Source organism: Apium graveolens, chromosome 10 (genome assembly GCF_009905375.1).
Source record: "Apium graveolens cultivar Ventura chromosome 10, ASM990537v1, whole genome shotgun sequence".
In the NCBI taxonomy this organism is placed as follows: Eukaryota; Viridiplantae; Streptophyta; class Magnoliopsida; order Apiales; family Apiaceae; genus Apium; species Apium graveolens.
The window spans coordinates 237,154,483-237,298,661 of record NC_133656.1 but is presented as its reverse complement, the minus strand read 5'-3'; the positions used below and the strand labels follow the sequence as shown (position 1 = coordinate 237,298,661).

The 144,179-nt window shown below is 34.6% G+C and overlaps 9 protein-coding genes and 1 long non-coding RNA gene across 12 annotated transcripts; 5 read left to right on the top strand and 5 right to left on the bottom strand.

Annotated features, from left to right (window-relative positions):
• The first annotated feature begins 22,683 nt into the window (after positions 1 to 22,683).
• Positions 22,684 to 27,104, top strand: LOC141690296 (uncharacterized). Its single transcript, XR_012562713.1, has 5 exons — positions 22,684 to 23,383; positions 23,464 to 24,686; positions 25,384 to 25,431; positions 25,519 to 25,917; positions 26,902 to 27,104. It is a non-coding gene; the product is annotated as an uncharacterized LOC141690296 (long non-coding RNA).
• A 13,207-nt stretch (positions 27,105 to 40,311) lies between these two features.
• LOC141690025 (ultraviolet-B receptor UVR8) lies at positions 40,312 to 50,495 on the top strand. Its single transcript, XM_074494601.1, has 15 exons — positions 40,312 to 40,791; positions 42,955 to 43,031; positions 43,778 to 43,856; positions 44,368 to 44,427; positions 44,774 to 44,875; positions 46,256 to 46,349; positions 47,139 to 47,181; positions 47,307 to 47,352; positions 47,458 to 47,504; positions 47,617 to 47,719; positions 48,399 to 48,453; positions 48,558 to 48,624; positions 48,795 to 48,831; positions 49,249 to 49,328; positions 50,005 to 50,495. The coding sequence occupies exons 1-15, from the start codon at positions 40,548 to 40,550 to the stop codon at positions 50,125 to 50,127; spliced, it is 1,257 nt and encodes a 418-aa protein (XP_074350702.1). The 5' UTR covers positions 40,312 to 40,547; the 3' UTR covers positions 50,128 to 50,495.
• Positions 50,496 to 52,020: 1,525 nt separating this feature from the next.
• On the bottom strand, positions 52,021 to 53,881 carry LOC141692706 (berberine bridge enzyme-like 26). The gene has a single exon (XM_074497627.1). It carries the CDS (start codon positions 53,681 to 53,683, stop codon positions 52,109 to 52,111), a length of 1,575 nt encoding a protein of 524 aa, XP_074353728.1. The 5' UTR covers positions 53,684 to 53,881; the 3' UTR covers positions 52,021 to 52,108.
• Positions 53,882 to 54,942: 1,061 nt separating this feature from the next.
• Positions 54,943 to 61,101, bottom strand: LOC141688960 (magnesium transporter MRS2-F-like). The gene is made up of 6 exons (XM_074493113.1): positions 60,632 to 61,101; positions 58,709 to 58,885; positions 57,907 to 58,035; positions 57,123 to 57,268; positions 56,836 to 56,974; positions 54,943 to 55,470 (listed from the first exon to the last, which is right to left on the bottom strand). Exons 1-6 carry the CDS (start codon positions 61,010 to 61,012, stop codon positions 55,195 to 55,197), a joined length of 1,248 nt encoding a protein of 415 aa, XP_074349214.1. The 5' UTR covers positions 61,013 to 61,101; the 3' UTR covers positions 54,943 to 55,194.
• A 29,623-nt stretch (positions 61,102 to 90,724) lies between these two features.
• On the top strand, positions 90,725 to 96,105 carry LOC141693340 (F-actin-capping protein subunit beta). The gene is made up of 8 exons (XM_074498412.1): positions 90,725 to 90,926; positions 92,470 to 92,540; positions 92,904 to 93,017; positions 93,267 to 93,349; positions 93,426 to 93,499; positions 93,670 to 93,789; positions 95,364 to 95,459; positions 95,599 to 96,105. Exons 1-8 carry the CDS (start codon positions 90,798 to 90,800, stop codon positions 95,689 to 95,691), a joined length of 780 nt encoding a protein of 259 aa, XP_074354513.1. The 5' UTR covers positions 90,725 to 90,797; the 3' UTR covers positions 95,692 to 96,105.
• Positions 96,106 to 97,713: 1,608 nt separating this feature from the next.
• LOC141688815 (co-chaperone protein p23-1-like) lies at positions 97,714 to 100,193 on the bottom strand. Its single transcript, XM_074492924.1, has 6 exons — positions 100,037 to 100,193; positions 98,692 to 98,878; positions 98,419 to 98,578; positions 98,296 to 98,333; positions 98,149 to 98,206; positions 97,714 to 98,066 (listed from the first exon to the last, which is right to left on the bottom strand). The coding sequence occupies exons 1-6, from the start codon at positions 100,039 to 100,041 to the stop codon at positions 97,954 to 97,956; spliced, it is 561 nt and encodes a 186-aa protein (XP_074349025.1). The 5' UTR covers positions 100,042 to 100,193; the 3' UTR covers positions 97,714 to 97,953.
• A 26,537-nt stretch (positions 100,194 to 126,730) lies between these two features.
• On the top strand, positions 126,731 to 128,688 carry LOC141692645 (pentatricopeptide repeat-containing protein At1g34160). The gene has a single exon (XM_074497550.1). It carries the CDS (start codon positions 126,741 to 126,743, stop codon positions 128,460 to 128,462), a length of 1,722 nt encoding a protein of 573 aa, XP_074353651.1. The 5' UTR covers positions 126,731 to 126,740; the 3' UTR covers positions 128,463 to 128,688.
• Positions 128,689 to 128,791: 103 nt separating this feature from the next.
• On the bottom strand, positions 128,792 to 131,407 carry LOC141689582 (very-long-chain aldehyde decarbonylase GL1-9-like). Of its 2 annotated transcripts, XM_074493924.1 has the most exons (3): positions 131,359 to 131,407; positions 130,428 to 130,709; positions 128,792 to 129,549 (listed from the first exon to the last, which is right to left on the bottom strand). In XM_074493924.1, the coding sequence occupies exons 2-3, from the start codon at positions 130,656 to 130,658 to the stop codon at positions 129,007 to 129,009; spliced, it is 774 nt and encodes a 257-aa protein (XP_074350025.1). In that variant the 5' UTR covers positions 130,659 to 130,709; positions 131,359 to 131,407; the 3' UTR covers positions 128,792 to 129,006. The 2 variants fall into 2 exon arrangements, with proteins under 2 accessions (XP_074350025.1, XP_074350026.1); XM_074493925.1 differs by lacking the exon at positions 131,359 to 131,407 and having other exon boundaries at positions 130,428 to 130,802.
• Positions 131,408 to 133,554: 2,147 nt separating this feature from the next.
• On the top strand, positions 133,555 to 136,912 carry LOC141689581 (NAC domain-containing protein 17-like). 2 transcript variants are annotated; one of them, XM_074493923.1, is made up of 3 exons: positions 133,555 to 133,947; positions 134,775 to 135,956; positions 136,112 to 136,270. In XM_074493923.1, the coding sequence occupies exons 1-3, from the start codon at positions 133,755 to 133,757 to the stop codon at positions 136,186 to 136,188; spliced, it is 1,452 nt and encodes a 483-aa protein (XP_074350024.1). In that variant the 5' UTR covers positions 133,555 to 133,754; the 3' UTR covers positions 136,189 to 136,270. The 2 variants fall into 2 exon arrangements, with proteins under 2 accessions (XP_074350024.1, XP_074350023.1); XM_074493922.1 differs by lacking the exon at positions 136,112 to 136,270 and adding an exon at positions 136,277 to 136,912 and having other exon boundaries at positions 133,559 to 133,947.
• Positions 136,913 to 138,197: 1,285 nt separating this feature from the next.
• Positions 138,198 to 140,257, bottom strand: LOC141692099 (exopolygalacturonase-like). The gene is made up of 4 exons (XM_074496838.1): positions 140,102 to 140,257; positions 139,748 to 140,026; positions 138,547 to 139,071; positions 138,198 to 138,458 (listed from the first exon to the last, which is right to left on the bottom strand). The coding sequence occupies exons 1-4, from the start codon at positions 140,255 to 140,257 to the stop codon at positions 138,231 to 138,233; spliced, it is 1,188 nt and encodes a 395-aa protein (XP_074352939.1). The 3' UTR covers positions 138,198 to 138,230.
• Between the last annotated feature and the right edge of the window lie 3,922 nt (positions 140,258 to 144,179).

Below are 144,179 nucleotides of genomic sequence, written 5' to 3'. Positions count from 1 at the left end.
TTTATACTGGAGAACTGACAAGCTATTGTTTCTCAATATTTACCAGTAATAATTTTCTATGGATAGACAAAAAATTATATATAAAAAAAGTTATACTAAGAACGTATAGATGACATGATTCCCTGCATTACAAAACTTTTAAATATGAAATTTATTCGTTAAAATTATAATTGACAGATGGTTATAACAATCGGTTTAAATGAGTAATTTGATTCGTCGAAATGATAACATTGTTCTCTCAAACGAACTAAATTTTATAGTTTCTAAAATTGAACTACTTTCAATTTTTTACATTGCGTTCTCGTTCATCATTTTCATTACCAATCTAAAGAGGACCAAATACCCTTGCGGCCCTAACTTATCGAATTAGGCAGGGGGTGGAGTGGGGGAGAGGGTTATGTGTGTAACGCCACAAAAATAAAGCTAGTACGTGGAATGTGTCACCATTCAAATACGCATTTCACTTTACCTTTATTTCCTAGTGCTTATCATCAAGTACAACCTCAAATCTACACGTACGGTACATTCACGTCACTTATTTAAAAGAAAGTTGTATGTTCTTTTTCCCTTCCCCTACTTTCTATATATAGCCAACATATCTCAGGTTCAAATAACAAGCTCCCAGAATCGCAGTTTCTAAGAGAGATCAAGAATTCGACTCCCAGAATCGCAGTTTCTAAGAGAGGTCAAGAGTTCGACTCCCAGAATCGCAGTTTCTAAGAGAGGTTCTAAGAGAGGTCAAGAGTTCGACTTCTGACGTATACATTTGTTGATGTTATAAAAAAGCAAGAGAATCACAGTTGATCGAAAATGGAGAACAAGAAGAAGGTGAAGAAAGGATGGATCGCGGTCCAGGTCGGATTAGAGAACGAAGACGAGTTAGCTTCAAGGTTTCACATTCCGATATTTTACCTCAACAATCCCCTATTTCGACAACTTCTTGATAAAGCTCATGAAGTTTATGGATACCACATTTCTGGGCCTCTCAGGCTGCCTTGTTCTGTCGATGACTTCGTTCAGTTGCGGTGGCAGATTGAACGTAAAGCGCGATGATCTTGATGCTACCATCACATAGGCCTTTGTTCCTTCTATCTGAGTTTATAACAGACGTTTTTAGTGTTAAAATAATATAAGCTAAACTTATTTTATAATATTAATTATCTAGAATGTTCTTGAAATATCTACTTTAGTCTTTTGAGTTCAAGTCCTTTGAGCTCTTGTCTTTTGAGTTCATGTCTCTTTGCTTTTCATGTTCCTAGAGAGTTACTAAATTTATTAAGGTGCATGTACTAGAAACTTTCTAGGAGGTTCCATGTAGTCCTATAAATAGGACAATCTTCCAAGCTTTGTTATCATCAAAAAGTTTATCAAATCATTTGAGTGAAATACTTTTGTGAGTTTATTATATTTCTTTTGTGTGAGTAAGTTGTGTGGATTATTGAGAACAAGTTTCTTCTCTTTAATCTCCAACATTGTTATACACTTAAATTCCTACAAAGTGGTATCAAGAGCAAGGTTAAGAGATGGCTTCCAACAACAACATGTTGCAACCTCAACTTCCTCGTTTGACGGGAAAGAATTACAACCAATGGAGCATCCAAATGAAGGTTTTATATGGCTCTCAAGATCTTTGGGAAATTGTGGAGAATGGATATGAAGAACCGGAGAATCAAACAAATCTCTCAACACAACAATTAAACACTTTGAAGGAGAATCGAAAGAAAGACAAAAAGGCTCTCTACTTTATTTATCAAGCGGTGGATGAAGTAATTTTTGAGAGGATTTCAACGGCGTCAACATCAAAGGAGGCATGGGACATCCTCAACAAGGCATACAAGGGTGAAGAAAAAGTCAAAATGGTAAGGCTTCAAGCTCTAAGAGGTGAATTTGATTCACTAAAAATGAAGGAAAGTGAAACGGTGGAGGAATATTATAATCGAACAATTTCGATTGTTAATCAACTTCGTGTAAATGGTGAAGATATTACGGATAGAAGAGTCTTGGAAAAAATTCTTCGTAGCATGACTCGAAAATTTGAGCATGTTGTTGTGGCTATTGAAGAATCAAAGGATATGAATACTTTCTCTCTTGAAGAATTGTTGGGCTCACTACAATCTCACGAACTCCGCATCAAACAATTTGACTCATCTCCTTCCGAGCAAGCTTTTCAAGTTCAAGACACTAATCGTGGTGGTTTTAGAGGAAGAGGTGGAAGAGGATCATTTCGTGGTCGAGGACAAGGAAGAGGAAAGGTGCCAAGTGAAACTTCTAGCACATATCAAAGAGGAAGAGGAAGAGCTCGTGGAAGTTACAATGGAAGAGGAAGAGGTAATTCTTTTAATTTTCAATGCCATTATTGTCATAAAAATGGGCATATGAAAAAAGATTGTTATAAAAGGATTAATGATGAAAAAGATGAATCAAATTTTCTACATGAAAATGTTGAGGAGAAAGATGAAAGTATGCTTCTTGTTAGTAATGTTCAAGAAGAATCTCTTGAAGATGTTTGGTATATCGATAGTGGTTGTAGTAACCACATGACCGGAAATAAAAATTGCTTTGTGAATTTTGATGAAAGTGTCCAACGAGAAGTCAAGACGGGTGACAACAAAAGGCTCATTGTCAAAGGTTGTGGGGATATTCCAATCCGAACAAAGCAAGGTACAAACTACATCTCTAATGTTTACTATGTACCCGATCTTAAACATAATCTTTTAAGTGTTGGGCAACTTACAAGAAAGGGACATCATGTGAATTTTAAAGATGATTTTTGTGTAATCAAAGATAAAAATGGTGTTCTTGTTGCAAGAGTCAAGATGACATCAACTAAAATGTTTCCATTGAAAATTCAAAGTGAGTCTCTTCCATGTTTTGCTAATATTGTGAATGACAAGTCTTGGCTTTGGCATCTTCGATATAATCACTTGAGTTTTAGCACTCTATCAAAGATATGTAAAGGTCATATGGTGAGAGGCATTCCAAATATTCAAAGGCAAGATCAAGTATGTGAAGATTGTATTTTTGGCAAGCATCATCGAGATCCATTTCCAAAAGAGAAGGCATGGCGAGCTAAAAAACCATTGGAATTGGTACATTCGGATTTATGTGGACCTATGCGCATAAACTCTATTGGAGGTAGCCGCTATTTTCTCACTTTTATTGATGATTATAGTCGCAAGATGTGGATTTATTTTCTCAAAGAAAAATCTCAAGTATTTGAAACATTTAAAGTTTTTAAAGCATATGTGGAGAAAGAAAGTGGTTATTCTTTAAAGACACTACGATCCGATCGTGGTGGTGAATATATGTCCCAAGAATTTGGAAGTTTTTTGAAGAAGCATGGCATTCGTCATCAACTAACGGTTCGCTCAACCCCTCAACAAAATGGGGTGGCCGAGAGAAAGAACCGAATAATCATGGAGCTTGTTCGAAGTATGTTGAAAACAAAAGGATTGCCTAAGATGTTTTGGGCCGAAGCGGTGGCATGTGCATGCTATGTTCTCAATCGTGCACCTACTAAAAGTGTACAAGAGAAGACTCCACAAGAAGCTTGGAGTCGTAAGAAGCCATGTGTCTCTCACTTTAGAATTTTTGGAAGCATTTGTTACTCTCATGTGCCCGATGAAAAGAGAGGCAAACTTGATGATAAATCCGAAAAATGCATCTTTGTTGGTTATAGTGAAGCTTCCAAGGCATACAAATTATATAATCCAATTACAAAGAAGGTCATAATTAGCCGTGATGTAATTTTCAATGAGGAGGCTTCATGGGAATGGAAGAATGAGAAAGAAAGTTCAAGAATCTTTCTTGATGATGATGCATTTGAACCAATTGAAGAAGAAGGCTCCACTCCACCTACTCCACCATCCAATTCTCCTCCAAGCTCGTCATCATCTTCAAGTTACGAATCACCACCTAGAAAGACAAGATCAATGGCGGACCTTTATGGAACAACCAGAAGAATTTTGGAAGATGAATTTGTTGATTTTGCCTTATATGCAAATGCGGATCCGGTTGCTTTTGATGATGCCGCTAAGGAAAATAAATGGAGGCAAGCTATGGATCAAGAAATTGAAGCAATTGAAAGAAATCAAACATGGGAGTTAGTTGAAGCTCCTAAGGAAAAGAAGCCCATTGGAGTCAAGTGGGTTTATAAGACAAAATTAAATGCACAAGGTGAAGTTGAAAAGCACAAGGCACGATTGGTTGTAAAAGGCTACAAGCAAAAATATGGGGTTGATTATAAAGAAGTATTTGCTCCCGTGGCACGCCTTGAAACCATCCGTTTGATCCTTTCTTTGGCCGCTCAAAATAAGTGGAAAGTTCACCAAATGGACGTCAAATCCGCTTTTTTAAATGGAGAATTACAAGAAGAGGTGTTTATTGATCAACCACCGGGCTATGTAAAGAAGAATGAAGAAAATAAAGTCTATCGGTTGAAGAAGGCTTTGTATGGCCTAAAGCAAGCCCCTCGTGCATGGTATAGTCGCATAGATGAATATTTTGTGAAGATGGGATTCAAGAGGTGTCCATTTGAGCATACACTTTACATCAAGGAGAACAAAGGTAAAATTCTCATCATTGGCTTGTACGTGGATGATTTGATTTTTACGGGAAATAATAATGATGATATTGAAGAATTCAAGAATAATATGATGCAAGAATTTGAGATGACTGATTTGGGACTACTTCATTACTTTCTTGGTATTGAAGTAAAGCAAGATGAGAATGGCATTTTTATCTCTCAAGAAAAGTATGCAAGAGATTTGATGAAGAAGTTTAGAATGGAAGATGCAAAACCAAGTAGTACTCCCGTTGAAGTTGGCTTGAAATTGAGCATGAATGATGATTCTAAGTTTGTTGATCCTACATTATATAGAAGTCTTGTTGGAAGTTTGATGTACTTGACCGCCACTCGACCGGATATAACATATGGTGTTAGTTTGATTAGTAGATTCATGGAGCAACCAAAGAAGACACATTGGGAGGCCGGAAAAAGAATCTTGAGGTATGTTCGTGGAACACTTGGAGATGGAATTTATTATCAAAAGGGAAATGATACCAAGGTGATTGGATATTGCGATAGTGATTGGGCCGGAAGTATTGATGATAGTAAAAGCACTTCGGGAAATGTTTTCTTCACTGGCTCTAGTGCCATCACATGGATGTCAAAGAAGCAACAAGTTGTGGCTCTCTCGACGGCGGAGGCGGAATATATTTCTTTATCATTAGCTAGTTGTCAAGCTTTATGGATAACATGGGTGTTAGAGGACCTCAAGCATGCCACAAAAGAAAGTCCGATCATATATTGTGATAACAAGTCCGCTATAGCACTCACGGAAAATCCGGTGTTTCATGGGAAGAGCAAGCATATTAGAATCAAATATCATTTTATTCGAGACTTGGTGAAGAAAGGAGAAGTCGTGGTCGAACATTGCAAGACACAAGACCAAATTGGTGATATTTTCACTAAACCTTTGAGGCCCGACATTTTCAAGAAGTTGAAGAAGAAACTTGGCATGTGCAAAGTTTAGCTTAAGGGGGGCTGTTAAAATAATATAAGCTAAACTTATTTTATAATATTAATTATCTAGAATGTTCTTGAAATATCTACTTTAGTCTTTTGAGTTCAAGTCCTTTGAGCTCTTGTCTTTTGAGTTCATGTCTCTTTGCTTTTCATGTTCCTAGAGAGTTACTAAATTTATTAAGGTGCATGTACTAGAAACTTTCTAGGAGGTTCCATGTAGTCCTATAAATAGGACAATCTTCCAAGCTTTGTTATCATCAAAAAGTTTATCAAATCATTTGAGTGAAATACTTTTGTGAGTTTATTATATTTCTTTTGTGTGAGTAAGTTGTGTGGATTATTGAGAACAAGTTTCTTCTCTTTAATCTCCAACATTGTTATACACTTAAATTCCTACATTTAGAATGACTGGACGGATCAGAAGTGCTGAATAAGAAGGCAAAAGTTTAGGTATAGAGGGGAATTGGTTTTTTTGTGATGCACAGCTCTCTAGCTGCTGAAATTGTTTGAATTTTTGACTTTTAATGTAAGATATGTTGCTGAATGAAGCTTATGTATATTAACTAATGAAACGAGCAAGTTTGCTTGCATAATGAAACACAATTTGCACATGCTAATTACGTGCATGCAGAAGTTTTATTGCCTACTTATTCACGTAATTTGTTTTCTTTGATTCTTTTCTGTGATACACATAATTAAGACGCTTCCTCCTAATTTTAGATGTCAATGAACACGTTATTAATCATCTTTTAAGAAAGTTATGTTTCTGAGAATACTTGGGCCTCATCGTTCACTTCATGAAATGTTATGGTACATTATATGAGTTATGTGGACTTGATTCATAGATAATATATGAAAAATGTTAGATGTCCTCAAAATTATTATAATTTTTTTTTCAAATACTGTATAGATAGTAACTTTTCTCGTAATTACAGGAGATCCCGCCTACATTAATATGAGTCACAAATTATATTTGGACACGTGTTACGTCACGTCATTTTGTAATAATTTTAATACAACTTTTGAATTAATTAGCATTACTCATAATATATAGATACGTGTTTATATTTATTAAGGTAAATACTTTTTCCGTTTCAAAATAAAAGCACTGTTTATAAGGAAATTTAAACTAGAACGCACATAATTTGAAAAATATTGGTGATACTAGTAAAAACATTTCATACACGTCATAAATGCCGCACAATCATCTAACAATTTTTAATATTAAATTTGATACACTCAATATTACTCCATCTGTTTTTTTTATTTGTCGTTTGATTTTTACACGTATTTCAACGTGTTTTGACCGGCTAGTAGAAATATGAATTAAAATTATTTTTTTTGTGAATTAAAATATAAGTTGTCTACTTTTATCTACAAAAAAATTTTTTTTACAAATAATAATTTTAACTAGACGGTATCAAAGCAAATGTATGCAAAAGTTAAAGTAATAAAAAACAGAGGAAGTACTCACACTTAGAATTACAAACAAATAGAATAGAGTCGAGTCGAGTTTGAATCGAGCAAAACTTAATTTTTTTAAAAGGAACGCAATCGAATCCGAACCGAATACAAATTTATTTACGAACAATTCAATTGAGTTTAAATCAAGTCCCCCGACACGTTAATGTTATTTATCGGGTAAGATATCTCTTATCTATCTTTCGGCTTGGACTGATATATGATGTAGCACATAAAAGTGATATTCATCAGATATTCGATCAAAGATTTCCCCTAGGATTGCACACTTTAGCGGCAAAAGAAGTTTGGCGGTGAAGGTACAAAATGTACAACTAACAATTCTACAAACCACAAAAAACCGAATTTTGTACCACTAAATAGTACGGTTCAATAATTGTTAATTGCGTAAATCAATTCAACAATGCAATCGACAAAATGATGACATTGACCCCACTAGTTTAATTGCTAATGACATGTATCTAATTTATTTTAAATTATCATTAGTCCTTCAAAAGTTTCGTAATGGAGCGGAAGGTGTCCTAATTACTCAATACATAAAGCTTTGAGTTAATGGTTGGTGTTATTATAATTGTTTTTTATCGTAGTGAACCCGCAGCCACTACTCTTTGGTGCGTATTAGGTAAACTCCACATACTCACGTAATAACCTGCAAATAACGTAAATCAAGAATAACCGTACTTAATGACATACTATGATTCATGAGATGTCATAAATTCTCATTCCGTGAAATTCAAAAATATGACCAAGGGAATAATTATCACCTCTTTAACCAACCGAGTTAACCCTTACGGACTTTATATTCTAATCTATGATTATCGGTTTTAATGACAAAAATTTACACAAAGCATGCTTAAAGTGGCAATTAAGTACATTATTTTTACTATAAGAGTGAAAAAACATAGAATCGAAATGGCACCATCTTCCACCAACAACATGAAACTTTATATTTAATATTAATTTAACTTTATTTACTAAAGCATATAGATACGCAATACGCCACCTTTGTGACCACTGACCAGTCCATTAGCTAGTGGCACGAACAAAAAGATTAGGTATCATATATTTATACCGAATATTAGTTCGGTCCCGTAATCCTAGTCTTTTCACCCTTTTATGTATATAAAACCTTATAAAAACAATGATTTAGGTATTAAATTTTGATTTTATAAAATTATAATTTAATATTTATATATATATTTTATTCAAAACAAGAAATTTATAAAATATATCTTGAAACTTTTTTGTGTTAAGTCAAGATATAATTTTTTAAGCTTAAAATATGGGAAAAATGTCGAAGAGATTAATATTCCGAGACAAAAAAACTATAATTCAGACTACAAGTATTTTAGATGTCCAAATCAACTAATTTAACAATTTTATCATGATCCCCTCAGGCGAGGTCAAGGAAAATCAAGAGTTTGACTATTGACGTGTGCGTGTATAATTTTTTTTAGAAATAAGTGAAAGTTTCATTAAAATATTAAAATACAGCCGGAACAAATCTTCGAACTATCAAATACAATTTGATTGTGAAATAAAAAATAACTTAAACAAATAAATGTTTTGTTTTTAGATCGTTTAACATCTGAAATACGCAAATTCATCGATTTAAAAAGTATTGCAATGACATCTCGAGTAATCCAACTTAGACTAGTTGTGAAACTAGTAGCATTACAATCACTACAAGAAAAACGGCTTTTTCCTACCAGCATTTTGGTGGGAAATGGTCTATTCTGGTAGGAAAAGGGGGGCAATTCCTACCAAAAGGCATGGTGGGATTTGCTCCAGTCGGAATTGCTTTGTGGTAGGAATTGATGCTTGTATTTCAATTGGCCCCCACTTGCCAAGTAGCTACTCATGTGGCATGCCACATGGTACGCCATGTCACCTGCCATGTCAGCTGCCACGTCATACAAACTGGGGCCATGTTGATGAGTTGGCATGTGGGACCCATCCACGTGTCCTACCACGTGACAATTGACACAGAAAAGACATTTTTCCTACCAGAATTGGTAGGTTTTGGGCGAGTATTTCCTACCATAATTGGTAGGTTTTGATTGACGAATGGTAGATTTTATGTCAGAAGACATGAATATCAGCATTTCCTACCAATCATTTCCTACCAATCATTTCCTACCACTGTTTAGCTTGACTGTGGTAGGAAATACTTTAAATGTGGTAGGAAATGGCTTCAATGTGGTAGGAAATGTTGGACAATTTTTTTAAAAAAAAATTATTTCATTGATATCAATGTAGAGCAAGTTGTACATAAATTAATAGCTAAATAATAAGCATACAATAATAACCAAAACTGCAAAATTCATGATAAACCACGATCCGGACATATCACCATTATAACATGAAAAAGAAAAAGTTACATCTTCATCATAATTGCATATTAGAAATAATAATTTATTACAACAATTATTAGATGTTTCAAAAGTTTAGACTAATCATCTTCAAGTTCTCATCATTGTTGAATCATTTTCCTTCTTTCTTTGTAATTTCTTCATTATAGTTGTTGAATCATTTGTCTACATTCTTTGTGATTTTACCATTTTCGTCTTTGCTTGTTTCATTGCTTTGGTGTAGAGTGAATAAAATCTACATAAGAAGAATAAATAAATGTTAGCAGCCATTAACACACATAAACAATTAATACATGTAGTAAAAAATAATGAAGTAATCACATAAACGAATCAAAATTAAAATATGTTAAAAATATTGAAATGCATACATATATAGGAGATAGTTAAATTGAAGAAGATGAAAATATTTACCAAAAGAAGAGAAGAAGATGGAGAAATTGTGAAATGAAATTTTAGTGTAGATGAAATTGAAAGTGAAAAGAGGAAGATAGTGGTTTATAGATTCAAGTCACCTATTTCCTACCAATATTGGTAGGTTATGGGTTCGGGCGCAATTTTCAAATTTTTGGGTTTTATTTTGGCTACGTATTTGAAATTTTCATTTTTGATTTTGACTCCAAATTTGAATTTTTTTATGAAATTAAGGTTCATTTCCTACCAATATTGGTAGGTTTTGAATTTGGCAAAAATTTTGAATTTTTGATTTTGGCTCCATATTTGAAATTTTTGGTTTTGGCTCATGTTTGAAATTTTCGTGAAATTAAAGTTCATTAACTACCAATATTGGTAGGTTTTGAGTTGGATATATTTTTTGAATTTTTTAGTTTCCTCCAAATTTAAAAATTTTGATCTTGCTTTCATGTTTAAAATTTTCGTGAAACTACAACCAATATAGGTAGATAATGGGGTATAACGATTTTTTTTGAATTTTTAGTGTAAGTGCAATTATTAAAAAAAATATTAAAAAAATCGAAATATCAATATATGACTAAACACTACTAAAATTGACTAGTCATTTAGCAAAAAAAAAAAAATTGACTAGTCAAACTAATGGTTCACTGTTAAAATAGTAAAACAAATACATTAATTTTTTTCCAAAACTTTTATCTCACTAAAATATATATATCTCGATATCCGTAAAGTGGGGTCATTCATAATTTTTTTTTTTAAAAAAAGCGAAACATTAATATGGAAATAACCACTAGTAACAAGTATTATTCAAACAATTGGTTGATTGTTAAAATAACATACAAAATAAATTAATTTTTTTCAAAGGATTTTGTCATGTCACTAAAAATATAGGTATTAACATATGTATGGTTAGATAATTTATAAGTATTTAGAAAAAAATTGAAACATCAATGTGGGACTAAACGCTAGTAAGAAAAATTAGTTAAACTACTCGCTGACTATTGAATTAGCAAACCGAATACATTTTTTCTAATAATTTTATCATATCACTAAAATATATAGATTTTGACATCCGTACGGTTGGATCCTTCATATTTTTTTTATAAAAATTGAAACATGAATACGGGACTAAACAGTAGCGAGAAACACTGATCAAACAATCGGTTGATTGTTAGAAGAACAAACATAAAAAAATTAATTATTTCTAAAAGAATTTTAATGTCACCAAAACATGTAGATCTTAACATCCGTACGGTTGGATCATTTGTAAATATTTTTTAAAAAATCGAACATCAATATGGTAGTAATCGCTAGTTAGAAGAACTGGTCAAACTACTGGTTGACTGTTAAAATAGCAAATCGAATACATTTAATTTTTCCTAATAAGTTTGTCATATCACTAAAATATATAGATCTTGACATCCGTACAGTTGGATCATTCATAAATACTTTTAAAAAAAATCGAAACATGAATACCGGACTAAACACTAGTGAGAAGTACTGATCAAACAATCGGCTGATTGTTAGAATAACAAACATAAACAAAATTATTTGTTTCTAAAAGAATTTTAATGTCACCAAAACATGTAGATCATAACATCCGTACGGTTGGATCGGTTACAATTTTTTTTAAAAAAATCAAAACATCAATATGGTACTAATCGCTAGTTAGAAGAACTAGTCAAACTACTAGTTGACTCTTAAAATAGCAAATCAAATACATTTAATTTTTCCTAAAAAAAATCGAAACATCAATAGTGTACTAATCGCTAGTTAGAAGAACTAGTCAAACTACTGGTTGACTGTTAAAATAGCAAATCAAATACATTTAATTTTTCCTAATAAGTTTGTCATACCACTAAAATATATAGATCTTGACATCTGTACGGTTGGATCATTTATAGATACTTTTAAAAAATTCGAAACATGAATACCGGACTAAACACTAGTGAGAAATACTGATCAAACAATCGGCTGATTGTTAGAATAACAAACATAAAAAAAATTATTTATTTCTAAAAGAAATTTAATGTCACCAAAACATGTAGATCTTAGCATCCGTATGGTAGGATCGATTGCAATTGTTTTTAAAAAAATCGAAACATCAATATGGTATTAATCGCTAGTTAGAAGAACTAGTCAAACTACTAGTTGACTGTTAAAATAACAAATCGAATATATTTATTTTTTTCCTAATAAGTTTGTCATATCACTAAAATATATAGATTTTTACATCCATACGGTTGGATCATTCATAAATACTTTTATAAAAATCAAAACATGAATGCGGGACTAAACACTAGTGAGAAGCACTGATCAAACAATCGGTTGATTGTTAGAATAACAAATATAAAAAAATTATTTGTTTCTAAAAGAATTTTAATGTCACCAAAATATGTAGATCTTAACATCCGCATGGTTGAATCATTTTTAAATATTTTTTAAAAAATCGAAACATCAATATGGTACTAATCGCTAGTAAGAAGAACTGGTCAAACTACCGGTTGACTGTTAAAATAACAAGCCGAATACCTTTATTTTTTCCTAATAAGTTTGTCACATCACTAAAATATATATATTTGACATCCGTACGGTTTGATCATTCATAAATACTTTTCAAAAATTGAAACATGAATACGGGACTAAACACTAGTGAGAAGTACTGATCAAACAATCGGCTGATTGTTAGAATAAAAAACATAAAAAAAATTATTTCTTAAAGAATTTTAATGTCATCAAAATATATAGATCTTAACATCCGTATGGTTGGATCGTTTGTAAATATTTTTTTAAAAATCGAAACATCAATATGGCACTAATCGCTAGTTAGAAGAACTGGTCAAACTACTGATTGACTGTTAAAATAGCAAATCGAATACATTTATTTTTTCCTAATAAGTTTGTCATATCACTAAAATATATAGATCTTGACATCTGTACGGTTGGATCATTCATAAATACCTTTAAAAAAATCAAAACATGAATGCGGGACTAAACACTAGTGAGAAGCACTGATCAAACAATCGGTTGATTGTTAAAATAACAAACATAAAAAAATTATTTGTTTCTAAAATAATTTTAATGTCACCAATACATGTAGATCTTAACATCTGCATGGTTGGATCATTTGTAAATATTTTTTAAAAAATCGAAACATCAATATGGTACTAATCGTTAGTTAGAAAACTAGTCAAACTACTGGTTGACTGTTAAAATAATAAACTGAATACATTATTTTTTCTTAATAAGTTTGTCATATTACTAAAATATGTAGATCTTGACATCCGAACGGTTGGATCATTCATAAATACTTTTACACAATGGATGAAAAACATAAAAAACACATTTGCTTAGTGTTCACATATTTTCTACCAATATTGGAAGGAAAAGACCCTGAATTATTAAATATTTTTCATTTTTCGAAAAGTTGTTATTTAATAATATGTGGACTGCTGATGTGGATGGTGGACAATACTAGTATAAAATTTTATCAAAAAAACCTACCAGGATTGGTAGGAAATAATTTCCCACCAAACTTGGTAGGAAATGGTGTCAGAATAATGACAAAATTTCTTTTTTTTTGAAAATAAATTTAATAGTTAAAGTATGTGAGAGCCGATGATGTGGTTTGTGGGACCATTTTGGTATAAAATTTTGGTCAAAACCTACCAAAATTGGTAGGTTTTATGTTTCCTACCAAAGTTTGTAGGTTTTGATGCTTGCGTGTACAAAATATGGGTGGGCCCCACATGGAGCAATTCCTACCATATTATATACTGGTATACTGGTAGGAAATGATAGAGCAATTCCTACCAAGTTTTGCTGGTAAGATTTCTTGGTAGGAAACGCCCATTTTTCTTGTAGTGAATTTTATCTTCACATAAGTATCATCTGTAGCACAATGTTCAGAATTACGAATAATTTTTTGTTGTGAACGGTAAGCTTATATAATATCCACCACGGTCCAAAATTTGATGCTAGTTTTACATATCTCCCAAAATATCATAAAACTTTCAAAAAAATTATCGAACTCGTAACATGACACACAGAAACATCAAAATTAAACATTAACATCCCAAAAAGATGGACAAATAAAAAATTACTTAACAAGATTTCATTCAAAAAAGATTAAATCTTAATTTTATTGAAAAACAGATAAAAAGATGGCGCAGAAGAACGAAGAGGGAGAGAGAGGAAGGACCGAAAAATGAAGAAGCGACAGCTATGAACCCTAAATTTGAGAATCGATTATCAAAACCCTGGTTTTGAGAGAGAAAGAGGCGCTTACTGTACGTGTACATGTATAATTAATTAAAAAAATAATAATAATTCTATCATGGCCCAAATCCCCGCCCAATAGTCATTTTATCAGATTCACATAGTTGTTGAATCCTACGTACACTCACGTACATTATAAACGTACACACACTTGCATCCTTTTTTAAAAGTAGTATACTAACCGCTCCCTCCGTCCCGCTGGATAGTTTATATACATTGTTTGCACGTATTTTGAGATTTTAATAAAGTTTTAATTTTTTTTTGAATAAAAATTTAAACAATGAAACTTTTTTTCAGAATTTTTTTTTTAAAAAAATATATTATAAAAATATACTTTAAACGAGTATTGAAAAGCGTGCCGAAAAATAACGTAAACAATCTCGTGGGGAGTAGTATATAAATATGACCCGTACCTGCATCTTAACCAAGAAGAAACCCGCACTACACCTCAACCTAATAAACCCCCTTACTCTAACTCTTCTCTGTTTATTCTTGTTCATTTCTTCATTTAAAAGTACGAGATATATAAACATGGTGATGGAGAAGAAGATGAAGGTCAAAAAGGGATGGATTGCAGTACAAGTAGGCCTAGAACAAGAAGATGAACGAGTAACAAGATTTGTGATACCGATATCATATTTGCATCACTCTCTTTTCAAACAACTTCTTGATACTGCTTATGATGTTTACGGCTACCAGACCACCGGGCCGCTTCGTTTACCCTGTTCAACCGATGAGTTTCTTTATCTCCGACGACGGATCGAGAAGAAGTAACAATCTTCGTCTTAAAATATAATACAAGATCCAGGGGGACGTATTCTCTAACACTTTAAGGTTTTAGATGGAAGTTTAACTTAACATGACATGAGTTTAAGCCAGTGATGGGGCTTACTTTTTGTCACTGGACTATCATCGAATCCTATCTCATCTGCATCATTAGTAACATCTTCCTTCTACTTTGTTCCGGAGTTGAACATGTACATAACCATTAGTGCATTACTTGTAATTAGGGTTTCCTTCTCCTTTTTCTTTTAGCTAGGTAATTAAGGTTAGAATTTTGTCATATTGATGATTAGGTAATTATAAGGTTAAAATTTTGTAATTAGGGTTTGTTTTTGAATGCTTTTGTTGACTCTCCCGTCCGCATATGGGGATTTTGTGCAGAGATATGTTGCGGTGAACTTTAGCTTTCAACTGCCAACAAAGTGTGGGTGTAGTGTGTGTTTGAGCTGTTATACCCTTTACGGGAGGTCAGGTGTTCGACTCTCTGTATGCGTGTATAATCAATTAGCAAAACATAAGAATTTTAGCTTTCAATAGAGTCTGTTTGATTTTTCTAGAGCGGAGATATACAGCTCTTCCTACAATATATGTTTATGTTTAAATTTTTTAAGATATGTCTGTATTGATCATTTTAAATTGAAGCACTTCTAATTAGAAAAAAGAGCAATTAGTGAAATACTGTGCCACTGGATCCAATAACTAAAAGCAGAACAGGTCATATGATGAGTCACACACCACCTTACAAGGTGAATGATTTAATTTATATATGTGGCCTTAAATGTTCCCGTAATGATCGATCTTTGATACTCCATCCGTCCCTAAAAACGTTTCCTCTTTGTGTTGGACACGTTTGCCAATACACACTTTTGATTGTTAATATCTTTAATACTGTATTAGTATTAAATATAAAAATTTCATTGTATTAAAGTACTCATAAATACGAATCCAACAAAAACACTCATGACTATGTTTGATCTTATAAATTAGACGTAAATTAGTAGTCAATCGCTTACCACGAACAGTAACGAAAGTCAATAGGGAAAAACAATATGGGACGGAGGGAGTAATGTTAAATACTTGATTTTTTTAGCACCGATTCTTTACTTATAGCTGGGTTATATGAAAATGAGTAATTCTAGAACTCTCAATTTTTTTTTCTCAAAAATTTTCCAAAATATGAGGTGTTAGTTTGTGACGATTATTTTCACATAAATGTAAAGGACTCCGCGTGTATTAATATGAGTTACTCCATCTGTCTTATTAAATTTTATATATTAATTTTTGGCACGCTTTTCAATGTTCATTTAAAACATAATTCCTCCATATTTTTTTAATTTTTTTTTCTGAATTAAAATTTTATGTTTAAACTTTTATTCAAAAAAAGAAAATTTTTAAAAAAATTATAAAACTATATTTTGTAAAAGGCTCGAAATACGTGCAAACAGTGAATATATATAACTCCATGGAACGGAGGTAGTAACTAATTTGAGAGTTATTTTGGTACCTCTAACCCTAGTGTATGAAAATACTGAATAGGGATTGAACTATCGCAAGAAAAATGGATTTTTTTAATCAATTAAATTTTATCAATAAAAATTGGTAGGAATTGCTCAGCTATATTTTGTCATGTGTTGAATTTATTTAACTAAAATTTTCATGCATGCGGGTTCACGAACTTCATCTTCTGACAATAACATTTCTGACTTCAGAACAATTTTACTCCGTCCGTTCTTTTCATTTTTTTACAGTTTCCTTTTTGGTACGTCTCATTCATTTTTTTATATTTCAAAACTTACTAAAAATAGTAAATGGGTCCCACTATTTTCCTTTTTTTTTTTCCTTTTCACACTATTTTTACCCCACTATCTCCCTTTTATAGAGCTGTAATCGGGCCGAGCGAGCCGAATTTCGAGCCGGACGTAATTCGAGCCGAGATTTATCGAGTCGAGCCAAGCCGGCTCATTTAGTTAAACGAGCCTAAACCTCTGCCCGAACTCGACTCGTTTAATTTCACGAGTCGAGTCGAGCCGGCTCGTATAATTTTTCACTTGATCGAGCCTAAAACTCTGTCCGAACTCGGCTCGTTTAACTAAACCAGCTGAGTCGATCCCACTTAAACAAGTTCGAGCCAGGCGAGCTCGCGAGCCGCCCGACTCGAATTACAGCCCTACCCTTTTATATATTAAAAATTAATGGATCTCACCACTTCATCCACTTTTCTTTCACTTTTTCAAAAATTTGTGTCAATCCTTTTGATAATAAATAAAAATGACGGAGGTAGTACTTAGTTTGATTTTGGCCCCCTATTTTTCCAGTATAGCTGTATAGTATACTTACACTGACAATAATGCATGGAATCAACAGCAGCCCCATTACCGCGGGGCAAATATTGATTTATCATCATACACTTGACCATAAAAATCGACTTTTTTTTATCTCTTTTTGTGCTGGGATGCTAGAGCACCCTTGATGTAAGGTCAGGGTGATATCTTGAGACTAATAAATTGGACTTGAACAATATTTAAAATGGATTTTAACCTTTAATGCATAAAAAAAATGGACAGTCCTATCAAATGAGACCACATGATCCGGTATAATAATTTCTACGTTGGATGATTTTATTACTTTGATATCTGAATCCGGTTTTTGCTTATTTGACAGGTGGTTAGTGGGATCCAATTAAATGGAAAATGGGCTCTCCCACTAAAAATGTTCTTACGAGAGAATACAAGACTTTCATAATGAATTCTTGTTAATGTACATATTAAGTGCCCGTTTGGAAAATCTTAAAATAAATAACTTATGACTTAAAATGAATAAGTGTCTTATAAGTGATAAGTACGTAAATGCTTATAAGCTGTATAAGTGTTTGGATAAAAGTCAGAATTTTTTTTACTTAATTGAAAAAAATAAATAAATTATAAATAAAGTTATCTTAATTCGTGAGTATTATATTAGAAAAATAGTTTAGAACACATTTTTTAAAACTAAAGTTAATAAAAAAACGAAAATTCAAAATAATTTGAGAAAAAGTACGTTGTTAATAACATTCAACTTATCAACTTATAAGTTGTAAGTCCAACTTATAAGTTGGGTCGACAAACACTCCGAGATAAGTTGTTACGTGCTTATAAACTATAAGTAACTTATAAGCTGGCACACAAACGGGGCCTTAGTGCCCGTTTGAGAAATCTTAAAATAAGTAACTTATGACTTAAAATTAATAAGTAATTTTTAAGTAATAAGTAGATGAACACTAACATTCAGCTTATGAACTTATAAGTTATAAATTCAACTTATAAGTTGAGTCGACAAACACTTAGTGTTAAGCATAAATTATCCAAACCGACCGAAATCGCCCAATCCAAACCGACCAAACCGAATTTTACGGTTTACTAACGGTTTGGTTCGGTTACGGATTGGCATTTTAAAAACCGAATTTTTTCGTTTTGGTTTCAGTTTTTACCTCCAAACCGACCGATATAACCGAACTGAACTGAATATTTAAATGTATTAGTAAAGTGCAATTAATAATAAAATTATTATGTACAACATATGTTTAAACTAAAACATATAAAAGAACTAATCATAATCTATTTTATTCTAAGATATAAATATTCATGTATGTGTTATATTTTCACTATTTTTATTTTTATTCAATAAAAGCATAAGAATTGGTCGCATCTTTTTCGTACGTCTTCTTGCCTTTTTATTTTTCAAAGTCATTATTTTTATATATATTCTTTTTGAATATGATTATAATAGAAAATATAATTCTATAATATGATACAAAATTTCGATTCTTATTTACAATTTCAAGTTTAATTTAATTTCTAATTTTGTTTTACAGGAAAAACGGTTTAAACCGAAATCAAACCGAAACGAACCGTTTTAAACGGATTGGTTTGGTTTGGTTTTTTCACATAACGGTTTGGTTTAGGATTGGATTTTTGTGAAACCGCTAATTTCGGTTCGGTTTGGCCCTCCAAACCGTCCAAACCGACCGATACTCACCCCTACAAACACTCGTCAATAAATTATTACGAACTTATAAGTCATAAGTTGACTTATAAGTGGAAAGCAAACAAGCCCTTACACATGCCCACTTACAGATATTCCATGCCCTACGGATTTCATTTTCTCTCATTTTCTCCTTTTTCTCGAAGGCTTCCAGTTCCATGTTTGAGGGACTTTATTTGCTGGTGGAGAGTAACATGCTTAAGATACTTACAATCATACAAAATATTCGAAAATGCCGAATGAAATAAACTCTTCATATATACATGATTATTATCTTCATCTTCCCCTGCCTTTTGAGCCACTGATTGTGGAGATTGGCCGTTGCCAAAGACTTCGCATCACTAACTGAAGTTGACAAGCATTTCTCTAAATACTGTGTGTTTTAGTGTGTGTAAAGGTCAACTTTAAAGTCTGATATCAAGCTGGTGCACATTATGCAGATTTATAATTAGATAAATAAACAAACACAGCCATGTTGTCAACCACATGACAGCCTGACAATGAGGCCCAAAACCAGTATGATTGCGAGTTCTAGCTTGGATCATGTAGTTTCGACCCTACGCACATTTAGCTAGCTAAGATTCTGGTCAACGGTCATATCAAAACAGAGAACAGGGGGTCAACTTTTTATTGCCTTCTTTTATACTTCCTCTGTCCCGTTAAATTATATACATTACTTTTCAGCACGCTTTTCAATATCTATTTAAAACATAATTCCACAATGTTTTTTAATTTTTTTTTCTTAAACTCAATTCAAAAAAAAATTGAAAAAAACATTATCAAAATATACTTTATAAAAACATCGAAATACGTGCAAATAGTAAACGTATAGAATCGAACGAGACAGAGAGAGTATATATATATATATATATATATAAGGGGCCTATCCACAGTCATGGGTGGGTGGATAGGATTTATATCAACCAACAGATCTGAGCCGTTAATCTAAAAAAAGCAACGGTGGAGACGCTACGGCCGCAATGACACATAGTGGCGCCGCAATGACACATTGCGGTAGTGGTTTTCTGCCCTTTCTTTATGTTTATTCATTTATCTCAAAATATTTATATTATGATTATAAATAAATAATATTATTTATATTTAATAATTTCAATTAAAATATTATATATCAAATAATATTATATATCAAATAATATTTAATATCTCAATTATTATTAAACATAAATTAATATTTATATATATATATAAATTATATTGTTTAAATTTTTATTTTTGACCTCAAAATAAAATTTTTTACCCCACTTAATTTGTATTCTTGACCCCATTTAATCTATCTACCGTAGAAAAGGTACATCAATTTCTTAAAAGTAGATAAATTTATCTTTATATATTTAACAAATAGGTTAAAAATGATTAGAATGTACAAGTCACTACAACAAAATAGGCCAATTACGACGACCAACTTACGACGGAAAAAAATGCGCAACCAACTTACGACGGAAAAAAGTAAAACGTCGTAAATATTTACGATGAAATCCGTAACCGTCGTAAGTTTAATATTTTATTAATAAAATTATGCACGACACGATTAAACAAAAATGAAAATTATTTGAAGTTGCGACGATTTAAACATTTCGTCGTAAGTTAATTATTTTTATTAAAATTTTAAATTGAAATTGAATAAGAAAATATTTTCTCTAAATTTACAACGAAATATTTTCGACGGAAAAAATCGGATTGTCAAATTTACGACGGAAATTAAAATTCGTCGTAAATTATCAAAGATGGAAATTTAACTTTTTCCCAATAATTTTGGTGGGATAATAAAAATCATTTGAAGTTGTGACGATTTGAACATTTCGTCGTAAGTTAAATATCCAATTTACAACGAAAATTAAAATTCGTCGTAAGTTATCAAAGAGGGAAATTTAACCTTTTCCCCAAAATTTTGGCGGTAAATTTGACTTTTCTCAAAATTTTGGCGGTAAATTTGACTTTTCTCAAATTAGCACATGATTTTTAATAATTTCAATTTTTAAAAATATTATTTCATGATCCAACCATATTAATGTCAACATTTATTTGTTTGGGTGACATTTTAAAAATTTCAGAAAATTTTATATATTTTGATAAAATAATTTACTATGAAATATTGATTATATCAATAATATATATAGATATATATTGTCATCCATGCAGTTGTATCGATGAAAAATCAAACCACATATATACCATATTAATGTCAATATATAATATTGACTAGTTAGTTGTACTAGTAGAGTTGATAATTGACTGTTAAAATGTCAAACTAAATAATATTATTTTGATATGAAATTTTGGTTACATCACTAAAATATATACATATTGACATCCATACAGTTGGATCGTTGAAAAATATTTTTAAAATAATCGAAACACTAATTCAGGATTCAACACTAGTTAGCTGTACTAGTCAAACTGAAACTTGACTGTTAAAATGTCAAATCAAATAAAATTATTTTGATATGAAATTTTGGTTATATCAGTAATATATATATATATATATATTGACATTCATACGACTGAATCGTTGAAAAATATTTTTAAAATAATTGAAACACTAATTCAAGATTCAACACGAGTTAGTTGTACTAGTCAAACTAAAGCTTGACTGTTAAAATGTCAAACCAAATAAAATTATTTTGATATGAAATTTTGGTTATATCACTAATATATATACATATCTATTGACATCCATAGGGTTGGATCGTTGAAAAATATTTTTAAAATAATCGAAACACTAATTCAAGATTCAACACAAGTTAGCTGTACTGGTCAAACTGAAGCTTGACTGTTAAAATCTCAAACCAAATAAAATTATTTTGATATGAAATTTTGGTTATATCACTAATATATATATATATTGACATCCATACGGTTGGATCGTTGAAAAATATTTTTAAAATAATCGAAACACTAATTCAAGATTCAACACTAGTTAGTTGTACTGGTCAAACTGAAGTTTAACTGTTAAAATCTCAAACCAAATAAAATTATTTTGATATGAAATTTTGGTTATATCACTAATATATATATCTATTGACATCCATACGGTTGGATCGTTGAAAATATTTTTAAAATAATCGAAACACTAATTCAAGATTCAACACTAGTTAGTTATACTATTCAAACTCATATATGACTGTTAAAATGTCAAACCAAATAAAATTATTTTGATATGAAATTTTGGTTATATCACTAATATATATATCTATTAACATTCATACGGTTGGATCGTTGAAAAATATTTTTAAAATAATCTCAACACCAATTCAGGATTAAACACTAGTTAGATGTACTAGTCAAATTGATACTTGACCGTTAAAATGGCAAACCAAATATAATTAGTTTGATATGAAATTTTGGTTATATAACTAATATATATATCTATTGATATTCATATGGTTGGATCGTTGAAAAATATTTTAAAAATAATCGAAACATAAATTCAGGACTAAATACTCGTTAACTGTACTAGTCAAACTCATGCTTGACTGTTAAAAATGGCAAACCAAATATAATTAGTTTGACATGAAATTTTGGTTATATCAGTAATATATATATCTATTGAGATCTATATGGTTGGATCGTTAAAAAATATTTTTAAAAATTAACTTCTAATTTTTCTATTATGATTTTTTTGAATAATATTTTTAACGATCCAACCGTGTGAATATTAAGATATATTAATTTTAATCATATACACAAATATCAAATCTAAATATATGAATATATATATGTAAAATAATTGTCAATATATTAAAATATAGCAGTATATAAGCAAAATAGGTGAAAGTAGAAGGGGCAAATTGACCGCTCTTTCCGATTTTTCCCAAAACAACACCCTGCTTTTGAGAAACAGGACAGTCTAATTTCTTCACAGATATATTTTCATTCTCTCTTTCTGACTCCTCTCTCTCCCCTTCTCTCTTCCCCTCACTTTCTTCCCCTCTCCTCTCCTGCTTTTGTAAAATCTATACATACATAAATGTTTACTTTGATTTTGGCCTCCTTTGATTGATTTGTATGTTTCTTTTATGGAGGCTTTAGTTAAGGTTTCGTTTAGGGTTTCAATTGACTTCAATTTGGGGTTTCAGTTCGTGTTCAAAACTAGGGCTTTAGGGCTTATTTTTGGATTCAAGGGAAGGCGTCTCTCTCTCTCTCCATCTCTCCCTCTGATCTTTATTTCTCTCAGTATCTCTCCTCCTGCCTGGGATTGTCTCAATCTCTCAGGCTCTCTCCCTCTAATTTGCCTTGGTTGAAAAGTGCGGGAGGAGAGTGGTGGTGATGGCGAACCCGACGGTGATGGTGGAGACATTTTGTAAGGAGTAATTGGGAGCGGAGAAAGTGTTTGGTGCGGAGAGTGGTGGTGATGGCAAAGACGGTGATGATGGAGACGTGTTGTAAGGAGTAATTGGGATATATTTGTTTCCTAATTGACAATGTATAACACATACTGCTTGGTTGTAAGTGAAATGGAAAATGGTCAAAATGCTGAGGTAAAGAAGGCAAGGTAAAAAATGTATACACATTTTTTCGTATTTATTGTTTTGTAGTATTTTTTTTTAATTTAAAAATGATTTGTCTTGGCAGGAGGATGAAGCTACCTATTGTTAGAGAGAACTATCTTGTTGATTGCTTAAAAAGAAAAGAAGCTTCCATTTGTTTTGTATAAAATTGAAGCTTTAGGAGAGACCAGTGGCAGTGGTGTGCTGACAACCAAAGTGAAAGGTCGAGGTGATGTGCACGAAGCATCTGGCCTACAGGATACTGGACATATACTTCTGTCGAGTATTGAAGCTTGCCACTGAAGAAAAGGCACTCAGTTTCACTCAGGTTGCACGATAGTTATGACATACTGAATTGTTTCACTCAGGACAGAGTTGTATAAGGATACCTACCCGGGCAATGAGACTCCCTTTATCAGCTTCCCTTGTCCCCCATACAGGTGAGCTTCAGCAAACGCTCCGGATTTCTCAACTCAGGAACCATCAAAAACATTATGATGTCTGGCACTCTATGTACACAGTCGGCATATTTTCAATACTCTTTGCCATCCCTATATTCAGAGATGATGTGAAGAAAAACCAATATCAACCAAACCAATCCTTTTTCTTTTCGTTCATTTGACTAACAACCTCCATGCCTCGACCATCATATTAGCATCTAGTCTTCCCTTCCAATATATCTCATCAGATTGCATGATTAGAAATTAGTATGATCCATATAGTAACTCAAAATCTCGGTACATATCGATATTATTTTTGAATATTTCAACCCCCATTTCCGCGTGCATCAAGTCTAAAACACAGCAAATGCCGGAAAAGTGAGGGTGCGAACTATCTCCTGCAATAAAAACATTCCCATTGTTGTTGACCTCTATCCAACTACACCCTGGTTGCTTCTTCACTCCATTTTCTCTCATCCGACACCATATCTTTTCAGCTTCTAATCTCTTTCCACAACCCATGTACATTTCTGCCAAAATCATATACACACCTGAGTTCGAAGGTTCTAACCTGAGAACATTCTCCCCGGAAATCACACCAACCTCTAGATTCTTGTGTATTCTACACGCTCCAAGTAAAGCTCCCCAGACACTTGATGGAACTTCTACTCCATCAGCTCTCATTTGATCCAGAATAGTCAGTGCCTCTTTTGAGCATGAGCTTGCTTCCCTAGCTCTAGAGATGGCAAATTTGAGCATATCGTAAGGACACTAGTAAATGTAGCTTCATCGACAGAGACATTTTCTTGCCGCATTTTGATATATAGTTTGATCCCATCCTCCCCGTGAAGAAAAGGATAGTTTCAAGGTCAGTTGTCAATGATATATATTTATGTTCTCTTTTTATACTTCTTGATCAGTGTTCAAAAGATAGAATTATTATCGTCTAATGTGATAGGTTCAATAGTAAATATGTATATTAAAAATACATGCATTTGATTCTCCTTTTGCCTCTGCTTGAGATGTATGATATCAGGTTATTGCTAGAAAACGAATATTTCTAGATTGTAACATTCAATGAATTATTTCCGAATACATAATGAACTTGATATTTATGATAACCCATTTATATGTCATAGAAGAACGATTTAACTGTCTATCGATCATAGCTGAATTAAAATAAATAAGAGGACAGATATCAAGTACCTGATGCCAACTATGAACAAATTTATATATTTTACAGTAAAACCTCTATAAGGGCGAGAGTTTATTATTCATATATCAAGCAAACAACATTGTATGTATTATGTTGTGACCGATTACACTAAATAATCAAGTATTGACCTAAATACTAGATAAAAGAATATCTTGTGCCTTATGTATGCGTTTAACAGTCAATAGTCATAAATCCAGCTAAGTTGGTTATAGTTTACTTGCATTGTAAAATGTTAAAAAATAAAGCTTAATCCAAAAAATATCCCCAAAGAAAAAGGAATATTAATTTTATTTAGGAACTATTCCTTCTGCAAGTCCATCACATTCTTTATGATTTTTAATATCTACAGAGAGAGCAGGAGGAACAAATGCTACTAAACAATCGTTTGATGCAAGAGGTATATGAACTTCAATAGGATCTAAGGTTGCAAGAGTCTATAACAAACTGCAAAAATGTTTACAAGGATGCTTTGTCTATTTTGCAGGTTAATATTTGCATTATGATTGCCTCTCTGACTCTTAATCTTGCTGATAGCCTGATACTAATTAGCGAATTAGCATACTTTTGTGATTCAATAAGAATTTTGTAGTTGGTCTTGCAAATGATTTAATCAGCACTCAGTAGCTGATGAGAGCTCTCCAACTACAAAACTACTTCCGAGTGCATGTGAGATTGGCTCAATTTTTCTTTCAACCTTAGAAACCCACGTTTCAGGTGCTACTGATATCCATGACACCTCCCTAGGAAGCAGTCACTCAGTTCAAGAAGAATGCAACATGCTTCGAGAGAGACTTGTTAAAACAATTACATCTTTGGGTCGTCAGAAGCTCCAACTGTCAAAGATAAATATACAAAGAGTTCTCTTCAAGGCTGTGTTAGTAAGGTAGCTGTTTTGTCACAGATATTAAAATGTCTTGTGCCACTTTCTATGTTATTAATTGTGTTATTCGCTTTCTATCTCTGTTGAAGTAGTATGATATTATGATTGTACATCTTCCCTTTTTTTAAGCTATTGTGTGAAAGACGGGTTCAAATACTAAATACCAAGAGCAGCCAATTTTTGAAACAAGTCTGTTCTATGTCTCACTTACAATATACACAAGTGTTATTTAGAGTTTTAGCCTTGCAGGTGAATTATCACTGGATTATACTGTTACATGATTATCTTTACTGTCGAAATCTAAATGTACATCTATTTTCAAATAATAAGAACAGTTTTCTTGTTCTTTTTCCCCCTAATAAATATTCATGGTTTAGTATGTAAATTAATCATTGTATCTAGGAACTTTGCATGTCTAGGGTACCTTTAGTGATCTTGAGTTGAAATTCCAGAAAGCTGAGTCTTTTTCCATTTCATTTTTGAGTTTACCTTTTTATTGTTGATAAAGGAATTTTTAGTTTTTTGTCTAGTAAATTCGACCCGGTTACAACAATGGTACCCTACTTGTACCAACTTGGTGAGAACTGAAGTGCTTTCTAAATGTGCATTTAATTTCCAAATAGTCAGGTAAAAGGCTATTTTGACAGAAAGATATAGTAAAATAGTTCAAGGTTTAATGTTACAGTAGTAAGCATTTGGAGTCCAAAGATATGTGTGTGTTTGTGTGGTTTTTAATTCTCTGCATATTATATAAATTGACCCATTTATAAATGGTTCTCATACATGAACATGATTCTCATACTTAATTAGTCATGATACAAGATTTTTTTTTTTTAACTTAACTTTGGTTTTTTCTATATTTGTATAAACTGCGGTTTAGAGAAGACATTTGAATTTTTGTCACTACTGTGTTAGATTTGTGTCTAGAAATAGAATGTTGTCTTTATTATTTCTTGTGTTCTAAGTGTGTGTTCTTTCGCTGCACAGGTCAATTGCCACTGATTTCAGGTTTTGATAGCATGACAAGTTCAGCAACTAAATTTGAATTAGATAACAGTAGTCAATCGGATATTTTCCTGGGCGTCTAATTGAAGTGCTAGTGTATTTCTTTATATTTTACTCTGTCCCACCCTTTTGTTTTTGATGAGCATGACACTCATGTTACCGGAATATAAGTTATTTCTAAGTTAGACTTAAAGAATGTAATTATGTAATGTGTTTGATCTGGAATTATTGATATAACTTGATACAATGATAATTATGTATTTTGCTTTGATAAATATTGATTGTCTTTTGGCAGTTTTAGAGTTATGTTGAGTTTGTGTTTAAAATTTAAATTGGAAGCCGAAAATGACTGAAAACTGAAAAATCAGTATTTGATTATTCTTGAAAAACAAACTTACGACGGTTATTCTTCAAACATTCCGTCGTAATGTATATATTTTCATATTTAATTATTTTTTTTGAATTTTCATTTTCAAGCTTATAGACCCCACGTTCTAAATTACGACGTTTTTTCTGTCGGAAATTTCTAACTTAAGATGCTTTTTTCCGTCGTAAATTATGGTTTATCTCATTAAAAGTGGGTCCCGTAAAGTAATATCCGACGTTTTTTCTGTCGTAAGTAGATAACTTACGACTTTATTGTTCGTCGTATTCTGGTATCTTGCGACGATAAATTCCGTCGTAAGTAGATTTATTATTTTATTGAGTATGTGGGCCTCTACTTCCTAACTTGCGACGCAATTTTATCTTGTGACGAAAAAACGAACTTACTACTCGATCAAAAACGACGATTTTTTCCCGTCGTAAATGGCTCAATTATGACGATTTCAGTTCAAAAAAACCGTCGTAAATGACCAAATTTGTTGTAGTGAGTAAAATAATAGTCTTGTTACATATATCGAAGTTGTGTGAATTGTAAATATCGCAAGTACAGTTTTACAATTCGATTCGGTCAAAACCTGGTTCGGGTATGGCGTCTCAACAGACCCTATATTTTTAGGTAAAACCCGACCCGACACAGTTAAAAGTTCAGGCTTAAGTACGACCTCATTAAAAACCCGAAAACTAGCGGTTAAAATCTGATTATTCTAATATTTATATATATATATATTTATGAATTTACATTTACTATAAATATAAATAATATTTTAAACACATATATATATATATATATATTTATATATCCGTGATTCATAATATTATTTATATATTTTATTGCAGGATTAATGAAGGAAGATATAGTAAATACACTCTATATATATATTTGGATAATATTGATAAAACATATTATTCTATAAACATGTTTATTTTTTGCAGAACTTAAATGTTTTCAATGAAATAATGTTGTCATAAAATTTTTCATGCAAACTAATACATTTTTACGATGAGTAGTTGCTAACATATGTAATATTAAGTATCTTTAGAAAAAAACCCGGGCCGAAAAAAGCCCGGTGAGACCCATCTTGAGGGCCCAAACGGGTTCTGAGATTTTCGGAAAGCTCAGTCCGATCAAAATTAAAGCCCGAAAAATTCGATTCGGTCAAAATCCAAATTTTTTAAGATCCAATCAAAATCTGATCCAATGGACCTTGGACCTTTTATGCGTCTCTAAACCGTATAAACAAATGTGCTGAGGTTACAAAACCATATGAGAGTACTTTCATAAAAAGATTAAAAAGCCTGTTAAATGTAATCAAATGGTGATATTATATTATATAACTGGAACTGATCTGGTTCTAAGTGGAAGTTAGAAAGCTATGACATTTGAAGTTGGTACATGAAGTACCCCTCCTCTTTAATAATGGATTTATAGGGACCCTTTTGATTTTAGAAAAAGTTGAGATAAATGTGTGTGTGTGCTATCATATACGTATATTAATAATTTAAATTATCTATTCGACTCGGAGTGATCTTTCACTCTATATATAGCCAATGTATCTCCGGTTTAAGAATATGCTCACACAGAATTTCTCTACTTGACTAAAACAACAGAAATCTCCAGAATCTCTCTCTCTCCCTGATCTCTCTCTCTCTCTCTCCCTCTAGCTCCCTCCCTCCCCCCCTCTCTCTCCCTCTCTCTCTCTCCCCCCTAAAATGGAGAAAAAGATGGAGGTGAAGAAAGGGTGCATAGCAGTCCAAGTTGGAATAGAGGAGGAAAATGAAGTGCCTTCAAGATTTATCATTCCAATTTCGTACCTCTACAGTATTCTTTTTCGACAACTTCTTGATAAAGCTCACGAGGTCTACGGATACCACATTTCTGGCCCTCTTAAGCTGCCATGTTCCGTAGACGAATTCGTTCATCTTCGGTGGCAGATTGAGAAAGAGAACGGTAACAACCGTCGCCACCGCCACCACAACCACCACCACCTTTCTACTTCATTGTCATTCCGGTCTTGCTGAATACACAGAAATGATAACTTTTGGTACTTGCACTTCAAGATTACTACATTTTGCTTTACAAAGTTATGCAATAGTAGAACTTTCTATTGTACTGTATATAAATCCATTAAGAGGTAATTAGAAAAAAAAAATCCATTAAGAGGCTGTTTGAAAAGATGCAGTTACGAGATTTGGGTTGTCATTTAGGAATTTGGGTTGTCATTTCGCATTCTCATATTATACTAAATGTCAGGTTCAGAAACGAACTATTAGCTATTTCACAGATAGCATGTTTTCATTTTTACTAATTAGCGGAGAGAGGGAGCATCTTGTTATGATCCTCTATCGTAGAAAAATTGTTAGTACTCGTTGAGTCCATGATCCTTTTTAGAATTTCATATGTTCTAAAGTATTAAAGCCGTTGGACCAAGACAATATGCCCCAAATGAGTTATTATTTGGGACTTAGTATAGAGATCATCTCCTAAAATTATAGTCTTAATAATATAATAATATTGTAGACTTATTATTTGACGCTAGAAGGAGTTTTGCTTTACAGATCCAACCAGAATATGATTGTGGAAGAGTTTGATCCGGGAACGGCTGGACCAACTCAGGTAAAAGAGTTGACGGCAGAAATTGCCGCTGACCCCTCGACCTTCGATGGTCGTGAGCTGCCCAAACAACCGGCATTAAAGCCAAAATGTTTGTTTACTCCACCTGAAGGCCCTCCTGAAGTTCAGCCGGAGAGCTTGAAAGATACATGTCAAAGAGACAAGAAGAGAAAGTCCGTCTCAGATCAGTGTTTCAGAGTACAAACCTCCAAAGGTAAGAAGGTTCTCTCAAGCGACATACGACTACACCTAGAAAAGAAAGAAAGGCTAAAGGCTCAAAATCAAGAAAATCCAGAAGAACCAGAAGAATCATTTGATTCAGATGAAGAGCTAGAACTGCTAGAACGTGAGACTCGGAGGCTGCAAGCCAAACTCGAGCGAAAACGTGAAATTCACCGTCTCCGTCGAGAGCTCCAACAAACAACAATACAAAACAAAGAGCAAGAGGAGGAATTTTATGATGAAGACGATGATGCCGAATATGAATATGAGCCATCGGCAGAGTCGACCTATCCACAGCCACGTGAACGTCGACAACGGACAGTGTCATCCGCCGAGGTCTCGCGCCAAACTGAATCCACAGAGTCCATATCCCATGAAGAATTTGCCAAAATGCAAGAAGAAATCGTCCAAATGCGTAACATCATGAGGAATCAATCAGGATTCGAAACTGTCTCTGAAAGCCCTTTATCTCTCGTCCTCGAGAAAGCGCGCATCGACAAGACATTAAAAACGCCCTCCCTCGATCACTTCGACGGATCTTCAGGCCCGTTGGCATTTCTCAACACATTCGACGGACGAATGGCTTTCTTCGGCCACTCTGAAATCGCCCGTTCTCATTTTTTCTCTACATGCCTTCAAGGTACAGCACTCCGATGGTATAGCAATCCGCCTCCTCGATCCATCGACTCATGGGCAACCTTAAAAAGCAAATTCCAAACCCGGTTCTCCAATAACTACAAAGGCATCAAGGTCACATCATCTTTGATGACAATGCATCAGCGCTCAGGTGAGAGCCTTCGCAACTTTTTAACTCGATTTAGGGAAGAGATCGTCGAAATTCCAAATTTAATTGAACAAATGACCGTCAATTTCTTAACGGCAGACATCGATAAGTCACGACATGGATTACTCCTAGAATAAATTTTTGAAAAAAGGCCAAAGACTCTCCAAGCAGCATTCCAAATTATCGAACATCGTATGATGCTACAAGAAGCAGTGAGTTGCATCCAGTCACCCCGACGCTCTTCAAGGCATGAACGACGTCGTAGTTATAGCCCGCGATCTCCAGCGCGAGAGAGACGCCATGAGCATCGTCGAACACCACCCCCGTGTGTGGATGATCGCTTTCCGAGGGATAGAAGGGAAAGGGATTGGAAACCCCGCACTCGACCAGAAAAAGAGTTCACTAAATTAAACACAGAAAAGATAACAATTCTGGAAGTTCTAAAAACAGAACAAGACTATAGACCATCGAGGCCCATGAAGGCTGGTAGACCCCACAGTTCCAGATATTGCGAGTATCATGAGGATATCGGTCATACTACAGAACAGTGCTTTCAACTTAGCAACCTCATAGAGGGAAAGATTCGTCGGGGACAGTTAGTACACTATGTACAACAAGAAGATAACCCTAGACGTCACCATCGAGATGAAGAGGATCGGGTCATTGACGTCATATTTGGAGGAGCAGCTTCCGGAGCATTCTCTCATAACTCCAGGAAAATATACGCTCGAGAAGTCTTCAACGTCAATCCCTCGACAGTTAAACGCCCTCGCGCGAACCCGACGCCGGTCATTTCTTTCCCCGATGATGATTAGCACCCGGGGCTCATCGAGGGTCATCAAGATACTCTTGTCATCACAACCCGAGTAGGAAATAATACTGTGAAAAAGATGTTGGTCGACAACGGAAGTTCTGTCGATGTCCTCTACCATCACGCCTTTTTGCGGATGGACATCGGGGATCGACGACTCGAAAACTCCCGAACACCGTTATACGGATTTACCGGAAATGGGGTCCATGTAGTAGGAACCATTGATATGCCAGTTCTCTTTGGCTCACCACCTTGCCAAGTTTGGAAGGTCATTAAATTTCATGTGATCAGTGCTTCTTCCAGCTTTAATGTCATCATAGGCTGCACTACAATCACAGCCCTAAAATCAATAACTTCAATCTCCCATTTGAAGATGAAATTTCCCACCGACTTCGACGTCGGAGAAATGATTGGAGATCAAGCGACCGCGAGACAGTGCTACCTGACAACAGTTTCCCCAAAGAAAAAGGGGGAGGAAGATCTAGGAGTCAACCAGGTACTCGAGATCGACCCCTACGACTCAATTGAATCTACAAGTCAGAATTCATGTTTCCCGGCCGAAGAGACTGAGGAGATCGAAGTGGTCATCGGCAACCCAACAAAGATAACCAAGGTGGGAAAAGGACTCCCTGAACATTTAAAACAAGAGATCATTAACCTTGTTAGAGAATTCGCCGATATCTTCGCCTGGGACCCGAAAGACATGCCGGGAATTCCCGAGGTCGTCGTACGCCACTCCCTCCACATCAACAAAAACATTGCTCCAGTACGGCAGAAATGTTGAATATTATCCGACGAAAAGAGGGCAGCTATCGTTCAAGAAATTGACCGACTCCTCGAAGCTAAATTCATCGAGCCCGTCCAGTTCCCCACATGGATGTCCAATGTCGTTTTAGTCAAGAAACACAACGGAAAGTGGCGAATGTGTGTCGACTATTCAGACGTTAACAGAGCATGCCCAAAAGATTTCTACCCATCCCAAACATCGATCAACTGATCGACTCTACAGCAGGAAACGAACTCCTTTCCTTTATGGATGCGTTTTCAGGGTACAATCAGATAAAAATGGATTTTCGTGACTGGGAGCAAACAGCATTCATTACTCACAGAGGAGTATTCAGATATCGGGTCATTCCTTTCGGGCCGATTAAAGCTGGCGCAACTTTTCAATAGATGGTGGACACAATCTTTGGCTCGCAAATAGGGAAAACATGTTAATCATGTCGACGACATGATAACCAAGTCCAAACTCGCCGTTAACCACTCGCTTGATCTTCGTGAGACCTTTGAAAATGCCCGGAAGCATAACTTGCGTCTCAACCCTAACAAATGCTCATTCGGGCTTACATCCGGCAAGTTTCTGGGATTTCTGGTCACACAGCGAGGCATCGAGGCCGACCCCGCACAGACAAAGGCCATCCTTGAAATGGATGATCTGAAATCCATCAAAGACTTGCAAAAGCTAACAGGTTGCATAACAGCCCTTCGAAGATTTATCCCTCAATCGTCCAAAAGGTGTCTCCCATTCTTCGCCACCATAAAAAAGGCTTCAAGGTCAACACCATTCGAATGGAACAATGAGTGCAAATCCAGCTTCACGGAACTCAAAGCATTTTTAAAAAATCCTCCCATACTCATTAGGCCAATCCCTGGCGAAGCTCTGCGCATTTATCTGTCGGCATCCGACGAAACAGTTGCAGTCGTCCTTGCCCGACTCGACGAAGGAAGAGAGGTTCCCGTGTACTACATTAGTCACTCACTGCGTGATGCTGAAACTCGGTACCCTCAGGTCGAAAAGCTCGTGTACGTCTTGGTCATTGCAAGCAGAAAGCTCCGACACTATTTCCAAGCAAGGGAAATACACGTGTTGACAAATGCGCCACTCAAAAGAATCTTGCACAAACCCGATATGACAGGAAGGCTCGCCGCATGGACCATCGAACTAAGTCAGTTCTACATCGAGTATAAACCATGAACAACCATAAAGGCTCAGAAGGGTTTAAAGTCCAGCTAGCCCTTAAGTTCGAATTCCAAGCGACAAATAACGTGGCCGAGTACGAGGCATTAATTGCGGGTTTAAAATTGGCAATGGACCTTGAGGTAGATATTATCGATATATTTGGCGATTCCCAGCTGGTAGTTAAGCAAATAAGCGGAGAGTTTAAGACTCACAATGAAAACATGGCTCAATACCTTGCAATGACACAAGAGCTGCTTAAGAAATTCTCCTCCTGGAAACTCTCAAATGTTGATAGAACAGAAAATCAGTGGGCTGATTTCCTCGCTAAGTTAGCCTCGTCTAATTTGAAAATAAACCTCGACCCAGTATATGTTGAGAGCCTGAAATCCCCCGCTATCGACACATTGATGGTCCACAACATTCAGAGTAATCCTAACGGGCGAAACCCTATTCTCGAGTACATCCTAGAAAATAAACTTCCCACGGAGAAAAGTGAAGCCCGCGCTATCATGTTTAAGGCAAGGAACGTGAGTCATCGACCCACAACAGAGCTCAACTCGGTCCTCGTCCCTTGCCCTTTCTATCAATGGGGAATCGATATCGTGGTGCCCTTCCAAAAGTCTAAAAGTCAGTGCCAATACATCGTGGTTGCAGTCGACTACGCGACGAAGTGGGTCGAGGCAAAACCTCTCTCCAAGATCAGAGAAAAAGAGATGATTGAATTTTTTATGAAATATGTGGTGTTTCGATTTGGAATTCCAAGGATTTTGGTCTCGGATAACGGGACACAATTTGAAGGCGCACAATTCAAAAAAACTTTAAGCGATTTGAAAATCCAGCACATCAAAGCTTCAGTTGCATACCCACAGGCCAATGGCCGTGCAGAAGTGACGAACAGAACCATCTTACAAGGGTTAAAGAAAAGAATAGAAGAAATTCCCCGCTGTTGGGTTGATGAGCTCCCTAATGTGTTGTGGTCCTACAGAATAACTCCTCGAAGTGCAACATGAGAATAACCTTTCCGTCTCGCGTACGGCGTCGACGCTGTTTTACCTGTCGAGATTAGTCTGATTTTCCCGAGGATCGAGGTCTTCGACCCTTCTCTCGCTACCGAAGGATTACGCTTTCACAATGACTTACTTGAAGAAACAAGAGAAGAATCTAGACTTCGCATGATCGCACAACAGGAGAAGACGGCAAGGTACTTCAACAAAAAAAGTCAAAAATAAACGATTCGAAGTGGGAGACCTCCTCCTTCGAGACTCCGCCGCATCACAACCAACAATCTCAGGAAAATTTAAACCAACATGGGAAGGCCCATATAAGGTGTCGAAGGTCGTCAACACAGGAATCTACGAGCTCTCGTACCTCAATGGTCAACCAATTAAGAATGCCTGGAATGGTATCCACCTAAAGAAATTTTACAAGTGATTAACTCTTTATGTAATGATTGAAACTTCGAGGCCACATGACCCTACCAAAAACCAACCCTCGATGCAATGAGGGTCGTTATGAGATCCTCATCGAGGGATTTTAAGTTATAAAAGCTTTCAAAATTACTTTACGAAAATATCATAATTCATCATCTGCTTCCTCAAAAAAAAAACAACAACAACATAAGTTGGATGTATCCCATTAGACTTCAAGTACAAATAACATATGTATCCCCGAACGACGAGCAATAATCGATCCCTTCACATACAAATTATTCTTCCACAAACAATTAAACACTACGCAAACAGACTCAAAAATAAACCAGAGGCAATACATCCCAGTGAAATACAAGTGGTACGAAAACCTTACACTTAAAATTCCTATCACGAAAAACTTTAGTAGACTAACATAAAAATTACCAAATAGATAATCGAATATCATAAAAATGTCTAAGGCCACAAAGGCCTCATTAAAATTATGACAAACAACGTAGCATCAATCAGGAAACATTGTCTTAAAACAGCAGAAACTTAAAATTCAAATTCATACATCATTTACGGGGCATTCCCCGCCTTCAAGGCTTGTCGGTTGGATCATCGCGCTGCGAGGCAGCGATGTCGGCAATATAGTCTTCGAAGGAGTGCCCCATGGTATCGTACCCCGCTCCCTCCATCCGGGCAACACAACGCCCGTAACCATCCCCAAGGGCGTTCGCGATATCCTCGATCCTTTTCTGCACTTCCGCCTTTAAACTAGAATTCTCCTCAACAATCAAACGATAGGAGGAATCCATGCCCTCAACGTGATGGTCCAAGCCCTCGCACTTCCCCTTCAAATCGTCTCGCTTTTTCTCTACCTCATAAAGCCTTCTCTCGAGCTCCGAGACTTTGGCACTCATCGACTGCCCCGCAACTTCCATTTCACTCACTTTCTTCGACAGCGCGGTATTCGCCGTGGTCAAATCCGCCGACCTCTTCTCCAACTCCAAATAGCTTGACCCGAGCTTCTTCTTTTCAGCCTTAAGAGCCACAATCTCATCCTCCAGCTTCATACGAGCCTCGTCATTGCCGTCAGCTCGGAACTCTTCGACAATATGCATAAAATCCGTGAGGAACTGCCACAATCCACGAATACAAAGATTAAAATAAAAAGAAACAAGGAAAACTCAACAAAAAATAGTAAACAGAAACAAATTTCACGTACCCTTCCAGCCCGACTCTTACATCTATCAGCAAGGTCGTCATGACGTCTCCCATCAAAATCAACCGCATCCTGAGGAAGGTGAAAAATGTTGAAAGCCCTCAATGGAACAGTCATCTCACCTGTCCAACGCTCGTTATGATTAATCTCGACCCTCACCGGCTCCTTCTTAGATCGAGGATCAGTAGTACTAGCCATCAAAACTCGACCGTTGACCAGAGTGATGGTCTTATTCACCCCACTACCTGTCGCGGCCGGTTCCACAAACCTTTTTTTCCTGATCATCAGACACAATTCTCACAGGATCTTCCACAACCTTATTTTCCTGATCATCCAACAGCTCGATAGATACACTATGACCAACAGTCGACCCCCCGACCCTTAATGTACCAGGGTGGGTTCCATCGACATTCTTTCTCGGCGCACGCTGTAGAAGTAACATCATAGCCTTGTCCATTTCTTTTCTAACTCCTCCGTTCAAAACTCTCTTCAAGGAGGCTCCAGCCACTGAAATAAAACAAAAATCATCAGTACAAGATCCACAATAATAAAAAGGGGAGGATAAGAAGGAGTAAAATGACAAGCAATAATAATAAGAAGCAACATAAATGAATAGTCGATGGAAATCCCTCCTTACAATCATGCATCTCCAAAAAATCGGGGTCATTTAACTGAAGATGGGTATACACTGACCTCAACCCATGAAACTCGTTCAAATAACTTGCGTCACACTTCTCGAGGTTATTTAGATAATCGATGGTAAGTTGGCTCACCTTCCCACAAGGTTTTACAAATTCCAAGTTGGGCCCCCCGAAGTACAACTATTTAGAATGATACCCAGAATTAGAAGACCGAACACTGACAATCTTAAATCTTTTATAAGGACAGTCAAAATAAACCTGCCCGTCGTGATACCTAACAACATATATAGAAAATTAAAGTTTAAAAGAAGGAACCCTATCTCTATCGCAACAAAGAGCGACGAACCCACTTAGCTGTGCAATGAAATTGGGCGTCAACTGACTAACCCCACATCCAATAGCCTCGAACATCGCCAAGAAAAATGGATGCATAGGCAACATAAGACCAAAATGGAAAAATATCATCGGTATCCCTTGCATCCCAAATTTTGGCATCATCCACACACGCTCGTCAGCTGTCGGTACCCGATAACAATAGCCATTCGACAGATCCACATACGACTTCAATTTATCCAACAGAGGGTCTTTTGTAATATAGTGACTCAAATAATTCAAGCTGGTTTTCCCCCGAAACTCCTCTCTACCTACACGAAGACTATCTTCAACAACCTGTCGCCTTTTTTCTAAAGTCCCGGGACTCGGGGGAGGCGAGGAAAGAGGCCCCGTAGGAACATTTCCCAAGAACTCATCCTCGTTCATAAAGTCGAAGGACCCACACTGCTCTAAGTCGGGAATCTCCAAATTATTTAGATTCAAGAAGGACTCTTGATCACCTTCCTCGATGGGTCGCTTACCAAGATCTCGATCGGAAGTGGTACGGATAGAAGAAGAGCTAGAATGATCCATTGAACGAAGAAATAGACTAATTGAGAAATATAAACGGCAAAAGCAAAAATAACACAATAAGAGGCAGAAATGAACTTTCAGGTGATAGGTTACAATAACCGAAGGTGTGAGGTGGAATGAGAATCTCCGGGCAGGTTCCGCGGTTTTGTTGAGAAGGAAGGAAACTGAACTGTCCGAGCTTCAAATCAACAAATCCCCAGAAAACAAAAAGCCAAAATGCTTATACGCTTAAAAAAAGGATAATATATATATATAAACAATATATGCATAAAATAAAATGCATTTATAAATGACAGTAAACAAAAAATATTATTTTTCTTTCTTTTTTAGTACACACATTTCACTTCTATTTTAAGTTTACAATTGTTTTTTGTTTTCTTGCATGTTTTTTTCTTAACATCTTTTTCATTTTATACCCCTATCCGATCACTAACTTCATTCAGGTACCGAAGCAAAATCTCAAGTTTCAAAGCGCAAAATTGAAGAAGTAGAAAAACACAAATCTAAAGATATTGCGCAAATTGGGAGGGAGACAAATGTTGGACCAGGACAATACGACCCAAATGAGTTATACTTAGGATAATTGTGAAACATAATGTAAAGTCCAAGAAGACTCATTTTGTAAGAAAAAAGCCCATTTGGGACTTAGTATAAATATAAGACAACAATCTCATTTGAAGGGGTTGGCAAATTAAAGTAAAGAGATCATTTTCTAAAATTATAATCTTAATAATATAATAATATTGTAGACTTATCAAAACCCTAATAGTATCATTGCATTTTTAACCCAAAAAAAACATATTCCTTCCAAATCTTTTGTATTGTATTTTTTCAGATATAATGGATCGATTTTTTTACTAATATTTACACATAATAGTACCATTAATATAATAAGTTTAAAAATTCGAAAGGCATCTTAACGTATGATATACGTTTGAATTAATATGATTCTATTATTTTTTGTAATTACATGATATATACAATCTTTAATTAAAATTTGATCAAATTGACAGTAATAAAGTTCGTAAATTAAATTCACATTTTTTTCCACCAAGAACGTTTTATAAAACTTTTTGACCCCCGAATTTGGAGTCGGCAACAAAAAGTCTTCGTCGTATGTGGGCTTTGAAGTAGAGGAAGTGATTTTAATTCCAATTCAAAACCTAAAGCAAGCAGACATGGCATGACATTACATGTAGGCCTAACATATTGAAAACTGACCCTTAGCCTCACAATTTGGGGGAAAAGGCTCAAAATATTATCAACAATGAAATATGGTCTTTTCTATCATTTAAAAACATAATATAAATATGTGTTTATCACTTTTTTACGAAACCTAGCTTTCCTAATTGGACCTCAAGATTTTGAAAAGAAATGCGTTTAAGCTTGATAGACGCATTTCTGCACTGAGGTCATAAACGCATGTTAAAAATGCGTTTTCAAAAAAATACGCCTGACACCGAAAATCACAAACAACTTTCTTTTACGTTATATATTTAAGTTGTTTTGATAATATTCGAGGTTGCATTCACGGTTTTTCAGTTTGTTAAAAAAAGGATAACTATCCTTCTGGTCACAAGTTCGAATCCCATTGGACGAAAATTTATGATTATGACTCCTGAGTCAGAGCCCATCACTTAAATGTGATTTATTTGGTTCACGTGTTTTGCAGGGATTACCCCGTGCGCATGCGAACGTAGCGGCTGCGGGTTATATACGATAAAATAAACCGTTCCTTCTTTTTAAATGTCCAATATAATTTTGAAAAATAGTGTTATATACATAATTGTGTACAAAAAAATTGTACAGAATGACTTGGCAATTTGTACAGAGTTGGTCATAAACAGACCTGACAAATCGGATAACCGGATCGGTTTCGGATTGGATCAATTTCGGATTGGTTCCACTTTCGGATTATGATATAATTGAAGATCAATCAAATTAGATGTGATTCGGTTCGGGTTTATTCGGATTAAAAGCGACTGAAATTCGGATTAAAATTTGACAAATTCGGTTCAGATATTTTCGGATCATTATTCATTTTTTCAATTTCTGAGACTTAAAAAAATATTTTTTTATTAAATATAATATTTTTAATATAATATCATGTACTTCTACAAAATATTATGATTAAATAATAATATTATCATAAAATAAAATACTTTTAAATATGAATTTTACTTATTTCGGATCATATTCGTTTCGAATAATATATGACTCGGTTTTGTTCGATTCCAATTTATAATCAGATCTATTATTTCGGATCATTTTCGGTTTGGGTAATTTTTGGATCGGTATAATTAAATTTTCGAATAACTATCGGATTATATAATTCGAATTTTGGATTGGATCTCAATTCAATAAATTTCGGTTCGATTTTTCGGATCCAAATCCATTTCCAATTTTTAAATTACAAAATGACCAACTCAACGGTGCTGATGCTGATGGTGCACAACTGCACACAAAATTACAAGCGTAGTGCACCTCCCTGCCACACAGCAACCAAAACACAGTCGGTGCCTGTATAAACGAACACGCACAATTCACTCATTCAATTCTCTCTCTCTCTCTCTCTCTCTCTCTCTCTCTCTCTCTCTCTCTCTCTCTCTCTCTCTCTCTCTCTCTCTCTCTCTCTATCTCTCTCTTCACATCTCTCATGAACACTGCTCCTAAAAATGTTAACAAAATTACCTAAAATTCGAAACCTAGGGTTTGAATTTCTCTATAAGAGGTGGATTTCAAGTGGTTACGAAGCGCAGAAACCGAGGAGAGTAGCGGCGGTTTGGGGGAACGGCGATTACGGAAGGTTAGGGTTAGGTAGTGTAGAGTCTCAGTGGCGACCGGTGAACATTTCTTCGTTCGGTGATCAGAGTGTTTGTCAGATTGCTTGTGGCGGTGCTCACACTCTTTTTTTAACAGGTTGTGGTGTGGTGTTATTGTTTTATTTGAATTTTTTCGATTTCGTGTTTCGATTGTTTACGAGTTTGAGGTGTGCGAGTGCCTGATTGATTGTGTTGTGTGAATGTAGGGAGATGAGTGGAGTAGTGAGATTATTGTGTTAGGATTATGTTTTTAAATTATCTGATTTTTTTTGATTTTGTGTTTTGATTGTTTACGAGTTTGAGGTGTGGCGGTGCTTGATTGATTGTGTTGTGTGGATATAGGGAGATGAGTGGAGTAGTGAGATTATTGTGTTAGGATTAGGTTTTTAAATTATCTGAGTTTTTCGATTTCGTGCTTTGATTGTTTACGAGTTTGAGGTGTGTGAGTGCCTGATTGATTGTGTTGTGTGAATGTAAGGAGTTTAATGGAGTAGTGAGATTATTGTGGTAGGATTAGGTTTTTGAATAGCGTGTTGATTGTGTTTGATTGATTAAAATAGTTTGATAGGTATGATTTGATTGTTTATGCGGACCTATGGGAATGAATGGAGTAGTGAGATTATTGTGTTACAATTATGCTTTTAAATTGCGTGTTGATTATGTTTGATTGTTAAAATAGTTTGCTATGTATTAATTTGATTGTTTATGCCGACATATGGGAATGAATCAGTGTTATTAAAGGCGAGATGCGCACCGAGGCGCCTTGGAGCCTAGGCGATGAGGCGTGAGGCGAGGCGCGCGCCTTATCGAAGTGAAAAGAATTTATTTAGAAAACAAATTATTTATTATAGAATTATGCAAAAACACCACAAATAGGAATATGAAACTTATAGGAACTTTCATGTTGGATTAATTTTTTTACTATCACTATTGCTCCTTTACAGTGTAAATTCATACATATATATTAGTATGTAGCCGGAAACACAAAAGAACAAGTAAATACATGGTATATTAGTATGTATAACACTACAGGTGTAAGAATATACACTATATATATATTTGTATACACACCCAATATATATATATATATTTATTTATTTATTTAAACTATATATATACATAATACACACACTGCTTTACTGAGTAGAAAAGAAGTAGAATATTCATGTCTATGTAAGGATATATCTTCACTTTTGTTATTATTGATAACATGAATTTCTAAACACTTATAGGCTTAAAAAAGTATGGGTTTTAGGGCTGTTTTTGACTATTTTTACTGTTTTTTGCGCCTCGTTGCGCCTCGCGCCTCAGGGGTCTAGGCGCGCGCATCATTGAAGGCGCTGCGCCTCGGTAAGAACTATGCGCTAATAGTGCGCCTCGCTGCGCCTCGGCGCGCCTTTAACAACACTGGAATGAATGGAGTAAATTACCTTGTTATGTTCGTGCTTTTAAATTGCGTGTTAATTATGTTTGATTGCTAAAATAGTTTGCTATGTGTTAATTGATTGTTTATGCGGATGCAGGGGAATGAATGGAGTACTGAAATTAGAATATGTATGTGTGTGTTCGTGTGTGTTGTATGCCAGTGTTGATAACTAAAGTGATGCGGTTGGGGTTTGGTTGGATAAATAGGGAGTATGCCTAAAAGATAATATATGCTTGAATTGTGACTTAATATTTTCAAGGAGGTTTCTTGAGTCCTCATCAATTGGAAAGGGGAAAATTATAAAATAAGGATAAGTCGATGTGTCTCGCTGTTTTGTAATTTTATAATTTGAACTATGCTATTCCATTTTAGAGTTGTTTTTTGGCAAATCATTTATAAGATGCAAGGAAAGTTTTTCTATGTATTAACTTGATTTGATTATATATGCGAACATAGGAAAGGAACAGAGTATAAAAATTAGAATATATATGTGTGTGTCCTATGTCGGTGTCGAGAACTGTGAGTGATGTTGTTGGGGTCTGGTTTAGATTAATATGGAGTAAAATTAAGAGTGCTTAAAATAACTTAATATTGTGAAGGAGGCTTCACGATGCCTCAGTGTGGCGATTAAAAAGGGGAACACATAGAATGAGGATGATTTCATGTGTTTCTCTGTGTTTAGAATAATTTATGGTTTGAACTCTTCTGTCCGATTGTACGTTTTTGTGGTAATTCATTTTTTTAACTTATAATGATAAGTGTAGTTTGATCATAAATTTGAGATTGATAGCTTTTGGTGCCGCTTCTATAAATTTATCCTTGTTTTTTCGACAGAATGTGGTCGTGTTTATTCCACCGGGCTCAATGATTATGGACAGCTTGGCTCATCAGACAATATAAGTTATACAACTGTATGTTTTATTCATTTGGCATGTTGTTATCCTTTAGCTGTTTAGTGCGTAGTTGTTTTTTGTATCTTGTTTGCTTCAATCGTACTTTACAGTGATTGGTTTCACTTTTGCCCTTACGGTCACATTATCATGAATTCTGATGCTAAAAAAATTGACAAAATGTTTAAGTGATACAAAACTGAGTACTAAAGCCAAGACGCCCAGGTCTCATGGATTCGTTGGAGGTTGTCATCCCACTCTTGGCGACGGTTATAAAGAGTTACAATCTAAAGATTAATACCTTTTGCCTTTCATTGCATACCCTTCTTATCAGCAACTAATTAGATATTTATGCATATACATATATCTGCTTGTCCAGAGATATTATGTGTGTTTTGACGTTGCGGAAGCTAATATAAACTGAGGAATAATATCCATATCATTTTTGTTTCTTGAGAAGCTCTGCCATGATAGTGGTTGAGAGAACGTACTCTATAACAGATTAATTTATACTATACAGATATGTGGATGAATTAATTTCAAAGTTGAGCAAAGGTTTTTCAACACACTGCTATTAGCTCAAATTCTCATTAAGTATTAAGAAGCTCCGAAACCAGTTTTTTTAATAGTAATTATGCATCAATTTTTTGAAATGATTTTGAGTTGCATTATCTTATGAATTACAACACCAATTCCAGTGTTATTTGGTGTATGGGAGAGATAAATAATGTTTGTACAGTTTCTAATTGTTGGAGTTTTAATTGTAGGATCCAATTGAAATATCTGGACTTCCAAAGGAAATTGCCAAAGTGTCAGCTGGTTATAGTCATTCATCAGCCATTACAGGTTTAAAAGTAGAACCACCCTAGTAGGTAGTTCATGCGTCACAATAATAGGTGACTAAATTTTGTGTTACCATTAAAAATTTCTTACTTCTCATATCCTTAATTTTGCAGGCTAGCATTATATTCAATATTTGATTCGTTATATTACATATTTGATTGTAATAATCAGAATTCTATGCCACGTAAAGGGCTATTGAGCTATTCTCCTTAATTTTCTATAATTTCTATACTGTCAAAGTTGATAAATAGTAATTCTGATATAATATTACCGTATTATTTTCCCGGGATTTGGTTTTATTGGTAGAGAGTTTTCCTGTACAAGCACCTACTAGTAATATGTATTATTGATCCATTGTTACCTGGGGGATGGAGCACCATCTTAATTCTGGAAGCCTTAATCTTAATTTTTTAAATGATACATTTTTCACGTATATATATACCTGTAATATGTTTAAGTAGGAAGACAATGTTTGCAAGTACGTTTTTTAAATATGACTTCTAATTTATTGCAGTGGATGGAGATCTTTATATGTGGGGTAAAAACTCAAGCGGACAACTCGGCCTTGGAAAGAGTATGGACTAAACGTTCTAGTTTTTCAACATTAATCATGTTTTTCAACTGGTTTTTTTATCTTAATTCTTGGCGTAGATCTGTATAATTTTTATCAGGACTCATGCCAGTTTGCTGAAACCTTATATGTAGAATCATCAACTAATTTGGGTTCAATTATTTACACATATAAAAGATTTGATATCCTTGACACAAACATTTAAGCATTTTTCTCTCTCTCAATTTATGATAATTGATTAATTTGTGATATTTTCTCCAGTATTTTAAGATACATGGTATTGCAATCTTTACTGTTTGGCACTACACCGAACTACTTGAAAGCTCATAGAAATGGTATATATCTGCAGGGGCCTCTAAAGTAGTTTCTTCACCAACTAAAGTTGAATGCTTAAATGGAGTTCAGATTGAAATGGTAGCATTGGGATGTGATCACTCGGTTGCTGTTACAGGTTTGCTATATTTTTTCATCTTTTTCTGCAGAACACTGGCGGAGCATGACATTATATATATTTTTTCCGAAGTGCTGTATTTTTTGTAACCTTACGTTCATATAGTAATTCAACCTGTATCATAGGTTTAAAACCCTTTTGTTTTAATGTTAGAAATTAAAAAGATCTGGAAAACTAATTATTTCAATGCTGTACTTTTAGGCACCTTGCAGTTTGGTCAGCTCTTTATTGATTTCCCACCCACAGTCCCAAACACACACATTTTGACCAGACAACTCAAAAATTGTACAGCTTGAGCAATGTCTAGTCACTACTGAAGTGTAAAATGCAATTGGAAATAGTTTCAGAAAACAAATTGTAACTGAAGTGATTCCATATTTACTCTCATCTTGATTACACTTATCAGATTTCACATGGTCGGATATTTAATCTTTTCCGGTCTGTATTTTTCCATAAAGCATTAATGAACTTCCAGCTTTCGATGATCAGTCAATATTTTAAATCTATTTCTATTCAATACGGAGCTTTTGAATTATTGCTGGTGCCTGGTGGCCTATTTTGGGCGTGTCACATTGGAAATTAACAAATCAGCATTCGTGCTGAGTAAGTGGTCCTTTATGATTTAACTCCTGCTCATGTTTTGAAGGAATGAATTATTGGAAAATCATTCTAAATTCTTTGAGAGGCAAATTAGTCTATTTAAAATTATTTAGTGGATCACTGGATTGTCATTAAACTCGGCAACCAGGCATTTCCGCATATCACTATTCTCATTTTATTTCTTGACCACCACACAGCTTAAACATTCCTAATCTTAGCAGGGTCACTTACAATTGTTATTTTCTACTTGGTAAACCGCTATCTACTGAAAAATTTCATAGTTTTGTACTTTGCTAATAATACTTGCTTGCTCCAAGTAAGGGTTTTTGTTGACTAAATATGGTCAACATGATCATTTTGTAAGATGCGTGCATAGTATATTATGTTCAAAAGTTAGTAAATAGTAAGTATTAGAAATTGAATGTCACACTTACCGTGAATTTGCGATGTTTACTTGCTACTTGTAAGAACCCAGGTTCAATTTCTGGAAACAGCCTCCTTGTGATAAATAATTCTAAGACCGAGTACATCAGGACCATCTGGACTTTCTGCACAACCTTCATCTGCTGAATTATGCAGTAAAATCCAATTCTCGTACTCATAAAATTATGAAAAATAGAAACCCAATATTGTAAAAGAACATTTGTAGTCGTTTGTATAAGTTTTGTAAAATAACTGATATGATCCCAAAATCTGAAACTGCAGAAGTGTGGGTTCAGACTTTTCACTAGCTTAGATGAAAATGATGATTGATCATAATTATCTCTCATATCATTTCAGACAAAGGTGAGGCCTTAAGTTGGGGAGGGGGAGGATCTGGCAGACTCGGGCATGGACATCAGTCAAGCATCTTTGGTTTTTTAAGGAGTAGCAGGTTTTCACAGATGGTTATCATTAGTAATTAATTCTCCTTTCTTGTATGGTTCTGGTTCATTAGAAACCTTATTAGGACACCTTGTTTCTATCTATCCTTGTTAAAGAAAAGGTTTCCCAGAGCAAGCGCATCTGAAAACATGCTCTGCCCAGTTTGTCTACTAATAAATGGAACTTCCTTACATGTAAATGTACTCTAAATATTTTCTAATTTGCCTTAAAAGTGAAGGAATCACGTCGATTATAGATCCTAATATATTCCGAAGAAGACCAAGAGCAGCATATTTACTTCCTGGTAGATGATTAATTTTTATAATTAGGTTATCTTGCACATTATCCCATGCAAAAGATTGCATTCACCTTTTCCCCTTGCTTCTTACAATTCCCTCATCACTCATCAGTAAACTGGTGGTATCCATATGTGTGCTCGTGAACATCGAATAATTAACTTAGAGGGTAAAGCGGTACAAAAAAGTTGGCAGTTCAATATTTTCTCACGTTTTTATATTGCATTCTATTCAAATTTAATGAATGCTTAAAACTTATACTATGTATATTTAAGAAACAGAAGGCAGATACATAGTATTAAGTGGGTATAATCCCTAGAACTAACTATGTACTTTATACTGTATGCGTTATCAAATCATAATAGCATACACTATACAGCTTGAGCTTTACATGTTTTTTGTTTCACTACGGGGATGGGCTTATTTATTTTTCAAAATTGGAGCTAAATCCACTACCTCGGATAAACATTTGCATTTTTAACTCTCTTTTTGTTGTATTTCAGTGAATATACACCAAGGCTTATAAAAAAACTTGAAGGAGTCAAGGTAGTTTTTACTAGTATTTACTCGTGCTGTTTTATTTTGTTATCATATGCGAAAGGTTTTGTTTCCAATTATTAAAGTTATTTTTTTTAACTAATCTTCCGCTACATTATTGCTATACAACATAGATCAAATCTGTTGCTGCTGGGATGATGCATTCAGCATGTGTTGATGGTACTTGAATTTATCCGAATATGTGTTTGTTGTTTTTACATTTGGTGTTATTTTCAAGCCTGTATATGTAATCTCTTTTCTTGGTGATTGTGCTTTTAACTTTAGAAAATGGCTCTGTCTTTATTTTTGGAGAAGGATCTGTCAAGAAACTGGTAAGTTACATACAATGTAAGTCTTAAAAATTTGATAGGTCCTGTTCTTGTGTTCATGTTCATTACTTCATTTGCATCTGCTAATTTATTAACTGTAAAACTATGCATGCAGGGCTTTGAAGAATCCAAGGTTGCTACTACACCGTCTGCAATTAGTAAAGTTCCACACTCGGATGAAGTTGCATGTGGGGGTTATCATACATGTGTTATTACAAGTGCGTTTAATTATTTATTTACTTTCACATAAAATATTAATATATTGCAGTTGCTTCGATCATGATATGTATACGTGATAATTGGGGAAAAAAAGATATATATGTTTGAGAGCAGAAATTAAAAAAAAATCACGAGCTGTTTATAATGTATACGTCCAAATTTTTATTACTAACTTGCTGAGTAAGTAAAAGCAGATAAAATTTATTTTAATTGTAAAGAAGCTTTTAGCCGCTGCTCGGTTTGAAGTTGATAAAGGTTCCTCTCTCAGAAGGTGGTCCAAAATGAGCTAACGGGAGTTCAGTAGTTTACAGTGTATGTAGTAAGGAAGGAGTGAGGGCCTTAAATTTTAAAAAAAAATAATTTTTCCGTTATATTGTTTACTGTTACAGTTCGGGTTGAAGTTATAAAAGCTTAATGAGCAATCTCCCAGTCTTAAAAAAATTAAGTGTCTCTTAGGTGGAGTTCTAATTTTTACCATTGCTTCATTTAGATCACTACAATTTATACTTGTATATCTGAAGCACAGGAAATCTGTTCTTTCTTTTCCTTCTGTTTGTTTTTTATAATGTCTGTTTTCCAAAATCCTATTGTCGGAACATAAATATGCCAAATTAATAAAGGACTAAAGATCTATATATGTATATATTTTATTTTTTTGTTGTTTGCTATGTCAAATAGATGGTGGAGAGCTGTTCACATGGGGTACAAATGAGAATGGTTGCCTTGGCATTGGGTAGGTTTGTTTTGTGATATTTGTCCTAGAATCGTTACATCCAGAAAGTCATTAATGTGGTATGCTTGATAGTTAGTTATTGATTAATGCATTATCTTTATCAGTCGTAGAGAAGTTGCTCATTTTCCTGAAAGAGTTGAGGGTCCGCTTGTGAAACATCCAGTTTGGAAGGTTTGTAATACTCGCATTCTCTGTAAAATTTGGTTTTCATTATTTAATTCCCCAAATAAAGGTCTAGACATTTAAGTAAAAAATTGTTGAACTATTTTGGCTGTATATAAATTTGCTTTTAGTTTTTCATTCTTCTCATGTTATAATTCTTCTGCAAATATTATTGGCAGGTATCTTGTGGTTGGAAGCATACTGCAGCAATTTCTGGTTCGTATGCGTGTATAATGATAGGCCTCTCATGCAATAATATATTATAGAATATAGATCTTTAAAACTAATGATTAACAAATTTTCAATCTTTATTCAGAAGAAAGAATTTTGACCTATATTTCTGTTCATTTTCGTAAAAAGTACATTTGAAGGTAGTTAAAGTATACTTTAGATGCCCCTCCTTCCAAACATGGTTGACTCATTTTTTAATATTATCCCTGAAGCTTGGTTGACTTTCTCATTCAGTAATTTGGATTTTTTTTCATAATTTTGTTTTATAATGTGATATTGATAATTTCACTTCCTTCGTAATACTCATTCCGATCCATTGTAAAAGACGTTTGAATTTTTTCACCTACTTCAAGAGCCTTGAAAATATAGTTTGTCAATGACTCAATAATCTTTTACATCCAGGAGGCAATATTTTTACTTGGGGCTGGGGAGGTTCACAAGGAACATTCTCTGTTGATGGTCATTCTTCAGGAGGACAATTGGTATGGCTCTACTTCTCTTTGCCATATATTACTCTGCAACATGATTGCCCAATTATGTACCAATTGCATTATTATGTTCTAATCTATATCATCACAAAATGCTTTAAAAGTTTTTTTTATGGCAGATTTTGTGAATAAATTAGCGGAATAGGGTCACATTGAAGTGTCACTCAGTGTGGCAGATAGATGTGTTACTATAGCATATTTTATACTCATTGATAAACTGAACACTACTAGTTTCTCTCCTTTAACTGTAGTCTGTAGAACTTTGACTCTGCTCTATGGATTCCTACCTAGGGAACTAGTAAAAACCAACATGCAACTTGCATTTTCTTTTTATTATATGTGAAATCTACTACGTGGGCGAGAGAGTGGTTTTATGATTTGGTTAATAACATTGTCAGGTCATATTGTTACTTCGTTTCCGAAAGTTTGTTGTTTACATCACACTCCTGCACAGAGCGACACAAAAATATTACACCCACTCGCACGTGCTTGCTTGCGTGTATAAAGAATTTGTATAGCTTGCATAACGTACATCTTGTACCTGTCCATTACTTGTCTGCTGGAACCTACCTGACAATCATGACTTCTATTAACTTGCTAGACCCTGTTAATTCTATATTCTTTTATCACCTTTTATTTATTATTTACATAACATAATTTCTTACTGCAGGGTTTGGGGGACGATATAGACTACATTGAACCAATGATGATAAGTTTCGGAAATAATGTAAAAGCATTGCAGGTATCGTGTGGTTTTAATCATACAGCTGCTATACTCGAGTATTTAAATTGACATGGCAGCTTTTGCGACCAAATATGTTGATGGAGATGTTGGTGGTATATAATTCTGTTGATCTGAGGAACCCAGTCGTTGCATGCCAGTATCTTCCCATGTACAACAATAGTGGTCATTTATACACCTTGTACATGAAGAACAATCAGTGTTGTATATCCAAAAATGTTGTAAATGATAAACTGTGTAAATCTGTTATATAGAGAATAATTGCTGTCAATTGCAATGTTGCAATGTCAATAGTGAAAGCTCCTTTGGGGAGCAAAGGCCATTTAATGGTGGTTTCAAATATTCTTACCTGACAGGGTTCGTAAAATCTCTGGAAACTGATAATAAAACATTGCATATCTTAATATGATTATGTATCATTGTTCCTGAGTTATTTGTTTGCTGGTGTGTTTGATACATCCTTTGCATTACAGAAACAATGTGTAGTTATTTAGAGTATTGGACAAGTTCGTTCAGTTGCTCCTTGGTGTTGATTTTTTCTGTTACTCCTAAGTTTGGTTTTTCTTTAAATCATTAGATTGAAACTATGTTTACTCCTCTGTTTTGGTGTATCCCGTTTCTTTTCTTAACCCACGGGGAGCATCAACTCTTGCTCAAGTATTTGCAGATCACAGCCCTTAAATTGACGGGAAAAACTATACTTGCTACCTTCCCGAAAACTGTTCAATAACATTTCAGCCTTTATGTTTACATTTTAAAAATGTTAAGACAATATCCGTAACAATTGCTGAAATTTATATGTGCTTATATACATGATAGTCTAGCAAGAGGTAATAGTTCTTACTTGAAAGTGTAGGAGCAAGATGTTGCCACCTTGAAAACTTCTTGTTGCATTTTCATCTTAAGTTCTTAATATTCTGAAAACAGTCACAATATTGATTAATCTCTCACGAATGAATGACTCTAAAGCTTGAACCTCCACCACGAATGCATCATTAAACAATACTTCGGGTAGGAGTTGAACACAAATATATTTGATGTGTAACTTGGTTATGAGTTTTTGAACAGGAGCTTTTCTCTAAAGCGCATGCACAATACACGTTTACAAGAAATCCATTAAGTGTGTTCCTTTGTTGCATCTGTCAGAGGATTTTAATTTATAATCTAAATTCCTCTTTCGTTCTACATATTTGAAGTCAACTACTGATAAATGGATGTTATGTTAATTAGAATGAAGGCGTATTGTTGCCTATTTTAGTTTCTCTGAAACAGCCATGTTTTGTAACATGTCAATTTGGTTTTTATTTCCCTGATTTTTTCTATCCTTGTTAATGCAGATTAGGGGTGTCAGGCTCGGCTCGAACTCGATTAAAATAGTTCGGGCTCGAGTGAGCTCAACCGAGCCTTTAATTTCAAGTTCGAAGTTCTGCTCGTAAAATGTTCGGTAGGCTCGAGTTAGGCTCGAAAGCTCGAATTAATTCACTAAATATTTTTTATATTTTTAATATAAAAAATATTAATATTTATATAAAAATATATTTATAATAAAAAAAATTAAAAACAATAGAGGCTCGATAAGGCTCGATAAGGCTCGCGAACCTTACGAGCCGAATAATTTGAAGCTCGAGCTCAGCTCGGTAATTTTCGAGCCGAATTCAAATTTTTTACGAGCCAAACTCGGATAGGTCACGGACAGTTTGGCTCGTTTACACCCTGATGTTGATGAACTTGTGAAGTTGGGCACGGGGCAGAAGAGGTCAATAATTGTAAGAAGACTTGTCAGGTATGTATTTTTTCTGTTCTAATAAAATCTCGGGATCTGGGACGACAGAAGATAAATTCTTAAACACTTAAGTTATCCAACCGTGCTCTTGTTAAGTCATGTAGTGTGTTATATTCAAACTTTTATAAATGTATATGAGAAACATCTAAATTAATGAGGGAATAATAAAATTTTATACACACGAAATTTATTTCAATTGTTGTACTTGTACAGTTGTACAGAAACAGTGGTAACAAATGACAAACCAGATTAATATAGGGTTGGTATACTTTGCTCATGCCTGAAGAAATTATCTGGATCAGCTACACTCTTCACCTGCATTAGTTTGCCAAAATTATTTTTGAAGTACCTCTTCCCCCAATCACTTGCTTCATTGTTAGTATTATTTCCCAGATCAAGATCCAGATAATTTACATATGCAGCCCTCGGATTCTTGGAAACATAAGGTGTCATATAGTCATACATGCTGTTGATCCATTTAAGGCGCTGTGACGCGTCTGTGTCAAGAAATACTCCCATGTATATCATGTACAATGTTCCAGCTCTATGAGGGAAGGGAATTGCAGACTCCGAGATCTCGTTCATTCTCCCCCCATACGGTGTGAATTGTAATAATGCAGCTTCAGGAGCAACATTGAACAGCATTTCCCAAATCCCCAGTATGCCATCTTTCGGAATTATGCTCCTTGCAAAGTCTGATTTTCCTTTGAAGTTGAATTTAGGCAAAGCAGTTCTGTTCAGCATGATGTCAGGTGATGTTCCAACTGTGTGATTTGAAAAGAAAGGGCCTGACTCGATCCAGCTGAGTTCGGAACAATCTTCTGTCTTCAGTCCCAGCTCAGGAAATCTGTCTCGAATCAAGGTTAGTAGTTTGTTTTTAGTACCAAGGTATAAGGATTCAAATGTTATCTTAATGGTTTTTCCATCTTCTCGAGTACTGACATTGCTCAACACACTCTGCACATAACATTTAACATCGAGACTTTTTGGAAATCTCGGAGCAACATCTTGCCACCTGTAAAATATATCAGTCGCGTTCTCCTCTAAAGTCCTGACAGTTCTAAAAACAGTCACGATTTCAGGAACAGGGACTAATTTTACCTTCCATGAAAGAATTACTCCAAAACTCGAGCCTCCACCACCTCTAATAGCCCAGAAAAGATCTTCTCCCATTGTCTTCCTAGTAAGTATCGTGCCATTGACATCGATGAAACGAGCATCAAGAACATTATCAGCAGCAAGACCGTATTTCCTTCTCATCATGCCGTACCCTCCTCCACTAATGAATCCACCGATGCCTACATTAGTCCAAAGGCCGCCAGGAAACCCAAGCTTATCACTCTTCTCCGCGATTCCACAGTATAGTTCACCAATTGTTGCACCAGAATCAACCCAAACAGTGCCATTTGTTGTGTTTACTGTAATTGACCTCAGATTAGTCATGTCAAGTAACACAAACGGGACTTGTGCCACATAAGACTGGCCCTCAAAATCATGACCACCACTTCGGATTCTAATATTCATCCCAAATTCCTTCGAGCAAAATATAACAGTTTGAATTTGAGATTCGTCTACAGGTGTGACGATGACAAGGGGCTTAGGAGTGTCCGGGGTCATAAACCGAAGATTGTTTATCGAAATCTGCAAGATAGGTGTATAAGAAGAGTTGTTCAGGGTGAAAACAACTTTCGATATTGAACGGGAATTGTTAGCAAGGCATTGCAGGAAGGGTTTCGGATACTCATCCCCTGTACTCAAAGCTGTTGCCCCTGAAAACGCTGTCAACAGACAAATAAAAACAGTACAGAGCAACAAACAAGTCATTTTTTTCGAGTTGTGTTGATCGAGATGATGTACAGAATGAGCGCATAGTTGCTACTTATAATGCCGAACAGGGGCATGAGTCTGATGGATTAGTGTGAAGCTGTGAAATTGTCATGCAACTTGTAAGGTGTAATAGTATATACCTTCATTTGTACATTTGCCGGCCAAATTTGTAATGGAATGATTAATGGAAAAGATATGGAAACTTCAAGCTTCGTGTTTATTCCTCTAACTCAACTCCCAAGATCAAACGCTGCTGCTCTCAAAGAAAGAGAATATAGTGAAAACATGGAGGTAAATTTTGTGTGGATTTCCTAGGTTTTTCTATTACAATTTATAGTTCTTCATTTCTCTCCTCTTTCTTATTTGTTACTCCCTCCGTCCCGGTGGCTTGGGGTCGTTCGTTATACATTAAAAGAAAATTTTAAAAAAAATTATAGCACTATATTTTATAGTAGTCTTAAAGTACGTGCCAAACATGAGGCAAAAGTACGTAAAGAATCCAGTGGGACGGAGGGAGTATGTTTTTTTGCAGGAGGTACCAAAATAAAGCTCTTCATGCTTCGAAAATTTGGTTGAAAGGTGTTAAGGATTCTTAGGTTTATAATATGCAGGATGAATTGTATTATCAGAAGGAAAATGTTAAAGATTCCAAATTTTTATCCCAGAAAATTACTTAAATTTAATGTGTCACGTGAATAGTTGGCAACCTTCCTAATAATAATATGGGAACACGAGTTCATTCATATGCATCCGCAAATCAAAATCAGACGTGTGTCAGCTACATTATTTGATAAAAAAAATTGAAAAAATATTTGATATACCTAGCACTACTCATACTCATGTCATAATAACAATTGGCTTACTAAATATTAAGATAATACTCTCAAATTATTATCATCTCTGTTTTTGAAAATTTGGTTGGGATGTAAAATTTTATTTTTTTGACAAATATAAGCTAATTACCAAAGTTGTTTATTCAAACAATATTGACTGTAATTTAGTAAAAAAAAATCACAAATGTAAACTTTATACTTGCATGTATGACACATAATAATAATAATAATAATAATAATAATAATAATAATAATAAACTTATGAAAATAATATAATATATTTAAACTTCAGTATGAATGTCCCATATAAAAGGTTTCGATACAATAATATATTGATTCGAAAGTTATATATTCTTAAACAATAATATATTTATTTCGTTGCAATGTATGTAACAATGTTGCTTGGCCACATTATTCAATCATAAACGAGGCATCATTTCGCTGGATGATTAGTTCTTTCAGGGCTAGAACTAACTTTAATATAAACCAGGACGAATTTTATAAGTTATATACAAGAATAAACTCACTCATAAGTGAATACTTTCTAATGTCTATATGACCATTTATAATCGATTATGGAAAAGTATATTAATATTTGCCTCTGCCATGAGATAACTGTAAAAAGTAGTTAGAAAGAGTGGTTCTGCAGAACACACAATTATCACTCTCGAAAATCTATACTAAATTCCTCTTCTTACCCCATCCGATCGCGATAAGGTATAAAGCCAAGCAACCTCCTACTGTACCAAGAGCAGTTTCCCAAAACTGTTTAGGCTGGCCTAGATAGAGCTCGATATGAATGTTCATGCCAAACAAACCCACAACCACAATTCCAGCATTCAGTATCATGTTTCCCGTACTTAGCATTACTCCCATTTGTAGAAGCTGATTCTGCTTGTCATCCAGCATTATGTTAATAAAGTCCTCTGTGTCGTCCACGTATTCGTTCATCTTAAAATAAAGGTAAATGTAAAATGTTGTCAAGTAAAGTTTTACAGAGTTCAGAAAGTAACTAGGAAAGAAAAAAGTAAAGTAAAATCTGGGAAACTACTCCAATGGTAGGTAAGAAAATATTCTATATAATTACTAATTGATTAGTATGATAACATGTCATAACGTAGCATGTTGCTGGAAATCTCAGTGTCATGGTATCAATTTGACGCAAACCTCCAATTTTAATTTTACTTGTATACATTGTATACGCTTTAAATAAAGTGGCAAATGTAATTTGAGAAACCGAGTCTCCCATGCACACCAAGAAATCCTAATTAGCAGGACTAACAAGAACCATAACAATTAACAACTGGTACTTCTAATCTAGACCAATTCCTAGCATCATACTGAATTAGATGATAACAATGCCGCGACACCACAATAAAAGTTATACTCCTCCAGTAATATCCCTAGTCCAAACTTATGTATTTATCACTCTTGAATATCACATACCGTAAATCCTTTCAGTAACCGTCATTGAATCTCATAGGCTGCACACTGTTCTATATATGATGTCACATGGATGTCGGTTAGGACATGGGATGATAAATATCTGAATTTCAACAGTATGTTGTAATAGTGAAATGTGTATGTGAGACCAAACCAACCAAATAGAGGTATTACAAATATACTTAGAAATTAAACCCAAGGAGACCCCTCCCTCCTCAATCCAGTATTCAAAGCATTAGGAACAGGGGACTTCTTTATTGAGATGGTCATGTTTTTGGGCTTATGAAACTCAAAATATTGAGTTTTAGACAAATAATAATATAATGGATAATAAGCTTTCATGGAAGATATTTTGTCAAAGTACCAAAGTTTTGGAAATGATGAGAATGCCGAGCTTACAGGAAAGTGTTCATGCCTTCATAAGAAAACGTCTATACTCCAATTATCAAGTGATAGAACTGTGTCGCTTGCCAAAAAGTCTTCTGTGATTTCTTCATTCTATTGGCAAAGTTTCTTCTAGTTTAGTCTCGTAATATGATATAAATATGGATTCAGAGAGTAACCCAGGGGTTAGATACTCCCAGTATGCGTTAGGATTGTAACTCTAAAAGTCCAATCCTTGTTGATCCCCCCTCGCCCAATCCAAAAAAAGAAACATGTCCCCAGCATTAAAAAAATAATAAGGAACCTACAACCTAGATTAGATAACACAGAAAAGTACAGATTTGAACCAGATAATATATGGACAAGTGCACCATTTAACAGTTATGCAAGAGCAGAAAAGTCATCTGAAACATGAAGACATGAACAGATGTACCATTTAAAGGTGCTTGTGCAATCTTGTTAAGAGCAATCAAGAGTAAGAAAACTTACATTAGCTAGCTTTTGGGAGACACCATCTATCTGTGCAAAATAGGCTTCTAGAAGACTCTCAAGTTCCTCAATATTTGGTTTGAGAACAGTAGAAATGTTAGAGTTGTTTTCTGATTGTTCTGCTTCAGACTCTTCATATCTGCAAACAGTATATGAATGGTTTCTCACTACTCTATACTAATATTTCATTATTTAATTCCAGTTGTACAAGACAAATTCTTCTAGTATACCAATTAGCACAATGTCAATTTCACTTCATAAACATTACTCAAAGCATCAGTAATCACCTTTGATCATCTATTGGAACTTCTTCAATGCCTGGTTCCTCTCTTAAAGACATTTCTTCCCTTGAGCTTTCAGCAAGCTTTTCGGTCAAGTACATTTCAGCCATGTCATTGTCATCATCTAAAAGGTGCTCAAGTTCATCCCTCACCTGAGAAAAACAGGGTTAACTTTATAATACATTAAATTGGCATTCATATCAAGGAGAAATACTGTCACAAAAACAAAATATGTTTCAGAATCAAATTCATAATTACAACAAAATTTATCGTAATAAAAACTTTACGGATATGATTTCTGAGGACATATCCATTCAGAAATCCCAATTAGCAGCCATATTTAAAGCAGGGAAAAGAGTGACTTGTTATTTGAGCACCTTACATGTATCGGTATAATCAACTTAACTTGTTTGTTGTCCACATATAACTCCAGCACCAGAAACTAAATTAAATATTCTGGTTGTCCTAGCAACAATGAGAGACATCAACTCTACTATATATTCTTACTTCTATTATGGCTAAATGAAGCATAAACAAAAAATTCAAATCTTATATGGGCGACCAATATATGTATATTTATTCTGAGAACTGAAAGTAATCAGACATGAATAACGGCACTTGTAGGAGGTAATTATATATAAATCGATAAACATGAACCTCTTAATTTTAACACATTTCTTGATATAAACCAGTAACCTCAGTAAAGCTTGTTTTGACATTAGGGTTGATTTTTTCAACTATTGATATTCAATTTCCATGAATCTGATTCTTATAGCAATTTATCATTTACCTTCTGTACACGGCCACTTATAGCAACTAGTCGACTCTTTATTTGTCTCACGCGCTCAAGGTTAAGCGTGCTTATTTGCGATGTCAATTCATCAAGTGCTGGATAAGCTTCATCCTCCAGCGTTTGAGTCTGATACAAATACAAATAGATCATTTTGCTAACGCAAAGCTAGTAACGAAATCAATGTGATACTTCAAATAATAAAAAAGAAGTTGCGGTCAATAAAGGTCCAACATGTATAAAATATAAACCTAAAATCTGGATCAGAGTATCTTAAATATCTAGCTGCTGGTCTAATTATGTGTGTGACAGGTCTCAGAGACATTCTTATGTATCAATGGGGTTTAGTTTAAATCTTAGTTAGCAACATATTCAGCTATAAACCCTCGCATTATACCAAAGTGGATACTAGATACCCCTCTTCTTTTTTAAACAAGAGGTCGAGGTTTCGAGCCTTATGAGGCATGTGTTTGTGAGTAGCCATAATTCAGTAACTGACCTTTAGTCCCACCCCACCCCCCAAAGAAAAATGACACAAATGCAGAATTTGTAACTTAAACTAATAGTAAATCCATAGTGACATACTAGAATTGCAACGAAAATATTAGTTATTGGAGGATTAATGCAGAAGTTTCATCCTATATTCCAATTTCAATTAGTTTCTTCACATAGTAATGTAACCTCAAACAACCAAGGCCCAGGCATCTAGTAAGATGTAAGAAACTATAATGGGGCCAGTTCTTGCTTCCAACTAATGACAGAGAGAAAGAACGACTAGAATACTAGATATCAAACTTCATACCTCTGACTCAAGACACCTGCAAGCAGACTCAAGACAGACTTCAAGTGCTTTGAACTCAAAAGGTAATATCTTTGGACCACCACCTGCTGGCGAAAGAACTGTTGCATTTGGATCATCCTTCTTGAAATTTGAGGGAAGAGTTGCACGCCCTTTAGCCTGCAAATCGCCTTCAACTTGCTGCAGTCAAGTTGTGTGCCATTCAAGTAATTATCATTAGTTTCCTTGTAACACGAGATACAAATTTTATGCCACATCCTTAATCATAATAAAAAATGCTAATTTAAAAAATGCAATTCAAACCTAATGAAAACAGATCCCAAACATGTCTCTATGCATACATAAACCTAAATAAATCACATCCCTACAGAAATTTAAATTTATTCTATCTTAACTTGTTTCCCAAATGTTCATTATTAAACATGTAGAATTTCCTATAGCGTTCTAGAAAGGCTGTAAACCATAATCAGAAACTAATGGGAAAATTTTGCCTAAACTAGTTAAGTTAACAAATCTCCTGAAACCTTAAGATATTAGGAGTTCTTACCAGGATCATATATTATATTGATATATTCTAACACTCCCCTCACTTAAAATCCCATTATTGTTTCGAAGAGTGGATCACGGCCACCCGTCTTTGGAGCAATAACTTGATTTAAAAGTTGTGCACTTCCCACCAAATTTCTCAGGTCACAAGCTGATACATAATCCTACAATTTCCTTCATTTGCAATAGCTGTCATTTGGTAATTACGATATACAAATATAATGCTTATTAAATCTTGATATTCAAAATTCTTTAGAAGTGGGTGAAGAAAACTTGAATAACTGTGAGTTGAGACTTGAAAGTTAGAAGAGTTTGGAAGTGATCTTTCGAAAAATAGTTATTAATTTTATATGCACAAAGTTTTGGGATCTCATAACTCTTATATAAGTGTAGTATAGGACCTATAGGCTAGACAGTTAAAGAAAAAATTGCTGCAAATAAATAGGGCACCTGCAGCACAATTGAAACCTAGGGGCAAACGCATAAAGATCCGTATAAAGCTTCAATACATAAGGCCAGTAGTGAAGTAGCTCCCCCCCCCCTCAATCCCCCAGGGAGAAAAAAGTCTTACGCGTTAGTTTCAAAAGGGCCTAGCTGGAACGTCTTAGTAAAAAAGTATTCTAAATAGGCCTACTATGTCTGATCACAGCTTGTAATAGGACTGCCCCATTCTTTGGTATAATAATAAATGGTCAAACATAAAATCCAGTATTGTATGCATATATTTTCACACACATACTGCATATCTTGCTCTCTAAAACAAAGACGATGCCACAAACAAGCTCTATAGTAACAAAAGCAGAGAAATGCTTAGATATATTGATCTAAAATAATATACGTGCACGGTCAATATAACAACATCAAACACAAACAAATACTCCCTCTAATCCAAACAAGACAAACAGTTTAACTTTCTTTTGCAACATCACTCTAATTTCTTGATTACAGGTTTCCGAAAATCAAACTACACAGCCAACACCTAAACTTAAAATCAACAACACAACAAATCAAATTTAAACTTCAAATAAACAGTTCAACTCCCTACTAAATCATCCAAATACACAAAAACTTATTAATTTAATCCACACTACATCACTCTACTTTCTCCATTTCAAGTCCTCGAAAATGAAACTACGAAGCCAACACCTAAACTTAAAATCAATCAAATCTAAATATCATATAAACAGTTCAATTCCTAACTTGATCAGACATTCATTCATTTGATCCACACTACATCATATTAAATTCACGATAAAAATTTCCGAAAAATAAACAACAAAGTCAACACCTGCTCGCCCAAACTTAAATCCAACACAACAAAACATAACTCCAATACAACAAAACAAAACACCTCGAATCGAAAGCTCAAATTCAATATACCTCCGGATAATTCACTCGATCACTCGGAGTCGAAACACGCTCCTGCAAATCAACAACAAACTGAACAACTAACGGATTAGTCGAATTAATCATCAAAATCTCAGCCGCAGTAATAATCGCTTTAATATGCTCTAAATTAACCACAATCGCTCGCTCTCGTCCCAAAATCGTCGACGGATACGAAAGCATCGGATCAAGCACTCTCAAATCACGCGCCGGCAGTCCAGTCCGGCGCATGATCGAGTGTTTTCCGACTTCCTCGACGTGAGACTCGCCGGACTCGGAAACGACGAGCCATACGCGAGTTCCGATGCCTTTGCGACGCGCCGGAGCGGCGTGAATCGCGGCGGTTCGGGTCGGATCTTCCGGAGGAGACACCATTGGTGAGCTAGGGTTTGTTTGGGATTATTTTAATAAGTTTGTTTTTTTATTTTCTCGTGTTCGGCAGAAAAGGAAAGTTCTATGTGTTTCCCGCCATATAAGGATATTTTATTATTTTGTGTCGTGAGTTTGAAAGATCAACTGTTTACTATTTTTATATTTTTTACTAAAAGTGAATAACAGAATAAGTATTTAAGTCAAGTTGTTTTTTGTTTTCTTGTCTTAATTTTTTTTTTCCCGGCCTGGAGTTGTATTTTCTTTTTCTTTTTTCCCAAGCTGCGCTGGATTTACGTAATTATTGGCTGGACTGTGTTAACTGTTAACTAGTCGGGTGGTTTGCTGCTCGTGATACTATAATTTCGGGTAATGATTCTCAATATCACGATTTGGAAATAATATGACCCTTTTCTTTACTCAAAAATATAAACTTTTCATGTGTTTACTCATCGAGACAAAAACACAAATATTGTGTTTAATGATGAGAGTTAACTTTATTGGTTTTAAAATTAATTCAGAAAACGCACTTTAAATTTGTTAAACGCGTGTTTTTTATGTTATTATGCCCAAAATTTGGTAAAAGAACCATCTCGTTCAAAGTCGGGTCAATTAAATAAAATTAGGACAGATATACCAGGAGTCAATCATAATCAAGGTTTGCCCTCTTTCCCAAAAAGTAAAGGGTGCATCATCATAAAATGGTAACTGAGATCGCCCTAAATATGAAGGTGCGCCTAAAATGATGACAAGACAGGAGAGCCCTTACTTTCCAAAAAGTTAGGGCGCGTCCCAACTTATACCAACTTATACAAGTTTAGGGCGCCCCCTAACGAGAAAGTATGATTTAGGATGGAGCTTCAACATGTTACTTGAACGAATTTTTTGAATGCTTTAAGAGGAAAAGGGATTATTATTACTAACATATCTTCTACAGGTACTCTATTGAATAACTCCTTTATGTGATACAATCACGGGAAGGCGGTATCCGTGGTCAGAGACCTCAGGTGTATGCTTGGACGAAATGCCTACTCCGATAGTCAATGAGTGTCCTCGTTGGGGATGTGGGGTGGTGTGTGCTTTGGGAGCTCTATCTCTATAGTCAACGGGTATCCTCGTTGGGAGATTTTGGAGTATCCTGTACTTTGCACCCAAATGCTTGGGATCATTTGTCCTGCAATCTGCTATGGGCTCATTATCCGGAGGACAAGGATGCGTCCAACATTTGGGATAAACCATGGTTATACATGCGTCCACAGATTAGAGAAACAGTTAGTTGTGAAGGGTTATCCTTGGTCGGGGAGATGCCTTATCCGCTAAGTTTCGAAATCGCGGACGAGTCTTGGGCCTTTATGGTTATGCCTCGTCGGAGGACATTCCTAAAACTAGTGGGAGACGGTTTCCAGTAGGTTTCCTACTGGGCCTCGGGATGAAAAATCTAAACCCATTAGTATTCTTGTTCCTCAAGAACTATGTTGAAATTGATTCCCTATAAATAGGGATACGTAGGAAAATTGCAAGGGGTCAGAAGTGGAGAGCGCAAATGAGTCACCACTAACTCTAAACAATTTCAACCACAATTAAAACACAACCACCAAACATTGTTCACATTTTACAGCAAATAACCACCGTCATAAATCTTGTTTCCGTCTACGAAACTCGAATTTTGTTGAAACTCGAATTTCTCCGTCAACATATGTGTTTATCAAAAGACAACGCATGCTTAGTTTACATTTATTTTGATTCAAAAAATTGATTTAGTACCCATGAAATTTTAACATCTGTTTTTAAGCTTGTAAAGCTCCAAAATGCACGGCCCACCCACTGAGCTAGAAATACCAATATGTATATATAGTTATAAACGCAATTATTAGTAAAGTTTTTGAAAGATAGAAATACCATAATTTAGCACCTGTGGGATTTTGGTTCTTCTCTCTCCGATTGTGAGAATAAGGGTCATTATTTTATAATTTTGTTTAACATCATTTTTTATTAATTAATCTAGGGAAAATGAATTCATACCTTCTAAAACTAGTCGCGATTTAGTATTAAATCTCTTACTTGAAGGTTTTGTATGGGAAATAATCATTTTTTTGTATTTTTCTAGTTAAAAACTTCCATCTAATAATTTTTGTTGTGACCCAAATCATATATATATTAAATTTAGACTGGTAGGTATATATTGGGCGGATAGCCCCTTAACATAGATTTGAATTAAAAAAATTTATTGTATACCCATTGAAAGATATCATGGTGACTGAACTTCTAAGAAGGATTGTCGGTATTGTACACCCATTGTAAGAAATCCTGGTGGTGGGTACCCATAAAGGGTTACAAGTATAGGATTCTCGAGCAGTAGCCTGGCAGAGCGCGGAAGCCTATAATATCATTCTCGGTAACGATACCCTTTAATTTTGAAGAAGAACATCTCTCTGACATATATCACAATATATGTTATTCTTACATGATAAATCACATAGTACTGCGATAACTATTGCGATATGACGAAAGTTAGAATACCCGTGAGATATGCAAAATTCGCTTGATAACATTGTTAACACAGGTAATTCTACCTATAAAGGGATAAACATTACTTTAATTACGAAATAATCAACAATTATATTAGATTTGATCTCCTATATATCTGTGTATCTAGGCACTGTTAAAGCACGTATACTCTCATGTAACTTATTTCATATAGTTTTTGGCTGATAGGACAACAAGTAATAAGGTTTTTGAGCTTTAATGTTATAGTCGCAATAAATTTTTCTGAAAAATCATGCACCTTATTCTTCGATAAAACCTAGATGTGAGCATACGTGGACAACTACTTGCATCCGCATTCACTGACATTATTTTAGCAACAATCTCCTATTTTGTTGTAACAAAATTCTTCTACAACAATATTCGTCTGAACCATACTTATCAACCTCATGTTATAACAAAACCCGTTTATTATTACTTTTACAGATATTAATAACATTTCGTCCCACCCCGAGAAAATCTCTAGTCATATTTTCTTCGTATAATTTCCCATGCAGCTGAGTCATCTGCATTTTGTTACTTTCCATCATCATAATCCCGTTATCGGATTCTAGTAATTCATACATGGTACTACTTTCGTTGTTGTTCATGAAAAGGAGCTCGTTGACAAACATCCCTGGGGAATTGCTCCTTGCAGATCCCATTGTTGTTGCTTTTAGTAGCAATGTTGTAGCTGACATGTGAGACTTGCTTGTTTCCTTGTTGTAATGCATCGAATTCGCCATATTCCCCATATTTCCGTTGTCTGATTTCTCCTCTTTTAGTGCTCTTGATGATGATGATGATCCACACATATTTGTACTAGTATTTGTGGATTGAATTATCTCTGATAACAAAGTAGAATTGTTGTCAATGAGCTGACTATTTAATTGAAAAGCACCAACATCCTGTCCCGACAGTGCCGGGAACGGGGTCATGTCTTCGGTGGATTGAGGAGTATTTAGTAGCGAGGAGTCGTTGATTAGTTCATTTATGTAGTTCAAAGTTGTTGTTGGAACTTGTAGATTAAATTTTGAACTTTCATCTGTTAATGCATCACATAATGCCCTATGAGTGATAAAGTTGTCCTTCCTGTTTCATATACAAACAAATCTCATTACTCAAACAAATAACATTTCATAAATTGCAATGGTACTAACATTTGTGTTGACATGAGCATCTCTAGCTACTACTCTAATTTAAGGTCCGTCAATCTTAATTATTTAGGTAAGGTCTGCGTACATCTTATCTTATCTGTCTAATAGGCGGTAGCTACACTCAATTGTAGAGTGAGATACCATCACAATATATTTGTACTAGTTAATAGCATTAATTTAATTTATCACAAAAAAAAATCAGATAAGAAAGTAAATGTTGAACATAATTAAGATAGTGTTGAGGGTACAAACTTGAATACCTACAAAACAGTGTTCCACACTGGCATTTATACTCCTTAGTCCCACATATCTTACTATGGGCCTTCCAAGATACAAGTTTAAGGCGCACCCTAACGAGAAAGTATGATTTAGGATGGAGCTTCAACATATTATTTGAACGAATTCTTTGGATATTTTAAGAGGAAAAAGGATTATTATTACTAACATATCTTCTGCAGGTACTCTATTGAGTAACTCTTTTCTGTGATGCAACCACAGAAAGGCAGTATCCGTGGTTAGAGACCTCCGGGAGTATGCTTGTACGGAAGGCCTCCTCTTGTAGTCAATGAGTGTCCTCATTGGGGATGTAGGGGGAACAACGGTGTGTGCTATGGGAGCTTTGTCTGTATAGTTAACGGGTATCCTCGTTGGGAGATTTTGGAGTATCCTGTACTTTGCACCCAAATGCTTGAGATCGCTGTCTTGCAATCTGGTGGGGGCTCCTTATCCGGAAGATAAAAATGCGTCCAATATTTGGGGTAAAACATGGCTATACATGCGTCCACGGATTGGAGAAACAGCTGGTTGTGGAGGGTTATCCTCGGCCTAGGAGATGCCTTATCTGCTAAGTCTCGAAACCACGGACGAGCCTTGGACCTTTGTGATTAGGTCTCATCGGAGAACATTTCTAAAGCTAGTAGAAGACGGTTTCCAGTAGGTTTCCTATTGGACCTCAGAATGAAAAATCTAAGCCTATTAGGTTTCTTATTCCCCAAGAACTACGTTGACTTGATTTTCTATAAATAGGGATACGTAAGCAAATTGCAAGGGCTCAAAAGTTGAAAGTGCAAACGAGCCACCACTAACCCTAAGCAATCTCAACCACCATTAAAACACAACCACCAAACATTGTTCACATTTTACAACAAAGAACCACTGTCATATATCTTGTTTACGGCTACGAACCTCGAATTTTGTCGCAACCAAATTCCTCCGTCTGTTCTGTGTTTGTCCACAGACAACGCATGTTTTGTTTACGTTTATTTTGATTCAAGAAATTGATTTACTGGCCATGAAATTTTAACATCCTTCTTTAAACATGTAAAGCTCCAAAATGCACGGCCCACTCACTGAGCTAGCAATACCAATATGTATATAATTATAAATGCAATTATTCGTAAAGTTTTTGAAAGATAGGAAAGACCATATCTTAGCACCTGTGAGATTTTGGGTATTCTCTCTCCGATTGTGAGAATAAGGGTCATTATTTTTATAATTTTGTTTAAATTTATTTTTTATTAATTAATCTGGGAAAAATGAATTCGTTTAGTATTAAATCTCTTACTTGAAGATTTTGTATGGGAAATAATCATTTTTTTGTATTTTTCTAGTAAAAATCCTTGCATCAAATAATTTTTGTTATGTCCCAAATCATGTATGTATTAAATTTAGACTGATAGGTATATATTTGGCGGATAGCCCATTAACATAGATTTCAGTTTAAAACTTTTATTGTATACTCATTGAAAGATATCCCGGTTACTGGACTTCTAAGAAGGATTACCGGTATTCTACACCCATTGAAAGAGATCCTGGTGGTGGGTACCCGTAAAGGGTTACAAGTATAGGAATTTCGGGCAGCAACCTGGCATAGCGCGAAAGCCTAGCCATAATATATATATATATCATTATCGGTATCGATACCCTTTAATTTTTAAGAAGAACATCTCTCTAACATATACTATGATTTTACAGGTAATTACCGGTATATATCGCAATATATGTTATTCTTACATGATAAAATCACATGTTATAATTACCAGTATATATCGCAATATATGTTATTCTTACATGATAAAATCACATGTTACTGTGATATTTATTGTGATGTGAGCATTCACAAATCTACGAAAGTTTATAAAACCCGTGAGATATGCAAAATTCGCTTGATAACATTGCTAACAGAGGTAATCCTACCTATAAAGGGATAAACATGACTTCAATTACGAGATAATCAATAATTACATTGGATTTGATCTCCTACACATATCTGTATCTAGGCAATTTACGGAAATCTTTCTTCGGAATACACACATATGCCACTGTTAAAGCACATATACTCTCATGTAACTTATTTCACATAGTTCTTGGCTGATAGTACACCAAGTTATAAGATTTTTGAGCTCTAATCCTATAGTTACAATAAATTACTCTGAAAAATCATGCACGTTGTTCTTCGATAAAACCAAGATGTGGGCATACTTGGACAACAAATTGCATCTGCATTCACTAACATTATTTCAGCAACAATCTCCTATTTTGTTGTAACAAAGTTATTTTACAACAATATTCGTTAAAATCTTTGTTAATATAATACGATTTTTGATAACTCTTGAATAATACGAATAGTTCAAAAAAAATAAAAAATACATGAGAAAACAAATATACATGATAGGGCATGATAAACTACCCTTGTCACTTGAAATTATATATATATATATATATATATATATATATATATATATTGAAAGGCACCTGAATTTAGATATTTAATCAAAATATTATCAATCTCTCCTAAATTATCGGACTATTTCACTGACAACAAATCGGAAATTAATTTCTGAACCATGAATCAGAACGCCTAAAATTTAAATTCACAATCCACGAATAATGAATTAACATAATAAATTAAGTCTAGTAAAAAAACTCAGTCTAATCACACATATATACACGAGTATAAGCATAAGCAAATGTTAAACATAATTCATATTTATTCATCTCTATCGTATCATCACAAATTAAACTTCTTCAAAAATTAGATTTAAAGAAGCCCAAATTTTTAACATATTAAATATATTACTTTTTTGTTACATTAACTGCATGAAAGTAGCTTGTTTGTGAGATTGGTGGTCCAGAACGTTTTGACGACGTTAATTTAAGGGGGTTGTGACAGATTTAAGGAAGGTATGTTTAGATATTACAAATATTGAAAAATTAGTTAGTAAGTATAACATAACCGACTAATTGCAATTTCATGATAAATTTCGATCTTGTTCAATTTTTTGAGAAGTAATTATCAAACATTTTTAAAATAAATTATAAATATATTTTATGTTGGAAAATAACAAATTTTGATGTTGTTTTAATGTCACCGATAGTTTTTAAAAAAAATCATATTTGTTTATTAATTTATATTATTTTTTAAGAATTTGTTTGTCTGGATTTCATATAGTGGATGTGTAAGTAAATTTTGAATTTGAATTGAATTATATTTATTTGTGTAATAAATTAAAATATGATTTAAAATTTTAAAATTGCATAGAAGGAAAAGTTGATATGATGTAGTTTTAAAACTGCTTGTTTTATTTTGATAATTTCATTTAATAAAATTAGATATTATCATAGTCAAATGAATAAATGACAAAATTTATTTTAATTTTTAACATTTTAATAATTCAAATTACTCAAACAAAACATAAATATTTCAAGTTTTATTTATCACATTGAACAACTTTGAATCATAGGTAACAATTTTAAATTTACATAAATAAGCTTTTAATATGATTGTAATTATAAAAATTGTTAAATTAATTTTTTTAACTAGTAATGGGTTATTAAAAATCCTAAATATGATTGTTAATTGATAAAATGTGCATTGATTATAATTTTATAAATTTTATAAATTGAGAATCATACCTTAGCGATTAAGATATCGATTAGAAATTTAATTACCTAATAACAAAATTTATTCGAAAGAATTAGTCACGTACATTATTAGGTTGTATAAGAATATTCAGTATAATAATTTTAATAATAATGAAATATTGTTGGAAAATATTTGAATAAAAATTTATTTGCATTTATTTTATTTGATTTATAACTTATGTATTTTTAATTTTTGTAACTCTTATATTAATGTCACGATTTTAATTTGATCATTAATTTTGATGTTACAAAAATTGAATACTTTTGTAAGTTACAAGTTCATTTCCCTTATAAAAAGAAGTCTTGCCTCATTGGTTTGAGACACAAAAAATACATACAATCATCATTTTTCTTGCATTCCTCTTAGAGTTCTAGGTTCTTGTTTCTGTGAGATATAACGTAGTTTTTGTTCGGCTCGTAGAAGGCGGGTCTTGTAGTGCTGAAGACTACCTTAGTTCGTTGTATCCTGGAAAACGGAAGTCGCATCACCTTCAAACACACACGGAAGGGGCTAATCTGTTTTAAGGATAGGCTGGTGCTCACGTGCCTCGAACAAGTCTTCCGGTATTGTAATCCTGTATTCTTGATTTAAGGTAACTTCTAAACAATACTCCTTACAAGCTTAAAACAGATCCTATAATTCATATAAATTGGTTTGAGCAATAAACTAATTTATTTGGATATTTCGGGAGTATAGTTATTTTATTAAGATGTTATTTGATATTATCCGTCCGCCTAGTGTTCTCTGTTCGGTATAAATTATTTTGTTAACATGCGGCCTTGTGTTATTAGTGGTTTTAATATCAATACTTTGTTAGGTTAAGGTTACTTAAGGTTACTGCTTCTTTTGTTACTTGAATTGGATTATATTGTATATTCTAGTATGGTGTAGGTTATACAGGTGTATAAGTGTTTAGCCCCCTGTTGCATTGCTATATATACTAGCATAATAAATCGTGCGAGACACGGGTCAATTTCTATAATTTTTTTATGCATCATGCAATTATAATGTTTGTAGAGCAACTTCAACAATATCCTTATATAGGCTCTTGAGCCAAATTTTGAAAATATGGAGATAAAATTTTTCTTCAATAAACTCCATATCCCCCTCTATAACATTAGGAGTTTCGAATGCTTCCTCACTTTTAGGAGTGAAGATCCCCTCAACTATTATTATATTATACTTTTTTCTTACCCGTTATTTTATATTTAATGAATGAATATAAACAGGGTAGTAAGTGTACGTTTAATACTTATTATTGATATTCATGATTTTTTTCAAGAATTCAAAAGAAAAATTGTATTTATATCGTTATTTAACCATTTTTTAGTTTCTTTCATGACGACTATGATATTTCTTCATATAATAATTTGATAACATTTTATACTATTCTTCTAAAATTAAAAAAAATCAGTTCGATAAAGTTTTATAAATATCAATTGAACTAGTTAATTCCTTCAAGTTATTCAACAATATATGTTTTTTTCTTAAATAATATAAAATATATTGAATCAAATGGTACAATATAGTATAGACATAACTTTTATTTGAATAATTTAAAATATTAAAATAATTCAAAATATTTGTACAAAATTATCTTGATCAATAAATATTGCTGATCTAAAATAATTCTTTTTAAAAAAATAGTTTTTTTAAAGTGAAAATGCAAAAATAAATCGATTTAATATATCATCGTAGTTTTAACAAATCTAGTGAGATCTCATTTCAAATTTCAAATATTCTTAAAATTGGGACAAATCCCAAAAATAATAATGCGTTACCAGTGAAGTTAGTAATTTTAATATAAATAATCAATTGACTTGATCCTATAAAAACCTCAAACTTATTAATTTATATTAACATAAGATATTAAAATTTTTTATATTATTGGTAAGATATTCTCGCCGAACTTTTAATTTAAATTTACTAAACGTAGAATGTGACGATATTTTTCGGCCTGGTCATGTAATCAAATTTCGAGTATTTTTTGAACAATGAGCCAAGTTTTAAAATGCATTGACTCATTATAATTCAAACTTATCTAAATATATAATACCAATATATATTATTTATATATAATCGATTCTATTTTCAATATTTTTTTAAGAATTATATTTGTACATTCTAATTACTTTTTATAATAAAAAATATGTTAAAAATATATGAGATATATTTTCAAACTAAAAAAAGATTAATAAATAAGATAATAATTCATTTATGTACTATGCCTAATTTTATATCTCGAATTCAAATTTTTAAAATTAACTGTACAAATATTCAACTAACTATATTTTTTATTGCGGAATTCAAGTAAGGATATTTAAAGTTAAATAAAATATTCATCTAGCAGACTTACATATTATGTGTATGATAAAAAACACATATGACAGTATGGTGTAGTGGTAAAAGGTTGTATAGTTGAATGAAATAACTTGAGTTCGATTCTCACAAACGACATCATTTATATAAAAATTAAAAATATGGGTAATTTAGTCTTTTCAATGAGACTTTTTAATCTCATGAAATTATACCCTTGTTATCCTATTATATATAAAAGAGATTAGATTAATCTATCTTTTATCTTATATTTATGGTGCCTGTAGTTTTGTCTCTTTATATTAATGATACTATATTAGATATACTAAAGTGTTAGTAGTTTTTTTCCGTTCGGGAGTTCATGCATGCCTTGGGTATTTCTGACTAGATAAATTTATGCTTCTGTATTTGCACGTGGTTGGGCGTATTTTTTTTTGGCTATGTGTTTTTTTTGCTGAGCAGACACTCTTATAAATCTTGTGTTAATAATCCATGTTTTATATTTAGTTTTATTATGGTTGTGTCATTTGGTTGCTGCTTTTGTTAAAAACTAAAAAGTTGTTATGCTTTGGCCCTTACTTTTGCTTAAATAATGATGGCTTGATTTTTTTTGTAACGTACTTTTTATTTATTGTCTCATTTATGTGAGCTTTAATTTTTTTTATAACATACTTTTTATTTATTGTCTCATTTATGTGAGCTTTAATTTTTTTTAAAGGGAGAAAAAAAATAGTTTTTCCCTTCGATCTCTTTTCAACATTGCCTTCAACATAGTTTTTTTTATAAATTGTTAGTTATGGTTTGGCTAGATTATCTTCTCATCTTTATTTGCGTAGCAGTATAGTGAGCTCTAGCATGTGTTTGTCAATATAGGTTGTCTAACGGAAAGAAATCAGAGAATTAAAGGGTGTTCATTTTTTTATGGTATTGGCTAGTTTGAGTAATTGTTTAACTGATTTCTTGCATAGTCTGTACAATTTGACAATAATTTTTTTTTGTCAATGTTTTATAAATATTTATATGGATTATGTTATGTCATCTTCATACTTCGTTTAAAAATATATTAATAAAGAAATTATATATGAAATATTATTGCTCAAAGATTGAATGATTTTGTCACCAACAGGATTAAATTTCTGTAAGGTTGGATGGTGCCAATAATGCCGTTTGTGCGTTAACCAAACTACCTGGAAATCATTCTATCAATGAACTATAATATGGAATATTTGATTCAAAGATATATTTTTTTTATTTTTATGATATGATCATATTTGTACAAAACTGTTATGTGTATCTTTATATTATCAATAAATTTTGTTGATATTTTAAATGATAATTGTACTTACTAGTTTTCTATATTATATTGTTCTTTTCAGAAATGTCTGGAGTTGACGGAGCTAACTTGTATGGTGATAAGACTGCTAATGCAATGCCTAATGCGGCGACCCTTATGGTGCCAAATACGGCGGTACCGGTAACCGCTCATGCGGAAAAATCAGTGAAATTCAGTGGGATGGATTTCAAAACGTGGCAACAAAAGATGTTGTTCTACTTGACCACGTTGAACCTCGCGAGATTCTTAACTGAGGATGCACCTAAGCTGAAAGAAGATGGGTCTGATGTTCAACTAGTGAGTGCAGTCCAAGCTTGGAACCACTCGGATTTCTTATGTAGAAATTACATAATGAACTGTTTGAATGACTCGCAATACAAGGTGTATAGTGTGCTGAAAACGTCCAAAGCTCTGTTGGACTCACTCGACAGAAAGTATAGAACCGAGGATGCGGGTACTAAGAAGTTTATAGTGTCCCGACTCCTTGAGTTTACGATGGTGGATTCCAAGAAAGTGGTTAATCAAGTTCAAGACCTTCAGATGATCATGCATGATATAGAAGCTGAGGGTATGCCCAAGAATGAAGCCTTCCAAGTAGCCGTTATTATTGAGAAATTGCCCCTCGGTTGGAAGGACTTCAAGAACTATTTCAAGCATAAGCGTAAGGAGATGTTTGTGGAAAACCTTGTCCTAAGACTCCGTATCGAGGAGGACAATAAGAATCTGTTTGTTGGATTTTCAAATGCTAATGTTGTGGAGGTCAAGAAGAACTCCAAGTTCAAGAAGGGGAAACCAGACAAGAAGCCCAACTTGGGACCTAAAGCTGGGATTTCTAAGAAGAAATTTCAAGGAAAGTGTTTCAACTGTGACACGATGGGTCACAAGTCAACTGAGTGCAGACTACCAAAACGGAAGAAGCATGAGGCCCACATGGTGGATGATGTGGCTCAAGACATATCTGATATCAGTCTTTCTGATGTGGTTTCGGAAGTGAATCTGATCGGCCTTAACCCGAAAGAATGGTGGATTGACACTGGTGCTACTAGACACATTTGTTATAGCAGGGAGTTGTTCCACACCTTCTCGCCAACTAAGACCGGAGAGAATCTTTTCATGGGAAACTCTGCAACATTTGAAGTCCTTGGGAAATGCAAGGTTTTGTTGACGATGACATCTGGAAAGGAGCTGACTCTGAATGATGTCCTATATGTTCCGGAGATCCGAAAGAATTTGGTTTCTGGTTCACTGTTGAACAAGCATGGATTTCGTATTGTGTTTGAATCTGATAAAGTTATTTTGTCCAAAAAGGGAATGTTTGTGGGAAAAGGTTATGTAACTGAAGGGCTATTTAAGCTGAATGTAATGACTGTGAAGAATATTAATAAGAATAATAATTCTTCTACTTACTTGCTTGAGTCTTCCAATTTATGGCATGGTAGACTAGGTCATGTTAATTATGAAACAATGTAGATTAATTAACTTGAACCATATACCAACTTTCCAAATTAGTTCAAAACTGAAATGTGAATTTTGTGTTGAGGCAAAATTAACAAGACCATCGTTTCAAACAATTGAAAGGCAAACAAAACCCTTGGATTTGATTCACAGTGATGTGTGTTATTTAAAATCAAATCAAACAAAGTTTATAAGTACTTCATTACTTTTGTGGACGATAGTACAAGGTTTTTTTATGTCTATTTGCTTAAAAGTAAAGATGAAGCTATAGAGAAGTTTGAGCTCTATAAAAATGAAGTTGAAACTCAACTTAATGAAAAAATTAAAATAATAAGAAGTGACCGAGGTGGTGAATATGTATCACCTTTTGGTGAATTATGTGCAAAACACAAAATTATTCACGAAGTCACTGCACCGTATACGCCTCAATCAAATGGGATTGCTGAGCGTAAAAATAGAACCTTGAAAGAAATGTGCAATGCGATATTGCTAAGTTCAGGGTTATCTGAGTATATGTGGGGAGATGTTGTCATGTCAGCAAATTATCTTATAAATATGATACCCCGAAAAAATTAAGAGCTAACTCCTTATGAATTATGGAAACACAAGAAGCCTTCCTATAAATTCTTACGAGTGTGGGGGTGCCTTCCAAAGGTTCTTGTCCCAAAACCAAAGAAAGCGAAAATCGGTCCAAAAACGGTGGATTGTATTTTTATTGGATATGTGCCTAATAGTACGACATATAGGTTTATTGTGCATGAGTCAAAAATCCCGGACATACACAAAAATGCTATAATAGAATCGAGAAATGCTTCGTTTTTTGAACATGTATTTCCACGTAAGTCTAAAGCAAGTTCAAGTTCATCGAAACGAACACGTGAGCCTAATTCTGAAAATGATATAGTGATGACGAGGAACAAGAAAATATGAATGAACTTGAAACAGAGGATGAACCTCGTTGAAGCAAAAGAGCTCGAGTTGAAAAATCCTTCGGGCCGGATTTTTTAACGTACTTGATCGAGAATGAACCACGGTCTTATTCTGAAGATGTGTATTGTCTGGATGGTCCATTTTGGATAGAGGCCATTAAGAGTGAAGTTGATTCTATAATGCAGAATCATACATGGGAATTGGTGGATCTTCCTCTGGGATGTAAACCACTAGGATCCAAATGGATTTTCACTAGAAAAATGAAAGCCGATGGGTCCATTGATAAATACAAAGCCCGATTTGTAATTCAAGGTTTTCTCCAGAAGAAAGGCATTGATTATTTTGACACTTATTCTCCGGTGACGAGAATGGCATCCATACGGATGATAATTGCTATTGCAGCATTGTGAAATCTTGAAGTGCATCAAATAGATGTAAAAAACAGCCTTTTAGAATGGAGATTTACATGAAGAAATCTACATTAAGCAGCTGAGGGTTTTGTGGTGCCGGTATTGGAACATAAAGTTTGTAAATTGGTTAAGTCAATATATGGCTTAAAACAAGCGCCTCAAGATTGGCATAAGAAATTTGACAGTGTTCTATTGTTTAATGGGTTTAAAATCAATGAATGTGACAAATGTGTTTATATAAAAGATAAATAGAGGGATATGTGATCCTGTGTCTTTATGTTGATGATATGCCCATCATTGGTAGTAATGACAAAATGGTAAAATCTACCAAATACATATTACATTCAAGATTTCACATGAAAGATATGGGCTTAGCTGATGTTATTCTAGGGATAAAGATCCTTAGAACGTCAAGTGGACTTGTTCTAAATCAGCCACATTACGTTAATAAGATTCTTGAGAAATTTAGCAATGATGCTTCTAGTGTGTCAAGAACTCCTTTTGATACGACTTTACATCTTTTGAAAAATAAAGGTGATGGTGTTTCTCAAGGAGAATATGCTAAAGTAATAGGTAGTATGATGTACTTAATGAATTGTACACGTACAGACATTGCCTTTACTGTTAGTAAGTGTTAGATATGAATACAACATAGAGGGGGGGGTGAATGTGTTTTGGCTTAAATGTTTACTTTTTGATCGACTTTTGGTTTAGCAGTTGGTTGTTATCAATGATTTTGTAGAATAGATGTTAAACATAAATAACAATGCAAATATGTAAAATAAAGATCTTCAAAACTCACTTAATTTTATATTAAAAATCAAGCAGTGTTTTGCTACAAAATCTCTAAGTTCTTGGTTTAGAACTTAGCTTCTTTCTTGAGAGAGAATACAAGAAATTTGATCTCAATTATTACTCCTAACTAGAGAACCAGTGTTAACTTTATAACTCAGTTAACTGCTAGTTTACACAGTGGATAATAAACATGCTATTAGCTTTTTCAAAACTGTCACTTGTCATTTCTATTTATAGAAAAGCAAATCTTCCATTTCTGGCTTATCATATCTTTAGCATCCCATGTTTACTTTAATCTTCCTCTGTTAGTTAATCTTTACCATTAATCTTGCACATCTCTCAAGCTGCTTTTTGTAGACTTGTCAATTCAGCTGTGTGAATTGTTTGTTGATTTGCAACCTTGGATATTGAACTGTTCTGCAATTCTGTACTTAGAGAAATTTCTTCACTTCGAGATCTCCAATTAAGCTATAGAGAACTCGACATCTCGATAGGCATGTTGGCTTGTCGATATCTCTGAAACTTCATTGTAGACTTGACTTATCGATAACTCTGAGTTCTCTAGTGAATTTTGGTTTATCGATAACTCAGAGTTCTCTAATGGACTTTGACTTATCGATAGCTCAGAGTTCTCTAATGAATTTACACTTGTCGATATCTCCGAGTTCTCGAATGGGTATCTGACTTATCGATATCTCCACTAGCATTTCATGAGTTCTTGATAGACAATTCCTGAGTTCTCGATAGGTCTTTCTGAGTTCTCGATAGGTCTTTCTGAGTTCTCGAATGACTTCTCTATAACACTAATTATGTGACTTGTAGAGATCTTGACTTAAAATGTTTTTCACCAAACAGAATTATTCAACTCCAAGCTTCTTCATAATTCTTCTGAGGCATGACCTTCTTGATCTTCTTCCAGATAGAATTCTTAGGCTTGACACTGTTTAGGGAAAAATGCTCCAGTCTGCTCTATTTATATTTTACAGACATTAAGTGTTACAAGTATAAATTACAGATTAAGGTTACAATACAACTAATCTTAGGGTTGTCAAGTTATGATACAGGCATGTCTTGCACAACAATCTCTCCCAATTTGTGAGAAGATTGCTTATCACAAATTCATTCTTGTTAACAAGACTAACCCCAAGTTTAACTAATTACCGAAGATAACTGTTCATTAATCTTCTACTCAGATCATATGTCCATCTGATTTGCTCCATACTATGATCAGAGATGCTAATGACATTGTTAGCTCCAGTAATCTTTGACATCATCTATTATATATTACAATCTCCCACAACTTGTTCATTAAGAAATTATGCACAAGTTCTGATTGATGATATCAAAACTTTAACTAAATGCAGAAACCAAACTTCCCATCTGGTCTTCTTTTATTGAGTTGCATTTAGATTTATTCAACATCCATTAGCTGTTTTGGCATTTAAATATATCTTCTCCCCCTTTTTGACATTATCTTCAGGAAGAAGGGTCCAGCTAGATGCACATTGTTCAAGCTGCTGCCATTGTCCATTTGGAACACTGTCCGCAGCTTCAAGCTTCGGTGAGATTTATGGTGATGAGTTTATCAAATAGAATAGAAATTTCACTTAGATCTGCAGAAAAAGTCTGTCAGTGATAAAAGTTCTAAGTTCTCTGTTCTTTTGAATAAGTAGTCTCACTACTTCTCACTGCACTAGTCTCATGACTTTTGAGAGTCGGAGTTCCCTCCCAAGGATTACTAAATCCATACACTCATCTACCTCTCCTTTTGCCAGGAAGGATTCTGCCTCTCTTATTCTCTGTTTTTCTCTCAATCTTTTCTCTTATTCTCACATGAAAGGCTCAAATGTTGTTTGACCTACAGAAATAAGTGGTGGCTGAGAAGAGTTAATCTGTGATCATATGATTAGAGGAAGACCATATAGGGCTAATCATACTCATTTCACCAGAAAAATGAGTGCATAAGCATCTATGACCGGGGTCACAGTTTGACTCACAGATTGCTCTGTGGTTGTGACAGTGTGTTGTCCTCCACTTGTAGTGGGAACCTCCAATTGAATTGGAGGGGATTTGACTGGGTTACTGCCATGTGCACCAGCCTCAAACCCTTGTGTGTCTTGCAACACACTGGCACTTGAATGTGCTAAGATTGCCCTTCTTATGACTTGTAATAGGTAACTGTTCTTCTAGCTTTGACTGCTAAGACAGCTTCTGCTAGAGTTATGAGGGGAGTTGTTCCCTCTTGAGGAACCTCCAATTGAATTGGAGAGGATTTAGATAGCTCCCCCTCAGGAGTACTACCCACAAACCTATCAGTCTTGACTGTTTTGCACATGAAGGTGCATTAGTGATATTCATGAAAAGCTGATAAATTTCCATGTCTGTGATACCAGTTCCTTTTTCTCAAACAATCAGAACAACTGAAGAACATTTTGGGGATTTTGTCCTTTTGTAAAACATGTTCCTTTTGAGAGTTACCTTAGTGGGATTGTGTTTGAGTTTGTGTTTTTGTTGTTGTGCCTGGGTAAACCGCAGTTTGGTTTTGAAATGTTTTAGCTGCAGTTTAACACAAATACCTGTTGATTGAAACTTGAATCTCTTGATATTTTCTGAGTGGATTGTGTTGAACCTGTAATGCATTGAACATATTTATTTGTATTGATTAGGCATAACCATTGAGACATACAGTTGCAAGCATTATGACAGGAAAACTAATAATCAATTAATTTGTAAACACAAGGCAATCATGACATAAACAATCAAGCAACAAAAACAAATTGATAAAGAAGAAGATAATTTTATTAATATTAAACACAGAGTACATTAAGATGCAGATTACATCAAGTAAATCATAATCCTAACTACTCTAATTTAGACTTCTTCTCTCAGCCTCCAACCTCCTTGCCCTGCGCTGGTAAGCTCTGGACATGGAGTATGCAAGAGAGATGATCCTCTCCTGCAACTCCAAAGCAGCAAGGCGTTGCTGTTCAACCACCCTTGCACGTCTCTCCATCTCCAGAGAGACTTCCCCTTCAAAGAAAAGAATGTTGATTTGATCATTCCACGAGAGTTCGTCAAAGACCTCAAGTGGAATATCAAAGGGGCTGCAAACAACCCCCTTGAGACGGACATGAAGTCCGATAGGATCAAAATAAACTAGGTCATCATCCAAATGATGGACCGGTTGGTAAACTCCATTTAAAAGTCTGTAAAAGACTGGGGCATCCATTTGAGAAAGAGAGAGATGAACAAGAGGTGAGTTTAAAAGTGGATGTTTATTGAGAATAAGAGTAGCGATAAATGATAAAGAGTGAAGCGTTTTAATTTATAGAGGGAGTAAAGATAGAAACCAAGAGACTCTTGAGTTGCCCGGATAATAAGAGTAATCACATAAGCATACTTGACAGTTAGAAATGACTAGTTACTATTCCCCATGCAAGTACTCAAGAATATTAGTTTACTTTAAAGAGTGACTATTCCCCATGCAAATAAACACGTACTACCTACACAAAAAGTAACTCATCCTATCAGTATTTAGTCAAATAAATTAACCACTATCAGCATACTCAAAATAACACAAATAATGTACTAGTCTACTAACATTGGACTAACCTATTTTCACGTAAACAAGAGATCATATAAGCATGTAAATGTGTCAATAAGTCAGAGAAATTAGAGACAAAGTATGTCAAAAGTATTTTTATGAACATAATTTATGAATTAAATTTGTTCAATTTTTCATACTTTTTTTTACTTCTTTTGATATGTTATTTATTAAGTTCATATACCGAAGATATGAAGTAATAAATATTCAGTTTACTTAGAATTTCGAAAAATTCCAAGTTCAAATTAATCGAGAAGTCTGAGTATTTATAGAAAAAGTAAAATACTTATCGAGAAGTCAAATAAATGGTTGATATTAAACTTACCGAGAAGTAATTTTGAATTTGAAAAAGATACATTCAATAAGTCATTTTATTAATTCTTTTCGAGAACTAAGAAATGATTTATCGAGAACTCTAACTCTGATAAATGCCCAGTTTGTCCTAAAATGGACAAAAAAAGATTCTAATTTATTTGAATTGAATCAAATTGAAATCAGAATAAATTTTCCAAAAGAATTTGTCTAAAATAATTCATTGAATTAAATTATTTTAGTTATGAGTTATTGATAAGTCTCAAAATATCCTTGTCGAGAACTCTGTGAATTAACACTATTAGAGAACTCTACATGGTCTTATCGATAAGTCATAATAGAGCTTATCGAGAAGTCATTCGAGAAGTCTGTAAATAGACTTATCGAGGACTCACTCGAGAATTCTAAAATGACTTGTCGATAAGTCATTTTGACTTATCGAGAACTCAGTTCTCTATACCTTTTATTCTGCCTTGTGTTAATTTTACACAATTAAGATGTAAATTAACAGCTAAGTAGTTTACTTAGAATTTGAAATATTCTAAGTTAATTTTTAAGTTTTAAAAAAAAAATACAGAGATTCTGAAATATTTATAATTCATATTTCAGTTAATTTCCAATTAAATCAAACTAGGTTGATTTATTAGAAATTAATCTGCCGCAACACATTAGCTGAGTTCTTACCTTAGGATGAAGAATTGAGCATTCCAATTTCACTCACAAGTCTAGTGAAGATTGCTTCATCCAAAGGTTTAGTAAAAATGTCAGCTAATTGTTTCTCTGTTGGAACAAAAATGAGGTCAATGGTACCATTTGCAGCATGTTCCCTGATAAAATGGTACCTAACATCAATGTACTTTATTCTAGAATGATTAACTGGATTAGCTACTATAGATATGGCACTAGTATTGTCACACATAATAGGAATTTTGTGTAATACTAGACCATAGTCCATTAGCTGATTTCTAATCCAAAGCACCTGAGCACAACAACTTCCAACAGCTATATATTCAGCCCCGACTGTGGAAGTTGACACAGATTGTTGTTTCTTACTATACTAGGATACAAGTCTTTGACCAAGAAATTGACAGCTTCCAGTAGTACTTTTCCTATCAACCCTGCATCCAGCAAAATCTGCATCTGTGTATCCAACAACTTCAAAACCAGTTCCCTTAGGATACCATAATCCCAACTTTGGAGTTCCCTTTAAGTATCTGAAAATCCTTTTTACAGCCATCAAATGTGATTCCTTTGGATTGGCTTGAAATCTAGCACATAAACAAGTAGCAAACATGATGTCTGGTCTACTAGCAGTCAAATAAAGCAATGATCCAATCGTCCCTCTGTAGCTTGAAATATCCACACTCTTGCCTTTCTTGTCTTCATCCAACTTAGTTGCAGTAGACATTGGTGTAGATGCAGGTGAGCTATCCACCATACCAAATTTCTTCAATAAGTCATTCACATATTTGGTTTGGCTGATGAAAATACCATCACTTCTTTGACTAACTTGAAGTCCAAGGAAGTAACTCAATTCTCCCATCATGCTCATTTCATACTCACTCTGCATTAGCCTAGAGAATCTTTGACAAAGCTTTTCATTTGTAGATCCAAAGATGATATCATCCACATAGATTTGAACTAGGATCATATCTTCACCATGCTTCATGTTGAAGAGAGTCTTATCAATAGTACCTCTGGTAAAACCATGTTTGAGTAGAAATTCTGACAGTGTGTCATACCAGGCTCTAGGTGCTTGTTTCAATCCATATAGAGCCTTGAGTAATTTGTAAACAAAGTTAGGAAATTTTGGATCTTCAAAGCCAGGTGGCTGTTGCACATAAACTTCTTCTTCTAGTTCACCATTAAGAAAAGCACTCTTGACATCCATTTGATACACCTTGAAATTTGAGTGTGCCGCAAATGCCAGAAAAATTCTTATTGCTTCTAGCCTTGCAACGGGAGCAAAATTCTCATCATAGTCAATTCCCTCTTCTTGTAAGTAGCCTTTAGCAACCAGCCTTGCTTTGTTTTTAGTAACAATTCCATTTTCATCCATTTTGTTCCTATACACCCACTTAGTTCCAATTATGCTTCTGTTCTTTGGTGCTGGGACTAATTTCCAAACTTTGTTCCTCTCAAACTGATTCAGCTCCTCCTGCATAGCACATATCCAATCAGGATCCACTAGGGCTTCTTCAGTTTTCTTGGGCTTTACTTGCGATAGAAAACATGCATGTAGGCATTCATTAGCAGTTGCACTTCTAGTTCTCACACCAGCTGAGGGATCACCAATAATAGCTTCTACTGTATGACTCCTATCCCATTTTCTAGTGTGTGTCTGTTGACTAGTGCCTTCATCATTTTCTTCAGTATTACGATGACTGTCATTTCCATTCTCTCCTCCTCCCCCTGAGTTTGTGCCACTAAATTCAGGTGTCTGAAGAGAGCTTTCATTCCCATGATTTTGTTCAGAGGTCTCTTCATTTGTCATTTGATGTGCCACAACTTCATCTTCCTCATCAGAATCACTATCAATGGTTAGATTATCAAATGCAAGGGCTTCAACATCATTTACAGGTCAAGGCATTCCAAGCATGGACACTTGTCATCATCAAAAGTCACATATGTGCTTTTCATAATTTTCTTTTGATCAATCACATAAACTTTGTAGGCTGTTCTCTTCAATGAATATCCCAGAAAAATTGCTTCAAAAATTTAGAGTCAAATTTTCCCACATATTCAGAGTTGTCTTTTAGAATATAACACTTGCTTCCAAACACATGTAGATGTTTCACTGTAGGCTTCCTGTTAGACATGATTGAGTAAGGTTATTTGCCATGAGCTTTGTTGATGAGATATTTGTTTTGAGTGTAGCATGCAGTATTAACAGTCTCTTCCCAAAAACTAGTTGGCAACTGAGCATCTTGTAGCAAGGTTCTAGCAGCTTCAACCAATGTTCTATTTTTCCTCTCAACTACTCCATTCTGTTGAGGTGTTCTAGCTGCTGAAAATTCTTGAACAATGCCTTTGCTTTTGCAGAATTCACTTAATGTTGATTTTCTGAATTCTGTTCCATTATCACTCCTCAATCTTTTCACACTAACTTTTCCTTCAGCTTGCTTCTCAATTTTCTTGATGTGCTCAATTATAATATTTGGAGTTTCATCTTTAGAGTACATGAACTCAACCCAAGTGTATCTTGAAAAATCATCAACCATGACAAGGGCATATTTGTTCCTTGAAATGGATAAGACATTTACTGGCCCAAACAAGTCCATGTGAATAAGTTGCAGAGGTGCACTTATAGAATTCACAGATTTTGACTTGTGACTTGATCTTTTCATTTTTTCTTTCTAACAAGCTTCACAAACTTCCAGTTGAGCAAATTCCAGACTGGGCATGTCTCTCACAAGCTCCTTCTTGACTAAGGTGTTGATTGCTTTGAAATTCAAGTGAGATAGCTTCTTATGCCACAATTTGCTTTGCTCTTCTGATGCCTTGGTGTAGAAATAACACACTCCATCCTTATTTATTGAGTCTGAGTCTGCAATAAACAAGCTTCCCTTTCTTACTCCTTTAAGAGCAATTTCACCAGTCTTTTTGCTAATAAAAGCACAATCTTCTTTGTTGAAAACAACTTGAAAACCTCTGTGTGCAAATTGACTAACGCTTAGAAGATTTACTTCTAATCCAGCAACTAGTGCTACATCTTCAATGACAACATTTTCAGAAATAATCTTGCCATATCCCATTGTGAATCCTTTGTTGTTGTCTCCAAAGGTCACCAAAGGGCCAGCCATCTCCTCAAATTGTGATAGCAGGGCCTTATCACCTGTCATATGCCTGGAACATCCACTATCAATGATCCATATGACCTTCTTTCCTTTGCCCTGTACACAATGATGATTAAGTGTGTTTAGCTACCCAAGCTGTGTTGGGCACTTTCTTCTTGTTAACTGATTTTGCAGAAGTAAAATGCGAATTTTCAGATAAAATGGAATTCATAGACTGTTGAGCATTTTCCCTTTCAGATATAGAACCAATTTTTGATTCTATGAGATCAATTCTCAATTTGTGGCAACTCTTCATCACTTTCATGTTGCAGGGAATGCAGTCAAACTTGTCACAGAATGAATATGGATCATTAGCCTTAGCTTCATTGTACTTGCAGACTCCTTCAGGTGGATTGCTAACAATCTTTTTACAAAGGTGAGTTAGGTGATTCATTGATCCACAATTCTCACACCTCTTTCTAGGAGCATCTGCAACATAAGCAAAATTATTGCTTTTGTTTATCCCAATCTTTCCATTTCTATTCTTCTTTTTCTTTTTGACTTCTTCAGCTTTAATCTCCTTCACAGGCTCCTTAGTTTCTTGATTGGCTTTTAGTGTTTCAACAGAGATGGAAGACTGAGTTGTCTCATCATTTTTCTTTTCCTTGTCCTCATCAGCTATCTCATGTTTGATGATCAACTCTTCTTCACTGAAGTTCACCTCACATGCCTTGAACAAAGGTGATTCAACTTTCTTCAAAATAATTGGAACATTCTCAGTTTCAGTTGATTTTCCTTTGTCACTGACAAACTTCTTTTTGTTGTTCAAACCCTCATAATCAAGACCAATGGCAATGTTTGCACATGGTTTGTTCTTTTCATGATATTGGCCAATCAACTCAGAAGCATTTTTGAAGGATTTCAACTTCACTTCATTCTTCTCCAGCCTTTCTCTCAATACTGCTTCAATTTCACTTGCATACTTTAATTTGTTCTTTAAGTATGCATTTTCTTGCTTAGCAGCATCAAGCTAAACCAGCAACAATTCAGTCTCTTGTTTTTCACTCTCAAGTTTTTCATTGATCTTTTTCAATCTGCTAATTTCCTCATTTGCAGCAACCATGCTTGTATGAATGTGGAACATTTCTGTGCTCATCTTTTCAACAGTTTCCTTATATTGACTCACATTTAAATCAATTGTGGTAAGAGTTGGTACATGTGATTTAGATGATGAAGAATCTCCTTGCTCCAAGGCCATGAGTGCACAGTTTCCAACTTCTTCATCTTCATCATTATCTGAATCATCCCAGCTTTTGCCCTCAGCAATATAAGTTTTCCCTTGTTGCTTCTTTAGAAGAGCATCATATTTTGCTTCCAATTCAAGATAGGCTATGTCTTTCTTTGCCTTCTTGGGTTTCCTACATTCTGTAGCAAAATGGCCCAACTCATCACAATTAAAGCACCTTATGTTTGATCTGTCAACAGATCCAGTTTTGTAGCCAGTTTTGCTATCAGGAGTGCACTTCCCTTTCCCTTTCCAGCTGCTGTCATTGTTGAAGGACTGTCCTTTGCTCTTGAAAAATCTTGGTTTCTTCACTCTAATGTTAGAGAATTTTCTAGCCAGGTAAGCCATTGATTTGTCTAGCTGATCAAGCTCATCAAGAGTGTAGAACTCATCTTCTTTATCCAATTCCAGTATGACTTGCTCTTTAGTGTCATTGACTCTTTTCTCACTTGTAGAAATTTCTGGAGTTTGGGATATTTGCTCATCATTAGAGGTCTGGCCATCATTCACAATCAGTGCACCTGAGCCATCCATTACATATCCTTGACTAGCCCTTAATGATTTCTTTTGAATCATTTCAAGTTCATAAGTTTTCAAAACCCCATAGAGCACTTCCGGTGTGATTCTACTCAAATCCCTTCCTTCTCTGATTGCAGAGATCTTTTGTTCCAAATGATCAGGGAGAGTAAGCAAGAACTTCAAATTCACTTCTTCAACATCATAAAATTTATCATGAAGCTGCAAGTCATTTATCAGCTTATTAAACATTTCAAACACATCAGTAATACCTTCCTTTGGTTTAGCCATAAAACCCTCATACTGAGAAATCGATATCCTTCTTTGATTTCACCTAACCTCCTTAGTTCCTTCACAGAGTATCTCAATCTTTTCCCAGATCTGTTTAGCAGTGTCATAGTTGACAATGTTATTATACATTACATTGTCAAGTGACTCAATTAGTATCAGTTGCAAAGCACTGTCTAGGGAAACTTTCTCTCTTTCAATATCAGTATACTCAGAGGCATCTTTGGGAGCAAAATGAGCTGGAATAACCATGTCTCCATCTGTGGTTTCCTCAACTCTAACCATAGGAGTGAAGGGCCCATTCTTGAGGATCCGAATGTAAAGGTGATTGGCCATTCTTATAAACAACAACATTTTCTTTCCATAAAGTGTAGTTGGCCTTATCAAATGGAGGAATCTTGATACTACCGATTTTCAGTGTATTCATTTTTCCAAGATCTGATCTGTTTACTTTCAGATTTTGTTCTGATACCACTTGTTAGATATGAATACAACACAGAGGGGGGGGGTGAATGTGTTTTGGCAGTTGGTTGTTATCAATGATTTTATAGAATAGATGTTAAACATAAATAACAATGCAAATATGTAAAACAAAGATCTTCAAAACTCACTTAATTTTATATTAAAAATCAAGCAGTGTTTTGCTACAAAATCTCTAAGTTCTTGGTTTATAACTTAGCTTCTTTCTTGAGAGAGAATACAAGAAATTTGATCTCAATTATTACTCCTAACTAGAGAACCAGTGTTAACTTTATAACTCAGTTAACTGCCGGTTTACACAGTGGATAATAAACATGCTATTAGCTTTTCTAAACTGTCACTTGTCATTTCTATTTATAGAAAAACAAATCTTCCATTTCTGGCTTAGCATATCTTTAGCATCCCGTGTTTACTTTAATCTTCCTCTGTCAGTTAATCTTTACCATTAATCTTGCACATCTCTCAAGCTGCTTTTTGTAGACTTGTCAATTCAGCTGTGTGAATTGTTTGTTGGTTTGCAACCTTGGATATTGAACTGCTCTGCAATTCTGTACTTAGAGAAATTTCTTCACTTCGAGATCTCCAATTAAGCTGTAGAGAACTCGACATCTCGATAGGCATGTTGTCTTGTCGATATCTCTGAAACTTCATTGTAGACTTGACTTATCGACAACTCTGAGTTCTCTAGTGAATTTTGGTTTATCAATAACTCAGAGTTCTCTCATGGACTTTGGCTTATCGATAAATCAGAGTTCTCTAATGAATGTACACTTGTCGATATCTCTGAGTTCTCGAATGAGTATCTGACTTATCGATATCTCCAATAGCATTTCATGAGTTCTCGATAGACAATTCTTGAGTTCTCGATAGGTCTTTCTGAGTTCTCGATAGGTCTTTCTGAGTTCTCGAATGACTTCTCTATAACACTAATTCTATGACTTGTAGATATCTTGACTTAAAATATTTTTCATCAAACAGAATTATCCAACTCCAAGCTTCTTCATAATTCTTCTGAGGCATGACCTTCTTGATCTTCTTCTAGATAGAATTCTTAGGCTTGACACTGTTTAGGGAAAAATGCTCCAGTCTGCCCCATTTACATTTTACAGACATTAAGTGTTACAAGTATAAATTACAGATTAAGGTTACAATACAACTAATCTTAGGGTTGTCAAGTTATGATACATGCATGTCTAGCACAACAATCTCTCCCAATTTGTGAGAAGATTGCTTATCACAAATTCATTCCTGTTAACAAGACTAACCCCAAATTTAGCTGATTACTGAAGATAACTGTTCATTAATCTTCTACTCAGATCATATGTCCATCTGATTTGCTCCATACTATGATCAAAGATGCTAATGACATTGTTAGCTCCAGTAATCTTTGACATCATCTATTATATATTACTGTAAGTTAAGCCGATACACGAGTAATCCGGGTATGGATCACTGGAAAGCGATAACTAAAGTTCTTAGGTACTTAAGGTATATGCGTGATTATGGATTGCATTACAGAGATATCCTGTTGTAATAGAAGGGTATAGTGATTCAAACTGGATAAATGGTGTTAAAGGATCAAAGTCCACAAACCGCTATGTTTTAGCACTAGCAGGTGGAGCGATCTCATGAAAATCTTCAAAACAAATGGTTGTGGAAAAATTTACGATGGAAGCTGAGTTTGTTGCTTTGGATAAAGTAAGTGAATAAGCTGAATGGTTGCGCCAATTTTTAGAGGATATTCCAAGATGGGAAATGCAAGTGCCACCACTTGGTATACATTGTGATAGCATTGCAACAATCGGTACAGCCGAGCGTGTACGATACAACGGAATGTCGACGCATATTCGTCAGCGACACAATTCCATTAGACAACTACTCTTAACTGGAGTTATCACTATTGACTACATCAAGTCAAAGGATAACACTGCAGTAAGGGTTAAATAGATAGTTAGTTGAGAAATCATCGAAATGAATGGGACTAAAGCCCATAACAAAAGTTGATACAAAGGAAACCCAACATTGTTGACTGGCGATCCCAAGATCTTGGTTCAAAGGGACAACCTAATTGTAAAGACTTGGTGAGATCACTGTGGGGGTTTTACTCCTGAGTCCATTCCTATGATGAAAACAGTGATAAAATATGGAAAAGGCTAAGCTATGCTTTTAATGATCCTTATGTGTCGATATGTCGAACAACTAATACTTCTGTATTATTTTAGTGATCACCTATATGGGAGAAGTGGGGTCGCTTCAAGAAGGAATTGTGGGGGCTAATTTCGGGAAAAACTCACAAAACCAGGCTAAAGCTCAAGATCAAAATTGGCTTAACAGTGAGAACTGAACAAATATAGGAAAGACTCCAGTGGGGGACGTATCATCATTTCACAATACAGAAGGGCAGTTCAAGGTCAACGCGACTACTGTAACTCTAGAAATGTAAATATGTTCTTACAAGGGAAGGTTCAAGGGATAACATCTACCTATCCAATGCTGGTTTCTTTCGTGACTTTCTATCTCCGTGTCAAAAGAGTCATTTTGTAAAGTCAATTTTTATTCATGTGGGGGATTGTTGGAAAATATTTGAATAAAAATTTATTTGCATTTATTTTATTTGATTTGTAACTTATGTATTTTGAATTTTTATAACTCTTATATTAATGTCATGATTTTAATTTGATCATTATTTTTTATGTTACAAAATTGAATAATTTTGTAAGTTACAAGTTCATTTCCCCTATAAAAAGAGGTCTTGCCTCATTGGTTTGAGACACAAAAAATACATACAAGTATCATTTTTCTTGCATTCCTCTTAGAGTTCTAGGTTCTTATTTTTGTGAGATAGAAAGTAGTATTTGTTCGGCTCGTAGAATGCGGGTCTTGTAGTGCTAAAGACTACCTTAGTTCGTTGTATCCTGGGAGACGGAAGCCGCATCACCTTCAAGCACACACAGAAGGGGCTAATCTGTTTTAAGGATAGCGTGGTGCTCACGTGCCTCGAACAAGTCTTTTGGTATTGTAATCTTGTATTCTTGATTTAAGGTAACTTCAAAACAATACTCCTTACAAGATATATTTTAAAAGTACTTAGCATGCATGATGTTTACTCTTTTCTCTTATTTTTAGGGTGCAAAATTTTAATATATATAACGGCTTGTACATTATTTACTCTTTTTTCATATAATAAGTACATATATATGATTTTTCAAGATGGATGTTTTCCTCTTATATTTTAAACGATTGTCATCTAAATTTTTTTAGACAAGAGGTAGACCCCGTAGAACTTGGACGGGTCAATGAGTTTAGATACGGGGGCTTAAATCTCACAGGTAACATGATATTAGATAAAATTTCTTGGAAACTACATATTATAGTGGTTGAGGGTTTGTCCGGTGGGTTCGAAGGGATACTACGTAGAGTTTTTTTTTTTTTTTATCTTTTGTGTATATGTTCAACTCCGTGAAGGTAGGTCTCGTGTGCATGAATCCACAAGCTTAGTTATTTATCTTGTTTACTTTATCTTTTTAAAATCTTTTTTAATAGTATTGCTTAGTTTTTATACGTATTGTTATGTTACACATGTATGTATATATCATTCACAATATTTGTCGTGCACTAAGTCGATGGTCTTCACGAAAACAGTTTTCCTACTTTTCGGAGTGGGAACATGGTTTGCGTAAATTTTACTATCCTTCTAAACGGAATGTACTGTGTATATTTGGTTTAATTTGGTTTTATCTAATTTTTTGTGTGATGCTAGATGATAAACTTTTTTTGGAATTAAATAAATTTTTACTCCTCCTATTATATTTTGATATAGTTTATTTACGTGAAAAATTATTTCTCGCCAAAAAAATCAATTATAACAATTAATTTGTTAATAAAACACAAAAAGCCATAACCTAATTCTCTCTTTTTCTCTCAGCGTCGCCTCTCTCTTAAAAACTATAATCGACGGGGTTTTCATCCGTTTATCTGGTAAAAAGTCCCAAATCCTTTTATTTGTTTTGTTTCTTTCAATAATCTTCATTTTAGGTAAATAATTTCTATCATTTTCATTAGGTTTGGTTTGTTTTTCTGAATCCACGTTATCGGTACTTGGGATTGATTTTCTTCTTCGATTCAAACATGACTTATTGGAGTTGAGAATTTACGACCGATCTCGTGTTTCCAATTGTCAGATCTAAGTTATTTTTTTATTTTTATTTCAATTTTTGGCTTGTATTTTCAGGTTATTTTCTCTTCTCGGTGAGAGGTTTGTTTTTCACTGCTTGATTGTAAGTGGGGGTCTTCATTCAGTGATGAAATTTCGTATCAAATCGCAATTCTGTTCGATAGCTCAAACAATAACTCATTCGACATGATGAACAGGGTACCAATAATTTAGCGAGAATGCATGAAGTGGGTACTTATATTTATATATACATCATCTTCAAAATACCGGTTAACTGTCTCTTACTGAGAATAACCGATCATAATTTATTATTTATTCGGCTCGATCATTTCGTATGACTTTTTATTAGTGAATTAACGTTTTTGTTCTAAAAAACAAAACAATTAATTTGATAATATATATAAAAATTATTTTTTAAACACAAAAAACAAAAGAGGGGAAAAGAGAGGATATACACACGATTTTGAACCTCTCCAAAACACACACACCAAACACACACAGTAGGTGTTTCGATGGATGCAGCGTTGGGATTGATGAGAAGAATACCTCCGAAGCACATCGACACCGCACTCTCCGCTCTTCTCAGTTTACTTCCCCATCATTCCTCCGATCTTCTCTCTCAAGTCGATCAGCCTCTCCAGGTCCTCTTCTTTATTTCATTTCTCGATTCGAATCTACATCTTCTCTAATTTCAATCATCGATTCTTCAATTTCAGATTCTATGTTAATTAATTGCGTTAAATTGCTTTTTACGCAACGTTACGATCTCGATAAATTAGTCGATTGTGTAAGGAAGCGTAGTATATTCTGTGTATGTTTATTTAACATATGTGAACTTGTTGTTATATGTGTAATCTAAATTTATTTAATATTAATTATCGATTCTTCAAATTCAGATTCTATGCTAATTAATTGCGTTAGATTGCTTTTTACGGGAACGTATCGATCTAGATTAGTGTAGACTGTAGATTGTGTATAGAAGTGTAGTATATTGTGTTGTATATGTGTACTTTAACATACGTGAACTTGTTAAATGTCTAATCTACATTTATTTACATTTAAATCATAGATTCTTCTATTTCAGATTTTATGTATAGAAGAGGAGTATATTCTATTGTGTATGCTTATTTAACATATGTGAATATTCATCGATTCTTCTATTTCAGATTCTATGTTAATTAATTTCCTTAGATTACTTTTCACGGAATGGATTGATCTCGATTAATTAGTAGATTGCGTGTTGTTTCATATATGTTCTAGTTTATATAGAAGTGTAGTATGTTCTGTTGTATATGCTACATTTATTTAATTTTAATCATCGTTGATTAGATTGCATTTTACGGTCATCGATTAGATTGCATTTTACGGAATGTTTCGATCTCGATTAATTAGTAGATTGTGTGTTGTTTCATTTATGTTTTAGTTTATATAGAAGCGCAGTAGATTCTGTTGTAAATGTGTAATTTAACCCACGTGCATTTGTTATATGTATAATCTACATTTCTCTAATTTAAATCATCGATTCTTTAATTTGAGATATTATGTTGATTAGTTGCGTTAGATTGCTTTTTACACAACGTATAAAAAGGAGCTTGTGTATAGAAGCATAGTATATGCCGCTGTATATGTGTAATTTAACATATGTGAACTTGTTTATGTTGATTAATTGTGCTAGATTGCTTTTTACGAAATGCATTGATCCCGATTACTGAGTTAGATTGTGCGTTGTTTCATATATTTTATAGTTTATATAAGCATAGTATATTCTGTTGTATATGTGTAATTTAATATATGTGAACTTGTTTTGATTTCCAGCATTTGATTCAAATTGTAACTTATTCAATTTTAGTGTATGTGTTGTGGTTCGCGATGATATTTAATCTAATTTGTTGACTGAGACAGGTTTTTACCAATTCTGGAACAGAGTGATCTTATTTTTTTTTATTCTTAAGAAGAATTTGTGTCATAGCATGTATAGATCCTTATTCTGTTAATATGTATAACTTTAAATTCACTGCTGGAGGTAGATTTTTACCATTTACGGAAGAGACCGGTCTTAAGTTACTTCAATCTTGTTGTAGATTGTGCCGATTTTCACTATAGCATATATAGAAGCATAAATATTCTGTTGTAGTTTAAATATTTGATAGATTTCTTATTTTTACGTCTTTCACAAATAAGCAGGTGTTGAGCGATATTGAATGTGGAAAGGAGTTCATATTGTGCGAGTATAACAGAGATGCTGACTCTTACAGGTAAAAGTTGTATTGTAATGTCAAAATTTGTTAAGTACTTGAGTTCTGTCACAGTATTTATTATGGCTGCTTCATGCAGTTTTCATTAAATTGTTCTATATGTGCTTGGGGTGCATAAAATTAAATGGTACTTCATTGATACCCAGGATCCTATAGTTGATCTTTGTTTCTATAAATTTTGAGGCCGACTGCGTAAAATAGCAGGGGCATCATCATCATTACGATCTTTATGTAAAAATGACTTTTGTGTTAGCATGCGTATTTAGATTCATATGCAGTTTATAATCCATTCTCCTCCACTTCTGTATCTTTGAGGATCATTTAGATTCTTTTAGTTGTAAGTTATCAATGTTTTTTTGGCAGATCACCCTGGTCAAATAAATACCATCCTCCACTGGAAGACGGGCCTTATCCATCATCAGATTTAAGAAAACTTGAAATCGAAGCAAATGACGTCTTTGCAGTTTATTGTGACCAGTGAGGTCCTTACTTACCTCGTCTTTAAATTATTTTATCATCCTTACATCTCCTTCCATTTGAGTTGTCATATCATCTATATAGTATTTAAAAGAACAATGGAATCTTTATCAATATGTACATCTTTAAACATGTTCGGGCTTTAAGCATACATTATTGATGTAATATACTGAAATGGTCTTTCTTTTTAATATCCTGTTATATTTTACATATAGAGTTATGCAGATGTTTTAACAAATAAATTGTTAGGTATTACGAGGGAGGGATTTCATCAGTATATATGTGGGAGGATGAAAATGAAGGATTTGTAGCTTGCTTCTTGATAAAAAAAGGTACGGGTTTTACGTAAATAGTTGCTAGCAATGTTTCTCGTCCCCAACTGATTTGCGATGTATCTTGACTATGGAGATGGCTCGAAGTCTGGACATGGTAGAAGAGGTTATCTGCAAGAGGGCGCTTGGGATGCAATACATGTAGTTGAGGTACACATACAAATCACTTGTAGGTCAGAAGATCGATATGTGAAAATTCTATCTGTGTTGATTATTTTTTTCTCTGAATGTACCAAACCCCTGCCAATAAAATTATTGATAAGTTGGTCGTCTACTAGCCTTTTACATGTTCGTTTAGCAATTGATGGATTTCTTCCTAGGTGGGGCCAGATGAAAATGGAACATCACATTATTGTTTGACTAGCACTGTCATGCTGTCTTTGACCACAAATAATGAGTCATCAGGCTCCTTCAATTTATCAGGATCAATCAGAAGACAGGTAATCGATTCTCTGCTTTAGTCATGCTTTTATAGATATATAGGTTATAGTTATACTGTTGTTCATGGTATCTTGTAATGGTAGATGGAACACGTACATCCTCCTTCAGTTCCACTAGAGAGCACTAATTGGTTTTAGTATTCTTTGTCTGTGAATTGTAAATCTCATCTTTGATGTGAACTTAATGGGTCTTGAAACATTTGGAAATAATATAATGCATTACTTAATGTTTCAACAAAACATATTTTGTTAAATAAATAAGTTTATAACTTCATCATATGATTCTGATATTAGGATATCATATATTACATGATATTATATTAGGACTCTAGCTGCAGTAAGGACTAAAAGAGAATAAGTTTTTTTTTTACTTTTAGTAAAAACTTGTGTAGATCAGAAGCTTTATCTCCATTCTCTTTCGTGTGTACTCTTTCTTGTTGCATTTCACTTGCATGTGCTAGCCCTCTTTTCTTAATTCTTACCATACATTAGTCACCGTTGATGGTTGAACCCTTTGTTGTTTAAGGCGCAGATTATAAAAAGGCGCAAGACACAAATTCAAAGCGCAAATCACAAAGCGTCATTAATCGCACGTCTTTTTGACCAAAAAAATAAAATTTAAGAAAAAGATAATACTACGTAAGCTAATCTTAACATTTAAATATAATGATGAGCATAAATAACATGATAATAATGTCAATAATGAAGCTTTCATAGATAAGGTCTCTAAATCAAAAGCTTCAGCGTCACCTAACTCAATCTCCGACTTACTTGTAGATGAGGCTGAGATGTAGAGACCGTTGAGAGACTTGTAATGAAGGCTTAGTGTTGTGTGAAACACCTTAAGATATTTTTTCCTTTAAACCTTCTTTTTAAGGGCATTAATGTCTTTTACTGTCATGAACCCCTTTTTGTGTTTCTTAGCGTCTTTTAGCGCTTGAGCTGCTTTTGGACGATTTCAGAATCGTGCTAAATCACACAGTGTTCAAATTGCACAGATTGCGCCTAAGCACGAAGCGCCATTAATCGCGCTTTAACAACACTGCTTGAACAAATTTGAGCCTTGACTAAGCCTTTGGCTAAGCTGCCACCTTGAAAACTTTTATCCTCCCATTTTTTACCTAGCGTTTTTCACGGTGAAAGCTTCATGATTTAGCTTTGGAGTTTAGAACCTCAGTTGTAATGATCATGCATAAAGCTCTCTCAAACACCCTCCAACTCCATTGTACTTGACAATAAGCCAAGAAAAGGCTTACACATAATTTGATTTTGAGTTCAATTAGGGCAAAACTATAAATCTTTTGTAACAGTTATCTGTTTGTTTTACATTAAATATACATTGTAATTCTAAACTTAATAACTTACAGAATGTCGTTTTAGTCTCTCACTAGTTTAAAAATTATCAAAATATGCAAGTGGATAAAAATGGTATAATGGAAGTTGTAAACGAGTAGTTTCATATTAACAAAGAATATTAAGCTGCAGCATGCATTTCTCTTTTTTTATTGATTGGATCTGTTCCATTGGTATATGTTCGCTCATGCTCATTCCTGAACTTTGTTCCCGTGTTCTAGATGACTATGGACCTTGCAGTTGCAGAAGGTCATCTACACAACATGGGAAAGATGATAGAAGAACTAGAAGGGAAGCTGAGGAATTCATTAGAACAGGTAAAGTGTCGTTGCCTAATTTATAAAAAAAGAATAAACTTGTAAAACTGGTAATATTTTGCCATATCGAGTGATAATATCAGTAGGTTTGTACCAAATTACACCAGTAAGTTATATTAATCAATAGGGGCAATTGCAGGTTTACTTTGGGAAGACAAAAGAGATGGTGTGCACCTTGCGACCGCCTGCTGAATTACTGCAAATGAGATTCCCTGATAATCGAGATGTGTGAGGTTTTTTTGACATTTGAAGTAGGATCATGTGTAGACCTGTTGTTTCTTGGTGATTTTTGCCACACTAGTGATGTTTTGATTGAGTTTTGGAATGCATTTGTGAATTGTGATCTGTATTGTTCTGGGAATCAAAAGACCATGGATCATGAATTCACCCTATAGAGTTAAGATTGAGCTCCAGAACTGGTCAAAGTTACTTTGTAGTTTTGTAGGTAGAAATTCTTGCATTATTGCTGTGTCTCCATATTTTTTACCTCTTATCATCTGGCCAGGATATCATGAAATGTATCAAGCATGAACGATTATGGAAAGTAGAATTGTTGTTGAAGATTAATATTAATTATCTTGTACTTTAAGTTGGACAGTGACTGATTTAAATAAGCTAACGAGTCAAAATTGACTTGATCCTTGTTCATTTTGGTACTGCTTGATATCCTCTTCTGAACTTATTTCTCTCTCTGTGTTATTCTTTTGACACTTCATTTCAATCTCCCTTCTTTTTTGTTTTAGAAACATGTAGTTGGTTACTATTTTGTTAAGTACGGCAAGTATAAATAGAGGGGTATAGAGGCTTTCTATTCTGTGTTTTGTTGATTTTCTTAGATTGAATCATGGATAATATAGACTACCTAAGTGTGTTGATAGGGTTTGGGAATATCTACTATTAGGATTTTCGATTTTGATTCAAACGACCTGGATTTTAGGCATGATTTCAGTATTTGATTATGTAAATAGTATTTTTAATACCGTATTAGGTTGGTTTGTCAGTTTCACAGCATTCACATGAATACATATTGCTAATTAATTTATATTAATAGTCGATATAATAAAATACAAAATCAAAGTGAGATGTAAAAAGTCTACAATTATTTACAAAAAAAGTGAGATGCAAAAGGGGTTAAATATCAAGTAGGTAACTTACTGCGTCCAAATGTTTCAAGTGAGTCACTGGTTACAAAACTGACTCAAATGAGTCACTTATTTTAAAATTTATATCAAAAATATCACTATATCGTTAGTCAAAATTCTTAAAAATAATATATATTGAGTTTCCCACATTTTTTGTGAATGATCTAACATCCAAATGAAAGGTTACGAGTTCTACTAATTTAAATAATATTTTTAGATTTTTAAAATTTTATCAACTATTTATTTTTAATTTTTTGATTGTTTTATTTGATTTAAATAAAAATAAATAGTAAATAAATTTTAAAAAATTTATAAATATTATCTAAAATACTAGAACTCAGAATTTATATTAATAGGCGATATAATAAAATACAAAATCAAAGTGAGATGCAAAAAATCTACAATTATTTACAAAAAAAAGTGAGATCCAAAACTGATCATATATCACATTATTCGCTTTGCCTTTGCTTTAACATGACACATAAATATCACGTTGTACATATGAATCGTGCACTTAAGTTGTTATTTACAGTATATAGCTTGTATATAACTTGCGTGGTTGTGCGACTGATCTATTACATGAACATTAACGCACCATGTAATTTGTATGGTAATGTATTAAGATATTTGAGGAAAACAAAAAACAAAAAGTAAATTTTATTGAGAACTATGAGCTAGTTCAAACTAAGAATATTTGTGAGAATAATAATATGTTAACTTCAAAAATTCTGTTACTATACCTAAAATTATAACTTCTAGTGCTTTGCTAAGCATAAATTTACAAATAAGTATATAGGTTGCTAGCTAGTTACCAAATTATATTAGTCTCAAGCACTCAAATCTCAATACAGTTATAAATGAATCACGTAATTGTATACGTTAATAGTTGACATATGTCATAATTTTATATGTAACCCATAAAAAAATAGTTGACATATGTCACAATTTTACGATCATGATATATTGATCGATAAAAAACCAAAATGAGTAAGAAAAGGTCTTCCGAATCTCCGCGGGCTTAATAAATCAAAAAATTACACAAACTTGATTGTAGTTTAATAGTATAGGAAAAAGTACAAATTTGATTATAGTTGATGTAGTTATATACAATATATTTAATTATACTTTATAGTTAAGTATATATTGAAATCTACTGTAGCCACTGTTACAACCAATATCAAATTCTCAATATCAAATTCTCATAAGAACATTTAGAACAACTTTTAAGCTTTCGAAAGCACTTCCAAAAATCAAATCCATTGTGACCTAACGTCTCATAGAGCAAGTATGTTTTGACAACTTCCAAAACTAACATAATACCAATATATTTAGATGTATAGAAACAATGTAGCTCATGATTTTGGTTCAGGATCACCGCTAGCAGGGGCCTTTTCATCATCGGCCTCAGATTTGCCGTAATCTTCTTTGATCTCTTCCTCGGTGTCACTATCATCATCTCCACCATCTGCATAATGCATATCAGTAGTAAGAAACACGGACAAAATGAGGTTATTTAAGCTAATTAACAGAATCAGTATAATACTTACCTTCATCATCATCAAGAGCTTGACCATAGTCATCTCCACTGCCACTCATTTGAAGACCCTGTAATAAACAAAATGGAACAACCAACATCAGTCCAATACATATTAGAACCAACTGAAACCATTATTATTTTTACTACAGATACTCACCGAGAAGTTAATGTCGTCTAAATTCATAGTATTTTCATCTGAAAACCAGAAGAGATGTAAGTACGTTTAGTAAGTCAATATCCAGGAAAAATAAGCTAGTAACTAAGCAAACATTAATCACACCTTGCTCGTCCTGCTCATCTTCATCAATCCATTTGTTCCAATCAACTTTTAGAAACAGAGGGGGTTTCCCCTCCTTTTTCAGTAGTCTGCTCCACCATTTGCTTTCTACTTTCTTTATGACGTAAAAGATATTTCTTGAGCCAACACTTGCCTTGCTCTCCTGAAATAGAGCATTCACAATTTCAAAATCACAATCTCATCAATTTCCATAAAAACAAAGAAACCTCAGTTTCATTACATTTAATTACATAACTGCAAACAATCAGCACATACATCTACGTCGACTTGGTCATAAAGATCAATGTCTATTTCATAGAGCAATTTCTCTGGCCCACTTGTTGCAGAGAAGTAAAATTTTCCCTCTGGCTCAAGCTTAAGCTTCACATCCTTAGCATCAGGTAAATCAACAGTGATGAAAAGAACATCAGATCTCTGTGCCCACTTTACAGAAGGATGTCGACTGCACATCCACAAACAAGAAATATGAGTCGTTAAAAGCATTATTCTAAATATACTATGTAGTAATCCTCTCTAATCACCTCTAATGATATCAAATAACCACACTACTGGTGTGCGATGCAGTTTGTAGTTGGATGGAGAATCACAAAACCAATCTAAACTTCCTCACAGTTTTAAACTAAAGACTTGGGTTAAGATAAAAATTTACATCCATCAGTTATACTACTACAGAGCGGGCAGAACAGGGACAATAGTATTAGTACCATCTTAACGTGAAATTAGGATAGAGCAATAGTCATATCACATATACTCTGGTATTTCATCTTAAAAATATAGTGAAAAGCTCGGGCACTAAACTAGAGCAACTACAAATTGAACTTCCGTAGCACACAGAGCTACTTCATTTTCTGCTAATAATCCCTCTGCAGGGGTCCGGCCCCCTACAAATGGACTTAATTAAATAATTAGTGTAAACTGTAAACGATAATTTTGACACCTCAAACAATTAATCCGAATACTAGGTTTGCAGTAGTGCCTTTTTACGTCAACACGTTCACTAAAAGATCTTTAGTTACACAGCACTTACAATAACACTCCGTCAAAAGTCAAGACCTAGGCATGCCCTTAAATGCATATAATTAGCCTTTTTTTGTACTGTGATTTCGAATTCAAAACACTTCTCGAAATGTAATACACCATAAAACAGATTACAGACCAAACAATTCATCAATAAACCTATCACCAAATATAGAACTAGTAAAACTCCCAGTAATGTTGCAGCTTTATTCGCAAATACTTATATCAATACAAGTGAAAAATCCACAATTCAAAGCGAAAATTCCTCAATTCATACATACATAAGAACCTCGATAAATGAATATTCGATAAATTAATTATCTCGCCAAATGAATATATTATTTTCGGTCCCAAAATTATAACCTCGATGAATGAATAATCTCGATTAACGAATAAAATCTTAATTAACACTTACAGTACCGAATCACAAAATATATAAATTATACAAACCACAAACACAGCACAAAAAATAGTTTAATTAACAACAAAATTACAGCTACAAGATCACAAAACGAGTGTATATTATCACATAAACACACAAAATAGATACAGAAGCATTGTAGAAGTAGAGAGAAGAATATACCTCATTTTTGTAATCAGAAACAAAGTTTCGCAAATGACGTGTCGATTTGAGTTCTGTAATTTATGTAGAGCTCTCTCTATATAATTTTTTTAGTTGCGTAGAATGTAGACAGACGCAGAAAGTTCTGGAACCTCTTTGAGTGCCTACTTAATTATGAAAATTCTATTGCCTTTTATGTATTTTCTTTTTTTTTTTAAATGTTTTTTATGAATTTTAAGTTTGATATACCTTAATAGAGAAATTCTAGATATCCAAAATTGTATCTCATTACAAAATGTTGTACCACATTGTAATTCGTCATCATATAATTGAGCGATTAGATAATTCAGGTGATTAAGAGCTTATTTCTTATCGTTCCAGGTTCTGATTTCGATTATCGCTCACCCCCGAAATTTATTAGGACATATACTGAATTGTAAAGCATATTGATTATTAAAAAAAAATTGATACAATGTACTCACCATCGATCTTATCGGTTAAAATATCTCAAAATAACACATAATCCATGTTACATCATTTTAAACAATTTTTTGGACCTAATTTTGAATCTCTAGCTCTACCCGTCTTATTTTTTTTTGTTGTACACACTTTTGAGCTTCAATCCAAATATAAAAATATCAGAATTATTTTCGAAAATTAAGAGAAAAGTGGTGATGATTATGTATTTTAGGCTCCATTTGTTTGCCAAAAAATAACTTTATTTTAAAAAAGTATTTTTTAGGTATATAAATACTGTTTTTCTAGAAGATATTTTAAAAAATTACTTTTCATGGAAAATATTTTACTGGAAAAATATAATGTATGAATTTTTTTTGCTTGTCTAAAATATATTTTTTGTGCAACCCGGGTTGAAAAGGAAAATGAGATCAGATTTTAGATTGTGAAGGGAATTTGATTGGAGAGAAGAGGTACTTGGTGTTTGAAATTAATGATTGAGTCTGTTGAAGCTGGATTTGATTTTCGTAAAGTTTCTTCATGGGTTCCTCGGTCCAATCAAACCGACCGAACCCAACCCTCTTTTAGGCCAATTAAACTATTATAAAAAACCGATTCATGGTCGGATTAAAAAAATTTCAAACCGCATTAAATGGATTGGGTACGGATTCAAGATTTTTTCGCCCAACTCAACTCAACCTGAATTAACTTAAGTATCGCTCGATAATTTAAATACAATCTATATATTATATGCAATGTACATTATATAATATAAATATTATCATTCATAGTTAAATTTTGTGTATATGTGTATGATTTACGATATGATATATATTACTAAAATTTCAATTTAATCAGATTTAAAGAATAGTACTATAATCGTAAGTTCTACTATTCGAAATTAGCAATTATATATAATATTGAAACTTTTTTTTTATAATCATTCAATCCGTTCAAACCAACCCAACCCAATATAAGACGGGTAGGGTTGGGTTACGATTTTATATTTTACGGATTGGGTCGAAAAATTTCAAACCGATTTAATTTGGTTGGGTCGTAAAACACCTCCAACCCGTTCAACCCGACCCATGAACGCCCCTAACGAGTATAGCTTGAGTGGGATTAATGCGGGTTTGAATTCTGGCGGTGCTACTGTTGTCAGTAAAATTAGTTATGATTCTTGTAAGGAGTGTTCGATTAATCTCAAATCGGGTTCTAAAATTGATAGCAATTTTTTAAGTAGTAGTACCAAAGCACACACGGAAGAAAAAATAAACAACGTAGAGGGAACTGGCAACGTAAAAGCAGAGAATCTGAATGTGTTAGATAGCGGTGTTTGTGTTGGTGAGAATCATGAGGATTGTAGGATTTTAGGATCAAAGAATCTGGCTGTGATAGATAGCGGTATCGGTGGTGTTAAAGAGTATAAGATCCTGTTCGGACCTTCGTCTACCACCTTAACGTTTTAGATCGACTGGTTAGTTAACATGATATCAGAGTTCGGTTTATGGAGTACCACATTGTTGAATTTTAATCGCAGCGGAGGCATGATAAAACACTTTTACACATATAAAATTCAAATAAAAGCATATAAATCGTGGTAAAAACATATGAATCGATTACTAACCTTTAATAGCGATCCAAAAGCAACGATCGGAGATCCTTAACAGCTGCTCCTCAAACGTGAAGCACTCCACCGGTGGAGAGAATTTGATTTCTAAAAACTTTTGGGTTTTTTTTTGGATAAGAATAAAAATAGGGTTTATAATAGTATATTTATTGGCAAAATTTTCAGCTGAAATTTTTCCATAAAATATTATTATTATTAACCCATTTATTATTCTCATTAATAATTAAAACACCTTTTAATTATTAATCTTTTTCTAAACACTTTAGAAATAATTCTCTCTCTTGATTTAATTTCCAAAAATTAAATTCTTAATTAATAATATTAAGAACTTTTCTTAATTAATTTATAATCAATTAAATCTCATTTAATCAATTATTAAATTTGCCAATTAATTATTTATTTCATAAATAAATAATTATCAGCCATTATAAATTAATTCATCCACCATTAAATCATTCTCTTTTATGGTGTGACCCTGTAGGTTCAATATTAAGCCGGTAGTAGAAATAAATAATAATAAAACTATTTTATCATTATTTATATAAATTCTCTAATTTATTAAATATGATTAATTAATTAATCATATTTATTCTACATCGTGAGGGATACTTCTCAGCATATCGCGACTATCCGGATAATACGAATTCACTGCTTAGAATACCAAGAACCTATTCAGTGAATGGTTACCGTACAATAAACTCCTTCTACCCTACGATGTCCCGATTAAATACAAGGCATGGATCTCGTGTCAAGCCTATCTAATTAAATCACTTGCTTACCATTTACTATGCTTAGTTCTATGCAAATTAGAAACTCCTTTCTAATTTCATTCACTCTGGCCAGAGATTCCTGAACTAGCATAAGTGGATCAGCCTTGAACATTCGCTTCCTTCACTGAAGGGGTAGATCCTTTATTGATCATACACTATCTTCGTGTACAAATTCCTATACCCAGTAGTGCCCTAATAATTATCCCTGGAGACTAAGAACTAAACCAAAGTATAGTTCAGTGTACACAAGATGACTATGATGACCTCAAGTCTAAGGATACTTGTACAACTATCACTATGTGAACAACTGCTGACACGTGAGTGAATTCCATCAGTTGTTCAGCTGTGCGAGTCATGTTCAGTGAACTTATTCTATAATAAGCACCTACATATTAGCTATAGTGTTACCACACAAATGTCTACGAGAACAGACATCCTTCATAATGAAGCAAGCATAGTATGTACCGATCTTTGCGGATTATTAATTACCAGTTAGTAATCCTATGATCAGGAACTATTTAAGTTTAGAGTTATCATCTTTTAGGTCTCACTATTATGATCTCATCATAATCCATAAAAAGCTTTACTCTAAACTATGGTATATCTTATTTAAACACTTAAATAGATAGAGCCCGTAATAAAAACAAAACAAGTCTTTTATTAATATCAATGAAATCAAAATAGATTACATAAAAGTTATTCCTAAATCCTAATATATGATTGGACTTAGGACATATTCCTTTCAATCTACCACTTGTACTAAAGCCAATCACTCTGGTATCTAATACCCAGCTAGTCTTTATGACGATCAAAGTGACTTTCATAAAGTAGCTTTGTGAGTGGGTCTGTTATGTTGTTATGTGTGTCAGCTCTATTTCAATACAATACAAGAAATGTTACCGCGCTCCTACTAACCCTTTTGTAGACACATGGTTCATCTACGTTTTTGATAAAACCAAACTCTTTGATTGTCTCATCAAAACGGATGTTCCATCTACGAGAAGCTTGCTTTAAACCACATATGATTCACAGCAGCTTACACACTAGGTTTTCATTTCCCTTGGAAAGAAAACCATCTGGCCATTTGCCAGATCTCATAGTCGTAGTAAGCAGCAATCGCAAGCAAAATCCGAACTGATTTTAACAGGGCTACAAGTAAAAGGTTTCATTAAAGTCAATCTATTGCCTTTGTTTGAATCCTTTTGCCACAAGTCTGGCCTTATAGGTCTCCACCTGGCCATCTGCTCTAATCATTCTTTCGTATACCGTATACATAGATTCCTTTTCGGATTTCATGGCACTATGCCATTTCTCTGAGTCAACACTACTCATAGCCTCATTATAGGTCACGGGGTCGTCATCATCAATGATTGACAACTCATTGTCATTCTTAATGACAAGGCCATATTACCTCTCAAGTTGGCGATACACTCTCCCTGTTCTATGAATGGACTGTTCCACAAAAGGTTGTCAGTCAGAACAGGTGTTTCCACTTGATCCGTAGTAGTTTGTGCTTCTTGAACTTCATCAAGTTCAAATTTTGCTCCCACTGTTTCCTTCAAGGATAAACTCCTTTTCCAAGAAGGTAGGATGTCTGGAGACAAACACCTGATGATCGGTGTAAAAGTAATACCCTAAAGTCTCTTTAGGATATCCCACAAAACTACATTTTACGGATCGATATTCCAGCTTATCTGGGTCAACTTATTTGACATAAGCTGGACATCCCCAAATCTTAACGTGTTTAAGACTCGGTTTCCTTTTTTTCCATATCTCATACGGAGTTTGAGGAACAGATTTGGAAGGCACCTTATTCAGTAAATATGCTGAGGTTTCCAATGCATAACCCCATAGGAATACTGGAAGATTTGCATAGCTCATCATGGACCGAACTATGTCTAAGAAAGTTCGATTTCTCCTTTCAGATACCAATCTGGAGGAGTCCACTGGGAGACTATACCATCTACTTTGAGATAATCTAGAAACACTCCATTAAAGTATTCACCACCTCGATCTGATCGAAGAGTTATAATACTATGTTTGGTATTTCTCCACTTCATACTTATATTCTTTGAACTTTTCAAAGGCCTCAGACTTGTGTTTCATCAAACACATATCCGAATCCAGATCTATCATCTATGAAAGTAATGAAGTATGAAAATCCACCCATGGCTTGCATAGACATTGGTCCACATACATTTTTGTGTACCAATCCTAGCAAATCTGCAGCCCTCTCTCCTTGTCCACTAAATGGAGACTGCAGTGCCACAATAAAGTGAGATTTTCATCATCCCTTTTTTTTTATTAGTTTGTTCAATCTGAAGTAAATCATGTTCTATGTCATATACATACAGACTATTATTTAAAGTACCACGTCCATAAAGAATATTATCTCTAAGAATAGAACATTCATTATTCTCAATAATAAATGAAAATGCAGCCAAGTCTAACATGGGAATAATATTCCTCACAATCGAGGGAACAAAATAACAATTATTTAAAACAATAGTCTTGCCCGTAGGCATATGAAAATGAAATAATCCTACATCTTCAGCAGCAACTCTTGCTCCATTTCCCATCAGTAGAATCACCTCCTCTTCTTTAGGTGTCCTACTTCTCCTTAGTCCCTGCAACGAATTGCAGATATGAGAACCACATGCGGTATCTAATACCCAAGTAGAAATTTGATTTAATGACATATTCACTTCTATCATGAACATACCTGAATCAGAAGCGGCAGTCTCACTACCCTTCTTCTTCTTCAATTCTGCAAGGTAAACCTTGCAGTTCCTCTTCCAGTGCCCCACCTTGTTACAGTGAAAGCAAACAACTTTGCTCTTGGGGTCTTCAGCTTTTGGTGGAACTGGCTTTTCTTCACCTACTTTCTTCTTCTTGGAAAAGTTCCTCTACCTTTTCTTAGGATTGGAACCTTCACCAATTAGAAGAACAGAACTCTTCTTAGGGGGAAAATTCGATTCCGCAGTCTTCAACATGTTGTGGAGTTCAGGCAGGCTGACATCCAACTTATTCATGTGAAAGTTCACAACAAACTGCGAGAACGAACTCGGAAGCGATTGCAAGACCAAGTCTTGGCTCAGCTCCCCATCCATGGAAAAACCAAGTTGTCCAAGACGTTCAATCAAATTGATCATCTTAAGTACATGGTCATTCACAGATGATCCCTCAGACATCCTACAACCGAACAGCTCCTTCGATATCTCATATTGAGCTGTCCTCCCTACCACATCATACAACTCTTGTAGATGCATGAGGATAGTGTGAGCATCCATATGCTCATGTTGCTTCTGTAGCTCAATGTTCATGGAAGCTAGCATCATGCATTGAGCAACATTTGCATCATCTATCCACTTACGATACACAACATGTTCATCATTATGCGCATCGCTAGCAGGTTCAGTAGGCTTAGGTGAGTCAATCACATATTCCAGCTTCTCAATCCTGAGAACAATTCTCAAGTTTCGAAGCCAGTCAGCATAATTAGGACCAGTCAACTTGTGAGCATCTAGTATGCTCCTGAGTGATAGTGCAGAAGACATGACGTATAAAGTAAATCTGTAAATGATAAACACATAACAACACTTAGGAAATATTCGATTTCATTTTAAAATACTATATGAATCGGGTCTTTATTCATAAGTGGCTCCCACTAGTTTATCTATTTTATTCAACCCCCTACGTGAAAAATTAAGCATTCATAATGCTAGTGGGAATAGGGATCCTACATTCCATTACACAACCCCGGCTGTGGCACGAACCGCCATGTAATGTTCAATAGGCAGACAACTCCTGTCAATTACATCTTATGTTATTCCCTAATCAAACTTTAGCCTCTTGAATAATTGAGTCTCGGCTGTGGCACGACAAACTCAATATTATAAGTCAAGTCTAACCCAACATTCCGTACAGTTGAATCAGTCCCCAAAGACCCACGGCTGTGGCACGTACCGACCTTTAGATTCTTATTCAATGTACACATCTCTATGTAATAGACAAGTATTTCTTATTTCGAAATCAAAGCCCTCGGCTGTAGCACGAACCGACAATGATTCAAAAATAAGAACTACTTTTCTATCATGTTGGAAGGCTATGACCGACACAAGCCCGTTGTGTCATTGGCCAATTACTACTAGATATTATTTAATTTTAGAGGGATTATATTACGTTACAATCATAATCATATTATAAAGAGATTCTTCCTTTTAAATTAAATATTTCAAATCAATAATCAATAATCAGATGATTCCCAGATCGGGTGGAGCATTGTCAAGAGACGTCACTTAATAACCCTTTCTTACAGATAGAAATCTGTTGTTGACAGAATCATCCTTTCTCTCATATCGAAAATTCATATTCAATTACGTGTTTCATAAACACAAGAATCTCATGATAGTATTCATAATATTATTCTTAAGGTTATGAAACAATTTCACTATACTAGATTGTCTAACAAGCGCCTTATGTTCATTTAAGTTCACCTAAATCTATCATCGCATGATAAACTAAGCATATATCACATATATAAACATGAATAAACATCAAGGTAGGCATGTTACATCATCTAGCATATAGGTCTAAGCATTATACATCTCTATGTATCACATGAAGCATTTAAAAGCAATTAAAACAGTTAAAAAACAGCTTTAAAACACTTTCGGAAATATAAACAGTTCAAAACTTTAATATAAACTAAAATTGATCACTCCATTAGATCCGTCTCGGAAAAACGAATCCAACGGTATATTGCACACCCAAAACGGAGTTACGAAACTCCCAGAAATCAAATTTAAAAAATAACAGACGGGCTGCAACGCATTACAGGAACGCGTTACAAGCCCTGTAACGCATTCCGGTGATGCGTTACAACCCTTTTAAGCCATTAAAAGGTGTAACGCATTCCGTGAATGCGCCACAGGGTGTAACGCATTCCCGGAATGCGCGACACCCCTTTCCCTTCTTTTGCGGCAACCGTCGTTGCTTTTTTTTTTCTTTCTTGGTCACCATGCCGCCGTACTGTACTCTGTACCTTTACTTTGCTTATCTATCTTTCCGTGCAGCAGCATAAACAACCACAGATATATAGCAGATATATATATATATACAACTGACTATACACATATATATACTTATTTAATTACGAATTTAATTGCAACAACTTCAAAAATTCATAATAAAAAATCTATACATCATAAAAATATAAGAAAAATACTCAGACGATCTACAACACTTGTAGAACCCAGATCAACATTCAAAATTATTCTGAGAAACGATTTCTCATCAAACAAAAGTAATCCATGATATAACTTGTAAAAATCATAATTAATTCATACAAGCACATAAAATTCTGAAATTTTTACCACAGATCTATATGCATACAACATATGCTCTGATACCATTGTTGGATTTTAATCGCAGCAGAGGCATGGTAAAACACTTTTACATATATAAAATCCAAATAAAAGCATATAAATCGTGGTAAAAACATATGAATCGATTACTAACCTTTAATAGCGATCCAAAAACAACGATCGGAGATCCTGAGCAGCTGCTCCTCAAACGTGAAGCACTCCACCGGTATCCACCAAGAAAACGATGCTAAGGAGGAGGAGGAGGTGGAGAGAATTTGGTTTTCTAAAAACTTTTGGGTTTTTTTTTGGGTAAGAATAAAAATAGGGTTTATAATAGTATATTTATAGGCAAAATTTTCAGCTGAAATTTTCCCATAAAATATTATTATTATTAACCCATTTATTATTCTCATTAATAATTAAAACACCTTTTAATTATTAATCCTTTTTCTAAACACTTTAGAAATAATTCTCTCTCTTGATTTAATTTCCAAAAATTAAATTCTTAATTAATAATATTAAGAACTTTTTTTAATTAATTTATAATCAATTAAATCTCATTTAATCAATTATTAAATTTGCCAATTAATTATTTATTTCATAAATAAATAATTGTCAGCCATTATTAATTAATTCCTCCACCATTAAATCATTCTCTTTTATGGTGTGACCCTGTAGGTTCAATATTAAGCCGGTAGTAAAAATAAATATTAATAAAACTATTTTATCATTATTTATATAAATTCTCTAGTTTATTAAATATGATTAATTAATTAATCATATTTATTCTACATCGTGAGGGATACTTCTCAGCATATCGCGACTATCCGGATAATACGAATTCACTGCTTAGAATACCAAGAACCTATTCAGTGAATAGTTATCGTACAATAAACTCTTCTACCCTACAATGTCTCGATTAAATATAAGGCATGGATCTCGTGTCAAGCCTATCTAATTAAATCACTAGCTTACCATTTACTATGCTTAGTTCTATGCAAATTAGAAACTTCTTTCTAATTTCATTCACTCTGGCCAGAGATTCCTGAACTAGCATAAGTGGATCAGCCTTGAACATTCGCTTCCTTCACTCGAAGGGGTAGATCCTTTATTGATCATACACTATCTTCGTGTACAAATTTCTATACCCGGTAGAGCCCTAATAATTGTCCCTGGAGACTAAGAACTAAACCAAAGCATAGTTCAGTGTACACAAGATGACTATGATGACCTCAAGTCTAAGGATACTTGTACAACTATCACTATGTGAACAACTGCTGACACGTGAGTGAATTCCATCAGTTGTTCAGCTGTGCGAGTCATGTTCAGTGAACTTATTCTATAATAAGCACCTACATACTAGCTATAGTGTCACCACACAAATGTCTATGAGAACAGACATCCTTCATAATGAAGCAAACATAGTATGTACCGATCTTTGCGGATTATTAATTACCAGTTAGTAATCCTATGATCAGGAACTATTTAAGTTTAGAGTTATCATCTTTTAGGTCTCACTATTATGATCTCATCATAATCCATAAAAAGCTTTACTCTAAACTATGGTATATCTTATTTAAACACTTAAATAGATAGAGCCCGTAATAAAAACAAAACAAGTCTTTTATTAATATCAATGAAATCAAAATAGATTACATAAAAGTTATTCCTAAATCCTAATACATGATTGGACTTAGGACATATTCCTTTCAATCTCCCACTTGTACTAAAGCCAATCACTCTGGTATCTAATACCCATCTAGTCTTTATGACGATCAAAGTGACTTTCATAAAGTAGCTTTGTGAGTGGGTCTGCTATGTTGTTATGTGTGTCAACTCTATTTTAATACAATACAAGAAATGTTACCGCGCTCCCACTAACCTTTTGTAGACACATGGTTCATCTACGTTTTTTATAAAACCAAACTCTTTGATTGTCTCATCAAAACGGATGTTCCATCTACGAGAAGCTTGCTTTAAACCACATATGGTTCGCAGCAGCTTACACACTAGGTTTTCATTTCCCTTGGAAAGAAAACCATCTGGCCATTTGCCAGATCTCATAGTCGTAGTAAGCAGCAATCGCAAGCAAAATCCGAACTGATTTTAACAGGGCTATAGGTAAAAGGTTTCATCAAAGTCAATCCATTGCCTTTGTTTGAATCCTTTTGCCACAAGCCTGGCCTTATAGGTCTCCACCTGGCCATCTGCTCTAATCATTCTTTCGTATACCGTATACATACATTCCTTTTCGGATTTCATGACACTATGCCATTTCTCTGAGTCAACACTACTCATAGCCTCATTATAGGTCACAGGGTCGTCATCATCAATGATCGACAACTCATTGTCATTCTTAATGACAAGGCCATATTACCTCTCACGTTGGCGAGACACTCTCCCTGTTCTATGAATGGGCTGTTCCACAAAAGGTTGTTCAGTCAGAACAGGTGTTTCCACTTGATCCGTAGTAGTTTGTGCTTCTTGAACTTCATCAAGTTCAAATTTTGCTCTCACTGTTTCCTTCAAGGATAAACTCCTTTTCCAAGAAGGTAGCATGTCTGGAGACAAACACCCGATGATCGGTGTAAAAGTAATACCCTAAAGTCTCTTTAAGATATCCCACAAAACTACATTTTACGGATCGATATTCCAGCTTATCTGGGTCAACTTATTTGACATAAGCTGGACATCCCCAAATCTTAACGTGTTTAAGACTCGGTTTCCTTTCTTTCCATATCTCATACGGAGTTTGAGGAACAGATTTGGAAGGCACCTTATTCAGTAAATATGCTGAGGTTTCCAATGCATTACCCCATAGGAATACTGGAAGATTTGCATAGCTCATCATGGACCGAACTATGTCTAACAAAGTTCGATTTCTCCTTTCAGATACCAATCTGGAGGAGTCCACTGGGAGACTATACCATCTACTTTGAGATAATCTAGAAACACTCCATTAAAGTATTCACCACCTCGATCTGATCAAAGAGTTATAATACTATGTTTGGTTGTTTCTCCACTTCATACTTATATTCTTTGAACTTTTCAAAGGCCTCAGACTTGTGTTTCGTCAAAAACATATCTGAATCCAGATCTATCATCTATGAAAGTAATGAAGTATGAAAATCCACCCATGGCTTGCGTAGACATTGTTCCACATACATTTGTGTGTACCAATCCTAGCAAATTTGCAGCCCTCTCTCCATGTCCACTAAATAGAGACTGCAGTGCCACAATAAAGTGAGATTTTTCATCATCCCTTTTCTTTTATTAGTTTGTTCAATCTGAAGTAAATCATGCTCTATGTTATATACATATAGACCATTATTTAAAGTACCACGTCCATAAAGAATATTATCTCTAAGAATAGAACATTCATTATTCTCAGTAATAAATGAAAATCCAGCCAAGTCTAACAAGGGAATAATATTCCTCCAGTTCGAGGGAACAAAATATTTAAAACAATAGTCTTGCCCGTAGGCATATGAAAATGAAATAATCCTACATCTTCAGCAACAACTCTTGCTTCATTTCCCATCAGTAAAATCACCTCCTCTTCTTTAAGAGTCCTACTTCTCCTTAGTCCCTGCAACAAATTGCAGATATGAGAACCACAGGCGGTATCTAATACCCAAGTAGAAATTTGATTTAATGACATATTCACTTCTATCATGAACATACCTGAATCAGAAGCGACAGTCTCACTACATGTTCATCATTATGCGCATCACTAGCAGGTTCAGTAGGCTTAGGTGAGTCAATCACGTATTCCAGCTTCTCAATCCTGAGAACAATTCTCAAGTTTCGAAGCCAGTCAGCATAATTAGGACCAGTCAACTTGTGAGCATCTAGTATGCTCCTGAGTGATAGTGTAGAAGACATGACGTACAAAGTAAATCTGTAAATAATAAACACATAACAACACATATTCGATTTCATTTTAAAACACTATATGAATCGGGTCTTTATTCATAAGTGGCTCCCACTAGTTTATCTAATTTATTCAACCCCCTACGTGAAAAATTAAGCATTCATAATGCTAGTGGGAATAGGGATCCTACATTCCATTACACAACCCTGGCTGTGGCACGAACCACCATGTAATGTTCAATAGGCAGACAACTCTTGTCAATTACATCTTACGTTATTCCCTAATCAAACTTTAGCCTCTTGAATAATTGAGTCTCGGCTGTGGCACGACAAACTCAATATTTTAAGTCAAGTCTAACCCAACATTCCGTACAGTTGAATCAGTCCCCAAAGGCCCACGGCTGTGGCACGTACCGACCTTTAGATTCTTATTCAATGTGCACATCTCTATATAATAGACAAGTATTTCTTATTTCGAAATCAAAGCCCTCGGTTGTAGCACGAACCGACAATAATTCAAAAATAAGAACTACTTTTCTATCATGTTGGAAGGCTATGACCGACACAAGCCCGTTGTGTCATTGGCCAATTACTACTTGATATTATTTAATTTTAGAGGGATTGTATTACGTTACAATCATAATCATATTATAAAGAGATTCTTCCTTTTAAATTAAATATTTCAAATCAATAATCAATAATCAGATGATTCCCAGATCGGGTGGAGCATTGTCAAGAGACGTCACTTAATAACCCTTTCTTACAGATAGAAATCTGTTGTTGACAGAATCATCCTTTCTCTCATATCGAAAATTCATATTCAATTACGTGTTTCATAAACACAAGAATCTCATGATAGTATTCATAATATTATTCTTAAGGTTATGAAACAATTTCACTATACTAGATTGTCTAACAAGCGCCTTATGTTCATTTAAGTTCACCTAAATCTATCATCGCATGATAAACTAAGCATATATCACATATATAAACATGAATAAACATCAAGGTAGGCATGTTACATCATCTAGCATATAGGTCTAAGCATTATACATCTCTATGTATCACATGAAGCTTTTAAAAGCAATTAAAACAGTAAAAAAACAGCTTTAAAACACTTTCGGAAATATAAACAGTTCAAAACTTTTATATAAACTAAAATTGATCAGTCCATTAGATCCGTCTCGGAAAAACGAATCCAACGGTATATTGCACGCCCAAAACGGAGTTACGAAACTCCCAGAAATCAAATTTAAAAAATAACAGACGGGCTGTAACGCATTACAGGAACGCGTTACAAGCCCTGTAACGCATTCTGGTGATGCGTTACAACCCTTTTAAGCCATTAAAAGGTGTAACGCATTCCGTGAATGCGCCACAGGGTGTAACGCATTCCCGGAATGCGCGACACCCCTTTCCCTTCTCTTGCAGCAGCCGCCGTTGCTTTTTTTTCTTTCTTTCTTGGTCACCGTGCCGCCGTACTGTACTCTGTACCTTTGCTTTGCTTATCTATCTTTCCGTGCAGCAGCATAAACAACCACAGATATATAGCAGATATATATATACAACTGAATATACATATATATATATATACTTATTTAATTACGAATTTAATTACAACAACTTCAAAAATTCATAATAAAAAATCTATGCATCATAAAAATATAAGAAAAATACCCAGACGATCTACAACACTTGTAGAACCCAGATCAACATTCAAAATTATTCTGAGAAATGATTTCTCATCAGACAAAATTAATCCATGATATAACTTGTAAAAATCATAATTAATTCATACAAGCACATAAAATTCTGAAATTTTTACCACAGATCTATATACATACAACCTATGCTCTGATATCATTGTTGGATTTTAATCGCAGCAGATGCATGGTAAAACACTTTTACACATATAAAATCCAAATAAAAGCATATAAATCGTGGTAAAAACATATGAATCGATTACTAACCTTTAATAGCGATCCAAAAGCAACGATCGGAGATCCTTAGCAGCTGCTCCTCAAACGTGAAGCACTCCACCGGTATCCACCAAGAAAACGATGCTAAGGAGGAGGAGGAGGTGGAGAGAATTTGGTTTTCTAAAAACTTTTGGGTTTTTTTTTTGTAAGAATAAAAATAGGATTTATAATAGTATATTTATAAGCAAAATTTTCAGCTGAAATTTTCCCATAAAATTTTATTATTATTAACCCATTTATTATTCTCATTAATAATTAAAACACCTTTTAATTATTAATCCTTTTTCTAAACACTTTAGAAATAATTCTCTCTCTTGATTTAATTTCCAAAAATTAAATTCTTAATTAATAATATTAAGAACTTTTCTTAATTAATTTATAATCAATTAAATCTCATTTAATCAATTATTAAATTTGCCAATTAATTATTTATTTCATAAATAAATAATTATCAGCCATTATTAATTAATTCCTCCGCCAGTAAATCATTCTCTTTTATGGTGTGACCCTGTAGGTTCAATATTAAGCCGGTAGTAGAAATAAATAATAATAAAACTATTTTATCATTATTTATATAAATTCTCTAATTTATTAAATATGATTAATTAATTAATCATATTTATTCTACATCGTGAGGGATACTTCTCAGCATATCGCGACTATCCGGATAATACGAATTCACTGCTTAGAATACCAAGAACTTATTCAGTGAATAGTTATCGTACAATAAACTCCTTCTACCCTACAATGTCCCGATTAAATACAAGGCATGAATCTCATGTCAAGTCTATCTAATTAAATCACTTGCTTACCATTTACTATGCTTAGTTCTATGCAAATTAGAAACTCCTTTCTAATTTCATTCACTCTGGCCAGAGATTCCTGAACTAGCATAAAAGGATCAGTCTTGAACATTCGCTTCCTTCACTGGAAGGGGTAGATCCTTTATTGATCATACACTATCTTCGTGTACAAATTTCTATACCCAGTAGAGCCCTAATAATTGTCCCTGGAGACTAAGAACTAAACCAAAGCATAGTTCAGTGTACACAAGATGACTATGATGACCTCAAGTCTAAGGATACTTGTACAACTATCACTATGTGAACAACTGCTGACACGTGAGTGAATTCCATCAGTTGTTCAGCTGTGCGAGTCATGTTCAGTGAACTTATTCTATAATAAGCACCTACATACTAGCTATAGTGTCACCACACAAATGTCTTTGAGAACAAACATCCTTTATAATGAAGCAAGCATAATATGTACCGATCTTTGCGGATTATTAATTACCAGTTAGTAATCCTACGACCAGGAACTATTTAAGTTTAGAGTTATCATCTTTTAGGTCTCACTATTATGATCTCATCATAATCCATAAAAAGCTTTACTCTAAACTATGGTATATCTTATTTAAACACTTAAATAGATAGAGCCCGTAATAAAAACAAAACAAGTCTTTTATTAATATCAATGAAATCAAAACAGATTACATAAAAGTTATTCCTAAATCATAATACATGATTGGACTTAGGACATATTCTTTTCACACCTTAACGTTTTAGGTCGACTGGTTAGTTAACATGGTATGGTATCCGAGCTCGGTTCAGGGAGGAACTCGTAAAAGCAGAAAATCTGACTGTGTTAGATAGTGGTGTTGGTGGTAATCTTGTTTGGAGTAGGACTTTAACCTCAGAAAGTCTGGCTGTGATAAATGGTGATGTTAGTGAGCCGTATGCTGCAGCTCAACATAACAACGATCTTCAAGATTTGAATGATTTCTGTTTGGATGACCTAGATGGTAGCGACATAAAATGTTTAATGGCATGTGTTTCCTAATGAACAAGAGGAGCCATCTCGAGACAGTAGTAGCATGGAACTTAAAAGAAAATTAGAATCTGAGGAGAACTTCTACCAGTCGAAGAACTAAGAAGATGTTTCTTGATAATCCTAATTAGGATAGGATAATAAGAAAGTAAGATTTTTTCTGAGTTTTTTATATGCTTTGGTGATTGATTTGTTTGCATACATCTTAATTTAGCAGGTTCTGACATTAACGTAATGCACGAGATAAACTAATGCAGTTATTTGCGCTTTAACTGAATTCACTTCTCAGATTCTTATGTAGTTGCTTAAATTTGCAGTTGCAGTTTGATAAACTGTCTGGTGCATGACAGAAAAAAAACAGTTCTGATTAGTATATAAATGCTAGTTGTGTAATGGGAATTTCACTAGTTTTTTGTAGTTGTAATTCGAGTTCTTTCCCTAGTATATAAATGCTTGTTGTGTAACGGGATAGCTCAGTGTTTAAATCGGAAACTGGTAATGTATGTTCATTATAAAAAGTGTTGGACCAGGACAAGATGGCCCAAAGGAATCATAGTTAGGATAATTATGAAATATTATGTAAAGCCCAAGAAGGCCCAATTTGTAAGATAAAGCCCATTTGGGACTTGGTATAAATAAAAGACAACAACCCCATTGAAAAGGGGTTGGCTAATTAAGCAAAGAAGATCATCTCCTAAAACTATAGTCTAATAATAATAAAATTATTGGCACATCATTTGGCGCTAGAAGGAGCTTTGCTTTAACAAGATCCAACCAGAAGATGATTGTAGAAGAGCTTGATCCGGGAACCGCCGGATCGACTCAGGTAAAGGAGTTGACGGCAGAAGTTGCCGCCGACCCCTCGACCCACGGCGATCACGAGCTTCCTAAACAACCGGCATTGAAGCCGAAGTGTTTGTTCCCTCCACCTAAGGCTCCTCTAGAAGATCAATTTCTAGGATTGAAGGACTCACTCCAAAGGGACAGAAAAAGAAAAACTGTGTCAGATCAACGTTTTAGAGTTCAAACATCTAAAGGAAAAAAAGTTCTCTCGAGCGACGTTCGGCTGCATCTGGAAAAGAAAGAAAGGCTAAAAGCCCAAAACCAAGAAAATCCAGAAGATTCGCTCGATTCAGATGAAGAACTCGAGTTTCTAGAGCGCGAAGCTCAGAGATTGCAGGCTAAACTTGAGCGAAAACGCGAGATTCACCGTCTCCGTCGAGAGCTCCAACAAACTACAATTCAAAATGATGGACAAGACGATGAATTTTATGACGAGGATGATGCGGAGTATGAATATGAACCGTCGGCGGAGTCGACATATTCGCAACCTCGCGAACGTCGACAGAGGACAGTGTCATCTGTCGATGTCTCACATCAGACAGAATCCACAGAATCTATATCTCACGAGGAGTTCGCTAAAATGCAGGAGGAAATCGCCCAGATGCGTACCTTGATGAGAAATCAGGCAGGGTTTGAAACCGTTTCCGAGAGCCCCCTATCATTAGTGCTTGAGAAGGCGCGCATCGACAGGATGTTGAAAACGCCTGCTCTCGATCATTTCGACGGATCCTCGGACCCGTTAGCATTTCTAAATACATTTGATGGTCGCATGGCTTTCTTCGGCCACTCGGAGATCGCTAGATGTCAGTTCTTCTCCACTTGCCTTCAAGGCACGACTCTCCGATGGTACGGTAACTTGCCACCTCGGTCAATCGACTCGTGGACAACTCTGAAAAGCAAGTTTCAAGCCCGATTTTCCAGCAACTACAAAGGAATCAAAGTTACTGCATCCTTGATGACAATGCATCAACGCTCCGGCGAAAGTCTCAGGAGTTTTCTAACCCGGTTCTGAGAAGAGATAGCAGAAATTCCAGACTTAATCGAACAGATGGCAGTCAATTTCCTGACAGCGGGCATCGATAAGTCTAGGCATGGCCTCCTTTTAGAAGAGATCTTTGAAAAAAGGCCAAAAACCCTACAGCCCGCGTTCCAGATTATAGAGCACCGCGTGATGCTTCAAGAAGCGGTAAGCTGTATCTCCAAGAAAAAAGGTTGACGAAGAATTTGATGTTAATCAGGTGCTTGACATCGACCCTAGAGACCTTGTGGACCCACCAACTAGCAATTCTTGCTCGCCCGCCGAAGAAACTGAAGAAATAGAAGTGATCGAAGGAAATCCTGAGAAAACCACAAGGCTCGGCAAGAATCTCCATGATCAATTAAAGAAAGATATCACGTGCCTTATCCGTGAGTTTCCTGATATTTTCGCCTGGGATCCAAAAGATATGACCGGGATTCCCGAGGTTGTCGCTCGACACTCTTTGCACATCAGTAAAAACATCAAGCCGGTTAGGCAAAAACATCGTACATTCTCTGCTGAAAAAAGGGCAGCTATCGACCTGGAGATCAATAGGTTGCTCGAGGCCGGTTTCATCGAACCAGTACAATTCCCCACTTGGATCTCGAATGTGGTCCTAGTCAAGAAAAGTAGCGGGAAGTGGAGAATGTGCATCGATTACTCAGATGTTAATAAGGCATGCCCCAAAGACTTTTATCCACTCCCGAACATCGATCAACTTATTGATGCGACAGCTGGAAACGAACTTCTCTCTTTCATGGATGCCTTTTCGGGGTACAATCAGATTAAAATGGACTCGCAAGACTGGCAGCGAACCGCATTCATCACGCACCGGGGAGTCTTCGGATATCGAGTGATGCCTTTTGGTTTAATCAATGCCGAAGCTACTTTTCAACAAACAATGGATAAAATATTCATCACACAAATTGGGAGAAACATGCTAATATATGTTGACGACATGATCACGAAGTCGAAGGTTGCCTCTGACCATGTCATAGACCTACGCGAAATGTTTGAAAACGCGAGAAAAAACAACATGCGGTTGAACCCAGCTAAATGCTCGTTCGGTCTTACTGCCGGAAAATTCCTTGGGTTTTTGGTTACACAAAGAGGTATCGAGGCAGATCCGTCTCAAACAAGAGCGATCTTAGAAATGGAAAATCCAAAATCAGTAAAAGATTTGCAAAAATTAACCGGTTGCATCGCCGCACTTCGGAGGTTTATCCCCCAATCGTCAAAAAGATGTCTCCCCTTTTTCTCAGCAATAAAGGCAGCTTCCAAATCGTCACACTTTGAGTGGAACGAGGAGTGCGAGAAATTTTTTTCCGAGCTAAAGGTATTCCTTACAAATCCTCCCATCCTCACTCGGCCCTTGCCAAATGAGCCTCTGAAAGTATATCTCTCTGCATCCGATGAAACGGTCGCGGTCGTTCTGATTCAAGTCAATGAAGGGAAAGAAATCTCGGTGTATTACATTAGCCACTCTCTTCGAGATGCCGAAGTCAGATACCCGCAAGTAGAAAAATTGGTCTATGCCTTGGTTGTCGCAAGCCGAAAGCTTAGACATTATTTCCAAGGAAGGGAGATGCACGTGCTTACAAATCAACCCCTGAAGAGGATTCTACACAAACCCGACATGACGGGTAGACTTGCCGCATGGACGATAGAGTTAAGTCAGTTCTATATTGAGTATAAGCCTCGAACTGCGATAAAAGCCCAAGTTCTTTCTGATTTTGTTGCTGAGTGTCAGTTTCAGACCAAAGCCCAGAGTTTCGACGAAAATCACTTAAGACCATGGTTGCTGTTTATCGACGGATCCTCGACGGCTGACTCCGCAGGGGCAGGAATTATTTTAATAAGTCCGGGGGGATTCAAAATCCAGCAAGCTCTAAAGTTTGAATTTCTGGCAACAAACAATGTCGCCGAGTACGAGGCGCTCATCGCAGGCTTAAAACTGGCTATGGATCTCGAAGCTGAAAATATTGACATATTTGGAGATTCTCAGTTAGTCTCCAAGCAAATAAGCGGGGAATTCAAGGCACATAATGAGAAAATGGCTCAGTACTTGGTAAAAACACAAGAGCTACTCAAGAAATTCTCCTCATGGAAACTTTCTAATATCGACAGAGAAGAAAATCAATGGGCTGATCATTTGGCCAAGTTAGCCTCCTCGAGTCTTCCAATCAGTCCCAATCCGGTGTACGTCGATGTACTAGCTACTCCCGCCATCGATGAGCTTTCTATCAACCAAATCCAGAACAACTCTGACTGGCGAAAACCGTTTCTTGAGTTCATTATCGACAACAAACTCCCGAGTGAGAAACGCGAAGCTCGCTCACTTATGTTCAAGGAAAGAAATTACTGTGTAATTGGGTCGTCGCTGTACCGGCGCGCCCTATCTGAACCATTGCTCCGATGTCTAACGTTAGAGGAAGCACATCTAGCGATGATCGAGGTTCACACAGGAATCTGTGGAGATCATCTCGGAGGAAAGAACTTGGCTCTCAAAATAATCAGGCAAGGTCTATATTGGCCCACAATTCGGAAAGACTGCGAAGAATATGTCAGAAAATGCCAAGCATGCCAGCTACACGGAAACGTGGATCACCGACCCACAACCAATCTCAATTCTGTACTCGCACCGTGCCCTTTCTTCCAATGGGGCATCGATATCGTAGGACCCTTTCCAAAATCTAAGAATCAGTGCCAATACATAGTGGTAGCAGTGGATTACGCTACGAAATGGGTCGAGGCGAAACCACTTTCAAAGATCAGAGAGAAAGAAATGATTGAATTCTTTATGGAATATGTGGTATTCTGCTTTGGAGTTCCGCGAATCCTAGTTTCAGATAATGGAACACAGTTTGTTGGGGCTCAGTTTGAGAAAACTTTAGAGGAGCTAAAAATCCGACACATCAAGGCATCAGTGGCGTATCCGCAAGCCAACGGGTTAGCAGAGGTAACAAATAGAACCATCCTACAAGGGTTAAAGAAGAGAATTGAAGAGGTCCCCCGCTGCTGGGTCGACGAACTGCCAAATGTGCTGTGGTCATACAGGACAACCCCTCGCAGCTCGACAGGAGAGACCCCTTTTCGACTGGCGTATGGCGTCGAAGCGGTTTTGCCAGTTGAAATAAGCCTAATCTCCCCAAGGGTCAAAGTTTTCGATCCCTCCCTCGCTCTCGAGGGTGTGCGGTTTCACAATGACTTGCTAGAGGAAATAAGAGAGGAATCTCGTCTACGCATGATCGCGCAACAAGAGAAAACTGCAAATTATTTTAACAAAAAGGTCAGGAACAAACTCTTCAAAGTGGGAGACCTCGTCCTCCGGGACTCCGCGGCATCCCAGCCCACTATCACGGGAAAGTTAAAACCAACATGGGAAGGCCCATACAGGGTTTCGAAGGTCGTTAGCACGGGAACCTATGAGCTCTCGTACCTCGAGGGTCAGCCTATCAAGAATGCCTGGAACAACATTCACCTCAAGAAATTTTATCAGTGACACGCTCTTATATGTAAATTATTGAAACTCTAAAGCTATGACTACGCTACAAAAATTAACCCTCGATGCAATGAGGGTCATCATGAGATCCCCATCGAGGGAATTTAAGTTATCAAAACTTTAGCTTTTTTCGATATCTCGCCGGTGCTTTAAATTATAACAATTTCAAATTCCCAAAAGCTTAGCCACATAAGGTAAACAACATAACACAATTCTTTCAAGTATGTGCACTAAGCGACATGGAATTTGTTAAACACATTCTCAACGATTTCAAAACAGATATACGAAACAACTAAAAACGGGAAATGAAGGCGATAACGAGGAACAAAAAGCGTAGATATAATAAATTAAAATACTTCAAAGAAAAATCCCAAGGAAAACCAGATCGTTGTAGGATCCAAACAAAGCACGGAGAATAAAGGTAGCCAGCAACAAATAGGAAACAAAAGTCTTCAAGAATAAATTTAAAAATACATCACTCACGGGGCATTCCCCGCCTTCAAGAGCCTCCAGCTTGATCATCAGGTAGCGAGGCAGCAAGATCGCGGATATAGTCCTCGAAGGAATGTCCCGTCGTATCGAGTCCTGCATTTTGCATACGGACAACACACCGCCCGTAACCATCCCCAAGAGCACTAGCAATATCCTCCACAGCCTTCTCCACTTCTGCCTTTAGACTAGTATTCTCCTCAGCAATTAAACGATAAGAGGAATTCATCCCCTCAACATGACGCTCCATGCCCTCGCACTTTCCCTTCAACTCATCTCGCTCCTTCTCTACTTCAGAAAGCCTCCTCTCGAGTTCCGAGACCGTGGCATTGAACGACTGCTTCCCAACTTCCATCTCACCCACTTTCTTCGACAATGCGGTATTATCCGCCGTCAAATCTGACGATCTCTTTTCCAATTCTGAATAACCTGCCATGAGTTTCTTTCTCTCGACCCTGAGGGAACTCACCTCCGCTTCTAATCTCTTACAAGCAGCATCATTGCCGTCAGTGCGAAATTCCTCTACAATATGCATAAAATCTGTGAGGAACTGCCACAAACCACAATTCAAAGTAAGGAATATAAAAAAAAAACAAACAAAACAAAAAACAAAACAACAAAAATTTGATAGCATACCCTTCCAGCACGGCTCTTGCAACGATCAGCTAAATCCTCTCGACGACGCCCATCAAAAGCAATCGCATCTTGAGGGAGATGAAAAAGATCAAAAACCCTCAACGGCACAGTTGTCCCACCTGTCCAGCGTTCATGGGGCTGAATATCAACCCTTACAACTCCTTTTTTCTGTCGGGGGTCGATGGTAGGGGCCATTGTCGCCCTGTTACCAACCAGTGTAAGGGTCTTATTCACCCCCACCAACCGATGCATCCCCTTCAACAGTCCCACCATCTACACAATTCTCCCCCTCGACCTCTCGACGACCCCTCTTGCGAGGATTTAAAGCAGTCGGCTCCACGTCTGGCATATCCTTCTCAACATCTTCCACGATTATATTTCCTTGGTCATCCAATAGCTCAATTGAAACAGAATGCCCAACCCTCGAGGGACCAGAGGGAGCTCCATCATCACCTTTCTTCGAGGCTCTCTTAATAAGTAGCATCATTGCCTTGTCCATCTCTCCTTTGACCCCGCTGTTCAATATCTTCTCTAAAGAGGCTCCAGCCACTGACGCAAAACAAGCCAAAACAAAAATTTAGCACGAGCAATATTAACACAAGAAATAACGATAAAAAGAAAAACAGAGAGAGAAGAAAGAGCGAGCAAATATTACAATCATGCATTTCTAAAAAATCGGGTTCCTTTAACTGAAGGTGAGTGTACACCGAGGCTACCCCATGAAACCCGTTCAAATACTTAGCATCGTGCTTCTCGAGATTATTCAAGTAGTTGATGGTAAGCTGACTCACTTTCCCACACGGCTTTACAAACTCTAAATCCGGCCCCCCGAAATACAGCCACTTAGAATGATACCCTGAATTAGAAGACCTAACGCTGACAATCTTAACCCTTTTGTAAGGACAGTCAAAGTAAACCTGCCCGTCGTGATACCTAACTGCGTAAATCGAGAAGAAAAGCTTAAATGTAGGAATCAAATTCCTATCACAACAAAGAGCAACAAACCCACTAAGCTGTGCAAGGGAATTGGGCGTCAATTGACTAACACCGCATCCGATAGCCTCGAACATCGCTAAGAAAAACGGGTGCATAGGTAACCGAAGCCCGAAGTGAAAAAGGATTAGCGGAATCCCGTGCATCCCGTACTCCGGCATCATCCATACCCTTTCATCGGTCGTCGGTACTCGATAGCGATAACCATTCGCCAAGTCCACGTATGATTCCAACTTACTCACCGGGGGGTCCTTGTTAATATAATAACTCAAATAATTCAAACTCGATATGTCCCCGAACTCTTCCGTACCAACACGAAGACTATCCTCAACAATCCGACGCCTTCTATCTAAGGTTCGAGGGCTCAAAGGAGGCGAAGGAAGAGGCCCGATAGGGACACTCTCCAAGAGCTCGTCCTCGTTCATGAAATCGAAGGACCCACACTACTCTAGGTCTGGAATCTCTAGGTCATTCAAGTTTAGAGAGGACTCGTTATCACCCTCCTCGAGGGGTCGCTTACCAGGATCACGATCAGATACAGTACGGATAGATGATGAACTAGACTGATCCATTGAATGATTATAATTGAATAAACTAAATCAAAAGAGGCAAGATACAAAGGAGAGAGTAGCAAAAATTAATGTAGAGGATGGAAAATAACTTACAGGCAGTTATAGCAGAGGTCGAGGGTTTAGGACGAGATAAGTGCTGATCCGGCCAGCCACCTCCCTTTTTTTGTTAGCAGAAGCAGAAGTCGAACAGCCAAGCTCCAATGTCCAAGCAGTAATCCCCAGAAAATAAAAACGAAAATACTTATACGTTTCAAAAAAAAAAAAGAGAAAGGAGGAGAGAGAGTAAAATAATAATAATAAATAAAATTCAGATATAACGATATACACAACACACGCACTCCCATCTCAATATTCTTGTCTTTTTATTCTTACTTTTTATTTTTATTCTTATTTTTATTTCACCAACATTTAATCAGCCCACTGTCTTATTTTGTCTTATTTTGCTCTATTTTCTTTTTATTGCATCTTCCACATCTCAATAATTCTCAGGTCCCGAAGTAAAAAGCGCAAATCTAAAGATAATTGCTTACACTAGGAGGGGGACAAATGTTGGATCAGGACAAGATGACCCAAATGAATCATAGTTAGGATAATTATGAAATATTATATAAAGCCCAAGAAGGCCCAATTTGTAAGATAAAGCCCATTTGGGACTTAATATAAATAAAAGACAACAACCCCATTGAAAAGGGGTTGGCTAATTAAGCAAAGAAGATCATCTCCTAAAACTATAGTCTAATAATAATAATAATATTATTGGCACATCAAAAAGCTTCTGCAAACTATCAGAATGTGATATATTTGAGGATATTACAATGTGCAAGCAACAACAATCTTACCTTGCATAAACTCGAGATCATATCATTAATGGAAATTAGAAAAAGTGAACCTTCATGCGTGCTTATTAGTCCATAGATCATGTTTGTACAGTTACGATAGTCTTGATGTCTGTCCATAGATCACTTTCAAGTTACGTAGAAAATAGCATCATTCAGGTCTGTTATTCAATCCTGTGAAACAGTCTAAGAACTCTTATGATCAATAACAATAGTCTACATATTAGTTCCTGGACCGTGTTCACCAGCACTTGCTATAGTTATCTATGGGATCCTGCAGCTCAGATGCTGCTTCTGTGCGCGATGCAGTTAGGACTTGAGAGCATCTGCTAGGCTTTTTCTCAAGTGCTGGCAGTATCCAGTGTACGTGACTCAAGTTACCTGTGCTTCGGCTGATGTGTGGTTCAAGAACCTACTTGAAGTTTGTCTGTGCTGGACTGCTGAACTAATCTACGATATTTTTAATCATCTACTGTAGTTTTGCTTATCGATTATGTATACTTTGAACAAACATTCTAGTATCTTAATCAGCCACCTTATCTTTTATTTTCGAGATGTCTCACTAGTGATATACTCCCGGTCCCCTAATGTAAAGAATTCAGTGGGACGAAGGGAGTACAATTAGTAATCCAGTTTTAGTTAGTACCAAAACCTATATCAGAAGCTGCTTAGTTTATTTTACAAGGCACCAAAGTAGTATATACTTAAAACACTTTATTAGTGAAGTTCATAGTTATAGCTAATACTGAAGCTGTACCAGAAGAGGCTGATCACTAGCAGACAGTAAATCACATTCAAACATTCAGTTTATTGTTTGCTGAATCGTCTCTTCAAGACCGTAATCGGTAAGGTACGTGACACGAGACTTCCCGAATACATACCTAGGCATGCTTTTTGATGAAATGGCATGTCATTTATCAATTAAATATAATAAAATTTTAAACAGAATTGTTATACTAATATACAATAAACTTAAATATAAAATTGAAGTTAGTTGATAGTAACAACCGAATAACATAACATTACTCAATTACAATAGTAACTTTTAAATATTCAACTATATGTAAATATTTTAGAATTATATTTATCATTTCTGGATATTTTTAATATTAAAATAATTATTAAAAAATAAAATATAACAGTAAAATGGCATGCCAAAACATGAAAAAACATGGATGATTAATTGACGTCATGGCATGCCTATCTTGCAATATCCGTGCCGCTACGACATGCACCCTAGTAATCGGTGAATGGTTCGGACAATGAGCCAGAATATAAAATGGAAATTGGGGGTATCTTCTTTTACAATCAAAATAGCTGTATGGTTAAAAAAATCAAATGAATGTGCAACAGAGATGGTAGCATTTTCTTTATAGAGTAGTTTTTTAGCTAATACCAAAGCTAAACAAGAAGATACAGATCAAAAGCAGAGAGTCACATAAACTCATTCAGACGTTTGGTTAATTGTTTGCTGAATCGTTGTTTGCCATCAATAATAAGGGATCAGGTCAGGGGTAAACAATTGTTGCAGCATACCATACCGTTAAAAATTTCCACAATTCAATACGTGTATAAGAAGATTTCTGATGTGAATATATCAGACAGCCATCAATAAAATTCTCGAACACTTGTTAAGTTAAAAAAATAAAAGTTGTATCAAGGGACAAATGAAAAAAAATGAAGTTTATACAAAATATAATTTCATAATACTATATTAAAATTAAGTTGTTAAAAGTTGTAGGTAAAATATTGAGATTTTTTTAGTGCAATAGATTTTTGAGATTTATGTACTTTGATATTTAAAATTCAAACCGAGCATGGTTCGATATGGCTCGTAACAAGAATTTCTCGGAACATATACTCGTTTTTTTTAAGATATAAAAGTAGGTCTACTTTGAAAACTAAAACACACGTACTCTATCCGTTTCACCTGAAATGTCACATATTTATTCATTACTTAAAAACTGCACCACACTTTCTCGCATCAAACTGCTTCAATCCAATCTCATAATCACCGGCTCGTTCACCTACTTTTCCCGTTCTAAACTCCTCGATTTCTGCGCCACTTCTCCCGCCGGCGACCTCTCCTACGCTGTCTACATTTTCCAGCAAATCCGATTTCCGGCGACTAACGACTGGAACGCAATCATACGTGGGCTCGCTATAACCCCACAACCCACAAATGCTGTCACGTGGTTTGTGTCAATGTCACGTGCTTCATGCAAGCCTGATGCTCTCACGTGCTCTTTTGTGCTGAAAGCATGCGCACGTGCATTGGCTGTTTTTGAAGCTAGGGAGGTTCAGGCACAAGTTTTGAGATATGGGTTTGTGTTTGATGTTTTGTTGCAGACGACTTTGCTTGATGTTTATGCGAAATCGGGTGATTTGGATAGTGCACGCAATGTGTTTGATGAAATGTCTGTAAGAGATGTTGCGTGTTGGAATGTTTTGATTTATGGGTTGGCTCAGGGGAGTCGTGCTAGTGATGCTTTGATGATGTATAAGGAGATGGAGGTTATGGGGTTGAGACCGGACGAGGTTACGGTTCTCGGGGCGCTTTCTGCTTGTTCGCAATTAGGGGCGATACGGGAGGGGGAAAGGGTGGTGGATTTTATAAGGGTTGAGGGAATGGATTGTAATGTGCAAGTTTGTAATGCTGTTATTGATATGTATGCGAAATGTGGGCTTGTCGATAAGGCGTTTTGGGTTTTTAGTAGTATGAAGTGTAGGAAGTGTATTGTTACGTGGAATACGATGATTATGGCATTGGCGATGCAAGGTGATGGAGTTAAGGCGATTGAGCTTTTTGATCGGATGGGTGAGGAGGGAATGGTTGCGGATAGTGTTAGTTATCTTGGAGTGTTGTGTGCGTGTAATCATGCGGGGATGGTGGAGGATGGGGTTAGGTTGTTTGAGTCGATGGGGAAGAGTGGAGTGAGTCGTAATGTCAAACATTATGGTAGTGTAGTTGATTTGTTGGGTAGGGCAGGTAGGCTGCAGGAGGCGTATGACATTGTGAATGAGTTGCCAATGGTTCCGGATTTGGTGCTTTGGCAAACACTGCTAGGGGCGAGTAAGACGTACGGGAATGTAGAGATGGCAGAGAAAGCGTCTAGGAAGCTTGAGGAAATGGGTTCAAGTAGTTGTGGAGACTTTGTGTTGTTGTCGAATGTTTATGCAGCTCAGGAAAGATGGAAAGATGTGGGAAGGGTGAGAGAGGCAATGAAGAGTAGAGATGTGAGGAAGATTCCCGGGTTTAGCTACATTGAAGCAGGCGGCGTGATGCACAAGTTTGTTAATGGCGATCGCAACCATTTGTTTCAAGATCAAATTTATAGGAAACTTGATGAAATTAGTTTTAGAATCAAAGAGCATGGGTATATGGCAGAGACTAGTTATGTGTTGCACGATATTGGAGAAGGGGAGAAGGAGAACGCCTTGTGGCATCATAGTGAGAAGTTAGCTGTTGCGTATGGTTTGATTGCAACAGATGAAAAGAGTGCAATTCAAGTGAATAAGAATATTAGGATATGTGGGGACTGTCATGTGGTATTCAAGTTCATTTCAAAAGTTTATGAGCGGGAAATTATAGTTAGGGATCGAACTCGGTTCCACAGATTCAAAGAGGGGTGCTGTTCTTGCAGAGATTATTGGTAAATTTCAGTAGGGTTTTTTTTTGGATTGTTACATATAATTTTCATTGTAATAGAATTTGATTTTGTCAAGTATACCGAGAGGTAGGGCAAGGTTTAGAACACAAGACCAGAGTAGAATTAGTTTTGTCAATAGGCTTTAGACGAATCCTTGTAAATTTTAGTTGATTATTACTTGAGTATGTATACTACAATCACTTCATTGTTTTAACCTTGAATCCACAATCCGACTTTGTGCATTAGTTCTTAATCCATCTGCTGAAGCGTTCCAAGTCGTTTGTGTGTATGTGTGTGTGTAAGCACAAATCGACAACTCAACATGTAACAGATAAAATTCCGGTATAAGCAAAGTATACTGATCTTGCATAGAGTCTGATATCTGAGTTAGCATACAGCAACATGTACAGACCAACAAATATGTTGATAGTGTCATTGCGCAACTCAGAGAACCTGTGTGGCTGTGTAACACGAAATGATGAATAAACGATACATAATATGAACAAAAATAATTGCTGAGCATGACAAGCTCAAATGGCACTGAAATATGATCAGTCTTTCATCAACCTTGCCTCAAAGCCTCCTTCAGGCCTCTTTACAAGACGGTAAGGCATACGAGTTCCAAGCAATATATCCCAGATAGGAAAGAAAGGTTGCGAATAGTTGTACCTTGTACCTTGAAGTTGATGATGCACATCATGATAGGCAGTGTTGTTCTGAAAAATCATATGGAAAATATTACCAGGCAGCCATAGTCCACAGTGATCATCTACCGTTTTAATAGTAGCAAAGCAGAAGAATATCACAGCTGTTCTCGCGGTCATTCCTGATACAAGGAAAGAAATGGCACCACCAACAGTATCGAGCAGGAGACCCTCAAGTGGATGATTGTAGAGAGCCCCAATTGCATAAGTGACAACCAGTCTATGGTGTTGAGAGTGGATATGGCGGTACAGAAATTTGTTCTGGTGCATGTAGCGGTGTACAAAGTACTGCCAAGTGTCCATGACTAGCATTGCGATAACAATTTGCAAAATCTGGATAGGTAGGGTTTGCTGAACTATGATTCCAGATGAACTCACTTCTCTAGTCAGCTGTGGCAGAGGACACGAAAATAAGTAGTCTAAACTATCAGTTACCTAGAAACCAACAAGTAATTAGAACTCTCCTCATCGCAGGATAACAAAAATCACCTACCAAGAGACACCTTACTGAGAGAATCATTTTTTTTTTCTAAACATTGAAATAAGTTATTTTATCGCTGAATTGTAGAAGGTCTGACAGAGCATACAACCAGCAATGGTCTAAAATTTATCCAAAAACTAACAAGCAATGGAATATAGAATATAGAGCTGTTCGCGGCGAACCGAGCTGTTAACGAACAAGCTCGAGCTCGGCTCGTTAAGGGCTTGGTTGGGCTCGGTTTGTTAAGGGCTCGATTCGGCTCGGTTGTGTTCGATAAAAACTCGTGTTCGGCTCGTTAGTAAACGAACTCGAGCTCAAACACAATTTTTTGTTCATATGCAAGCTCGGCTCGTTAGAAAGAAAAGTAAAGTTCGGCTCGGTTCGATTCGTGAACAGCTCTAATAGAAATATAGGGTAAATCTGAACAGAACTAAGGCTTTCATCAATAATCAAGCAAGTAAACATGCCTTTTATCAATTACATATCTCGCAATTAGCAATTTAGCCTTTTTATCAATTACATATCTCGCAATTAGCAATTTAGCCTTTTATCAATTACATATCTCGCAATTAGCAATTTAGTAGCAATAATTGCTGAACGCAAGAAGAAACTATATCCCCTTAAGATCAACAACCTGGACAAACTGAATTCACTTGATCTCTGTACACTATTTCCTCCTCAAGACATAACAACTATAAAAGTCTATAACAAAACCTTAAATGCAACACATTTATCGATATATCAACAAAGATCGACAAAAATAACAAGCTACAGCAAGAACACTAACCACAAACAAAGCCTGAGCAACCACAACCTGAGCAAGCTGTTGAATCAAAACACCTTTGACAACAGACGACAACGAAACCACATTCTTCTCGCTCTCTTCCTTTCGCGTATGCAGCCTGTAATTATCAAGCGGCAATAACAGCTGATAAAGCCCTGAGTACAACCAGTACACTACAACAGGAGCATATGTTCCCATTGTTTCGTCACTCACATACTCTTCCCAGAACACCATCACTTTCGGTTCGATTCTCGGTTCTAAACTCTTGATTTTAACTTCAGGTTACTGAAATCAGCATTGCACATATATCAGGATCTATATGCAAAATTATTTTTCAAATTACGGAGCTATGTTCAATAGGCACCTTAAAATACGTAGTAAAACGTACAACTAACTAATTACCGAAATCAGCATTGCACATATATATCCCTCAATTTTTTTACATTTGGGGACGGGGCTCGACACGCAAAGTTCTATACTCCCTCTATTTTTTAATATATGACGACACATGAGGTTTGACCGTATAGTTAAAATTATTTTTTTCAAAAAAATCTTTTTCTGAATAAAAGTTTTGATCTCATATTTTTATTCAAAAAAAAATTAAAAATAATAATGCTAACTACGTGGTCAACCCTCCTTATTATGTGTGTCAAAAAGTCAAACGTCATATAATAAAAAACATATGGAATAATTTTTTTAATTTTTTTTTTCTTCTAAATAAAAATATAATGTTTAAACTTTAATAAAAAAAAGAAAATTTTAAATATATATTACAGAAATATACTTTATAGTTGCCTTAAAATACGCGGCAAACATGTGAAAAAACCGTAAAAAAATGAGGGGACGGAGGTAGTATGTTTATAGGCAACTTAACTAATTATAAACGGAGAGAAAAATGGATTGGCAATGCAAGAATGAAAATGCAGAGACTTACAAAATGGAGATCAAGGGATGCTTGATTAATGATGTGTGAAGTTGAGAGTACATATTGTTACGTAGTAGTTGTTAGAAGTAGCTGGAAAATGTTGAAAAACATGGGCGATACTGCGGACAAATCTAGCGGTTTTCTTTGTTAGTTTTGTTGTGGTATCAAACGGTGGGAACTATTTAATTTTCACATAATTTATTGGAGTACTAAAAAATTTGATATTCGAATTTAATCGATTAAATGATGGAAATAACTTTATGTTATTAATTTATTCATCGAGAATTAATCAGCACAATTGTTACAAATTACTACGAAAAACAGGGTTTCGATTCATCATTGTTCATAGTGCTAATATCCGATTGTAGCTCTATTATAATTCATAAGAACGTGCCTATCTGTTTTTATCGCGAAAAATGTGTATGTTTATATTATCAAGCGATTCTACGTAACTCGCTCATCTAACTTCAGATTCGTTCATAGTGCTAATATCTGATTGCAACTCTATTACTACTTCCGTCCCCCTCATTTCTTTACATTTCTTTTCAACTATTCGGCACGCATTTTGAGGCTTCTATATAATATAGTTTCATAACTTATTTTCAATTTTTTTTTTCTGAATTAAAACTTTAAAATTTTAATTTTTATCCAGAAAAAAATATATTAAAAATAAGTTATGAAACTATAGTATATAGAAGCCTTTAAATGCATGTCGAACAATGAAAAAATATGTAAAAAAATGAGGGAGACGGACGGAATATAATTTATAAGAACGTGTCTACCTATTTTTTCCAAAAGGTCCGAAAATAAGGCAAATTATGTAGCAAATTATTTATCGCGAGAAATGTGTATATTTATGTTATCAAGCGATCTTACATAGCTCGCTCATCTAAATAATTCTTTAATTAGAAAATAATTCTTTGTTAAGAAAATCTTAAGTTTAATCAATTTCAATTTCAAATTAGACTATAAAAATCTCAATTTCAATTTGGAATATTTCCTCCTAATATGTCCATTAAAAAAAAAGAGGTCATATGATTCATGTACATATAATAAGTTGTTTGATGAGACACGAACTAGTCCCATACATTACACACAACACAATCCATCTACGATACAAATTCTTATACTCTCCACCTGTCACCAACCCCCAAACGCATTCCTCAGTTAAAAGCAACTAGCTCTATAACCCGTGCGAGGCAAAAGCATACTCTTAAATATTATATAATTTTTTTTATTAATTTCAATTTTTATTTCAGGTATTTGAAATTCAAGTTAGTGATAGATGTTGCGACATTATAAACTTATTTTTGTGTTATATTCATAGAAAATTCCCGCGCGTGACTATATTATTGTCGACTTACCGGAAAAATTTTAATGCTACATAACATGTTATTTGTGTCGTATTAGTTCTTTGTATTCTGTTGATATGAATTTCGTTTAAGATACGTATAATGTGAAATGTGATTATATTATTGTCAAATTGTTACTACATATTTGATACTACATGGTACATGATATGTTCGTTGTATTGTTTTGGTAGGTTTTTCCTCTAAAATAAAATCTGACAATTATATTATGTATTTTCTTAGCAAGTATTTGATACTTCATAATTGTAATGAATAATCATATTACATATTAAATATTTTCAAAAAATATTACTCAAAATAATTTTGTAAGTGTATTTTAAATTAGGTAATGATGATTTTTTTCGTCAGTCACTTAACTCACAATTAATTTGTTATGAAATTGTGTCATGTTATTTAAAAATTTGATATAATAAAGTTATGGTATATTCATAATTATATCAAAATCTTAAATTTTTAATTATATTTTATTACTTTTTAATGATACATATAATTTAAAATGACAACGTGCAGGTGTATGTTCATTTATATGTATTATCATTTTAAAGTTTGACCATTAATGAGCATTATATATGAAATAAATAAGATAGAAGTTTCATAAATAAGATACGAGTTAAGTGTAATTATAATATTTGAAGGATATAATAGTTATTTTACCATAATTAAATTGTCTCACTCAACCCCGCTTGCCCTATTATATAATCACTTATCTCTCTCCAAACCTTTTACACTAAAATTAACCTTTTACTTTTTCTCACTAAAATTAGAATTCGACTATTAGCAAACCAAACCCTATATAATAAAAACCCCAAAAGTCCAATCCTCAATTTCTACGAATCTTCTCTTTCACCTCCCTCACTCCTTCCCCTTCTTTGACCCAATCACTTATCTCTCTCCCCAACCCTCTCTCTCTCCCTCCCTCTCTCAGTCTCTCTCTCCCACAACTCTCTCTCTCTCTCTCTCTCTCTCTCTCTCTCTCTCTCCTTCTCTCTCTCTATCTCTCTCGATCTCTTTGTGTTTTTCTGTGTTTGATTGATCATGGGTGTTGCGAAAGCACCCAGATCATCATCCGGGTCGGGTTCGAAGCTGTTCCCGCCGGGGTTTCGATTCCACCCAACTGATGAGGAGCTGGTTTTATATTATCTTAAGCGTAAGATCTGCCGGAGACGATTGAAGCCTGATATTATCGCCGAGACTGATGTCTACAAGTGGGATCCCGATGATTTGCCTGGTAATTTACACACCCTTTTCGTAGTTTTTTTCGATTTTTTGTTTTTCGTATTGTTTAGTGATTGTTTGTTTGGTTTGTGATATTTAATTGTATATTATATGTGTTGAATTGATTGGTTTAAGTTCAATTGTTTTGATTACTAGAATTGTGATTTTGGTTATGATAGCGATTGATTGGAGATTGAATATCGGGTTTTTTCGTGTTTGATTTACGGGTTTTTTGTAGAGTTGATTGTATTATGTTGTGAATACTGATATTATGTTGGACTTTCAAAGGCCTGTGTATAGTTGAGTTGGTAAGTTAGAAGTATATCTCGTTACCTTGTTTGACTGATGGGGGATGCAGGATGCACTGGGTGGTTATTTTGGTTTTGGGGTATGTATGATTGGTTTAAGTTGAATTATATTGATTACTATAACTGTGATTATGGTTTATGATAATGATTGATTGGTTGGAGATGATTATTGGGTTTTTCGTGTTTAAATTTACGGTTTTTAATTGGGTTGATTGTATTATGTTATAATGATATGGTTAATCTTAATGTCATGAATCATGACACTATTTGAGACTTTTAGAGGTCTTTGTATGATTAAGTTATTAAGTTAAAAGTATATCTGGTTACATTGTCTGACTGATGCAGGATGCTCAGGGTGGTTATGTTGGTTTTGCATAAGACGGTAGGAGACTATGTGAACTGTATGTGTGATGGATATTTACTTTCTTTTGACTGCTTATTTCTTATTGATGCTTATTTCTTATTGACTTGAATTATTTGCTGTAAGATTTTCTTTTGGACAATTGCTAATCAGTTTTTTTCTTATTATCAGAGCTATCAAAACTGAAGACGGGAGATCGACAATGGTTCTTTTTAAGTCCTAGAGATAGGAGGTATCCTAATGGAGGGAGATCAAATCGGGCTACAATGCATGGCTACTGGAAAGCAACAGGAAAAGATCGGACTATCTCAAGCAACTCGAGATCAGTTGGCCTAAAGAAGACCCTAGTTTATTACAAAGGGCGTGCTCCTTCTGGTGTGCGAACTGACTGGGTGATGCATGAATATACATTGGACGAAGAGGAGCTAAAGAGATGTCCATCTGCACAGGATTATTACGTCCTGTACAAGGTTTATAAAAAGAGTGGTCTTGGTCCCAAGAATGGTGAGGAATATGGTGCGCCTTTTAAAGAAGAGGAGTGGGTTGATGTCGAGTGTGTGAGTTTTAGTGGTCTATTAGACCAGCAAAATGTTACAAAGGAGATTGATTTATCTTGTATTGACAATACCAGAACTAAAAGTTTACCACAGAATCAAGGAGATGATATTGATGAGTTCTTAAACAAGATTGTGGATGAAACTGTGTTTGATCCACCTCCTCTCAATGTTTGCTCGTACACCTTTGATCAATTTTTTGCTGAGAAAGAAAATGGAAGTACATTGTTAAATCATTGCTCTGGGGATGTAAGTTTAGATGATCAAAGCATGGTCCCTCACCACTACCCACATTCAGATATGCAGGCCAGCTTTGACCACACACTCTCCCTTGCATCCCAGTTACCACCAATTCAAGCAGCTGAGGTTGTCAAATCTACAAATAATGGCAACGAGGGGTCTGGTGAAATTTCAATTGAAGATTTTCTTGAAATGGATGATCTTCTTGGTCCTGAACCTAATGTCCAAAACACTGAGGAAGCACTAGGTACACCATCATCCAATGGAGTAGATGGATTTGCAGCAGCGGATATATACAATGATCTGTCTATGATTCTTAATGATATGGGGCAAGGTGGATCGGAACAATTTTCGCAGCCGTATTTTTCTAATGGTGGAATGTCAAACATTGTGTCACATTCTTATGTAAATACTGTTGAGAATGGCTCTGCTATTTTTGATGAGTTCACCTTCCAGAATGAAGTGAATATGACGAGCTCTCAAGTGTGGGCACCTGAACAAAGAAGTGAGCTTTTCACTCCAGAAACAAATCAAGCAGCTGGTTCTCATCCAATTTATGGTACATTAATTTTTTATATATTTTAGTCACTAAGCTTTATATACATGGTTATGTACCTTTCTTTAGAACAAGCCTCATACTTCTATTGATGTTATCGTTGTATATTTGAATAAATTTTATCTGCCTAAGCCTAACATTATAGAGCTCTTGGTCAGATGGGTGGTTTTCACATGCCATTTCATCTTCCACATGGCAAGAGCTCTCGTGCCCAAGTGGGGAAAGAGGGGATTGAGCCAAGCCTCAAGAGCTCATTTGCCAATCCCATTTATATATATATATGCGCAATTCTCTAATATTAGCAAGTTTTGATAAATGTTTAGGTGTGTGTAATGGGGAGGGTGCAAGTCTGTCTACTGGAGCTATTCAAAACCAAAGCTGCACAGAGGATAACGGTACAGACTCTTGGTTCTCCGCTGCTCTGTGGTCATTCGTTGAGTCTATACCTACAACTCCTGCTTTAGCTTCGGAAAATGCTCTTGTAAATAAGGCTTTTGAGCGTATGTCCAGCTTTGGTAGGTTGAAAACTACTACTGCTGCATGTAACTCCACTACAACTTCTGGTAGGCCTGTGCAAAAGTTTGTCGGGGGAATGTTCAGCTTCTCCGTTATTGGTATAGCTTGTGCTATCTTGTGTTTTTTAATAGCTACTTCTGTTAAGTTATTGGGAAGATACATTGCTTCTTGATATTGGTATATAATGCCCCTTGTTCAGACTCGATGTAACAAGGATACATTTTGCAAATAACGAGCTTTCTATCGTGTAGTTAAGTTGGTTTTGCAGGTAGAAACTGAGAAGTATGCCTCTAGTCTAGTTTTTGAAGGAGATCTGGTAATCCTGGTTCTGCACTATGTTGTATGTTGCATTCTCTATTATCTCCAGGTCCAGGACACATCTGTAATGATAATTTATGGAAAAAAAAATGTCCTCTCCTTGAGGATATTCAAAATTAAAGCTACATCACCATGTATTGATTGCATTGTTATGTATATGTATATGTTCCTTATAAGCAGTTTAGATTAAAAGATATAGTTAATGATAGTAAAATAAGCAGTTCATGAAAGAGATGTATGCAGGGTAATCTTTTACATCAAAAAAAAATTAAATTAAAATTAGAGAAAATATTTTTTTATGTATCCTGAGAGAAAATGTTAAGGTTGAATAATTTTATTTTATTTTTAGCTCTGGCATGGGATGATAATGATAATGTAATAAATTTGAGGTGAAAATTTTAGACAGATACAAAGATAAACCGAAAACATGTTAGTGTAAAATACTGCTCGTATTAAACTAGAAAACTAATGAGAAAAGTATGCTTAATTTACTTTAATTATTTTGGAAAGTCAAAGCTTGAATATCGGACACCCTTGAGGAGCAAGTAACGTAGTGTATCACTGTATCCTGCTAGCATTATTAGTTTCCGAGGGAGTAAAAAATGTACTACCTCCGTCCTCGTCACGTATTTTAAATTTCGTTTAAAGTATAATTTCGTAAATAATTTTTAATTTTTTTTTTATAAAAAATTGTTATTATAAATTTTATACAAAAATTGAAAATTTTAAAAAAATATTATGAAAGTGTATTTTATAATCACCTTAAAATACGTTTTGAGCCTTGAAAAAAACTGTATAAAATTGAATGAAACGGAGTGAGTAATACATAATTTCGTTACTATTATTCAACTTACGTTCCCAGAGATAAAATAATATTTCTTTACTGTTTTTTAGATTACCCAATTTGATGACTGGGATGATTAGATAAGAAAATAAAAGGTGCTATTTAATCCCACACAAAGTTCTTTAAATATACATCATTATTATTTAAGGAAGCTTTAACATTTATAATCTGTGAATTTGTTTTGTTTTTTTTTTGTCAAAATATACTTTCCATTGTATTCAAAATACAATATTTGAAAGGGATTCTTTTCTTCGAGAAATGTCAAAAGTGAGTATTATTCGAGAAAAATTATAATCTGACCGAAGGTCATGTAAAATATCCTTGAAAACATTCAAAAATTAACACTCCAATAGAGAAAGATCTGTAACATTAAAACTTGCAATATTCACTATTTTATTAAAATTCACACAATTAAAGCACAGAAAGTGCACAAAAAGTGCACACTTTAAGAACCTTCATTGTATTTGTCATACAACTCTCAGCATTCTAGTCAGTATAACAAAGCCAAGTTCCAAACTAAACTGAAGGTCACAAGCAAACTAAATAAATGTAATCATTTTCTCATAGTACTAAACTTATTTGTAATGGCTAGGATTGGATTAAAGACAACCTGTAGGGTGTGTTTGACCATAGGATTGACCATGGACATTCAAACAATCTGATTTTGCTACTCCTCCTCTTCCATTGTAAGCCAGGTTTATATTCTGCAGCTTAAACTCTGAACATGGCACTTTGCTGCTGCATTGGATGTTTAAAGCTATTGGAGTACTCGATTCCCCCCATATGTTTCGGAAGGTCACGTTCTTGATTTCAATCGACGACTGTGCCTGTCAGTCGATTTTACAAGTTTTATGAGCATCTGCAGACATAAAATACGAGTGTCTGATAACGGTGACCTAGTTAATAAAAATGTACCTTGTTGTTACAATTGCGACTAGGGCAATAATGTTGATCAATGATGATTGGATTATCAGCATTCTTCATGTGGAGATCCTCAAACATGAAATTACTGACTAAGCCAGGGACAGATGGTGCCCATGTTTTGATCCTCACGCCATTTTGAGTACCGATAAAAGTACAGTTTCTGACATGCAATCCAGTGACACCGCTGTTACTTTGATCTCCGAGGTTCTGTCCAAGGCTACCAACACTAATGCCATGGCCAGGTCCACAAGTAACATCTGCAATTTCCACATTTTCAGTGCCACTAAGCATGGACACACAATCGTCGCCCGAGGCTATGCTGCTGTGCAGGAGTTTGATGTCTTGAGATTCGGCTATACATATGCCATCTGTATTTGGACTGTTCTCTGGAGCTGTAATTTTGATTCCACTCATTATAACTTTCTGGCTACTAAATAGTTTCAAGTGAACACTTTTGCTGTTTATGAAATTCAAGTTGCTGATCTCCACAAATTTGACAAAATTGAAAACCATTGACTGTAAGATATAAAAGAGAATAGTTAAGTTGATGTATTGAAATACAAAGCAGGACATTATTTACCAAGAATATGAAAAACAGAGAAATAGCAAAAATAAAATCACCGGAAGTCACTTTTTGGTTTCAAATTATAGTAATTTTAATATGAATTTTTTTAAAATATCCTAACTTTTTTAAATTTTTGTTGCGATTTTACAATTTTCTGATTTTTTTTACAAAAATACGGAATCAACCAAAATCAAGCAGACATGCAAGTAGTTAAATCGAATTTTTTTGGTTGCATTTGAGGTTGTATGAGATCCTAATCGAGCCTCTATTAATTTTAATTTTGTTATGATAGATATATTTTTCTTATTAATATTCAATATTTTTTATATATTATTTATTTATTAGCGAATCGAATTCGAGCTGAACTCGAACGGAACCAATCATATTTCGAATTAATGTTAATATTTAGTGAAATTAATTTGAGCTTTCGACCCGAACTCAAGCCTACTGAACCTTTTACGAGCCGAACTTCGAATTTGAAATTGAAAGCTCGGTCGAGCTCCAGCTCGAGTCCGAACTATTTTAATCGTGTTCGAGCCGCGCCTGACAGTGTTCGGCTCAACTCAACTCGGCTCGATTATACCTACGAGCATGAACAAATAAATTTAATCATATTTGAACACTTACAATAGCACGAGGCTGGCCGGTTTTACTCCAAACAGAAGCACCTTGACCATCCACAGTACCACCTCCTCCTACCAGCAACCGATCAACGTACTGAAAACTAATCCAAGTATCCGACGAAACACCAGGTGAAGCCTTGAGATCACCAACAATCCTCACCGCAGTGAAACCTCTGCACGGTCCGATAAAATCAACAGTACTGAGCCTGAATATTCCCTTTGGTATATGCATCACACTGTTGCCATTCCATTGGCATGCATCATCCCATGCTCTTAAAAATTGCTGCAAAAAAAAAGAACAGTTAGCCCCCTTTAACTTACGGTATCAAGAACAAACGTATGTTACAGCATACCGTACCTTAGAGTTCTCGGCCTTTCCATTGGCCACAGCACCGTAGCTTGTAACATCGAAAAAACGAGCACTGGAGGCACCTTGAGCAGTACCACAAGAGCAACTCAACATGAGAACAAGTTGAAAAACTGCCACAAGAATCACCATTGATGATGCAGCCATTGGTTGGACTCGAATAACTCTTTGTTCAAGTATTCGAGAATAATTAGCACGTATTTATAAATGAAGGGTGTGCACATAGATGTAATTCTGGAATTTTGCACAATTGTAAGAGTAGTACTAGGTATCCCAAATATTTTTCCAAAAAATTTACCAAATAACGTGTCTAACATATGGCTGATTTTGATTTGTGGGCGCATATAAATGCACGCGGGGTCTCATATTATTATTACTAATGTTGCCAAATATTGATACGACACATCAGATTTGGAAAATTTTTTGGTATAAAAATTTGAGGTCTCTAGTATTTTGGTAATTGCTAAAAGTCAATAATTGATTTTGTTTCCATGATTTATCAGAAACGATAATCTGATTGATTTGCCGCCAATATTATTACAATAAATTTCCATAACATCAAAGGATTTGGCGATTTGGAGATGCGACGTGATTTTATAAGAATCTTGTTTGTTTTTGTGCTGACGAAACTTTGCATGGGACATTCTAATCCTTGTATTAAATTCAATTAAATAAAATAAATTCATCTTCTAGTGTTAAGTACAGTCAAATTACGCGAAATAAATCACTTTCTGTAAATTTAAAATAATAATGTTCTCTCTTGTTAGTCACTCCTTTCTTGTTCCCCAAGAACTTACCTCTGTATAAACTAGAAAATGAAAATGACTCTCACTTCCAGGCAAGTTAAGATTGTCAAATATCTGAATTATTAAAAATAACATAGGTTTAAAATTATTTAATGAGCTAGGTACTTTTTAGGGAATTTATCAAAAATTATATATTTTTTAAATTATTTGTGATTTTATCGATTCCTGATTTTTTTTACAAAAATACTATTTTTTTAAAATATTCGAAAAAAGGTTACATTTATTTTGAGCTTTAGATTACATTTCGTTTTGCATTGTATATTGCATTTTCGACCACAAATTATATGGTTACACATTTGCGGAACATATTTTCACAAATATTTTTTAAATTCAAATAAATTGCAAACGTGATTACAAAATGGTTTCAAAGTTAAAAAGCGTATTTTTGTAAATGTATTTAAAAAATGATAGTACTAAAAAATTATAAAATTTAGGTATTTATGAAAAAACTCCTAATTTTTATTGGTGAAAATTTTTGTCCATAAAATTTATCCCGTGCCCACATAAAAACTGTATATCATATGTAGTACATTCATATAGATCATAATTTGAGTGGGTTTTAAATAAATAATTTAAATTCATGTTCGATTCATTTAAAACTCTAAATAAAAATTGTATTGAATTATTTTTCAACAAGTTCATACTCCCTCCGTCCCGACCAATTGTTTACATTTGGTTTGGGCACGGAGTTTAAGAAATATGTATAAAGTAATGAAAAAGAGAAAGAAAAGTGAGTGAAGTAGTTAAATCCATTGATTTTTAATGTATAAAAAGGAGATAGTGGAGTAAAAGTAGCGTGAAAAAAGGAAAAAAATGGAGAAGTAGTGGGACCTATTTACTATTTTTGGTAAGTTTTAAAATGTAAAGAATTGGATAGAACATCTTAAAAAGGAAAGTGTAAAGAATTGGTTGGGACAGAGGGAGTACGTATTTATGAAAAAATAGAATGCATCAAATCAGGTTTGAGTTTATACTGATGGTTTATCATATTTCGAGTGTTGTTATGAACAAAAATCTCGGTGAAATGGATACCTAAGTATCGGTGGCAAGTTAAAATACCGTGAGATGCCTTGTAACTTGCAAGTAGGAAAAATATCTTTAGCTTCTGAGATTATTTTTGTAATTTTTATGGTAAAAATCTCTTTTGAGAATAAGGGGATAATTAGTGAGATTAAAAAGTGTAATTGAAAAAATTAAACTACCCCTATTTTTAATTTTTACATAAAAAAATGTGCTTTCAGAAAATCGAACTCGAGATATTTCATTCACCTATACAACCTTGTACCACTAAACCATAATGTTACATATGCTTTTGATCATACACATAATATGTAAGTGTGCTAAATAAATATTTTATTTAACTTTAAAGATAGTTACCTGAATTCGGCAAAAAAAAAGATAGTTACTTGAATATTTGTACAGTTAGTTTTAAAGAATTAAATTCCGGATACAAAATTAGACATATTACATAAATTAATTATTATTTTATTTATTAATCTTTTTTTAGTTTGAAAATGTATCTCATATATTTTTAACATATTTTATTATTATAAAAAGTAAATTAAAATATACATATATAATTTTTAAAGAAAATATTGAAAATAGAAACACTTATATATAAATAATCTATAATGGTATTACATATTTAGATGAGTTCAAATTATAATGAGTCAAAGCATTTCATTTTATTTCGAATTTGAAATCAGAACTTGGTCCATTCTTCAAAAAATACTCAAAATTTGACTATATGACCCGGCCGAAAAACATCGTCACGTTATATGTTTAGTAAATTTAAATTACAAGTTCGGCGATAATATCTTACCAAGAATGTGATTTTTTTAGATATCTTATGTTAATATAAATTAATGTGTTTGAGGTGTTTATAAGATCAAGTCAATTGATTATTTATATTAAAATTACTAAATTCACTAGTAGCGCATTATTATTTTTGGGACTTGTCCCGATTTTAAAAATATTCTAAATTTGATATGAGATCTCACGAGATTTTTTAAAACTACGATGATATATTAAATCGATTTTTTTTTTCACTTTAAAAACTAGCTTTTTAAAAAGAATTCTTCTAGATAAATAATATTCATTGATCAAGATAATATTGTACAAATATTTTGAATTATTTTTATATTTTTAATTATTCAAATAAAATTTATATATATACTATATTGTAACATTTGATTCAATGCATTTTATACTATTTAAAGAAAAAATATATATTGTTCAATAATCTGAATGAATTAACCAGTTCAACTGATCTTTATAAAATTTTATCAAAATGGAAAATATTTAATTTTAGGAAAATAGTATACAATGTTATCAAATTATTATATGAAGAAATATTAGAGTAGTAATGAAAGGAACTTAAAAACGGTTTAAGTAACGATATAATTATAATTTTTCCTTCGAATCCTTGAAAAAAAATCATGAATATCAATAATAAGTCTTTATAATATATAATTTATTTTAATGTTACAACCATGATTGATACTCAGTTGCGTAAAAACTAGATATATATTGTTTGTCAGTGATAATATGAATACCATATATAAATTATTGTAATTTATTTATTACATAATTTTAATTTCTGAATAATTATAAATGCATGTTATTTAAGTAATCATTTGTCTCACTAGATGTTAACAATGATTATACATGTACATAAATCAGATATTTAGCATATAAATAATTGAAACCATCGTAATTTACTAAGAAATGTAACATACGACAATTTACATGCCGACACACACACATATAACTTAATGTTACTTTGATAACCGTAGTGTAAATAAAAAACTAACTCACATTTTTCCATGCATACATACGTTGAATTTCAAAAACTAACCTTTTTCATTAAAATCAACTTTTATATTAACAATAGTGTAAATTTTAAATTATTGTATATTATGATTGCAAGTCATCCTGACTTCAATTATGCATTTTTTATCTTTTTAAATTGAGTATGTTAATTGTAAGTTAGTAGTGAACTCAGTAATAATATAGACCAATACATATAGTTTATTTAAATAAAATTCAAATTTTTTGGTTAACTCTGCATTCAACATATTTGTTATTTTTTAACTTTTAATTTGTAAACATACTAACGACATTGTACAGATTAAGTATAATCGTTTCGCTTTAAACGTACACTACTACCATATTTATATTCATTCATTAAATACAAATTATACAACACAAACAAGAATATATATATATATATATATATATATATATATATATATATTTGCCTA

Coding starts and splice junctions, on each gene's coding strand:
- LOC141688815 (XM_074492924.1), bottom strand. Junction 98,579..98,691: donor ATGACCAAGTCGACGTAGAT/GTATGTGCTGAT, acceptor GCTCTATTTCAG/GAGAGCAAGGCAAGTGTTGG. Junction 98,207..98,295: donor TAGACGACATTAACTTCTCG/GTGAGTATCTGT, acceptor TGTTTATTACAG/GGTCTTCAAATGAGTGGCAG.
- LOC141689582 (XM_074493924.1), bottom strand. CDS start 130,658: ATGGTGTTCTGGGAAGAGTATGTGAGTGACGAAACAATGGGAACATAT. Junction 129,550..130,427: donor TTGCTCAGGCTTTGTTTGTG/GTTAGTGTTCTT, acceptor CCTCTGCCACAG/CTGACTAGAGAAGTGAGTTC.
- LOC141688960 (XM_074493113.1), bottom strand. CDS start 61,012: ATGGTGTCTCCTCCGGAAGATCCGACCCGAACCGCCGCGATTCACGCC. Junction 58,036..58,708: donor GCAGGTGTCTTGAGTCAGAG/GTATGAAGTTTG, acceptor TATTTGTATCAG/ACTCAAACGCTGGAGGATGA. Junction 55,471..56,835: donor TCTCCCAAAAGCTAGCTAAT/GTAAGTTTTCTT, acceptor CTTTATTTTAAG/ATGAACGAATACGTGGACGA.
- LOC141690025 (XM_074494601.1), top strand. CDS start 40,548: ATGTTAACAAAATTACCTAAAATTCGAAACCTAGGGTTTGAATTTCTC. Junction 43,857..44,367: donor TCATTCATCAGCCATTACAG/GTTTAAAAGTAG, acceptor AATTTATTGCAG/TGGATGGAGATCTTTATATG. Junction 48,832..49,248: donor GCATACTGCAGCAATTTCTG/GTTCGTATGCGT, acceptor TTTTACATCCAG/GAGGCAATATTTTTACTTGG.
- LOC141692099 (XM_074496838.1), bottom strand. CDS start 140,257: ATGGCTGCATCATCAATGGTGATTCTTGTGGCAGTTTTTCAACTTGTT. Junction 140,027..140,101: donor GAAAGGCCGAGAACTCTAAG/GTACGGTATGCT, acceptor TTTTTTTTGCAG/CAATTTTTAAGAGCATGGGA. Junction 139,072..139,747: donor CCGGCCAGCCTCGTGCTATT/GTAAGTGTTCAA, acceptor TATATCTTACAG/TCAATGGTTTTCAATTTTGT.
- LOC141692645 (XM_074497550.1), top strand. CDS start 126,741: ATGTCACATATTTATTCATTACTTAAAAACTGCACCACACTTTCTCGC.
- LOC141693340 (XM_074498412.1), top strand. CDS start 90,798: ATGGATGCAGCGTTGGGATTGATGAGAAGAATACCTCCGAAGCACATC. Junction 90,927..92,469: donor AAGTCGATCAGCCTCTCCAG/GTCCTCTTCTTT, acceptor ACAAATAAGCAG/GTGTTGAGCGATATTGAATG. Junction 93,500..93,669: donor ATGCAATACATGTAGTTGAG/GTACACATACAA, acceptor ATTTCTTCCTAG/GTGGGGCCAGATGAAAATGG.
- LOC141689581 (XM_074493922.1), top strand. CDS start 133,755: ATGGGTGTTGCGAAAGCACCCAGATCATCATCCGGGTCGGGTTCGAAG. Junction 133,948..134,774: donor GGATCCCGATGATTTGCCTG/GTAATTTACACA, acceptor TCTTATTATCAG/AGCTATCAAAACTGAAGACG. Junction 135,957..136,276: donor TGGTTCTCATCCAATTTATG/GTACATTAATTT, acceptor ATAAATGTTTAG/GTGTGTGTAATGGGGAGGGT.
- LOC141692706 (XM_074497627.1), bottom strand. CDS start 53,683: ATGACTTGTTTGTTGCTCTGTACTGTTTTTATTTGTCTGTTGACAGCG.